The 144,179-nt window shown below is 47.1% G+C and overlaps 3 protein-coding genes across 3 annotated transcripts in view; all 3 read right to left on the bottom strand.

The window, feature by feature from the left end:
- The window catches only part of LOC144179442 (trans-1,2-dihydrobenzene-1,2-diol dehydrogenase-like), a 21,372-nt gene extending 5,519 nt beyond the window's left edge, over nucleotides 1–15,853 (bottom strand). Inside the window, exons 1-6 of the mRNA XM_077707797.1 lie at nucleotides 15,495–15,853; nucleotides 11,704–11,815; nucleotides 7,362–7,525; nucleotides 6,074–6,326; nucleotides 4,812–4,936; nucleotides 2,858–3,008 (exon numbers count right to left, since the gene is read on the bottom strand). Of these exons, the coding sequence (XP_077563923.1) occupies nucleotides 2,858–3,008; nucleotides 4,812–4,936; nucleotides 6,074–6,326; nucleotides 7,362–7,525; nucleotides 11,704–11,815; nucleotides 15,495–15,587 (898 nt within the window). The 5' untranslated portion in view covers nucleotides 15,588–15,853. The remainder of the gene's footprint in view (nucleotides 1–2,857; nucleotides 3,009–4,811; nucleotides 4,937–6,073; nucleotides 6,327–7,361; nucleotides 7,526–11,703; nucleotides 11,816–15,494) is intronic.
- Nucleotides 15,854–25,769: 9,916 nt separating this feature from the next.
- Nucleotides 25,770–51,332, bottom strand: LOC144180619 (trans-1,2-dihydrobenzene-1,2-diol dehydrogenase-like). Its single transcript, XM_077708934.1, has 7 exons — nucleotides 50,940–51,332; nucleotides 45,120–45,231; nucleotides 43,195–43,358; nucleotides 42,079–42,331; nucleotides 40,917–41,041; nucleotides 36,892–37,042; nucleotides 25,770–26,004 (listed from the first exon to the last, which is right to left on the bottom strand). Exons 1-7 carry the CDS (start codon nucleotides 51,030–51,032, stop codon nucleotides 25,910–25,912), a joined length of 993 nt encoding a protein of 330 aa, XP_077565060.1. The 5' UTR covers nucleotides 51,033–51,332; the 3' UTR covers nucleotides 25,770–25,909.
- Nucleotides 51,333–59,049: 7,717 nt separating this feature from the next.
- On the bottom strand, nucleotides 59,050–89,877 carry LOC144179443 (plancitoxin-1-like). Its single transcript, XM_077707798.1, has 7 exons — nucleotides 89,244–89,877; nucleotides 84,198–84,390; nucleotides 82,920–82,992; nucleotides 79,924–80,091; nucleotides 67,500–67,700; nucleotides 66,094–66,338; nucleotides 59,050–63,640 (listed from the first exon to the last, which is right to left on the bottom strand). Exons 1-7 carry the CDS (start codon nucleotides 89,363–89,365, stop codon nucleotides 63,245–63,247), a joined length of 1,398 nt encoding a protein of 465 aa, XP_077563924.1. The 5' UTR covers nucleotides 89,366–89,877; the 3' UTR covers nucleotides 59,050–63,244.
- Between the last annotated feature and the right edge of the window lie 54,302 nt (nucleotides 89,878–144,179).

Consider the following 144,179-nt stretch of genomic DNA (forward strand, 5'->3'; position numbering starts at 1 on the left):
TAACATTAGCCGGCTTCCATTACAATATTTCTTGTGTACCTGTTTCATCACGGATCCCGTGAACTGCTACATGAACTCTACCAGTTGAAGTGATTTCTAACCTCACGAACCTTGCACAACCAGCGCAATCTTACACTGTGGCATCTCTTCCGTCGTGCTCCGCTTGTTCCTCACCAGGCCATACATACCCTCTCAGGCAATAAACCCTATCTCTTCTCTCCCGCTTTCCGTCTCTCTCTCGTTCACAAACGCTAACGCCGGTCGCCAATGCTCACTCCGGATTACTTGCTCAATGGGCCATGCTTCTAGTTTATTTTCCGCCTTTGGAAAATGGGGGTGGGGGGAGGGGGAAGTCCACCAGGCGAAAAAGCGGTCAGCCATCACTTGAAGGGTGCCTGGCAGCCCGTATACACAGCAGCTGCTTGGCAACGGCAAAGCATACACACGCTATCATGCACGTAAAATTAACAGACGAATACGCATGTACATACATATATGTACGAACAACAGTGTACAAATGCACAGACTTTTAAGTATATTCATAAATAATATTATTCAGGACGGACATCAGGTAACTACGGAAAAATTGCATAGATACAATAAACACAATTCTCAAATATACCAGAACCAGCTCTATACATTAACGAAGGCATGTCACAGTTCACGGTGTGAAAAATGCAAAACAAACAATAAAAACCAACAGAAGTGCACAAAGTAAGAATTATTTAATCCCCGCTGCATCATGACTTCAAGAAATAATTAAAAAACCTACTTTTCACAGTTTCTAGAGCTAAAAACATGAAGCACTTCCGTGAAACTATCCCCGACATGCCTAAAAACAGTACGTTTGTTTATGTATAAATGACATCTGAAGTTTGTATGCACAAGAACTAAATGAAACACACTGCTGAGAAACAGCTATGTGGCCACAAAATATTTACGCAGAAATGTCTTTGCACATATGCTGTAGTCCAATGCATCTGTTGGAAATTTGTTAGACGGAGGGCTATGAATGTTTAAGGGACTGTAGAAGATACCCTGTGCGCCGGAAGGGAACGAGCCACCTGTCACCGCCGCGTGTACGCGAGTCGCTTGTTTGAAGAGTGATACGTGATGTTGTTCTAATGAAGTTTCTGAATTTGTGATTACAAAAAACTTACGAATTAAGTAGGCGAAAATCATAGAAATTTTTTACGCTAACGATTTCATGTCGGGAAAATAGCGGTGCACTGCGGTCTCTGAAACGGACATTTCAAATGAACCAAAGTGCGCCCTTCTGAACGCGCGCTATTAAATCTAGGTTACCCATAGTAGATTTTCACCAAACTAGGTGGCAGTAGTTAATGTGGGTAGCAAATGGGGTGTTGTAGATTTTTAGCTTAATGTGTTCTTATAGGAAATGGTGACATCGCGATGTCGCACCAGCGGTGGATGACAGGGATCTAACTGATATTTCAACGTGAGACTCCCATGTGAAGTCTGCGAGAAAAGGTAACACCTAGTATGTTACGATTGTCAACCATTTCAAGAGGCGTGCCCCCTAATGTTAATGTACTTTCCACCTTTTAGCTTTGTCCTTACCTTTAAATAAAACTGCGTTAGTTTTACCCGCTTTAATATTAAGTCTGTTGGTGTTGGACCATTCGAAAATATTCGTAAGTGCTATTTGCGCTTTTAACGCAATTTTTTCGATATCACTGCCGGAAACAAAAAGATTGTTGTCGTCTGCATAGAACAGACATGTGGCGTCACAGGGAATTGTAACAATGTCATTGACATACAAATAGAAAAGTAAGGGACCAAGAACACTTCCTTCTAGTACACCACAAGAGACTGGTTTGAAAGAAGAATAAAAACCAAGGATTGCCACGCGTTGATGTCGATCAGAAAGTTGTAAAATGAAACTTTCATCTATGTCTTACGCCTCAAAATAATATCTGCATTGTGTTGCAGTGAAATTTATTGAAAAACGAGCAACTGGTTCTCTAACGAGAAAAAAATTCTTAAAACTGGTCCTCATCTCAGGTGTTATTCTTTCTCGTAAAAATATTCTTGCACTCATACAAACTCGTTAAATAGTACTGAGAGTTGGCTCACATTGCCAAACTATCACAGAATCATGCTAACTTGTGGAGTGAATGCAATATAAACTCGTTAAGTTGTACTGAAAGTTCGCGCACATCGCCAAACTACCACAGGATCATGCTGACTTGTGGAGTGAATGCAGAACAATGCTACATCTTACCAGTAGAGAGACAGAGGGAGAGAATTTTTGTTAGGAACTTGTGTGTACGCGTCAAACCCAAGAAATCAGTTTGCTTTCTCCGGGTGTGTAAAATTTTTGTTAGAGAACGTAAATAAGCCTCAGGGGAGGACGATTTCCGTATGAATGCATCAAAGCATGAGCTGTCCATCAACAAAATTCAAAATTGGTGCGTTTTACGCATCCACGCTTACACCTGGGCTACAGCGCCAGCTGTAGGGCTCTCGATTTTAATTTCGACCACGTGGGGATAACTGTCATGTGTCAAATGTCGATGCACGGGTGTATTCGTTTGTCGCCTCTATTGGAAAACGATCTTCCGCGGCCAAGATCGAACCCGCGTCCATGGCCTCTGCAGCACAACCTCTTAGCGACTTCGCCAGTGCGGCAGGAAAAATATATGCTCCCGATGCCCCAAAAGGCAAGTGAGCATAGAAGTCTTAAACTTTTCGCCCTTTCATACATGTCGGAATCAAACACCAATATACACGAAGTGGTAAGGGAAAGACACGGTAATGCCAATAAAATTCCCCACGTCTGGACACACGATTGTTCTTGATTAACCTACAAATCGTAACTCCGATGTGGCCTCACCTTCCCGCAGGCAGCGCCGGACCTCTTCCGCCTGGTACCGAAGTCCAGTAGTGTTTGGAAAGTTGAGCGGCACAGAGACTGTGGGAAACGGCGTGTCGATTTTTCCAGCTGGCGTCTCGATGCATGTAGAAGCAAAGTATGGCGGATGCAGCTTGAGGGCATAAAAGAGTGAGTATTGTTACCAATGATCTCAATAACGAGATGCAAACTGACGACATACTTCAGAATGGCAGCGATCAGGACCTATCCGCTGCTTGGTACTAGTGCGAAAAAGTATGCATTAATTTGAACCGTTCTTTATTTGCACGATTTCCGCTCTGCACATATGCTGATGGCGACAAATTTCCCGTGTGAAGGCGTAAGCCAACACTGTCTGAAATATATTTGCACAAAAGCTCGACAGACAACTAGGACGGTTTTTCAAGGGCAGTCTCCAATGAATTATTGAACCGATTTATTTACAATACTCAAACTATTGTCGTCTCGTCCTCCAAGCACTAGTTCAACGATAGTCTAAACATTTGTCAACGATTTATTCTGCGCGTTATATAAAGATGACCACACATGAAACACTTTCTACAAGACATGTGTTGGCCTCCATCGAATGCCTTCTGATAAAAACTAAATTGGCACTCTCACATTTTAACCAATTCATTTGCTGTGTTATAAGAAGAGGAGCCGGCACTCGCGTCAGAGAGAATTTTCCTAAAGAAGCCACCAACCACGAAAGCCATAACGGCCAACTTTCGCTGGTAAGCATGTGTAATGCTGTATTCATTACGAATTATGGCACGTACTAACATATTAGCACAGCATTTATGCATGTATGGTCTCTCACAAGTAACTCTAATATCTGAGGTGACCATAGCTTTAAATGTAGTCAAAATTTGAATGGTTTGTAATAAAACAGTGATTTCCCTGTCATCCTAAATAAATTAAACCATGTATTATCCCCACCAATTATCGCAGTGAGAAACGTATTCGCCTAGGCATTGAAAAAAGGTCGAAATAATTCACGAGGTATTGCAACTTGCATACTTTTATCCGGATGCTGAAGTATACTCCTGGTACCCACAAAGTGCCCTTTTTTCTTTTTTGTTCCTTCAACCAAAAAAGAACCAGACGCACTCTAAAAGTATCTGATAGTCCCTTCACATGCAACCTCCATAAATGTAGGGGTGCTCTGGCACCCTTAAAACCTAGATGAATAGGTTCTGTATTTGAACAGTAAAACTTTTTAAGACCTAAGATAAGCATGTTCCTGCCTAGACCACTCGCATGACGCTGTTCTTGACCAGGGCGTTCCGAGCAGATGTAGGCTGCCTAGTATGCGTACCCCACCAAAACAATCAGTGATAGTGTCCCCACTTCAGATTACAATCCCAATTGCAACGACCTGAACCTCTCACTCGAACAAGGTGATAAGAGAACACATAATTATAGCGTTTTAACTATCGCACTGACTGCTACACTGCTGATAAGTAGAGTGGAAATAATGGAAGAAACTAATGGAAGCTAGTACTGTGATAAAGAGCGGAAGCTAAGAGAAGCAACACGCATCTACGATGAATGACATCAACCTTGGTGAAATATACCTTGAATGACATATAACTCCGAACGCAAAACGTCAAAAGGAACGCTTCGATAACTTACGTTCGCATTTATACGGCCCTTACTTAATGCTATATGATTAAGTATGGCCCTCGAAGCTTGTGCCACGCTTCCACCGGGCATTTTTTCCACGTTCTAAAACCACGATTTTAAAGCAAAATTACAGGGCATCAGCTTTAAAAGTGCCCTACAACACAACGCAAACTGAAATGACAGCTCTTTTTGACTGTGGAAGGTCTGCCATTAACTGCAGCAGGCCTACATGTTCACTACGTTTATACATGTCTGCTACAGGTCTTCATACGACTATTGAAACTAACAGAGTGCAGTGAGAGGGCCTTACAGTGATGGTGCCTCTTGTGCCGACAATCTCTGCTCTTGACGGGAGCCTGACGAGACCCGACACCGCGAACGTTGCCAGCCGGCCTCTGCTGAACTCCATCACTGCTGCTACATGCTGATCGACTCCTGCGAGGAAACGAGCAGAAGAAAGCATCTCTCGGGATACTGAACACTAGTTACAGTTTTTCTGTTACACAGTGTGAATACTGTTTTCGTTGGGAACACTATAGCGCTTGTTGGGAAAATTACAACTCAAGAAGTTGGTTCCAAAACCTACATTGCAACAGGGACATGAAAGTGCTCGAGGCTTCTCATTCTGTTGTACGCGCCGCCTCCACGTAAGTCGATGAGGGAAAAGCAAGCGAATCTTGATTAGTAATGCATGATTTCTTGTATTTTTTTATCTCAAATAAGATGGCCATTCGGGTACGAATAATCAAAAAAGGCATATTTCTTACCGGCTCCTTCATGATGTAAGGGCATCAACCGGCTCTTTTTTGAACTCTTAGTCATTTAGTCAGCAAATCAAGTGTTTCCTGTTCCACTTGTTACAGTATTACATTGCGCGTACCATTCACAATCTGTGGTCATATCTTTCACCATTTTGATTGCTCAGGTCTGTTTAAAAGTTGCCGGGCAGCCAGTAATGTTAGCCCAACTAGTCAGGCATTTCTGGGCTCCGCTGCTGTTATCTGCGACAAAGCGGAATCTTTATATAATAAAAGCGCCAACAACGCATGTAGGTAGTCGTAATCGTGCGTGTGCGGGACAAAATTAATTGGTACTCTTGCCATCTCTTGTATCAACTACCACCTCTTCGTCTTCTCCTCAGCTACGCTGGGAATGGCAATTATAAGACTTGCCAACTTGCCCCGTTCAACAAGGGATCAACTCTAGACTAAGGCTGTGGATAGGCCTTACACTCAAACGTAACTGACGCTCCAGGCCTGCAACTTCGGGGCATTAGTCAAACTGATGTGTTGCTGCAAACTGACAGAATATTCAGGAAAGGGTATTCAAAGGTGTGCAAGTTGGCATCACGAACTTTTAAATTCATAGCGAAGGTGATCAGTAGCACGTAGGTGAGGAAAAAACACGTGATTTAGGTTAGAAAGGTTTTCATTGGTTTCTTCTCGTGAAAAAGTAAACAAAGTAGTGGAATAAATGCGTGTAACTGCGTTGAAGTGAGGGCGGTAAATAAAAATTCCTCTTGCCCCTACAAAAACATAATTAGTTTAATTTGAAATAGAATGCCAAGCCTACCCTCAGGCGCTAGCTCTCCGACGGCACTGATCTTGAGGGGTAGCTCGGCTCCGAACACCTGAAGTGCCAAGTTCGCGCAGTAGTTGGCGAGTGTGAGTACCACTGAGCCACCAAGGTCCTTCCGGAACACCCGCTCCAGGCCTTGCATGGGGTAACCGTGCGACGAATGCACGTAGCGAGGTTCACCTATGACATCATTATTCAGGGCATCCGCCATGTGCTTGTACGTTGGCAGGTGGCGGCTCCACAACCCCTGCACGGCACATCACACGACCACGCCAATAGAACAATCACAGAGTAAAAAACACATTTTACTAAAACCGAGGCCCATCAAAACATGTTTTCAGGATTATCTTAAGGTCTTGTTCTTTGTTTGGTATATTTTCATGTTGACCTGTCATCAAATTTTAAGTTGGGCTCTGAGGACCGAAGCTACGCATGGCTATGAGAAACGCTGTGATAGATAACTAAAAAAAATAGCCCCCACATAACCCTCTTTACCCTTTCAAAATATCAAGATCAGAAGACATGTATACTTTCGTGCCTCAATGAAAGCGCCCGTCAGTGGGACAAGGCGAACCCAACAACTCTCCCGCTGATGCGGTACTATTTGCATATATACACCACAGGACTGGTGTCTGTGTGTGGACGCACGCGCATGTGTTTGCGCGAATGTGCGTAAGTGTGCGTAGCCCACACTCGTTTTTCTTCAAAATTAAAAAGCACGCGGGTTTGATCCCCCGCCGCGGCGGCCGCTTTTCTGATGGGGGCGAAAAGTGAAAAATCCCGAGTGTTGAAGATACTGGCGCACTTTAAAGATCCCCAGGTGGTGAAAATCAGCCTGTAACCATCCACAATGGCAGCCCTCATTGGCTCTGTAGGGTCGGCGCGTTAAACCACATAATGAATGAAAATAAAAATAATGTGGCAGTCACCCCAATGCTTGTTTTTTTTTCGTTCGTCTTGTTCGTCTCCTCGCCTCGTTTCGTCTCGTATCGTTCTCATCTTGTTCGTCTTGTTTCTGGCGCTGTTTTTTTTCCAAGTATCCTCACACAATAACTATCCCGCCTTAATGCACATAATCAGCTCATTGTGTCCATCAGAAAAAATAACATGTACGCATTAGAAGAGACATCGTGGTCCTGTGTGTTACCCTTGTGTGGTGTTTGTGTTCTTAGCGGCGCCATTTTCAATGGCAATCTTCATCAAAAAATGTCGAACGCGCTTGTTACAGCGTTGTTTCAAGAGTGTCTTCGGTGTTCAGTACACATTCCACCTGCCCACTTGCCTCCATAAGGAACAGCTTCTTGTCCTTAGCTATCCTGCAAATGTCCTCGGTGTCCTGCCGGTTCATGGTGAGCGGCTTTTCGCACAGCACGTGCTTGCCATTTTCCAGAAGCAGCTTCATGGTCGGATAATGGTCGGGGTGGAGGGAACCCACGTACGCCACCTCTGTGTGCCATAAAAAATACAAAAAAGAAGCATGAGCCATTCCACTCTCTGAAGGTGCTTCACCTGCGAAGAAGTTAGCACACGACTCAACTATGCGTAATGGTAGTCTTCCTTGCGACCTATTGTAATACACTTTTTGTTAGGAAATTTTCGATAAAACAACAGTTAGAGATGTTTTCTGATCCATACTACTCCCGTAGATGCCAAGGCGCTGAAAGTCGATGGGGATTTCGAAGACTTCACAACTGCACTGTGAACTACCTAATTATGACAAGTGAGTTAAACGCGGATGCTCAGTGTCGCCTTATGGGCCAATAATCATATAGTTGGGTAGGAAAAATTCAATGAAACCAGAAATACAGCCCTTCTCTGCTTAGTATTCTCGATAATGTTGGCATTGCCGCAAGTCGTGTTTGCTCGGGCACAGACAACGTCCCGGGCCATGCCCACTAACGGGAAACCTGGGCAGGCGCGAAGCATGCAGTGTAGAAGTGTATTCAAAGATTGTCTCTCTCTTCCCACACGGCGCGCGCTTTGTTGGGCGCGGCAGAAGCGTCGGTGGGAGGAGCAATCACGCAGTTGCCGAGGCAGTGGCGCCCTCTCGAGGTAAACCGGATTTAAGCATTTTGCATGCCCCATCTACAACAGCTTGGTGTAGCGGCAGAGGTCAACGCGGGCGTTGACCTCTGAGGTCAATGTGCAATACCCACGCCTCGCCCTGAGTGCTCGTCCTCGGTAATCAAAGAGGCCGCGGCACAAGCTAAGTGTGCCTTTTTTGTTTCGATCGAGCACCCGTCCGGACCACGCCTAGCGTCGAAGGGCGATAGGTTCCAATTATAACTTGCTCTAAGACAATTTCTAACTCGTCTGAAATCACTTTCCGCTTATGATTGGCGATTGATGATGCGGACAGGGAGCATTCTGCCAATCCTTAAATTATGTTGGTTTATTTTGAACCAGTTGTATCTATGATACACTTTTCTTTTATAATACGTTACGTTCTAGCGCGAAAACGATTGTCCGGTGTTTGGATACTGTGACTACGTGAGATTACGACGACAGGAGGCGACGACAGCCCCAGATCCTCCGGGACTCGCCCCTAAAAAACGCATGAAACTGTAGCTACAAAAAAGTTCGCACTAACAGTAAACGGCCATAACAAATGATAAACAGCGTTAAAACATATATAAAACATATAAACAGCGTTTCTCTGGATGCGAGTCACGTGTTCTGGTTATGCGTGTTCCCTCGCTTCTCTGCATTCCACCCAACGAGAAGGTGTGGCGCGCAGCAACTCGGAGCACGTGCCCTCGTCGCCGTAAACCGCAACGGGCTTCTGGGCGCTTCAGTCGCTAGAATAAGCGCCGCGGCTTCAACCTCACCAGGGACCGAATTCTCCAAAAAAAAAGGGGGGGCGTCGTTTTGAAGCAACGCGGTGTTGGCATGCAAGTACAACTATTTCGGGGATGGGGCGTCGCTTTGAGGTGCGGGATACAGAGTAAATCACATTCGGCCCTGCAGAACAGCACCATGTAGGGCATGGCGCAAAGCAAAGCGCACTGTGCCCCGTCGCTTTACTCCTCCTCATTAAAACAATCACATGCAATTCTTTTGTGTCATCTATTATTCCTTGTTCCGTGTGCGCTATACACGTCTGTTACCTCTAGTTTAACTCTGTAATAAGAAGGTTTGGCCATTAAACTATTGTTTTTCGATTCTGAGTCCCCGCTCAGACTGAACACGCTCTGCTAGTTCCCTAAAAATATGACTGCGGCTTCGCTCCGCTAACCTTGGATATGCAAAGCAAAAGCTTGGCTTAGTCTGGTTTTGTCTTGGTTTCGCTTGGTTAACCATTGATATAGCTGTATTGCCGACCACGTCTCAAACCCGTTCGGTTCCGTGCAACGCTCAAAGGAGGCCAGGCGAACGCGGCGTTCGCCGGGGCAAACGCACCGTTCTTCACCGGACGCGAGACGAGTCATGTTGCCCGAAACGAACCAGCACCGCATGCATGCAGGCTGCTGGGGTGGTTGGCTGCCTCGGCCGCAGCGGCGGTGGCGACCGCTGTCGGCGCCCGCAGGCGCCAACAGCGTGCCCGGCGAATCACGCGATGCGCTTCGAGGGGTGTTTCGCGGGGGGCGTGTCTCCGGTTAAAAGATCATTTGCGCATCCGCCACGAAATTTCTGGACGACAGTAGTAAAGCTTTGCTTTAATAAAGCGTAAAGATCACGCTCTCCTGCACTTCCATGGCAAAGCTGAGAGAAGCAGTATGCGTAGTTAGCAATCCTCACGTTAGGATGACTGCCGCTGAAAAAGTTGTCTCGCAGCCTTCTTTCGAGGGTACGAAAAGCGCTCTGTCATGTGCTTTAGGTGGCCGGGTCCGCGCCCTGGCTGAACATGCCGGTGGCGAAACGTTGCAAGAGCCTGTGTAGCTGCACTAGATACAGAACATTTGCAACTAAAATAGGGCTGCCGCCTTCAGCCAGACAGCGCCATTTTTCTACCGCGCAAAATATTTTCAGTGATATCGGCAATCTGATTGGTAAAAGTGATCATGCGCGTAAAACGTTCCGGAGAATGGCGAAACTTTGGCGCAAGTGCTGGAGCAGATAAATTTTCTGACAAAACTGTGAGCTTCCTCCGGCACTTCAAAAGAAGGTCAGGCTCAGGTTTCCTTGAACGCGTAACCCCGTGTATGCGCGAGCTAATCTCTCACATTCAAAAGAAGTTCTGCGGCTCATTAGTTATTGAAATCCGCTTAACTTCATCGCTCGTACTTACCCACGTGTATAGTGACTTATCACAGGACCGGAATAATTGGAGATCTATGCTAGATGTCATTTCCCTGCAGTGGGCGTAGATAGGCTGATGATGGTGATGATTATGATGATGATAGTGACTCAGAACCAGCGTTACCAAATGGGGGAGAAGAATCCCGGGAGCTACATTCGGCCCTTTTTTCTAAAAGAAATGTGGCAACTCGGCCGCTGTTTAAAACAGGAATTCCGCATTACGAACTATATTTCCACTAAAGATTAAACACTGTTGATAACGGTCATAGTATTTGTTTAAGGTAGAGGAAAAGCGCACAACACGCATATCGCTCACACTGCAGGTAGAAAATTCCTGAAAACGCCAGGAAATATATGCAAAAGGTTTGTGTGCGAAAGAAAAATATCAACTGCTCATTTTTTCACGCTTTGAAGACATTGCTGCTTGAGAAATTTTTTTTTTCCGGTGAGTACTTGGATGAGGCGATAAATGGAGTCTATGGTGATAATCTCTCAGAGCAATTTTTTGTGTACTTTGATTCCTTAGGTGTTGGCTTCTTACTATTTTGAAAATAGCGTTCAAGACTTGTAGCAGCAATTCAATATCTATTTCGTGTAAAACGGCAGTCACTGCGACCGGTCCGAACCCACCAGCGACATTAGCTCGTGCTTAAAATCACATTTTACAGCAGCACATGCAGTGGCGACCTGCGTAATCGTTTCGCCTATTGCCTTATTCAAGAGCGACATTAAAAGGCGTATAGGAGTTTCCTAGTCAGCACAGCCAAGCGACGCAAGGCGCCATCTTGGGGGCATGTTTCAAGCTACATCCACGTGCTTGTGGCACTTAATTTAATTGCTCAGAACCGTTTGGTCTTGTATTTTTGACCCTGCATAGCAAAAATCCAATCCCGGGTTGTTTCGTTTTTGTTTTCCATTTTTGAACGGTTTGTCACACTTGAAGATTAGCATTTGTTATCGCGCATATAATCTACTTATGACATTTTTATGCCTTATAAATGAAATTTTGCGTATTTTTGTTACCTTTAGGTAAGTTTCGGCTACTGCTTTTTATACGTTTTTCTGATTCCGCCTCTTCTATGTCGGTTTCGGCTATTTCTGTTGAGTATTTTTAGACACCGTGGTTCTCATCTACGTAGGTTCATTTTTGCTGTTATGTATTTAGGTTTTTGGTGGTTTTGTGTTCTTTAGGTAGGTTTCTGCTGTGATATAACACCCATAGCAAACTCAGATGACGGCTGGCTGGACTGACTAGGAAACACATATGCGCATATTAAAAGTGGTCCTGTATCGCGACTGAATAAAGCTTTTGCAGTTTATATAATTGGAAGAAAATATTAGAGGAAGCACAAACTATCACAAACGAACAGCATGCGCTGACTCACCAACTTCAGGATCGCGGGCCAGCTCTTCGTACGTTGGGTACACCTTGGAGATGCCATGAAGTTTGGCAAATTTTTTCGCGTTTTCGAAGTTTCTTCCTGCCACAGCCACGACCTGAATCCGGGAAGAAACGGGGTTGAAATGTAATGTTCAGATGTGGGCTTAACAGAAACCGTAATATTGAGGACACGGCCCACATATGACTCACTGCTACTTTTAAATGATTTTTAATTACTCATCCATAAACTGTAGTAACAGTTGCAGCTGAGCCTATCTGAATAAAGAAATGGCAGATATCTGAACAAATAGTGATTGTACCGACCATTTCAGGCTTAGCGATGGGTGGTTGCTATTATGCTCGTCCAAATGCCACCAAACACTTCTGAAAGTATATCACTGTATTGTGAGCACTCAACGTTACATCACCACGTTCTGGGCATCGAGTGCTCTTTACAGTGACCGCAACGTATATGATGAGTGCTGCCCTGACTTCATCTTTTTCCCATCATAAACATTCTCATCAATATCTATCTCATCTTGCTCTTGTCTTCGTTATGATCTTATTGTCTCGAAGCCGTAGTTTTGTTGTTGTTCGAGTGCCACGTCGGCCGTCCAAGCCCCGTTTTTCTAAGAAACGCGTGTATCCTGTGTCTTCACGCCCCTCAGCCGAAAGACTGGGCTACTGCGGGTGGCAGAGCTTCGGTTTCAGGGTCCTGAAGGCGCCGTGGCGTTCGCCCCGTACACAGGCGCAGAATATTCGCAACGACCGTTCCTGTCTTTTCCGCTCTTTACTTGAGTATTTTGTCTCTACTACTTTATCTGCGGCTATAATTCTCTACCCGATTTGCTCGTCTTCGGTTTCAAACTTTGTGTCCGTCAGTGATTGGCTTCTTTCTCTGTTGCGGGGACATGGCTGATTGGAGTTAGGAAACGTCTCCGCGACTTGGCTGCAGAAATCGGACCAGAATATGCTTTTTTCTCCATGGTTTCGGTTGAAACAAATATAAGCCGCTTCACAGGGTTCACGGGGAAGCAGTCGGTGCCGCTCACTTTTGTCGCCCGTCATCGGGTCCTTACGCCGGTACACCTTCACCATCCGGTCACTATGGTACGTTAAGTACCATAGTGACCATAGTACCATAGCGCTTTTCCCACCATGAACATGTACCAACACGCCCAGCTCGCAGTTCTTCTGAACGTTAAGTAGCATTGAATATTTTCTCATCTCATGTTATGAGAGTATTGTTCGAAATTCGTAGTTGTTAAGTGTCAGTCACTGTTATTAACCACATAAACTCACTAAAAAAGAAGATGGCTTATGGGATCAGAGTGTTAATTAAGGCAAGAAATTATTTCCGCCTGCCTACGCTTCTAACGCTTTATTATGCTTTTATTTACAGCCATATAAACTATTGCATTTCACCCTGGGGTTTAACTTACGATATTCATTTAATCCCTTTGAAGCGCATTCAAAACCAAGCCATTCGAATCATGACCTTTAGCTCTTTCAACTCCCATGTCACTTCTTTATATCGGCACCTAGATCTCCTCCCGTTGGATAAACTTATTTTATATAATCTTGGAATGACCGCCCATAGATTTGTTACTGATAAGAGTGTGCTTTTTATAATCGGTAGAACTGATCTGACTAACAACAACATGACGCGATTTGCATCACAACATAATTTCTAACTCCCAAAAGTTAGAACAAACTATGGTAAACAGACAGTTGAATTTGCAACCATTAAATTATGGAATAACTTGCCTGTTAATGCTAAAAATCAATTAGGTCGCTCACCTTACAAACAATCAATTCTTAAATTTATTCTCGAAGACCCCCACTTCTCATTTGATTAGTTCGCACGACTTCGATCTTTTTTTTCTTTTTTTTATGCTCAATTTTTTTTTCTCTTTTCTATTTCTCACCATTTTTTTGCCTCTTTTGTCTTTGCACTTTTTTGTATAACTGAGACGTGTGCTTGCTTTGTGAACAAAGTTATTCTGTGTCAGTGTTGTGTAATGTTGCAATAATCCTCGCATAAATTCTTTTTTAAGTTCCTTCTGTTGCGATTGCTTGAACGTAATATTGTCATGCTGTTCATTTACAAGAGGTCCCACCGCAGTGCCGCACTTCGGGACCTCTTTCTGTAATATCAATCACCATGCACTGTACCTTTGTTATCGATTACAATAAACTGAAACTGAAACTGTTATACGTAAATATAACCTGTTAACCTTTAAACTTCCTAAAACTTCTCGACCGCTTCACTGCTGATCACCATGCTACCGTAGCGGTAGCGAAGGGACAATTCGTTGCAGTGTGCTGCTTTCTGGGGTTTTGGTAAGGCTGCGACACTACTGAATAAACGCCAGGCTACACCTGTCTCTCAAAACTCTCCCAAATGGATTGTTGGTGGGGAAGCTGCAAACAGTACATGGTGTTTTTTTTTTCCTTAACAGGTAACCTACCACACGGTACTGCCGCAAAATTACAATAAGCTGAGGCTGTATACTTCTAAATAGGTAAAATACGTCACATCTGTCAAGCTACCAAACGCGTAATTATTAATTACTGTTCCAAGTGAGTACCAGACAGGCACTGCTTGTAGCTTGCACACCTAGCGACATCAACTGGTTCGTTTTCAACACACCCGTTATTCATTTGGGCCCCCCAAGGGGTGGATTCTGGGGTTCTTACGCTTTCAGCCGGAGCTGGAGCCCCAGCCAGCCAACAAATATTTTTTTCCAGGTCTCATGGTTTTTTGTTCAAATACGTTTTTCAGATTATGTCGCGCCTTGTTTAGAAAAATAGAGGTTGTGTAATACCCGCAGCGTACTCCACGTATACTACCGCTCCGGATCCCACCACAGGAGCTGGACTTGTGCCAACATGCATATGGAAAGTCGCCTGGCCAGTAATACCTCAATAAATCTTCGGCGGATTCACACCGGTGTCCCTTCAAGGAGACTTCTTATTATCTGCATCAGCTGCCTCTGGTGTTTTTATTTAACCCGCGAAATTTGCTCTTCTGCAAATGCTATAACTATCAACTTAAACAGACCATATGTAACGCTGTACCTGGCATCAGAGTATGTGCACACATTCCTTGTGGCTGGCCTACCTAGTACTCGAGCACTAAAAAATAAATAGGCCCAGCTGTGCGCTTGTTTACTGTTGCGAGTATGGAAAGCTAGCTTTTGTGTGTTCCGGTATATGCTAACTTGAAAATATCGTTAAAATGAAAAATGCTGCTTTAGAATCGGAGGTAGCGGTGCATAGGTTAGCACGCCACATACCCGTAGAGATGTGCTAGAAATATAAGCAGAAATTGAAGAAGCGTGCAATTAGAATTTGGGATTCATTAATTATGCGGACGAACCAAATGAGGCTTGCTTCCGCTACTAGAACGGCAGCATAGGAAGGCCGGCCCATATTAGTCTTATTTTTGCGCGATTGGCGTCTATTAGAACAGCAAGAACACCCGGGATATGAGTAGCGTTTATAGGAAACAGAGACCAGAATTATTTATTCCTCGTGGAAGCTTTTTGAAAGGAGCACTACACCGTCCATGTGCGGTCCATTTCTGTAATTTCCAACGATACTTCATTTGCAATGCGGGATTTATTTTCCATATTCTTCAGTATAAGCCTGGCGTTCCTCAGAAGCACACTCGCGTCCACACGCTCAACACAAACAATGAGTCAGCTTAATTTGCGTTGGAAGTAGCCTGTTACAGCTTCATATCCTTCCATTAAGAAGCCGCCTAGTTGAAACAACGGCCCTCCTGCTCACCTCGTGTTCTTCCCTCGGCAGAGTGCTCAGGGCGGCGACAAAGTCGTTGCTTATGCGTCCGGCCGCCACGATTCCCCACCGCGTTTGAGCCATGCCTGTCGCAGTCCCTGACCCGCTGGTCTCCGGTGTTGCCTTCTGGTAGACTGGCTCTTCACAACCCACGCCGTTCCGATCTTTCTGCTACACCGGCAGACCACAGTACTTAAGGCGGGACGTTGCACACGTAAAAATTTGAGTACGTACGGAGCTTGGGATGCTTTTTTGAAAGCGGGCGGAGGGATTGCTTCCGTAAGGACGCCGTGAATGTGGACAGACGGAGAGAGAGCGAATGTAACCTCGCTTGGCGCGCCAGCGATTTGTTTTGTTGTGGCACATTCCAACAGCGTTCCTTTCCCACCGCCCTTCCGGGAGCGGCGGCGAACGCGTTGGCACGAATTGCTGCGAGGAGAACAGCTGCTCGTTATCTCTCCACGAGTGGCCTTCGTTCGGCCTCCAACGACGACGTGTACGCCGGTAGAAAACCTACGGCAGGAGCGTAGTTGACCGCTGCGGCTGTTTAGCCGTGGTGTGGCGGCAAAATGGCGTTTGTTGTGGTCGCAAACATCGGGCTAGGTTTTAGCACACAACGCTTTAATTCATCTCCTGAGCAGAGAAATAAATTCGCTAATGTTGGTAATAAGTCGGTGCACACGTATACTGGTTGACGTGAAAATTTAGAACAAGAGATTTCTTGTTAGCGAATTTGAGCTGACCGTCTTGACGGTCCGCTCCGCTCCGATAACAAGCGGGAGCGGCACTGCGCATGCGTAGCAGGCTTGGCCGTGAACGCATTGGCTCCGGTGGCGCCGAGCGGGCCGCCGATGCGGGAGTGCACCGCGGGAAACGGTCAGCTAAAACTCTATATTGTACGGAAACCGTAGAATATAAATGGACTTCTGCAGTAAACAGTGATATTGGTGTTATAAAATAAATGGGCAAGGAAGACAAAATGCAACGTTGTTCAGTCTCAAAAAACTAGCCTTTGGTAGCTCCCCAGGGTCTATTTCTGTCAACAAATATATTTTTAACAAAAAAAAAGAGCGAGAAACCCTCAAAATATTTCACATTTTGCGCCATATTTCCGCAGAATGGGCAGAACTGGCGCAGTAAAGGCCAAACCATAACACATAGTTACCCGCCCGTTAGCATTCAAGTGATCCGGTCGAATCGAACTAGAAGCCACCGACTTCTTGTCGGTGGCTTTTATCCGCGGCCTCTAATCGCACAAACAAGGTTCTGTGACGTCACAGAAACTTCGCCAGAAAGCGACGGTGGCATCGCCACTGCTTCATTTCTTTTCTTTATTTGATACACTATTTCTTCGAAAGTTTGAAATAAAATTGCTGTCATTGTTATTGAGACAAAGCAGTGTTTTTAATGAACCTCCCTTGTATATTGTCTTTTGTCTTCGTGGCCCTTTTATAAGGCACGTCCTTGCGTATACAACATTTTTATTGTATTTACAAGCAACGATTTAAAGAGGCACGCCCTCGAAGGGTAATTTAGTCAGACACCGTACGCAAAATGTGTGCATCGTATCTGCAACACTGCTAATTGGCGAACTACTGTCGAATATAACACGTTTTCAAGTGTTCTTAGCAACATATATCCTACTTGCCTCGCTTATGTAGTGTGCCATAAGCGTCCGTCCCTGCTTTTAACACGGGGTAGAGCAGCGGGTATCACTCGGGTTTTTCCTTGCGGAACAACTGTACAAGTTCCCTCTGAGAGTCGCGGCCTTGTTTCTTGAATTACGGGGAATGATGTGACAAATCCTGAAATCGTGAAGTCAACTTTACAGTTTCCTTTGACAGCGAAAAAATCCCATCTCGGCGTTTTTTGTGCACACATGTGGCGTCCGCTGAGATGGAAAACACAAAAGATAGGGTCAGGGTAGCACAGCCCGACGGCTTCCTTTTTCGGCGGGGGATTTGAACAGGTGCCGTGATTCCCGACATTGCTTTCGGAAACAGTGTTAAGCAGGCGGCATAGCACGCCACAGGGAATCGTAGCTGAAGCACATGACAATACAATCTGCTCTACTGCTGTATTTTCGCCGTGGATCAACTTTTACCCCTAATATGGCTTATGAATGCCAAATTGTTCTTAAATATAAATTTATATTGCCGTCTGCAACAAGTTGGGCACTTTCCATCGGCGTAGGCATTACTAGCGGCAATTTGATGGCAGAAAATGTGCCTCATATGGCTTTTTTTTTCTGCGAGAGAAAAGTGTGACAAAGTCGTCACAAATTGTGCCGTAACAGCGACAAATTCAGCTGTGGCAGAGGGATATGCAATTTATATTCTTATTTTCGCAAGGAAATTTGCCTGTATAACTTGTTTATGCACTCAGGCAACTGCCGCATAGCCGATAACAAAAAAGGCGGTGAAGGGAATGACTATTATGTCTGGCGATGCGCAGGGAAACAAACAGGAAGACGAGGCTCGGAGCCCGGCTGTGGACTCACAAACATTACCCAGTAAAAGACCGCGCTTTTGGGGGCACGTTTCACAAACAAAACCTACCTAAACCACATCAAGAGCTTGCTAAATTAAATACCAATACGCTAAAGCATCCTAGAACATAGAAACCAATCCTAACTAAAAAAACAATCTTGCACATAAGCTTACCGCAGCCAGCCTTTGTTGAGCTAGCTATGGGATAGTTGAAACCGACCTAAAGGGGAGAAAACTAGCCACATAAAAAATATTCTGATTCAAGACCAACCTCACCACGGATAACATTACGCTAATGTACAAAACTATTCAAGAGAAGTAGGTCGCGGGTTCGATTCCCGGCCGCGGCGGCCGCTTTTCTGATGGAGGCGAAAAGCAAAAACGCCCGTGTGTTCGAGATTTCGGCGCACGTTAAAGATCCCCAGGTGGTCAAAATTAATCCGGAGCCCTCCACTACGGCGCGCCTCATCGCCTGCGTTGCGTCGGCGCGTTAAACCCTACAATCAATCAATTATTCAAGAGAAGTAGCCGAAACCGAAATAAGAGGAACCAAACAAAAAAAAAGCAGACAACAAAGTGAAAGGGAAGAACTGGAGTTAGCCTAAACGGAATAAAACCACCCGAAATTTTGTTGATAACCCACAAACCTGCCATCGAAACCATACTCACAATAAAAAGGAACGCGTTTCAAGTAAAGCAAAAACTTAAAGAAAAAAAAACCGACACCTGCGGGATTTTCACCTGGTTTATACGAGCGGTAGATGGAAGCGGGGCCTCTATGTTACGAGACCTTGTTTTTATTTAGTGTCTCTCTATACGACAACGTCCAGCACATACAGGCTGAACCGGGTAGTTAATGTCGTTTATACAGAGTATAAGAGGTATGTGGATGTATGCTCAAACGAGCCCATAGATACTGCCACGCGTCATGGGCCCCTGCCGAATATGGTTTGTGAATGCGCTGCACGGCTAGGAATCGCAAGCTTTCTTCTGGCTAGAGGTGCCAGATTTTTTTTTTTAAATACGTCAGCCTACTTCTTGCTTCTCCGTAACAACATAAAGAACGTTATATCCACCAGGAATCCAGTTTTCGTAGCCTCGATATCGAAACAAGGGCTCAGAGAAACCACTGTGCTATCCGGGAACAATGAACTCCTACGACGGTTGTCATGCACTACTGATCATACGGCCCGTGCCGTGGCCACAGCAATGAAAGCTTGCAACAAAACCAGAGTGATGATGGCTATGAAGTAGTTGATGCAATGTTGTTCTTTGAAACCCCGTCTCATTCAATCCGCGTGAAGAGGCGGTAACTATAGCTTGCAAATGTTCATAGCAATTACAACCAGTTTGCTATTTTCGTCACGGGACCCTATATACCTCCATACTACTCCGACAGCAGATCTACCGTGGGAATTCGGGTGTTAGTTAGGGCATGTAATATAAAACAACCAACAAAATGTTCCAATAGCGCGTTATATATTTTATATACTTGTCCACGCACAAACTTGACCTCACAAAATCCTAACATCTGTGGGGAGCGCACTTGCGCCCTGCTCCCTCTCCCACTTCGAGCGCACGCCGGCGGCTATGGCCAAGCCGGCTGACGCTGCCGGCCGGGGGCAACCTTCTCCCAGCAATGCGCTGCGCTGCACATTGCCAACCGCCCCGGTAACAACCCGTTTCGGGTCTCGGTTCCCGTTTCCTCCGCGACGCCTCGGAGGGCGCGCTCGTAGCTCCTGGAAGAGGATGGGGAAAAACCGGGTCCTAGGCAAGAGCCGAGATCGGAGGTTGCGAGCGAGGACCTGCTCTCTTTCGACGGATCGACGTACTGGCGAAAGGACCTCCCTTGCCCCGACCCCGGAATCCACCCGCACCCGCGACCTTTACTGGGTAAGCCAACCCCTTTGTCTTCCCTTGCGAGAACGCTGCAGTAGGACAGGACTATCCTCCCTGCTGTGGCTGCTGGTCTGTTTGCACGCGCAACGACATTAGCTGCAATAAACCTGTTTATTGTTTGTTGCGAGTCCGTGGTGTCCTTTTTCGCCCGAACCCTGAGCCACGCGCGACTTTGCGCACGGCGGATTGGGAGAGCCGCTAAGTTATACGGCGGGACGATTGCGTAAACGATAGCAGGTGAAGTTGGCTTCACAGGCTAGCCTTGCGTAGGGCGACCCCACACATCCTATTGGCCTAATTTTTGCGTATGATGAACTAATAGGCTAGGAAACAAAATATTATCATGCACGAATGCTTTTGCTGCATATCAGACCGAAAAACAATAGCAACGCTCCTGCCAGGCTGTGCCCCTATTGCCAATTTGGTTGTTCGCAAATTATTCAAAAATTACCTTTAGTTAAAACTTGCTGGTCCAGTTGACACCCGAGCGACAGGACTGCGATGCCAGAAATGAACTCGGCAAGGTAACGGTGCCACAGGACCGGTAGCCCATGCTTGTTTTTCTGTACGGCGTGCACTAGTAACTCTGTTGATAGCCCATTAGTGACACCTCAGTGATTCGCTGTTGAGCCATCGGTCTGTCACCCCTGGTGCCTACAGATGCATGACCCTTGCATGGACCTTTAATGGGTCCCTTATCGGGAGGATCGCTTGGTGAGCTGGTTGGTAGAACATCCTAAGATGGGTTTAACCGTGCACGTAGAAGAGCACAAACAAAAAAAACGACAGGACAAAGCGCTGATATACATTGACGCGTACGATAGGAAGGTGAACAAAAGGAGACGCAGACAATTATCTTCTCGCCCCCTTCTAGCTCCCCTCCTAACCTCTCTTCTAGCCTGGTTTAGATAACCTAGTTTTTTCAAGAGTGCTACCAAAGACATGCTGTAAAAATTGTGGTTAAGACGGTGAATTTCAAGCGCCTCCATCACTTGGTTGCCCTCGATCACTTGTCCTCGAACACTTGGTTGGCCTCGTCCATTTAAGTTGAAATCTGGATTGATGGATTGTAGGGTTTAACGCGCCGACGCAACGCAGGCGATGAGGCGCGCCGTAGTGGAGGGCTCCGGATTAATTCTGACCACCTGGGGATCTTTAACGAGCGCCGAAATCTCGTACACACGGGCGTTTTGGCTTTTCGCCTCCATCAGAAAAGCGGCCGCCGCGGCCGCTTTTCCTTTTAAGACATATCGATAATGACATGGAGGCTCACTAAGAGGGTTCAACTTAAATTGAGAACGACTCAGCGGGCAATGGAGCGGAAAATGATAGGTGTAACATTGAGGGACAAGAAGAGAGCGGAGTGGGTCAGGGAGCGAACTGGTGTTAAAGACATAATAGTAGAAATTAAGAAGAAGAAACGGACTTGGGCAGGGCATGTAATGCGAAGGCAAGATAACCGCTGGTCATTAAGGGTAACAGAGTGGATCCCTAGAGAAGGCAAGCGTTGCAGGGGGCGGCAGAAAGTTAGATGGGCAGATGAGATCAAGAAGTTTGCGAGGATAAATTGGTCACAATTGGCACAGGACCGAGGTAATTGGAGAATAATGGGAGAGGCCTTTGCCCTGCAGTGGGCGTAGATATGATGATGATGATGATGATGATGATGATGATGATGACATGTCAGTACCCGAACAGTGTATTGCCACTGAGTTAATGGTGGGCCACCAGAATAACCGGTAACGGGCACCAGTTGGCAACCACAAGATGTTCCCGGAAATCCAAGAGTGGGTCACTGGCAATTTGTGGGGTCACGTCTTACAGGTGGGTGACCTATTCGTTCGGCACGCAATCGTCCAGTTCCGCAAAGGTGACCCCTTGGCATAGAGTGGCTGGTTGGTCAGTAGCAATCGTGGCTCACTGGTCATGGCTGAGTCATCCACTTGAGGGTCTCGTGACCCACCAGCGACCCCCCCCCCTCGTGATCATTAGTAGTTTGTGGGTCACGGGTAGCTTGATTAAAACGTTCCTTGCGTCGCGTGAACGACCCGGAACCCAGCGTTCAAGATTGCGCACTAGTAATTTGTAGTTTACAGGCTACTGGCGACAAAAAAAACAAGACACGGAAACCTGAGCTACTTGCGTTGTGTTCGCTGCAAAAACGGGAGCACAAAACAAACACTGCAGGAAAGAAACAAGCGACACGATCCCATTGTCGTGTCGTATCTGCACTAGTGTGTCCGTTTCTTCTTATAAGTGTTTGCTTTTTTGCGCAGTTTTTTTTTTTTTTTTTCAGTGACAGTGCGAGCTGCCACAAGACCCACCAAAATGTTCACTTTGTGTTGTCGTTTTCCCGTGAACGCGATTTTAGGCTTCGCTCCCGACTAAATGCGTGTCACTGATAGGTGACAGACTGCTACCAGTTTCGTTGTATGGAACCGTCTATGCCGCACTCCTTCTTTCTAGATGGACATCACAGAGAGCCTGAGAAGCGCTGTTTTTCGGCCTCTGAAAACTGCAGCAACATAACTTATTTCAAGCTTTCCAGTCTCAGGTTACCTTTGATGCTCATAATCGCGAGAAAGCATCTTGGGGACTTCATAAAATCAACCGCGTCACATTTTAAAAATCAATCTTTGGTGCAGTACAACTTGGAGTACGCAGATTAGATTCTGCGAACCTGTTTTGCATTGTGTGGGTATTTATGCGGCTATAGACCAGCGTGATTTTTTTAGTGAGGCGACAATTCTGGCAATGCAGGGATCTCGCTAATCTCACCTCTCGTGACTCAGCCATTTATTTATTTATTTATTTATTTATTTATTTATTTATTTATTTATTTATTTGAAACCGCTCCCCAACAGCGCGAGGCCTTCTCATGTAATGCACAGAGTACATGAAAAATATAGGACCTACAAACAAACAGCCAAGAAATGGCAGTAAATCAACCCAGGGTAGAAAGCAATGCATGCAAACGTGCAAGACTGGAGGTAAAAAACGAAGACTGCAGGTTTTTGTCATGTATCATGGCTGCTTGCCTCTGCTGTTGTGGACACCAGCCCACATAGGCGTAGGCGCTAATGAAGTGGTGCACGTACGTGCTCGCGAACTAATTCACCGGGTCGCCATTTTCCCTACGCCTACACGCGATGCCCCTGCAGGCAAGCCAGCCTCCCTCCTGCAATACAGGGATATTGCCCTGCACTACCGCCTGCTCCGCCGCCAATACCCACCCCCGCACCCACACCTCCCTCCGCAGGCGGCCCACATGCTGCGCATCCTACAAACACACACCTTCCTACACAGAACACAATTGATACACAGTCATCCACACCTCTTTACTGACCCTACCTGTCCAGCCTGCGGGGCACTCGACACTCACTACCATTCCCTCTGCGAATGCCCCGCAGACCCGTAGCCCACCCCCCCCCCCCGTTCCCTCCCCTCACCCCTGGGAGCAGATGTTGCGTGACACGGGGGAGTCAGGTCAAGTCCTGACCACATCCAGGGCCCTGGCGGTCGCGGCGGCCCTGTGGGCCTCCTCCACCCCCAACACCTGATCTCGATGGACGAAAAAACGCATTCCTTCCTTCCTTCCTTTAAGGAAGGGAGGAAGGAAGAAGAAAAGACGGAAAGGACGGGAGGTTAACCAGGTGTAGATCCCGGTTTGCTACCCTGCAGTGGGGGAGTGGAGTTCAGGGAATAAAATAGAAGGCGGGAGAAGAGGAAGAGATAGGAGTGGGAAGACACGCACTCTAGTCCAGCTTCGGGCACTATAGTTTTTCATGCAGGTTCATTTCCCTCAGGAAACCTAAAAGGGCTTTCGTTGCCTTCTGTGAAGTCGAAGGTAGAGACCAATGACTTAGGATAGTTTCTACTGTAAATGGTCCAATCAGCGCAGCACGGCGGCAAGCACGCTTCCCTCCGACGAGTATTCGGGGCAGCAACACAGCACATGCTATATAGTCTCTAACGCCCCACAGGTGTCGCAGTGGGCGCTGCTGACCATCCCGATGAGCAAGATGTAGGCTTTCGTGAAGGCCACTACCAACCACTCTACAAAGTAAAGTCGACTGGGGAAGATACAACCCACAGGGAAGACGGCGCTGAAGAAGGGGATCTTGAGTATACAGACGGGGGTTCGAAAAGTCCGGTGTGTTCCATTGCTGCATGGTAATCCTGCGTGCAAAGGAGCGAAGCGTCCTCGCGGCATCGGTCCTTGAAAGCGGAAGCAGGATGGTGCGCTCCCTCTCGTGGCCGGTACGGGCAGCGCCCTCCGCCAATACGTTACCGACGACTCCGCAGTGACCCGGAAGCCACAGGAATATTACATCATGGCAGGCTGTGATGGCTTGATGGAATTTTCCTCTTGTATCCATCACCAGTTGGTGGAGGGGGCCGTAGCTCACTGCTGCGCGTAAGCTCTGTAAGGCAGCCTTGGAATCAGAGAAGGTAGCCCAGTTTTGAGGAGCAGCTCCGATAACGTGATCACGAGCCTCACGAATGGCTGCAAGTTCTCCAGCTGGTGAGCTCGTGGTATGGGCAACACGGAATCGAGTTGTGGCGAAATCTTCTGGCACAGCCACCTCTCCTGTCGAACTAAATGAAAGGGTTCGAGGATAGGGCCTGCTCGGATGGTCTATCAGCTTGGGACAGTCTCTTAACCTTCCAACACCTTACGGCCCATTTCCGCCTCTCACGCCGCCAGCTCCCTCCCGCACACCCGGATTTATCCAACATGGAAGAACGGCTATGGCGACTGGTGCAAACCCATTCACTCCCCTGTCGATACCCCCTGCACCGTATTTATCCTTCCGTCTACCCTCCCCCAACTTACCGGCCTGCGGAGCAGTGGAAACACTGGACCATCTCCTTTGGAACTGTCCCCACAACCCCTATCCCCCCGTACCAGACCGCGGGCACTTGGCTGAGGCGCTGGACAGCTCCGACCTGTCTACCCAACGGGTGGTCACGGCGAGGGCTGCTACGGTGACCGGTACGCCGGTCACCACGCCCCCCTAAGGGGCCTTTAAAGGCTCAATAAAATGTTTGTCCTCCCCCTCGAACTGGATGACGTACATTACTGAGCCATCCATGTATACATGTTTCCGGTCGTTGTACCGTTCATGCAGTAACAGCATCGTAAGCTGCTCATGGGCCAGTGGTTAGAAGACGGTTTTTTTATTCAATTTCCGGAACACTGAGGCGAATCTCAGGCTGTGTTAGGCACCAGAAAGGGGGTGACAGTGTTACCGGAGGGGCGTACCTTGACGGGAATTCAGCCCTATGCGTTGTGACAACGGCTGAAAACGTAGATCACGGTCGGTTCTGGGGGAGCTGCGCAAGATGGTGAGATTGCAGCCTCGTGGGGAGCCTGATGTACCGCATATGATTTCAGTAGCCAGGTACGTTGCTACTGGGTGTCCCTGAGTGGTGCAAATGGCACCCACTGTTGATGCACGAGTCAAACCAAGACACGTACGCAGAGCCTGTGCTTGGATGCTCTGTATAACCCAGAGGTTAGTGACGCAAGTATTCGAAATTGCTGGCAAGCTGTAAAGCAAGGCTCCTAAAAAAAGGTCGGAGTACAGTTGCAGCATTCCTCTCATCTCTCTTTCCAGCAAGAAATCTGAATATGTGGGATAGGGTGCCTCAAGGAATTTTACACACAGCCTGTATCATTTGTAGCTACAAATGGTTGAGTCTTTGCGGAAATTACCACCGTAACATCTACTGCTCCGTCATTCTACCCTATCCATTCAGTCTGTTTTAGCAGATGACGAGGGGACTTGACGTCGGAAATGCTGCAGGTGTTGCGAAAAATTACTTTCTCTTGAAAACACTGAACGCACTCGTTGGTAATTCTTGTCGATTTAATTAGAGCAGCCAAAAAGGTTTTTTCACTCATAGCCAACACAGTACAGATATTGACACTGGAAGGTTTCGTGTGAGGGACTGTGGGACTTTTATTGATGATCTGCAATCATTGTCCCAAACTGCCAGGACGAGCCCGGGAGCTTAATACTGGACGCCAACTTGCTTCAGAATCTGGTCGAGAATCCCTGCCACCAGGGCGGAATCTTTATGAGTCATCCGTGGGCTTTCAAGCAGACCTGCGTAGAAACATTGATTTGTATAAAATACTTTGACGTATTAATAGAAGACTTACAAAAGTATGAGGAACATGTAAGTTGGGGGAAGACAACGGCTACATCTCCACCAATGTCTGCGGTAGAGTTACATCTTCGCTCCTGTGTAACACACTACCTATAGCGTTTAACTAAAATCTACCATTCTGCGTCACCTCGAACACGCCCCAAGATGTTCATCCTATGATCCGAAGTTCGCCCGATGGTGCCGTATACATGCACGTGTCCGCGCATAATCCGACAGTGGCCGTTTTTAGAGCCTGCGTCTTCTTTCCTTCCACACCCCTCCTTGAGCTGTGGGAAGACCTGATTACCAGCGACCATCTGGACGGCCAGCACATTCTGGCATCTAGGACATCGCTCTCCCGGTCATATGACACTTGGATTTTCAGAATAAAGAACCACTCCTACTTTATGGCTCATTAAAGTTTCGTAATACTGCTCTCCTTCCGAACTTTCTTATCGGCCGAATGAGCGGGACAAATGTTTACAATTGTGATGATGTTGCCAAAACGCGAAGAGTTGGGAACACTCAAGCAGCAAGATCCCTGGGCAATCTCCAACGGGGTTTGTGCCGGAGAGCCCGAAAGGGAGAGAGAAGTCGAGTGTGTGCAGCCTGCCCTTTCCGGCCTCATCCACCCACGCAGAGCTGGCTGGACTCCACTTGGCCGCGGACCTTCTTCTACAGAAGGGGACCCAGGTCCGAGGGGCCATCATCCTGACTGACTCCCGGTCTGCCCTCCTCCGTCTGCGAGCTGCCGACCAGCCAGGCAGCTCCAGCGTCTACGGAGAGCGATCGCTCACGGCCAAGCTTCATGCGGTGGAGGCTCAGGGGTGTCCACTGCGACTTCACTGGCTGCCATCGCACGTGGACGTCATGGGCAGCGAGGTAGCAGACGCCCTGGCCAAAGGTGCTGCTCACCAGGCAGGGGTACCGGCCTCCCGGGATGTGGTGCCATTCGACACTGCAAGGGCTACCTTGGCCTGGTGGCGGAGTCCCTTCATCCAGATGCCCGGGTGATCAGTGGTCGAACCCCACGGACCCGGCCCGCAAGCATCAGCAGAGACGCCCGGTCGCTCCTGATTCGCCTGCGGCTTAATTGCTGCAACGTGGGATCCCGCCTGCACCACCAAGGCCGCCGGGCATCCCCCACCTGCGCCGACTGCCCAGAGCACGAGACGCTTTAGCACTCACTGTGCTCTTGCCACCAGCATGACACCAGGAAGGAGGAACTATGGGCCGCCCTCCAGCGACTCGGTGCACCAAGCCACAAGCTGGAAGACTTGCTTTTCCCAACGGGTCCGGACGCCTTCCGACGGGAGGTCTTCCAGCACCTCCTCAACTTCCTGGTTGTTACAGGACTTGTGCATCGTTTGTAGCCGTCGAGCCTTGGACGAGACGAACGCTACATAGACTGTACCCCACTCACCTCCTTCCCTATCTTTCTGTCTTCCTATCCTTTGAACTCCCTTTCTCTTCCCTGGACTGGGTTGTATAAGGGTGAACTCCCCATTGAGTTCAGCAATACCCCAGTTCTTTTCTCTTCCCCGCCTTCTTAATAAATCACCACCGCCCCACCCTCTGCTGCAACGGGTGCGGGTGTAAGCAGTCCAATCATTGAAGACGCCGGTGCTGGGCGGGACGACCAGTTCGGGACACGGCAGGACAGGCTTGGCATCCCGCTCGGTGTCAGGTGTGGGCGTGACCCTCCGTTCTAGCTTACGGGCGCCCTGTGGTCCTCGGAGCTCCCGGGCAGCCCCCGGGGAGCGGGCCCACATTACCCTCGCAAGCGAGGTCGACAACGAGGGACAGCGCTACGAAATGCGAGGTGACGCAGCCGCGCCGACAGTCCCCGGCCGCATCACAAGCCCCGTGTAGGATGTTTCATTTTCCCGTGCCTATTTAGTTCTGCTTTTGCGGGGATCGACCCGTACATTGCTATCGTCCCTTTTGTGGTAGATCTCAATGTCCATATCCGTCCTTTGTTCTTACAAAATAACCGCCTGTGTTCGCTCATGTCGGACTCCCTGTCTCCAATACTCCAAGAAACCTAACGTGGCCCACCCTTTCACACTAATATATTGATGCGAGGTAAAGCTGTATTCGCCATGGTGTATAAAATACGATACTCATTCAGAGGCTAGTTATTACGAACCACGGTGGAAGAGAGCACCGCGCAAGCCAGGGAACGAACGCGTTTCAACGTCAGCGTCCTCTTCATCTCCCTTCTTGATGATGATTCCGGCTAGCACAGTACATGTATACCGTCCTCTTTGCGGGGAATTTAATTATTGCCCCGTAACACAACCACCCGGGGAGCGCCGTCTCGGTGCTTGTCACGGTAAAGCTGTAGGTTGCGAGGGGTACGGCTTAAGACGCGCGACGTGGACGACGTCCGTTTGTGGACAGCGGGGTGAGTCGGACGGGACCAGCGGGGCGATTTCATAATTGACCTCAGTCAGTTAGAGTACGACACGGTAGGGGCCCTAGTACCTGGCTAGAAGATTTTCTGAACGCCCTACGCGGCGTGCTGGCACGTCTCCCGGTAAACGTTTCAGTCGCAGAAATAATAATTGCGCTTATTTAGTGCTCCATAATTTCAGTTGCGGTTATCCTGTTTGACGTTCAACCATCAGTAGACAGATATTAAAGTGACGTACACTGGAGTGTTTTGTTTAAGAATGACCTGGACAGTTGAAGGATTCCTGCAAAATATATCAGATACCTATACAGTCAAACCTTATAATCAGATATTTTTAAAAGTTCACTTGCTTCGAACTGTAGAGGAGTTTCGAAATTCACTCTTCTGATAGCAAACAATTAAGGCCAATTTGCGTAACTCAATATATGGAGTCACACGTCGATCTTGTTATCACTGCAGTAATTATTCCGAAACAGCTTTAAATGTACTACAGTCAAATCTCGATATAACGGATCACGCGGGACCGCCCAAAATCTTATTTTGAAGTATCGTTGTAATGAAAAAATTTCCCCGCATTTCCCCGAGGGGAAGAATGTGAAAGTGCGAATGCAGGAGTTGAATTTGCGCGGTTCGGTAATGTTCGCGATAGAGAGATCACACACACACACACAACTACAAAGACAGAAAGATGCATTTATTCACAGACACCTATTTGTGTTGTCGTTGTACTTGATTGCTAGAGCGGATCTCAGCTTTGAAATTTCGTGTCAGTACTCCTTTAAGCGGGTGCATTAGCCCTTCTCACGCCCGATTCCTGGCCAATCCCCCACGTGGGTATGTGCCATGCACAGACACCTATTTGTGTTGTCGTTGTACTTGATTGCTAGAGCGGATCTCAGCTTTGAAATTTCGTGTCAGTACTCCTTTAAGCGGGTGCATTAGCCCTTCTCACGCCCGATTCCTGGCCAATCCCCCACATGGGTATGAGCCATGTCAGCGGCCAGGCAGCGCGCGCCCATCTCCCCCCGTTGCCAAGGAAGACGAGGAGATTCCTGGCCAATCCCCCACGTGGGTATGTGCCATGTCAGCGGCCAGGCAGCGCGCGCCCATCTCCCCCCGTTGCCAAGGAAGACGAGGAGCGCGCGCAACCGCAGCTGTTGCTATGTGGACGGACGGCGGTCAACGGAATTCAGGGTCGCTTATAAAGTGCATTCGCACTTAAAACTGGCGGTTATAAGCCGGTGCTCAAACTAGGAATAAAAATGACGTACGCTAGCAGTAGACGCGTAGGGAGACAGGCAAAACTTTCAAATAAAAATGCTCCGATCACTATGAAGAAATACGTTATTTTCTTCTGGTGGGAGCAGCACGCACGACCGATTAGAAATGTCTCTACATATTCCTCCTTGCACAATACCTCATCGGGTACGCTATTGCACCGAGCAATGAATGTGCGGAATTTGTTTAGGTGCACTAAAACATTATTGTGATGATGATAATGATGATGATAGTGATGATCGTGGTGGTGGGGGTGGTGGTGGTAGTGGTGGTGGTGGTGAATACCCTCGGTGAATGGCACATACCCAACGGCCAAACATGAGGGGTATGAAGAAAGGTGTTATTTATTTACAGGATCCCGTAAATAGTAAATTTCGAGAGGAATGTCCGATGCGATCTCATCTTCTTCTGTGTTCGGTGAACTAGAGCCGCCTTCCTTCGCGCCGCCATCGTCACGAAAGCTAATGACGGCTCTCGCTACTTCTTCCCTTTGTCGCTAGCTGCATTGATCTTTAGATCTCGCATGAACCTCGTAGCAAAATCACCCATAACAAAGAAATACCTGCCAACGCACGTAATTAGCGTCAAGATTGACAGACCGGCCACCGAAACCCAGAACAATGAGAGAAAAAAGAGGCAAACCCTTCTATAGAGGCGTACTAGGTTACTGCACACTAAAACACAGCTTTATGATGGTGCGAACTGTTGGCACTCGACTTGGTGACGATTATAGCTACTGCACACTGGGAATACACAGTGAAACGGCGGTTTCTGTTTCACGCGATAGCTGCGGCGCGGTTACTTTTAGCTGAATTTTATTAGCTGTGTTCCTTATTATAATGGTGAAAATAAATTACGTGTGTAATTCTGAAGTACGCGCTACATGGAAATTCGCAGTTCTGAAACATTTTTACATAGAATATACAAGCATTCTGCGGGGATTCCTAAAATACTCGTAGATTTGAAAATTTTGGTAATGTGGCGTTCGTAGTAACGAGATCTGACTGTATTTAGAAAACGTATTCCATAATCGGTATTTATTTCAACAATTGCTGAAATGCCAGCCCCTTCGTGCGTGCAGCACGTTTAGCTCGATTTCCATTGTTCCGCAACAGTGTTAAAATAAATTTACTGGTTAATTCATATTTATAACAGACATCTAAATCCACCTGCATGAGAAAAATTGGAACAAAAAGAACTGATGCTTACTGTATACCCTAAGGCTAAATTTGTGCACAGTGTAAACTGCAGTCTTCTCGATCACGGCGCACATCTTCTGCGTCTCAGGAAGTGATCGCATGATCAGCGAACGCACGGCGGCCCGCGCTACTCTGCCGTTATCTCGCAGTGCGTCGCCGCTGGGATCATGTTGTTGAAAATCGTGTTTGAACATGCCGCGTAAAAGTCACGTGGTTCGGACGAGCCACGAACGCATGCGAAGCGTCTAGCGAAAGTGGGAGTGGGAGGGTGCTCCACGGCGGCGACGCACGGCGAAAGTGTGAGTTGGAGGCAGTGAGAGAGATTACGCTGTAACAGCGCGCGCCGCCTTCCCCCTCGCACTTGTGCCCGACGCTACATCTCCGTTTTCGTTCTGCGCTCGGGGCCTCGTTCGCTTGCTCGGTTACGCGCATATCGACGCCGCTGCCGTAAAAGCATGGTACCGCGCACCAAAGCGCTCCGCACTAAAATTTCCGGCTAGCAGTCAGTGGGCATCCTCGATTTTCCAGTCCTGGAAGGTCCGCGGGCAGTCCGAGGACTGCCTTCGGACCGGAAGTCCCTTACGAATGCATGTGAAAATCAAACGCCGGATTGCTTGCTGGTCAGTCCGCGGACGATCCGGGACTGAAAATCGAGGAGGCCCAGTGTTGAATTTAAGAACGCTCTACAGTGCGTGGGATCACTTGGTTCTTTCTTAACCCATATTGTGTTCTCCCCGTACCTAGGACTAACGATATCTCTCTTATTTTTTTACGGACAACTCACCTTCCAGAAGTGGGGAGTAGCGTATCAGACATAGCCTATTTCCCAAAATTGCAAAAGTGAGCCAGCGGTTCCGAAGTTTATGTTTGCTTTAGGTTCTGTTTACTTAAAAGATTTTTTGGGGTGTTTAGACTGCATGTCTGTTTTTGAGAATCAAATGCATTGCTGAAATATTCGTAAGGGTATCAAGCAGCAGGTTCATAAGGAACTACGTTTCTTAATAGTGGGGGCGTACTTATACAAGAAAAACATTCCCAATGCGCCAGGCGCTGACGTTCACCGGAATGGGGGTGCCCATGGCCCCCAAGCCCCGCCCAAAATTTCCAAGCTCTGGGCAAGACAAGGGCCACTAACTCTGCCTATAAACGAAAAAAAGAATGTTGATAAATATTTTTACGGCGGTGGCTACGCACAAAGCTTATGCTGCTTCGATGTCTGCTTTCATTACAATAATCAGCGTCTTCGCAAAGTGTGTAAAGAAGAAAAAATGAATAAAGAAATTTATAGAATATTCCACGCACCTCTGAAAAACCATAGAAGAGAAACCTGCACTGCCCTCACGCGACACGATATCCATCTGTTAAGATCTTGAAGCTGGGGGCAGGGCATGCGCAGTCTGGCGCAGGCAAATGGCACGAACCTGTTTCCACTACTGGTCGCTAGGTATGTGTCCTGTTCCCCCGACTAACAAAAAAGAAAATATGCCTTAGCACGTTCAAGTGCCTCCCAATTATGTTCAGTGGAACAAGCAAATGCCAGAAAGGGTTTTTTTCTTCTAACAATCCGACTGCACTGTAAAATGTTATCGGCATTCGCTGCATGTGCTTCCGACTGTGTGAGTATGACACTCTGAAAGCACTTCCAGCTTCCAGATTGCTCTGGTTTACTCAGAACTTGCGAACTCCGAACAAACAGTTTTTTCTTTAACTCCTTTGAGGAAATCGAACATCCAGCAATCGATCCCTTCCTTAGCGCTCAATAGCACGAGAAGATTGCGTTCACCGTGATACTTTTGTTTTGAAAGAATTAGCATGTTACGATGCATGCATGCATACATACATACATACATACATACATACATACATACATACATACGTACGTACGTACGTGCATACATACATACATACATGCATACGTACGTACATACATACATACATACATACATACGTACGTACGTACGTACGTGCATACATACATACATACATACATACATACATACATACATACATACATACATACATACATACATACATGCATGCATGCATACATACATACATACATACATACATACATACATACATACATACATACATACATACGTACATACATACATACGTACGTACATACATACATACGTACATACATACATACATACATACATACATACATACATACATACATACATGCATGCATGCGTACATGCATGCATGCGTACATACATACATACATACATACACACGTACTGCTCCCCGCTGCGGTGGCTCAGTGGCTGAGGCGTTGCGCTGCTGAGAACGAGGTCGCGGGTTCGATTGCCGGCCGCGGCGGCCGCTTTTCTGATGTAGGCGAAGAGCAAAAACGCCCGTGTGTACGAGGTTTCAGCGCACGTTAAAGATCGCCAGGTGGTCAAAATTAAGCCGGAGCCCTCTACTACGGCGCGCCTCATCGTCTACGTTGCGTCGGCGCGTTAAACCCTAGAATAAATCAATCAACATACATACCGCCGGTAACAAAATATAGCGGACCAAGGGAGCGATGCGCGATAACTATCGGCGCGACGCCTTCCGGCCGAGCGCCTGCTGTCGAGATAGCTGAAGGCGCATGCGTGTTCCAGTCATATCAATTTATGTAAGTTTTCTCGATATCAGCCGCAGCGCTTTGTTTCTCTTGAATGTGGCACCCGGCGGCGCGGTGCTCCGAGCGAGCGGCACGATTTTTGGCAGCCGCCGAAAGCGTGTGGCATGCGCTTACGCGCGCAACGGCGCCGCTCATCTTTGCGATATGATGTCAGGCGCTCCTTTTATTGCCATCTTATTGGCTGTACAGAAAACTGGCGTTTAAGCAAGTCAGTGATCAAGATTCAACGCTCCCAAGTACTGGGACGTCGTAACTACGACTCTTCTGCACGACGTCCTGAATAGCCCATTCTTGGACGGGTGTTCCTTTTTCATCAAGGCCGATGCCCTGTCCATACAGCGCGAGCAATGAGCGCTCTCCTGGAGGATCACGCGTAACTTCAGCTGTGGTGGCCTCCGTGCGGGGAAGGCCTGAACCACATCAAAAATGTCTAAAGAATACTGAAAATGCACCTCGCCCAAAGAAATGACTGTGGCAGCACGGCTGGCGAGCTGTGAATGCAATTGCAGAGGAAGGGAACGCCTTCGCTCCCGTCCAGAAATTGTAGTCTCTTTACGAATCGCTTCCCCCAAGCATTCGCGAGGTGATAGACAATGACGACAAGTTAGCACACCTAATAGGCTTGTAGAACACCACTCGCTGTATCGCCTATTTATGAAGCGAATAAACCATCCAGTTGCTTTCAGTGCTTCATATCAACTGCATTTTCGTCACATAGCAACCAACAGTGGTTCGTTATCACAAACTTGTTTGAACGACAGTTTTATGTAGTCAGTGAGATGGCCATAAAAGGAGCTCCCGACAACATATCGCAAAGATGAACGGTGCCGTTGCGCACGTAAGCGCATGCCACGCGCTATCGGCCACGGCCAGAAATCGTGCCGCTCGCTCGGAACACCCTGCACGGCGCCGCCGGCAAGAAACGAAGCGCTGCGGCCAACATCTAGAAAACTGACATGAATTGCGGAAAAATTGGAAGCCGATGCTCCACTTAATCTCTCGTCTCTCAAACAAATTTGGCGGTGCTCACCAATCGGTGTGCCTCACGCTCTGTCGGGCGGCAGCGGTCGGTCGTCTGACTTATGGCGCTCCGGCCAACAGCCTGTCCTCGACTCATAAGAAACATTTAGCGGTCCTTTATCGGGCCATGCTCCGCACCATCACTGGACTTCCTAGGCATACCCGCATCGATGCTCTTGAACGGGCTGCTCCAACGCCTCCCATGGAAGAGCTCCTCGCGGAAACTGTCGGAAAACATGACCTTAGGCGGACATTAACGCCACAGGGGACTGCACTCTCCGCCTGGGACCTGCGCATTCTTCCGACGCTTCCCTCGGCCTCACCACCGCCACCCCCTTGGTCACTCCCGCCTGTCACAGTGGCTCATCAGCGAACTGGTATCCCCCGTACCCGACCAGTTGCCCATGAGAAAGCCCTTCAGCGCGTCCTTGCGACAAAATTGCCAGATGAAGTGGACATTTACACGGACACCAGCCTTTCGCCTTCCCATATGGGTCTGGCCTGGCGCTGCCCAGCTCGGCCGGACTTGGATGGCTCTGTCATTCGGCCAGGATACCACTCGTCTCCCTTGGAAGCAGAACTTCAGAGCATTCTCTGCGCATTGGATCACCTGACCTACAGTATTGCAACGCCTCCCCCTCCACGTTTTCGGATCCTCACGGACTCCCATCAGGCACTTCAAGAACTCCGCAAGCCCTTCAGTGATCATCCAACTGTTCACGAAATCCAACACGTGATCGCCATTTTGGCTCGCAATGGGACCACTGCCCGATTGGCATGGGTGCCGGGTCACACGGACTCGGATGGGGGCAACCAGGCTGCACACGATGCAGCAAGGGAGTGTCTCACTAGTACCCCTCCCCTGGACGACGACGCGTCGCGCCCCTCTCCTGACCCCCGCCTTCAACTTGAACGCGCACGCCATGCTCGGAAGGTACGCCTTGCGTCCGTTAATCCCGCTGGCTACCTGGTTCTGGCTCCTCCGATGCCTCGCTCTGCGGAAGTCTTCATCAACAAAACTATTGCTAACGCAGCCCTCACACCCCACATCATGAGAAAATGGATTCACCCGGCAAGATCTCCACCTCCTTACTGCCCCTACTGTCAAACGTTAGTGTTCGCCACCCTCAACCACTTATCTGGCACTGCGCCGAATTTTCTTTGTACCGACCAATATCGTCAACGCTTTGCCACGTGATTCCTCTCAAGACGAGCCCCCCTTCGAAAACGCTAATTTTCTCTCAGCCCTTGGGGTGTTCGGCCTAGAGAGTGGTCTCTCGATATTAGTGTAAACCGGGGCCTACCCCGGCCGTAAAAGTTGACTTGACTGCACTCACATGATCCCAATAACCCTAGCCTGCCTATGCTGACGGCAGTGATCTCTTCTAAGGCGTTCAAGGACTCACCATTTGTGCTACTCGGTTACTCCTCCCTGCCTCTTCCCCCTCTTCCCTTATTATGGCCGCATGGCCTTCCCTTTGAAATAAAGGATTACAACAACAACAACATGCATTGATTGGACTGGAACACGCATGCGCCCTCGGCTATCTCGACAGCAGGCGCTGAGCCCGAAGGTGTCGCGCCGATAGTTACCGGGTTTATTTTGTTACCGGGATAGTTACCAGGTTTATTTTGTGACGGACAGTACGTACGAACGCACGTACGTACGTACAGACACGTGTCTGTACGTACACAGACACGCGTACACAGACACGTGTCTGTACGTACACAAACACAGCCTACATTACGCGTGAAATTGTTTTCGTTACAGAAGTACGAGAGCTATAAAGCTTACTGGTAATGTAACGTACACTTAGTGTGGCCAGAAAAATTATCCCAATGAACTGCGCCCAAGGGTTTTCAAGTGAATGGCAATCAGTTATCCCGCGCAGTATTCGCTTCAATTATTTTCTAATGAAGGTGTCACAACAAAATGAAGTCAGGAACAGCAGAAGAAAACTGGACAAGGAAAGCAAAGCCTTCCGCCTGCTCCATTTTTTCCGCTATTACCCGCCGCGGTGGCTCAGTGGCTAAGGCGTTGCGCTGTTGAGCACGAGGTCGCGGGTTCGATTCCCGGCCGCGGCGGCCGCTTTTCTGAGGGAGGCGAAAAGCAAAAACGCGCGTGGGTACGAGATTTCGGCGCACGTTAAAAAACCCCAGGTGGTCTAAATTAATCCGGAGCCCTCCACTACGGCGCGCCTCATCGCCTGCGTTGCGTCAGCGCGTTAAACCCTACAATCAATCAAATCATCATTCTTACGCTATTACCAGGTTTCTGCACGGCAGCCACACTCACCTTCGCGCAAGCACCGTCGTACTTCTTCCGCCTCGTAGCGCATGCCAGTTGAGTTAACGAAGTTCAGGCGGCTGGGCCCACGCGGCAAAGGTGAGTCGACCTTCCCGCTCGGCATCTCGATGCACGTAGTCGCGTGGAAAGGTGGATGCAACTTGAGAGAAAGGAATTTAAGCAAAGAATTCCTGGGCGGTTTAAAAGCACATGGTTCCGACTGAAAGGTAAAATGACGCTGTACCTATACAAGGCATGTACAGAGGTCTTCCACAAGCAGACAGCAGTTGCCTTCATGGTATAATGTATTTTTAACAGCTGGTTGTGCTTTCAGTTGTTTTAATACTATACTTCCTAGTTCCTTGCGACGCCACTAAATTTGGAATTTTTGGCCCTGATATAAGATTTTACAGACCTTTTTGTGTTGGTTAAGAATTCAGATGGTAAGTAGATACTCGGTTCTAGAGATTTGTAGAAGACCTCTGTTATGACCAGGATTTCGAAATTTCTCGTAGTGACACACACAGTGGAACATTCCGGTGCAGGCAGATGTTGAACATTTGAGTTATGCTGAAATGTAAGAAATTTAAATGCGAGCTATGTTGACCCTAAAGTATATTTGGAGGCAGGCAGGCACATCGACTAACTTGCCTTCAAAGTCGCGACAAGCAAGGGTCAAGGTTTGTCGCTTGAATCGCACTTGCGGTCATGGGCGTCTCAAAGGTCACATTTCTGCCAACACCCGTCTTTCTTTGTTAACATGAAGAATGAACCTATAGTGCCTACAAATAATATGCACAGTAAGTCTACTGCAATAGGCCGAACAAAGTTGGGTGGGTATCTTTTCCCCATTTCCTGCCTGTGCATGACCGCATCTCCCGAATGCCGAGGTGAAATAATTCGTATTTCTCATGCGTAGCGTAAACTTCGAGCGAATCTCCTACCAGACGCAAAAGGGAACCGAAACTGCAATGAAAAATGCATAGCGACAGAGCAGGTGCAGATACTTTACGATTTTCGAAATGAAGGCACATTCTGATAATCGTCCACCTTTGGTTCGAAAAATATTGGCACAAAAATCGTATCCTCAGTTATGACACTTTAGACTCTACGATCTAGCACGAGGCTGATGTGGGCTATTTAGTTAGTTTGAGGTAGATACGGGTAGAGGCGCGAAATCGTAGACCCAGAGACAGGACGCTTACCTTTCTTGTCTTGCGCATTTGGCCCCTTAAGTAGAATATCATAACCAACGAAGCAAATAACCTATACGTCACATTATGCAGCCCTTTACCATTTGCTTGCTATAATTCAGTGCCGGACGTTCCTCGAACATTATGTCACATGCTGCATACGAACAGGTGATTCATATTTGTGGGCATAACGGCTACTTAAGCAGTACTCTAATTAGGCCTCACGGCCACCGCTACATTTCGTTGTTGAAAAATTATCGTTTTCTAGTCAGTTCAGAAAACGGGCTATGCGGGTTCCCAACAGTCCACATACTTATTCAGCCCCGTATCAGAGGCCGTCAACTACCAGCACACCTGAAAAGAGTTTGGTTTAAACGTAATATAAGTACAAGAAACTCCACTACGCACGTATTTAAATACTATCTTCATATTTTAATGACACCATTTTAGGGACATGTAAGTTCAATGAGCGGTGAAATGTAAACTTTGGCGTAACCAAAAATGGTTAATTAATTAGATTTCGGCCTTTCGTAAATAAAGAAGTACATCAATGAACGATTCCTTTTCTTGCGTTCATAAATATAGCGATGCACATCACGCACGAACCAGTATGTATATTATACCAGAACTAGTATTTCTTACACATAACATTGCCCTCTTTTTATGTCTCAGCATCATTTTTTTTTAATTCAAGAAGAGTAGGAAAGAAGTCGAATTCTAACGGCTTTTTTTACAAAGCTGCTACAATGGTTATATAACTTAGGGGGAAAACGTTTCATCTTTGTTTTCTGTGCTTCGGGAAAATTTCGAAAAGTTCAATGTTTCACTGGAAAATTTATTAGCTGTAGGGACTTATATATCATAGCGGCTTGAAATTTAATTGTGCCATATTGTATACGCGGTGATTCCTCGTCAGTGACAACAGAGTAATGCTTGCATTCACAACAACAGCGTAAGGAACACCATGAGATCCTTGAATCAAAGTATACGCCTCGAGCTTCGCGATCGCTGCGCCGCCTGCCGCCACTTCTCCGCGGCGTTGACGGGATTTGCGCTGCGGGGCTGATAGGGGCTCGTGCAGTGTTTTGGTTCTGTTTCGCTTCTTTTCGCTTTTCCGCGCCATAAAAAAACTTGTTATGGTGACGTCTATAGGCAAGAGTACGTTTAAGTCACTTAAAAAGCAGCTGCGTCTTCGTAGAGTACGCGATCGCCTGCAAGAGCTACCGGGGGACGCGGTTCTGCGCGCTTCGTCGCCGCTTTTCCGGGCGTCGGCGACGGCAGCAACATATCACCCATGTCACCTCCAAAACATCAGGCACAAATGAATTCTACTGTCGCCTCGTTTAGACCTGATACTGGAACAATGAGAGTTTGGCTTCATTTTGCAGCGTGGACAACGAATGCGGCTTCGTTTCGAATATATACGTCGCAGAAAAATATGTTTCATGGATGTGATTACCCAAACCCGGACAATAACTTATGCCTTCTATAAGAATATAAACCATGCTTAAGTATATTCCAAGCCTGTGCGTCGTTAAATATGTGCCTACACACGCCATATAGCAAGAACCATGGCAAGTTAATGAAACCACGGAAAAATAAATGCTGTGCAAGTGCGGAATTAAGAAACATAATAGCTCTAACGGAAACAACAAAAAAAAACAGTGCAGCTCCTGACATGCTGAAGACGTTCGTCGTAACTTAAGCCAGGTAGGGTTCACTAGACCAACTACACGCGAAATGTACTGCTATTTCGCGAGACACTGGTGGGGGGGGGGACGCTGTGTACAAATGCGGAGCGGAATCGAGCAATGCACATTTTAGTAATCACACACACAAATCTCGCGTTCACTTTCCTTTTGTTTTTCTACGTCAACGAAGAGCTGATCGTACGGCGGACGCATTTTTGGAAGTATACAGGGTAGGCTGTTCAACAAGCGATGAAAGGTGTCGTTGGAAGAGTGTGGTATGTGATAAGGCACTCTGACATCAGTTTCTGCTTTATTCTGGAGGTACCCTGTGTCATATGACGATATTTCGAAGGAGCATTTAGTCTAGGACGCGGATTATATTCTAAGCCCGTCTCCGCGCTGCTCGCAGAAGATATATGTAGCAGATGTATGTTTGTGGGCGCTCACCTCACGACAAAAAGACTCTGTCGTGTGCTCATCCCCGAGTATAATTATGCATTGTCCATCGTACTTTGGTTGAGTATTCCTGAAATTAACACAGACTGGCTTGTAAATGGGGGTGATCAATATCTGAGGTATAATATTGGGAAACGTAACTGGCGTGCTGTCAGGTATGAGTGCTCCGCTGATTATGTAAGCGCACAAAAGCGATTTAAATCGTAGTGTATAGCCGTAGCATGAACATCTGAGGAACCGGTGGTTATGGAGACACGGCTAGTAAATTCAGGTCAGTGTAACTACAATCGGCTCCATCATACGCCGGTTCCGCGACGCTGGCCTGTGACACACACCTGGCGCTTATACAGACCGAATATACCACACTAAGATCGCGTCAGAAACATTTACGCTCTCGTAAACACACCCCATATGCGAACAGAGTGACTGCTCCACATAAACATGGATATCAAACGCCCGCAAACTGTAAATATCAGTCGTAAACGTGCCGCAAAAGCAGCGGCGGCACTGGGGAGCGGGGCGCGGACTCCCGCGGCTGCTTTCGAAACGGGCCGCTAGGGGGATTTCAGTGGCGCCCCTACAGGCCGCGCTCGAGGCGTATACACCTGCCGAAGGATTCTAATCTGGGGTTCAGCAACTGAAACAGAACGGGAAACGGAATCTCATGCGAGTTAACCGAAACAGTTCTACTCACAGTAATAGTGCCTTTTGTGCCAACGATTTCTGCTTTGCAGGGCATCTTCACGAGGCCGGACACGGCAAATGTCGCCAAGCGGCCGCCATTGAACTCCATCACTACCGCCACGTGTTGGTCGACTCCTGAGACGTAGAAGGGGATACTTTGCGTAGTCGTGAAGTAATTGGTGCTAGTGAGGAGGCTTTATTGCGAGTTATACCAAAGTTTTGGCAAGTCGCGTTTAATAAGAACCGTATGTCCACGCTTTTGATTTAAACATCAATAGAAACATGCAGTACAAGTAAAAATTAGGCAATCACGTCAAACTATCGCGATCACTCGGCTAGTTCCAAATGTTGATCATACAGTTTGCAAAAACCAAGACAGTTACTACGTCCCCTACCGTTCGTCATAATGTAGCGAATGCGAAATATTTGTCTAATTGCCAAATGTGCCCACTCATTATCATCACCATCATCATTATGTGGTTCTCCTTTGCACCCTTGTTCTCCCTTGCACCCTTTTCTTCTTCCGCATGAAGACACCTTGTAATCACGCTCTCCTTTTCCCATCTTGGGCCCGTTCTTTATGCAATGACGGTTGTTGAATTCAATTTTTCTGCGCTGCTGACGTCATCGCGTGAAAGCGCGGGGCCTTGTCGTTATCGTTTTTTATGTTTTTCTCGAGCCAACACTTCGTGTTTCTGGATTCTCTCTTAGGTCGCCGAGTTAAACGTTTTTTTTTCTCTTCGTTCATTATTTCAAGAACAATATAACATGCATACTCGACTAGCATTATACTGGTAACCCTGGTTATGTATTTATGTGTTTCTTCAAATAGGCCTCACGTTTTCTTGGTGCTCAACATTCTTGACAAGTGTAACCAATGCTAACAGTTTTATTTATGTAGAACGCGCATGTCTACGTTTAATTTGCATTCAAGCAATATTTTACGCGTTTGTTATTCTTTGAGCATTTGGCAAATTGGTGTGCCATCTGTAGGAGATTTTGTGGGCCATGTCTTAGGCTGTGACGCCGCATTTTTACCTACCAATTTGACTAGTGCTTCGCATAAATAAGACAAAGAAAACGCCACATGCACATGAAGGCTGCTTCCATCGAATCATAGTCTGTAGACATTGCACGAGTTCTCAGCAAGTATGCAATGCACGCGTACATACCTTCCGTACCGAGCTCTCCGTGAGCGCTAACTTTTAGCGGGGTCTCGGCGCCGAAGACTTGTAAGGCAAGGCTAGTGCAGTAACAGCCAATGTCGAGAAGAACCGAGCCACCCAGCTCTTTACGGTAGACACGTTCAAAGCCCCGAATAGGGCCACCCATTGTTGAGTGAACGTAGCCCGGTTCGCCAATAAAACCGCTCTTGATAGCTTCCTCCATTTGCAGATGTGCCGGTAAGTAGCGGCTCCACAACGCCTGCGCCACAATCAGCATGCTATCATATTCGTTTTAATGGTGGCATAGACACTTTTTAAAATCGAATCTTTCTTGGGGAGGAATTTCATTAAAATACATAGTATTAGCGGGGGAAAATATTTTTATAGCAGTCACCTACCCGCTTGCCGAAATTATTCCGAACACTTTTTCAGCCAAAACGTTCACAGACTTGTGATTCATTTATCGTTCAAAAACCCTGAACGTATATCGCATCTTTTGTTTGGGCGAATTTACGCTTCCTGCACGCTTCATCATTTTATGACCGTTTGTGTTCTGAAAAAAAAAAGTCTTTCGGGGGATGACCCTCGAACGCATACAAGCGAGTTTCAGCCCTATTATTCACATTAATGTGTGGAATAACTTTTCCAGGTTTTTCATTTTGTTGCTATCACTGCACGTTGTTTTTGTTACTCTTTGCGTGGATTGTAGTTCCTTAATATGTGTATATTTGTATCATTATCTGGCGTAATAAGTCAATGGTACAGACACCGTTCAAATTATGTGACCAGCGCCACATCCACTAATAAGTGTAAAATTGAGAGTTTCAAATGAAACGAGCGCCCTTTTTAGCGTTGCTTTCTTAGCGTCTCCTAGCACCATTTAGCGCCCTACCAGTTACCTTCCTCCTCTATGTATGGTACAAAACTCTGCGTTTCAAACCCGACTACGAGCGTGAAACATGTAGTTGCGGGTAGAGCGCGCGTATAATTCGACGAGACACTTGGGCTTCGGCTGGTGGGTACACTTATAATCTGGAGATGCCAGCACGCCTTAATGCGTCTGAGGTTTTCGTTTCAAAACGACAAGCTTAATTAAGCTCCCACATGTATGCTGCCTCTTACCTCCATGAGAAACAGTTTCTTCTCTCTGGCAATCTTGCAAATCTCCTCCGTGTCCCGGCAGTTCATGGTGAGTGGCTTCTCGCACAAGACGTGCTTGCCGCTCTCAAGCAGTAGCTTCATCGTCGGGTAATGATCCGGGTGAAGAGAGCCCACATAGGCAACCTCTGTGCGTAGTAGATGCGAAATATTGCGCTGACAACCGACATTACTACTAAGGTATTTAAAGCCCCAACAAAACCTCAAGCGCTTGGAATTTCAATACTGCGTGGACTTACCGCTTTTTTTGTTTTACTACATTTCAAAGCACTCAGGGAAATATTGTGAAGCTTAGAACACAGCTTTGAGAATGCAATGCTGCCAAACCCTCGAGTCCAATGGTGCTTAGTATTTAGGAATATATAGGCATAGAATCATAGCTATCGATCTGCGTAAGCGTTACAAGCACTGAAGCAGCTTTCAACGTATGTAGACACTTTGATCAATGTACCTGAACACGGCAATTTAATGAATCGTCCATAGTTTTTGGTTGTCATCAACAGAAAAGCGCTGTTTCTGTGTGAGGAAAAATAAATAAAATAGCCGCTTCTACGACGAAACAGCCATTAAGCTGCTTGACTAGGCTTAATGTATTTTCCTAAGTGCCAGCACCCTGAACGCAACCACGCGCACACGTTGTGTGACTTTTTAGCGTTCAGGCAAATGTGAGTGAAACCACGTTGCGCTTACGAGTTCGGCCAGAATAGTGGGGTTGGCAACTTGTGACTTAGCCACTGGTTCCGCGAACTGGATTATGGGTAAAATACAAGTACGCCGTTCATTGCTCAACGTATTGCGCTACACTGGAACGTCAAAGCACACAATAACTCTCGTTGACAAGAGTCAGGCGGGTTTTTTTCTTTGTATATCCCCGTATATTTGACCATGATCACTGCAGCAAAAGATTGGCACAATTTTTCGTTTGTCTAAAACAACATAGCGAGTAGGTGTTTTCAAAGCAGGCTACCTCCAAGAACGCTATTTTTGTCAAGGAAAGATCCTTTCATTCGTTGTGGTGAATTCTTCCGTGAGGATAGTTGTTCTTAAAAGGATTGTTGTTGAAAGTTGTTGTTGAAAGTTCTTGTTGAAAGGATATAACCCCTGTCGGAAGGATTATACCGAAACTATATCTTACATATTTCGTTGCCGCGTGAACGTGGACTTGCATGCGTTTCCAACAGCTCTCCTACAACCACTTTATTGAACATTTACTGATTTAACGAGTGCGTATTGTAAGAAACATATCAGTCATCACAACGACCCTATTGGCTGTAACTGTACAAAGAGCCAAAACAAAAAACTGGCTACTACTTAGCTTGGCTAACCCTCGATATGCAAAAGCGAAACCTTGGTTTACCCTGGTTAAGCCTTGGTTTCACTTGATGAACCCTTGTTTTACCTGTAGTAATTATACTACTCGTCCAATGCCTGCCTCTGTCAAATCTGTCAAAGGTTGTGGTGCCGCGTCCGCCATTTTTTGAGCAGAACGGCTCGCCGGGCGACACCCACGGGGTGGGCACCGCCGACGGATCAAAGCCTGTAGCTGCCGCAACACGGTCGGACAAGAAGGCTGGACCTCACTCTCATTCATGAACAAGCTAGCACGCACGCGGCTAGTCACGTGGTCAGGCGCGCACCAGCTGCGGGGACGCCTGCGCCACGCCAGCAGCGGCGACAGCAGCGGCGGACGCGGCCCTCTGCGGAGCTCGGCCCGGACAGTCACGTGATGCGCAGCTGCCGTCAAATCAAGGTCAAACCACCGTGACGGCGAAACCGCTCGAGGAAATTAGTAAAGCTTTGCTTTAAAATATTTGACACGAGTTTTTAACTAGTAAGTTTGGTAGCCAAGTCGTCCCAGCAGAAACCCCAACGCAACCCTCCGTGCTCACCAACATCCGGGTCTCGCGCGAGCTCCTCGTACGTTGCGTACACTTTGCTGATGCCGTGGCGTTCACCAAACTTTTTTGCGTTTTCAAAGTTTCTTCCTGCAACAGCAACGACCTGATCAAAGACAAAAATACCCTTCGTTTAGTGCGAACACAACATAGCACTGTAGGGGACGGTCGCAAGCATCTCAAGTAAAAAAAAAACCATCCGTGGTATTTCCGCGGAGCACTATCGGTTTGGCCTTCTTACTTACCCCGAACATTACTAACTTCCAAGACATCGCGGGCGCTTAGAATCTGAACGACAAACTGTTTCTTGCCGTTAGATATTGTGAGAAAGCTGAATACCGGCTTTATAATGCCTAAACATTTTGAATATCTTCTCAATGGTCGTTGTGCCACCTGACGACCGCTCCTATTTAATAGGACCAGTGCTAGCGAAGCATGCACAATGGACCCAAACGCGGTACCGGTGACCAGCTCGGTCATCAGCACGAGATTATACAAAGCCCGATATTGGTGCCTCCTACTGGGCATTGAAACCAGCTCCAATTTTTGTAAGCTTTTAACTTCAAAATATGTCTTTTCACGAGTGCTTAGTATACCACTCGGTGGTTGCTCCGTTTAGGAGTATTCCGCAATCTATGGTGCGAACTCGTGAAACGTTTTCACGCTGTCCTCTTGCTGTTATACACAGCGGCCCGAAATGTTCTACCTAACGCAATAATAAATTACAGCCATTTAAATTGTGCGAAACAGGCAGGAAGTTCCCATTTCTAACGCCAGAAGCTTATTCTGTTCCTGACTTCATATTTTAGCCCTGCGGTTGTTCATTGATTACTGAAGTTTTCTGAAGTTGAACTGTTTGATATAGTTGCACGCAAAAGTTTGGTCTTTGAAGTGGGAACCAGTGTTAAGACGCTACACAAGGGGAGGATACAGACACGGACGGCACTGGACTTACAACTGATTTATTGGAACCGGACTCCTCTGGCTAAATTGGCTAAATACAAATTTACTTCGCTTTCACATGCGCAGAAAAGCCCCACCCTACGCAACAAGGAGGCAAGCAAGGCACAAAACTCAATCTTACACGTGTTGTAGTCGGCTAGTAAAAGCTATTTCTTTTTCGGTGACTACCACAGAGGGTTCACTGGCACATTTTTCACCCTGTTTATATATCAAGAAGGCGGCCATAATCTCCCGCTCCTACTTCGTCGCCCCACGCCCCACTATGGACACGCCTTTCAGGTCCGGGCTGCAACGGCATTGGTGCACGTGTTCCGCCATGTTGCTGCCCCTTGCAGTGTTGAGGCACGTACGGTGTTCGCGAATTCATTCATTATTACATCGGCCCGTGTGGCCGATGTACACCTTTTTGCAGGACAAAGGGATTGAATATATGACACAGTCTGCGCAATCAGCGAATCTTGTTCGATGCTGCGTTTGGCAGGTATTTTTTTTGGCTGTTTGTTATGTACACGAGCCCACAGGCCCGAGAGCTCACGCGGGGTAAAAAATACCATTTTTACACCATGTTCGCAGGCTACCCTTTTACTGTTGTGAGAAATTGCGTGAAAATAGGGCATTACTTGCACCTTGGAGCGTTCATTTCCCGGTGATTCAGGATTTGCGGGGGGCTGTTTAAATTTCCTGGACAAGGTTTCGCCCACCACATGCAAAACTGTCTCAAGGAGCCCTGTGCTAAGAAGGCGTTCGACTTGCTTGCGAAAGCTAACTTCTATCGTGTGGCAACAGCTCTTTTTCAACGCGTTGGAAAAGGATATGTTGGCAATGCTGCGTTTTACAAATTTTGAATGAGCGGACGCAAATGGTAAAAGGCCTTTCTTCGAGCGGGATTCATAGATGTTCGTCATTGCAAAAGGTTAGTCTCAAATCCAGAAACCCAATGGTGTTGTCCGGGGGTATCTCTCGCGTGAAATGTAGCTGCTTCGAGCAGTCTTTAAAAGCGGTCATGGTGTTATCAGCCACATGTAAAGGCATCTCATTAGTACTCGTTTTTAAAATAATCAAGAAATCGTCAACATATCTAGAAATTGTAATCACAGGAGTATCATCAAGGGCTTCTTGGAGCATGCGGTCAAACTTGGCTTTTTAAAAAGACATGACATAAAACAGGAGCAAGTCAGGAACCTATACAGATGCCTTTCCTTTGTACGAACAAGGAATCAGCGAATTTCACTACCGTAGATGAGAGATACACGTTTAAAAGCTTAAGAAATGTCTCCGTTGATAAGCCGCAGCTATTTTGAAAGCAACCGCGCCACAAGAATCTATAAGTTCTCGCACTGCCACGAGAAGTTCGTTGTGGGGAATTGAGTAAAACAGGTCTTCGATATCGACCGAGAATGCTGCGTTGCCTCCAGCCAGTCCATCATTTAAAACTTCAACCACTCTCAGAGAGCTCTTCATTGAAAAAGGGTTCACGGGTTCCAGTAGTCCAAGCGAGCGTTACAGAAAGTTCCTAATCAGCTTCTGCCAGCCCCCTTCTTCTGCCTCAATTGCCCTGAACGGGGAATCCGGTTTGTGAGTCTTGCCACCAAAGAACACTTACAGGACGTTTTCCTGGCTTTTCCTAACTTCTTTCTCGAAGTTGGATAGGTTGGGTTTGTTTAAAAGCTAGAGGGCTTTGTGCTTTTGCCTTCTGCAATTTTACACTTACAGGCCTGAAATGTTTGCGCATCACCTCAGAGGCTTTTTCAGAAAATGAGGTAGACGGAAGTACGACGAACACACCTTCTTTGACCGCTTGTAGTAGGCTGAGCCGATGGACTCGAAAGTGCGTCACCACTCGCCCTAAATCCAGTTTGTGTCCACGCCTTTTGTCCCAAGTGTTGCTCAGAGAGTGCACACCTTCTGATACACACCCTGCTTTTTCTTGGCAACGTACCTTGTCGTCCACGCAGTGTACAATCTCCAGAAGCTGAGGCTTCTTCGCTTAAGGCTCAATGCTGAACTTTGGGCCTAGCTTCAATATGCCTTCGATGCCACTTGGGACTGTTGTGCCTTCAAGGCATGTTACTCCGGTGCCTGAGGGTCCGTTCTTGTGTTTCCTTGAAAGTCTTCGACGAACCTGGTTCCCCCTTCAAAGACTATGAACCAACTGGCCCAGCCTTTACCTTACCTTACCTTAGTACCTTATATCTTACTACAATGTTCGATCTTTAGATTTCATTAGGTTCTTCCTCAAATATTCTCGCGCCCCGAATTTGGAAAAGCTCTAAAAATTGTGGCGGTTGTGTTCTAGTGTTCTTGCTTTAATGTATATATTTTTTTCTCAGCAAAACCATCTTTCCTGCAAGTATTTCCTGTTTATGTCCTCGCGCTTAGCTCAACATGGTTTATTATTCTTTGGAAGTATTAGCAGATACTTGAGGTGTACTACATTTGTACATAAAATTCCAGCTGAGAACAGCAGCTCCCGTTATGAGGTGGCTAAGAATCATTGATATGTTGTCTTGTACTGGGTAGCATCCATGGGCATCGCCAGGATGTTGTCTTGAGGGGGGCAAACCTATTGTATTGAGGGGAAAGACGGAGAGAGCGAGGGTTGGGGCAATTGTTTTGGGATGGCTTGGGGGAGGGGGCGGGGAAAGTGCCACCTTCGCATCCCCCTGCCGAAGCCCATGGTAGCGTCCCTTGCAAATATACTGGCGAAAATGTCAATGCGCGTTCCACGGGCCTGAAAACATGGCCCGACACAAATTCCAAATTTGTTCTTCTGAATTCACCTGGCACGATCACTGAGCAAATGAGTTCCCTCTTTAGGAAGCGCAATCCTAATCGATTTACTCAAGCAGTTACGTGCTATGACACTGGCAACACTGAGTGATCACTACTTGGTCGTGCTGCTTGCGAATGTACGCCTCGTGAATCGACGGGCGTACGTAAAGGAGGCTTCGAGGGGGCTGTCGTCTCTCCAAACTTTTAGTTTCGGTGAAAGGACGATTGGGCGAGGACACCGACTTTATGGTCTTGGACACCGACCACAAATAAATGTTTTTATGTCGCAAGCGACGCCACAACCTACATTGGCTTCGCAGTCTGCTATTGCAAAATATGTTTATCACGTGTTACGCAGCTTCGCTAACGAATAACAGAAATGAACAAAGCAGCAGGAAGGAGATTAGGTTCAGCAAAGGGTTCACCGAAAGCTGTATGATGTGGCAATATTTGAAGGAACAATAAAGCAGGCGCTACCCAACCATAAAAGTAAAGGTCGTTCAAAAATTTATACTGCTCCTTTCTTAACAATGAACAAGCGTACTATGAACAAAAAAAACTCGTACGGGTTCCGAAGCTTCTTTCACTTTTTTTTTAACTTGGACAATGACTTTGTTACTGTTCCCTAAAGATAAATAGAGCACGCTCAGTACCTGCCCATTCTTCAGTCTCTGATTCTTGAGTTTGTTGTTTCGTCACGCTTTTTTTGCTTCCTCTCTTTTTGTGCTCTCTTTCATCTCTTCCCTGTGGGTCTAGTTCTCCTGAAGGAAATCGTGTACGTCACTGCCATTATCCTTCAGCTCCCATCACCTCAGGGTGCAGAATGGATGACACAACCATGTAGTTCGTAGGGAGGGAGTTGTAAGTCATTGTGCGACAATGGTCAAATCTCTGATCAAGTGACTTCCAGCTTCGTTTAACCTCCAATTAATCACAAAGAAATTAGCACAGTTTTATTTAGCGGGTCATTCCGAGAGATATCAAAAAATTTGTCACAGCTTCCACTAATGTGGCAAGGCTGGAGAAACTCCACAGCTGGGGAAGACCTGACTTCTCACCCCACTGACAGCGGGTACCAGGAGAGATGGAGCAGAAAGAGCAAGTCTATGCACGTTCCTCGTACTGCGAGCGGCAGCCCACGAATGTCACCCGTTATATTAACGTCCGCTAGGACGTCGTGCCCGCCGATCGAGTCAAGCCCGCTTCGTCGCCTCCCTCCGATACGTCCAGGGTTCCCGTCTCAACGATTCCTAAGCTGAACCGACCAAGACGTCACGTGGGCAACACAATGGTCTCCGTCTCTACGGGGGTGAGGTTAGGGGACGGAGCCCTGTAGCGACCAACGTGCCAGGGGGCCGCCGTGCCGAAGATGACGACAAAGGTAAGAACTCGTGACATGGCGCAAGCCGGGAAGACGCCGTGACGCTCTACCAGAAGCGGACGCTCACGTGCGTCCGCTATGTTTTTGTGTGATAAAGCAACTGCCCGATGGTCGTGCTGGGCGCCTCGGTCGGGGGAGTTTTTTTTTATCTTGTTACTTTTTGCTAACTCCAACAGAACAAGTTCAAGCTTAAACAGCTCTGTTACTAAAACTCCTCATGCCGCAAGCGGCTTTGCCCGCACTTCGCAATTAACAAAGTTAATTCCAGGCATTGCAATCATTAAAATAAAGTAATCCATGCTTAAAGCTTCATTTTCCAGCCCTTGTCCTTCCTGGTATAGCCAAACGAATATAACTGGAAAAGTTGAACCGGTCGCATTATGTCTTCTTTGCTCTGATCTTGAAATTAGTTCAAAAGGACAGGGCTCTCCCTGTCAGTGCGTCCTCTCTTACAGTAACGTCTGATCTTAGAGGAGTCGGTAGTGCAAATGAAGCATCGGCAGTGCAATGAAGCACGCAGAGTACGCATACGAGAAATACGTGTCGAATTTCGAGAAAAGTTCACTTGAAAGTGAGCGTTTCTTTTCATCTCCTCGCGTGCTGCGGCTTGCATGATGCTGTAGATAGTGACTACCATCACATCTATGGTGTGTTTTTTTTTTTTCGTTGTGCATCAATTGTGGCAGGTGTTCGCTCACCTGGTGGTCCTCTCGAGGCAGAGTGCTCAAGGCGACGACGAAGTCATTGCTGATGCGGCCCGCAGCCACAATTCCCCACTGCGTTGGAGCCATTCCACTCGCACCGGACAGACGAACTCCCCCTCAGGAATACAGTCCCACGAGGTTGGGACATTAATTATCACGTCGCTTGCGTTCGTCAAACGGTCCCTTAGCCCTAACCAGTGTACAGCCGTTCGAACACCGCTTGGCGCTTCTCTGCTTTCTCCCAGTTTCGCCTTGTCGAGAGAACAACAAGACGAAGTACGTTCTCTCCTCTATAGCAGCGTCTGAGTGTACATGAGATTCGCAGCTGGTTGTCGCTTCCGCCTCGTATCCTTCGCGAGCGAGGAACACGGTACAATGCAGCACTTCGAGCTCTATGTATGAGAAACTGTGGAAAGGGAACCGAGCGCTATCGCCGCGTCGACGAGGTTGACCTTGTGGACGACGCGGCAGAAGCTAGTCACGTTTCTGTTTTTTTTTTTTTGTGTGTGTGCATATCCAGCTTGTGTGCCGACCAGAGAAAAGCGCGTCGTTGCAGTTCTGTTTTATTTCGCCTTGGTTTTTTCAGTATTTCTATTTGTTCTTTTTCTCGCCTGTTATTTGGCGCAAATGAGTGTAATGGTATTCAATTGCCTATTAAACATCTATCCTCGCCTTTTGCTTCCCGGCTTTGAGGAGATTTTTGTCTCCAACCGCCCAATTCCGTACAATTTCATTGCGGCAATGAACATTTTTTGCATTCATTATTGGCGAAGGGGCTCTCTGAATGTGACGGGTACTTTTCGATTCAAGTGGAAGCTATGCATTCTAGTTTTCTCTGAGTGGTTGCGCATGTGCTTTAACGCGCTTGTTTAAAATGTATGGGGAAATTTTTAGGATAACTACAGACGGTTTAGCTGTCCAAGACGCAGAATATATTGCTAGGGAAGCTTATGTTCCGGTTTGTAATGCCTTTCTCTATTACCCCACTGCTGTCATGTACGACCCTGCGGGTATGTAACCCTTTGGTAAGCTTCAGAGGTAGCACAAAAGATTCAAAGTAGAGGCAGAGACCACTTGTGGTCAACATAGGTATTGGCTATTCCCAAAGATATATATGCCTACTTGCTACTAAAAAAATTGCCGCTTGTCTGCTCCTTTCGTTGCAAATATCCCCGAAACACGATAATCGACTGGCGCCCCTGCCAAGTAAAGGCCTCCCTTCCCTTTCCCGCTCACCTCTCATGCTGTTCCTTTCCCGTCTCGTTCCTCCCAAGATAACACGCCAGAGGCTTGCTCAAGTCCATTTAAATTTACCGCGTTCTACTGCTCCAAGTCGGGTGCCTCGATGCTATAGCGTTGCCGTACGGCGGAGCCGCGCGTGAATTTAGGCACCCTACTACAACATCTGTAGGACGACGATGCCCTATTGCACGAGCGTTCCAAGCGGGACGTGTACCCCATCTAGTGGAACCTTTCGTTGCTCTTGCCCTTTGACTTCTTAAATGACGCCAGGAGGTAGCGCCGCCAACAGCAGGCGACGTTTTTCTGCCGTTGATGTATTATTTCATTTTCTATCACAAAAAAACAAGCATTTATGTTTTTTGTAATAAAGGAACACTGTAAATACCTCTTGTGTATAGATTTTATGCCTTATATTAGCGTAATATCTTGATCTTGTTCAACAATCTTAACAAGTATGAACACTGACACCGGACACAGACGTTTTGATTTGGCTCTGAGTATATAAGACTATTGCGCATATGTGATTTCACTTTGGCCAGGTGGCTGAATCGAGTCATAGACAGGCAGACAGACAGACCAAAATTTCTGCGTTTGAGTAGCCCAAGGAGGAGGAGGAGGAAACAACTTTTATTGTCAGACAGAGCGCGTTAAGCGCCCGATGGGGTGGCTCCCTCTTCACGGGTTCCATATGCTTCCAGGGCCGCCTGGCCCCTGTGGATCAGTCGGAGCTGGTCTTCCAGGGCGGGGCTGGATAGCAAGATCTCCCATCGCTCGTCAACGGTGAGGATAGTAGGGGAATTACTTATGGGTATAGGTGGGGGGCTGTCTTTGGAGAAATTGCACTCTCCTATGACGTGCTGGAGAGTGCCTAGTACATTGCAGTGAGGGCATCTGTTCTTGTAGATTTCAGGGTACATTTTATTCTGGAGGCAGGGGTTAGGAAAGGAGCCTGCCTGTATTTGCCTGTATATCGCTTGTTCTGCTCTAGTCAAGGAGTGGTGGGGGTGTGGGAATGTCTTCCTACCGTCCCTGTAATATTTGACTATATCTGTGTAGCTGGTGATGGGTTGCCATCCCCTTCCCTCCTCCGCGGTGGCCCGGGAGTTGAGCGCTCGGGCCTGTTGATGAGCATATTCGTTGCCCTCAACAGAGGAGTGGGCCGGGACCCAAACTAATTCGATCTTTTGTTTAGGAGGCCTAGCTTTTTCGATGAGTTTTAGAGCCGCAAGGGACACCCAGCCAGATCTGTAGTTCTTGTACGCAGCTTGTGAGTCCGTAACGATCTTGGTGACGTTAGGTTGCAGGAGTGCGAGGGCTATCGCCACTTCTGCTTCCTCTGAAGGTGGAGTGTTGATCGATGCGCAGGTGACCAGCTTGTCCAACCCGGTGACCGCGACCGTTGCCCTTGTGGAGTGTTTGGGCAGGGAGGCGTCTGTGTAGAGGACAGTGTCGTCCTTCAGGGTCCTGGATAGGGCTCTGGCCCGGGCCTCGCGCCGTCCGGCGTGCCTTGTGGGGTTCATGTTGCGCGGTAATGGTTTGCTTTCCATCTTCTCAGTCCACTCTTCGGGTAATTGGCCGGGACAGGTATAGTGGGATTCCTGCCATCCGATCTTGCGGAGGACGCTTCTGCCCGCCTTGGTATGGCTAAGGCGGACCCTTTGATTGGACAGGTGGGCTTCTATAAGCTCGGCTACTGTGTTGTGGACTACCATTTGTAGTAATTTTGTTGTGGACGAGTTTGTGGGAATACCCAAGGCCTGCTTTGTGGCTTTCCTGATTATTGTGTCAAGTTGCATTACATCATTTTTCGGGAGTTTCATATACGGCGCTGCGTAGATAATTCTTGAGGTAACAAAGGCCTGAACGAGGCGCAATGTGTCTGATTCTTTCAGACCCCTCCGCCTGTTGGCCACTCGCCTGATCATGCTCAAGATCTGGTCTGACGCGAGCTTGATTTTTCTGATCATAGCCGTTGCCTTGCCGTCTGCCTCGATCAAGAGGCCTAGGATCCTGAGTTGAGGTTCCGGAAGGATGCGGATCCCTTCTAGAGTGATTCCAATGGTTTCTGATCGTTTCCCTGATGTACGTGGTCTAACAATGGTCAGCTCCGACTTTTGAGGCGAACAGCAAAGGCCACAGGCCTTCACATAGCTGTTGACCGTCTCAGCTGCTTTTTGGAGCGTGTCTTCGATCCATCCATCCGATCCTGCTCTCGCAGTCCAGAGGGTGATGTCGTCGGCATACAATGCATGTCCCAGGCCATCAATGGACTCTAGAAGCTTGGGCAACGGCAGGAGAGCAATGTTGAACAGGAGTGGGGAGAGAACTGAACCTTGCGGTGTTCCTCTATCCCCCAGGAAGATCGGTTGGGATGTCTTCTCTCCTATTCTGATCATGGCCGTTCGGTTGCTAAGAAAGTCTCGGATATAGTTGTACGCTCTCACTCTGCAACCCGTGTTGCGTAGGTTGCGGAGGACACTATCATGCGTGACGTTGTCAAAGGCACCTTTGAGATCGAGCGCTAGTATAGCTCGGGGCGCCTGTTTCGTTGCCCGCTTGATTACTAGCTCGTTAAGTTGTATGAGAACATCTTGGGTGCCTAGGTGTTGCCTGAAGCCATACATTGTCTCCGGCATCTGGTCGGTGGCATCCAGATGTCGCTGCAACCTCTTGAGTACCATACGTTCCATGACCTTCCCCACGCAGGACGTGAGGGATATCGGTCGCATGTTGTCAATGTGAGGTGTCTTCCCAGGCTTGGGTATGAAGCGGACTCTGTAAAGAGGAAGGATGATTATTGGAAAAAATAAAAGTGGCGCAAAGCAGACTTGGCGACTGTGTGGTGTGTGTTTCTACTTCGTCTTCGTCTGCTTATCTCCCCTTTTATTCTTGCCAATAAGCATGAACCAACTAGCTCAACAAGTTTCGTTAAGGAAGGATGACCTGCTAAGCTGAACACTGTCCACGGAATGCACGAAACAAAACACATATGTTTGTAATTTGCGATTGACCATACGTCAGGGCCAATTAGTCCAATGAAACTTGGAAGGACTGCAGTTTTATTCTATACTCAGGTGCGAGTTAAGAACGACAATAGGTAATGTTGTGTAACACTCCGCCGAAGCTACGGACACGGATGTCAATGCCCGCGCGCACCTTTTGAAACGAGATGGCGCTTAATGCGTAACGTTGCCTTCTTTTTCCAACCTAGTCTTTTTGCAGTCCCTGCAGTAATTTAAGATAACATTAAGTGTGAAAAATCACAAAAACTCCTCGTGTCACGTTAAAAATAGCCGCAGTAAGGCACTTTTTGCGCCGCGCGGAGTAACAGCCGCCTGCGGTGATAAGGCGCAGGGGCAATTTCCGGTGCCGTTCTTTAGTTGCCCCGGAGTATAGCGAACAATCATGGAGCTGTCCTCCTCCCTACAGCGTCGTAGGGGTCTTACTGGCTGTATAACACACCAACCCAATCAGCTCTACCAATGAGGACACTGGACAGGTCACATGAAGCAGTTGACGTACACGTTTAAAGCTCCTACCAGCAGAACAGACATGTCATCAGTGAGGGCATGAAACAAATAGCTACGCGTGCGCGACCCTCCGCTCCTAACTCGTACACGCATAAACCTGGAACCGGTTATTTGCGCATGCTTAGAAGCGATTGAGTGATATGATTGATTGTGGGGGCTGAACTCGCCGTCGCTACACAGGCGATGAGGTGCGCCGTAGCGGAGGTTTCCGGTTTAATTTTGACCCCCCGGGGATCCTAGCGTGCGCCGAAATTTCGAATACATGGCCGTTTTCGCTTTTCATATCCAGCAGAAAAGCGGCCGCGGCGGTTCTTAGAAGTGAAAGACACCGTCAAAAATGTCGCTCTGAAAGCCCTTAAATCTTAATAAGAAACATTGGCGTTTCAAGCGGGCAAGGTGCTGTTCATCCGGAAGGGATTCGCAGCTACTCGGTGACCTTGAGCATGCGGCGACAACGGTGGGGGCGGCGGCTTTCTGTTGTTTTCGGGCCCATTCGTGTTTCTGTTCCGGCAGACGCTCCTTTGGTTCCCGCGGTTCTTCCTCCAAGCGAATGACATCCGTTCATCCCATAGGGAGTCAAGACCTGAAAGGACTCGAACTTCATTACAGCCGAAGAACATGTGGCTCTCCGTTTCCCTCCCGCATCGTGGGCATCTCACTATTTGTGTGACACACCAACCCAAACCCAAACCGCTCAACCATGGTGAACAGCCTGAACGGTAGCATTGAGCAGCGAGATTTCCAGGATTTCGTCTCCCGCCAGCACAACGGGCACGTCATTGGTAGCGGCATGAAGCCTAGCTGTTGGTGTTCGCCCCTCTCCTTCCAGCCCCAATCAGTGCACGCATAAACCGGCGCCCGTTGATGGACGCGTGCTCAGGCATAAAATACAGGGGCTAAAATGTCGCGCGGAAAACCTTTACGCTGAAGAATTATGGGCTCACGTCGGCGTCGAAAGCGGGCAAGTTGCTCCGATAACGCCTGGTAAGGGCGCGGCCGCCGTTATCAGCCGATCGCGCAGCTTGTGGAAGAGGCTTCGGTGGGGCCGAGGGGAATAATAGTCAAAGAAGCGTCGCAGCGGCGCCGAGTAAAACAGCTTCACCAGAATAAAAACTGGAGGGTTGGACATATACTGCTTCGCCTTAAAGCAGTAGCAAGTTTTGGACATGCGCCGGCGTATAGGCGTAACGTTGCGCTACCCTTTCACTGCGCTGCCCTGATCACGTTGCACCTGGAATCTGATACCGTGCGCAAAAGCCCCCTGTACTGTCACGCCCTCCGCAGGCTCCACACCCTGCACTTGTCAATAAAAAGAACAAAAACGCAGGGAAGCTTTAATGATGACTTTAATGATGAAGCTGTAGTGGGTGAGCCTTGTCAGACAAATGGTTAAGTTTCATTATCACAGTTTCAGTACCAGTACCAAGGCTTCAGTATCAAAGTTAGGTTTGCAGATGTGACCAGAAAGTTTGCTGGGATAAATTGGTGGCAGTAGCACAACACCGGTACAATTAGAGATCTATAGGAGAGGCCTTTGCCCTGCAGTTGTCGTAGATAGGCTGGTGATGATGATGATCATCATCATTGTTCATTCGCATAGATGCAGTGCTAGTAATCGTCGTCCTATGCATCCAAGAGGTCGTCGTCTTCTCCGTGGCCAGCGGTGGATGCAAAGTCATTCTCAGCATTGTAGACTTCCACCAGCTCTTTGTCATTCACTCGGTGTAGCGGTGGCGGCATCTACAATTCGTCTCGAGGAGGATTGGCGCTCTTAGCCGTATCTACGATTATCCATAATGGCTTCTACAGAATCGACTGCCGCGGTGACCTCTCCCAAGCAGAGTGTATTGTCATTGTTAGCATTAGTGCTGAAGATTTTTTTCACGTGCAACGTAGTGCTTGACCACAGCGCTGGAGCTTTTTTTTTTTTTTTTTTTTTGCTGGAGCCACTGCGCGGGCCGAGGACCCGGCGGTCACCGCGCGGCACGCACTCACTGGCGCTCACCATTTTATCGCTCCTCGGGGGTTTTGCCTTTTTATTGCTAATGCCACTGTACGTATACCGAGGACGCTCAGTGGTGGCCGCGCGCATGCGCCCACGAGCGCTCGGAATTTTGTTGGCATTTTCTACTGAAACGGCAAACTTACGGCTCGTAAAACAGCTCGGCTGTTAAAAGTCAAGTTAACCCCCCCCCTGCTTTCTTTGGCGTTCTTGACTGCAGGCTACTCTCCTTCCCGCACTCCTTTGAGCAGCCCCTCATTCCTAACATAGCCGGGGCCTTGGTTCTGGCTGCCTTGATGTCAACAGTATCAAAAGAGGTCTTCCCGTCAGTCGACTTCTCTTGATAGACTGTGAGGGCTCGAGTCACGGCACGGGTGTTAAAAAGAAGGTCACCTTCACCCCGAGTTGTCAGAGCAACGCCAGCCACCCCCGTCAAGCGTAAGATACAGTGGCACTAAACATAAGTACCCTATAAAGTAGCGGACGACACAGTCGCCCAGATAGCCGTATTGCTAATGCATCCGACGTTTAATGGGAAGGCGTTGGTTGGGTTTTAACGCCTGATTTCATCCACTTTCTGTCCTCGCATGAAATGAAAGAACAGCTTCGGGGATAGTATTAACCATTAAAAATTCACAAAAGAGGCTATCTATTGCCAGGTGCATTCCGCGGCATTCTAGACTTCTTGGTTACATTATACTGTCACGTGTTTTATAAGAAAGCACACCCTTGTGTAGCGGATACGCAACGGTGATCGACGGCGAGGAAGAAGAATCATCGTCTTCGGAACACGCGCGCTGGTGTCCAGCTCTCGCTGCTAGAACACTTTTAAGCAAGATTCTTCGCTGTCGCTCTTGATTTCTGAGCCTTATTAAACTACAAGGCCACCCCCACCAACCGGAGCGCGTATTTGCTGTACGCTACAATGTTTGTTTGTTTGTATGTGTGTGTGTGTGTGCGTGTGCGTGTGTGTGTGCGTGTGCGTGTGTGTGTGTGTGCGTGTGTGTGTGTGTGTGCGCGCGTGTCCGTGTGTGTGTGTGCGTGTGTGTGTGTGCGTGCGTGTGCGTGTGCGTGCGTGTGCGTGTGTGCATGTGTGTGCGTGTGTGCGTGTGTGTGCGTGTGCGTGTGTGTGCGTGTGTGCGTGTGCGTGCTTGCGCGCGCGTGCGCCCGTGCGCGTTTACCTCTAAGCATCAGTTATCGACCCGTTCTTTTTGTTTTTGGAATTTTTTTCAAACGCAAAACATTCATTATCTGCAATCGGGATGTGAAAGATACGCTGTCACGTGATGTGTCGACCGGCTAAGAGATATGAAACATGGAGAACCGTTGCCTGGTTGCACAAACCACACATTTATTGCCCACATGAAAGACCCTCACACTGCAAAACGAACACAGAACTAAGCCAAAATGTACCTTTGAAACAAGCATCACGAACAAACTCTCAAGTACAGCGTCCTATGAGACGGACCTCTAATTCTTCAAGTCCTGCGCCTACGTCTTTCTACTGGACGTGCCTGTCCCGGCCGCGGGCGCTGACTTGGCGTAGATGCTGCGTAGCCGCGGCGCGGTAGTAGCCGTAGTGGTCAGGTCTGGAAGTGCCGTCGTCGCTGCGAGCGGTCATTGTGGGGAAGTGACGCTGCGCATCCCGACGTGTGTCCTCTGCGGCTAGTGTTGTGGCAGCGGATAGAGCAGGAGCCGGTCATTAGGACAGCCGTTGTGGCAACAGGATGCGGAAGGATCCGGGAGCGTCGCCTTGTGGGGACAGTCAGCGGGGACAGACAGGCGCCTGACCGTCACCGCTGGGGCCGCCAATAACCAGGTTGGCGGTGTGACTCGGAGGCTGGGACAGATGCGATGTCGGCCCGCTCCAGCCAAGGCTTGCGTGGTTTTGTCGAGGCCTGGCCATGTTCCCTAGCTCTCCTCCCAGACCGCCCACCCATCCAGCTTGCATCTGGTCTCTTGCTTTCCGCTCAGCTCGCTTGTCTCGAGATTAAATCCTCTTTCACCGCGGTCGCGCCATTCATGCATTGCTTGTTCGCGTCACCCGCATTTGTCAATCTCCTATTCGCCGCTGCCCCAACTTCAGTAACCGTGGCATTCAGCTATTGGTCCGCTTCTAGGCGGCCAATTTAAATTGTCTTCTCTTCTTCGTCTTCAGCCGTTCATCTGCACGCGTCATCCCAATCCCTTTTGTGAATTTCCCTTTGAACCACAACACACGCACCTCGACGAAATCATTTTCTGCGCGAGGAGTTTGTACCATCACTTTGCTACTGAAAATTGATTGAAGTACCCTTTGTTCCAATACTTTTGAAAAAGCTGTGTGGATGAACGATAGGCCAGGTAATTCACGATGGTCTCTGTCCTGATGGTACAAGTGTCGATATCCGCGTGCCGATGTGACCGGGTTACAAAACTGGATCGACGAACCTAAAACTGCCGGATGATGGTTCTGCAACGCTAAAGCAACGGATACCTCTAATCTGGTGACAACTGAGGATAAGTATTTGTGGTCTTGTAATGCATCAATGAGAGGTCACTGCGTGTTGCGCATTTTTAGGAGAGATTTCCTATACAAACACTTCTTCTGCTTTGCTGTCTGCCAAATAAGTACGCACCACTTTGTCAGTTATCAGGAGCTCCTATCTAGTTTACCATCTGGAAGTGCGTTGTTACCTGTGCGTTATCACCTGTGCGTTGCTGCCCCCCCCCCCCCGCCGCTAATTTCCCCCAGCGCTATTCAGCGTTACTGTATAGTGGCGACTAAGTTTAACGAACATATAAATGCCTAAAAAAGAGAGCATTTACTTCAGTCTTCTATTTTGTTCTATATTTTGTTTTGATTTTCGCAAACTCACTTCTATAAAACTACAAACAACGCCGTATGCTCACCTCACCTCACCGAGGACAACAGCAGATGTAATCACATAAAGCCGTTTTGTTCTTATCTCTGTTCAGTACCCATCAACATTAAATGAGGCACGCACAAGGCGCAAAGCTCGTAAAAATGGTTCATAAAAGTATATTTGTGCACACGAAGTACACATGAGGGTCTCATATCTTCTGATCCATAAAAGTATTTAACGAAGTTAATCGCCCCAATGCTTATCACCACTAACTCCATTAACGTACCGTACACAATACTGCTACGTGAGTTAACGATTACCTTCCCAATAAAATTATACAAAAGGAGGAGAAGAGATATCTGTTCATGTTATTTATATACAACTGAATAAATTTGTAGAGCAAGCCCGAGGAGCTACCCAAAATTTCCATTTATTCTCAACATAAAAAAAAGAATTTTGGTTTTGATACTACGGCACAAATACTTTACTCAATCAAAATTCATCAACAATTGTGACAAGGTTTTGACGAAGGCGTGCCGTTGTCACATATTCTATGCTTTTCGCCCCCAACAAGGAAGACGATGCTACTGCAGTCAAAGCCCGTGTCACTCCCATGCAAATATTATTGCTCGATTCCAAAAAAACCTTCCCTAGAGAGCAAATCGTTGTCACAGCGCAAACAAGCACCTAAAATGGCTGCTATGACCGCTAACGCCTGTATGTGCTGTGTCTCTGTTTTTAACCTTTGCTTGTTTTTCGCCATGTTGATTATATTTCAAACATTTTTAGCCTTTTAGACCACGACAAGTAATCCTCAATTGGCTAACTGGTGTGTCACCCTTGAAAACGGATAAAAATGAAACTGATTGTTGTGAGAGTATTGGGTTCCGAAAACAATCTATATTCTCAAAAGGTTGCGAAATTGAACGTGCAGAGGAGTTTCCGTGGTCGTACGCTTCCTTGCCCTCCTGCAGCTAGGTTTCTGATCTTGTGAGAGAGTCAATTGTGAAATAAAACTGATTGTAGTGAGAGTATAGACCCTATGCAAAAACTGGCGCCCTCTCGCGGGGGAACCGCGTGCGCTTCCGCAACGTGGGGGATTCCCGGATCTCCGGATACCGCAGTATACGTGATAGCCCAGGATTAGCGACACGCACGTCGGCATTTATCGCTGTCCAAGATGCCTAAATACTGCCGTGTAACTTGCTGTACACAAAGATGATACGAGGACGACCACGGAAAAAGCGTACACATCTTTTTTTTATTTGTCAACGGAAGCGTGATTCGAGCCCTACGTGAAGTCGCTTGCGGGTGTCGACTTCCCTTAGCGCAGTAATATTATAGCTAGATCGCATGAATAGTCACGCAATGAATAATATGTGCACGACTAAAAAGGTGCCAAAGTTAGCTATTTTCTAGCCCTGTATTTGCCGCCGAGCACTCCTGCCTGCTGGTAGCTAAGGCGCACTGCATCGGTCAGCTCGTACTTTATCGAGTCGTATGAGTTCTGAGTCTGCCGTTCGTGCTTTTCGCGCCCGTGTTTTCTTTTTATTGGGGAAGTTCGCTGGCTTTTATGGAAGTACTATGCATTTTTTCCTTTGCGAAACGTTACAGGAAATAAGGGATCCACGAAAGTTGCAAGCTTCACGTAGCGCCATGAGTAGCGCAAGTGACATGCGTAGTAAACCGTGTATCGGTCATTTACCGCTCGTCGCCTGCTGTTCGATCGTAGCCTATTTTCCCAAGGTCAGATTTTTCGAGCGGAATTTTCTAAGCGGTAGTGTGCACCCAATTCTGTTGTCCAGGGCGCGAGCAGGGGACGCTCAGCTGTCGCCGCGGGGCACGCGCTCACGAGCGCTGGGAATTTTCTCGCTCTCTAAGGTTTTCGCAGTTTCTTTTTTTTTTTTTTTTGCTAAAGCCTTTGCGTGTGCTGGGGACGCTCGGTGGTCACCGCAAGGCACGCGCTCACCAGCGCTCGGCAATGTATTAGTAATTTAATTATTCATTGGCAATTTATTGGTAATATATTGGCAATGTTTAACGCGTTACACGCCACACAGGTTACGTGCTACACATTACGGCCAGCTACAACAGCTCCAATGTTAAGAAATGCCAGGTATGCAATTTATTTATTAAGTGTTTGTTTTGTTTTGTTTTGCAGGTTTCCTCTGCGCCCCAGAGGACCCTTAGCGTATAGCTATATCGCGGAGTGCCCCCCCCCCCCTTTCCCCCATTTCAACCTCAGGGCAGTCCGCATCGGTTCGAAGCATTTAAGGAATGACCTTCTGAGAAACCCGCAGGATGCGAACCAACACGGATGTACTTTCAATAATCGCGTTCTCAAAGCCAAAAAAAAAAGGAGAAGAAACGCGACAGCCTCCAAAAGCTTCCCTGCCGGTGCCTCCATGACTGTTTTTTCGTTGCATAATGCGTATTTACGAAGTCGCTCGCAAATGTGGGCAACAGAGAAAGGTCCACAGGTCACTCGACGCTCATTTTGCTGCGCTTAAATCTGAATACAAAAGGACCGCCAAGCCCAGAAAGCCCCTCGCACGCTCCGTACCAAGCAATCCCACGACCGCCATCCCCCAAAAAAGGCGTCGCGTGCTGGTTTCGCTTTTCTTCCGGTAGATGGCGGCACTTTTGCATAAGGTTTCCGAAAACAATCTATGTAACAATCTATGTTCTCAAAAGGTTGCGAAACTGAACGAGCAGAGGAGCTTCCGTGGTCGTACGCTTCCTTGCCCTCCTGACGCTAGGTTTTTGATCTTGAGGGTGAGTCAATTGTGAAAGCGTGGAACGCGCTACGTCCAGAAGGAACTGCCGCAAGCTTGGCTTGGTAGCTCCACCAGGTCCCGTGGTAGTCGTCGGCCGGGATGCGCGCCTCCGACTCTGCGTGCTCCGCGGCCTCTTGCTCGAAAGTGGAGACGCGGGAGCCACAAGTGCAGATGACGCTGGCGGCCGCGGTCCCCCTAAGGAACAGCCCGTGTTGACGATGGCACTCTTTCTGAACAGCTTGCTCAGAAGCGTGTCTTCCACGCAGACTGCTTCGCCGCCCCGCCTCAGTTGCGATTCCTGCGTCAATAAAAAATTGCACATATTCTTTATTGCTTAATTGATTCATATAACAGGTCATGGTACCCACTTAAGACAATGCTGCGACTACGGAGGAAACCTATACAGCTTTCACGAGAAAAATTCCGAATTTGAATTTGCTGAGTCCGTGACTATCGCCAACCAGGGGTCAGGTAACTATTGACTAAAATAACGAGGTGACTAGCCCTTTCTTAGCGCGATCACATCCTTCAGTAAATCCCAACGAAGGACAGCTCTCCTATGAAGCATAACAAGCAAAGAGCCACAACCTTACTTGACCACACGTTTCTGATACGTCTTCTCATTTGACCACATGTTTCTGATATGTCTTCTCATTCGGCGCTACCTACGGGACTCGCTGTTGTGCTCCGCTAAAAGCTGGTTCAAACAGCGACGTCGCCGCACCCAGCCAAGTGAGGATGTATATCACCATAGCAAAGCTGCGATTTCAAGCCAATGCTCTATGCGTCCTACATTTTTTCAAGACCTGCATGATCCCTTGTGACCACTGTGTCAGTTAAACCATGAACTCCGACAGCTGTTGCCCGTAGGTGATGGCGTATCGCTTGTGGCGCAACAGATGTTATAGGTGTCACACCGTAAATGGTCCCGTATACAATGACGCGTCCATTCAGATGTACTTTCCTTCAGTGTACTTCCAAGGCACAGTAAGGTGTCCTGCCGTTTTAAAAGTCCGTGTCCGTCACAGATAGACGGTCCGGTCAGACGTTGCACAATGCCACGACTAAACCAAATAGTTTTGCTTACCAGTGTTCTACGAAACGACGTGTCTAGAGCATACACGATCGTGCTGAAACCATCGAAGCAGTAACAAATCAGGCTCATAATGACCATTGGGTCAAATTTACATCACCGCCACACGCTGAATAAGCCTACGGAAATTCGTGAAAAAATTATTTCAGTAACAATACGAAGCGGTGCGCCTCGCTCTATGCCCCCTTTCTTGTCTACCTGTGTTTCCCATTCCGCCCCCTCCCAGCAGGCGTTCTGGTGTCACCCTTAGGCGAGAGAAACTACGCCTGCTGGTGGTCTTTCCTTTCCATTGTGGTAACAATAAATCCATCCATTCATTCATTCATTCATTCATTCATTCATTCATTCATTCATTCATTCATTCATTCATTCATTCATTCAGCTGTTACCTGTGGGTGGTCGAAGCCAAGTGTTGAAATGAGATAATAGCACGTGTATTGAAATAGCATGCAGAAAGGGTAAATTATTTCTAGCGCGTTTGACCTTGATTGCCGAGATAAGATGCGCCCAGCATGCTAGCGTACCATTGACAGATTTGGAAGCGTAAATGTGATGGCGCCTCGCTTGTGCCGTAATAAATGTTGTTGACGTCAGACCATAACTGGTCGTCCCATATTCACTCAGGTGTACACCCAGAGGGACGTTCTGGAGTTTACTCTGTCCTTTACGTGATTGCACTGCCAAGGCAGGGTAAAGTGTCACGCCGGTTAAAGAGTCCGTGTCCGTCACAGCTAGACGGTCCGCTCAGATGTTCCGCAAAGCCACGAGTAAAGAATACAGTTTTGCTTACCAGTGTTTTACAAAACGACGTATCTAGAACATACACGATCTTGCTGACATGATCGAAGCGGTGACAAATCAGATAACCGACTGAAATTCGGTCAACGTTACACCGCCACACGCTGAATAAGCCTTCGAACATTCGTGACTGCGCGAAAAAAAAGTAATTTAAGCAACAATACCAAGCGGTGCGCCTCACTCTAGGCAAACTTACCATTTTTCTGCAAAATTTTAATTGCTCCTTTTAGCAAACTTTTACATTTCATCTCTGCCGTGGGAAAGCGGGGCCGGTTTGGCGGCAGTACCTTGAAATTGTGCCCAGGAAAGCTATTCAAACGGTAACATTTACACTGGAAGCATTAGCAGTGCAGAGAAATGGTAAGAGAAATTTATAACCTGCTGACATCATGACTTCGAAGTTTGAGGTCATCGATCAGTTGGGAGGACATGTAAGTGGTAATTGTTCTTGTGTTGCCACAGTGCCTATCGGGTATGAACATGCCATACCTAACGTCATAGGGAGTTCAGAGCAATGATAAAAACATCTCAGGAAGCGGATTCAATAGCCGGCCGTGGCACCCGTTTGTTTTTTATGGAGGCGAAAAGCGAGAACGCCCGTGAGTTCGAGATTTCGGCGCACGGTAAATACCCCCAGGTGGTCAAGATTAATCTGGAGGCCTTCACTGCGGCGAGCCTCATCGCCTGTGTGGTGTCGGGGCGTTAAACCTCATAATAAACCAATCAAGTCAAAGACTAAAACATGTCATATTTGACTTTCACATCTAGTATGTGTACTTTTGAGCAGCTCTTGTGAACAAGTGGCACAACAAAACTTTGCACGCTCCCTCTCCTCAGCAGTGGTAATCCAGGATGCATACCATGCGGTTTGTGGAGGCAATGCAGAAGACTGGTTTGTCCACGGCCACAGCCCACTTGCTGTGGTCTTCCTCCGTCTTGAACGTAATGGACCGGCGTTCAGGCAGTGCCAGTTTCACCAGATCCGTGTGCACCACAGTGTAGGTGGTGTCGCAGTCAGGGGGAAGCTTGTCGCCCGCCCCGTTCCTCCAGGACTGGACGACCAGGTCATCTCGTACCAGGCCAGTAAGCACCCCTGAGTAGATGTCTACACAGAATAGGAACAGCTCCCTCAGTTAGCGAGCATTGGCACCCTGCATAACACATACATTTAAAAAGTGGTGCCTTATCCGCTGGAAAGCCGACAGAAAGATGACGTAATTAGGCGTAGAAAAAAGACGTTCCTGTTGGAAAATAGCTCAGGGTGTCAATCGCTTCGAACAACAAATATTTGCATAGTTCTTGTTGAGCCGAAACATTGTGGGCGCCACTGATATACTGCCCTTTTTGTCAAAAAAATTGAACTTGACAACATTGGTGAGATAATTTTGAAATGAGTGCGAGGAACTTAAAAATACCATCAGTATTACGTTCTGGCATACTGTGACTGTTTGATTGCTAGCTTCTGAAGTTTTGTAAATTATTAAAGAGAACACCACAAGTGAGATGACATGCGCATAATGTAAAGAGAGAGGCAAGACCTTTTTTTGTCTATTTACTCCAATCTAATTATATCTATGCTCCGAGATGGCGGCGTAAAATCCAGCTTCGTGGAAGTGGACAAATTTAAATGAACTAACCCTGGGAAGACATTTTCATGGCAGCTAAGGCTTACTTTTGGTCGTTGTCTTTTTCTCTGTATCCTTGCAGAAAAACACACCATGATAACACTTCCAGGTCATTTCAGGAATATAAACGTCGTTACAAAGGCACTGGAACTATCGGCGCTGTTACACTGGGAACCACATTGTTTTGCTCATTTTCTCGGAATAAAAATAAACATCTGTTGAATCTCAGAACAAAAACACAGTGCCCCTACTCTGTTTTTAACACCCGATGGCACATGCAATGCGGAAAAGTCGGTCTACATAACGCTAAGGGCGTCGAAAAAACGTTCCGTGTAAATACAAAGGCTGTATAGGTTATTTCTTCAAACATTTGTATTCTTTCTATTTCACCAGCCAAAGTAGCCAGACCGAAGCCTGTGTAAATGTCACTTGCCGGAAAAAGTTACCGAAGTCACCAGGGTAAACCCATCTCTGTATAGGCGTTTTTAGGTGGTCTCAGCAGTGAGCCCGGTTTGCGGGAAGTTGCTAACTTTCTCATCATACGAGTTGGCTCAACAATAACGCGTCGCCATTAACAGTTGGCTGGAGAACATGCTCCAAGCAAAAACTGGCAGCACTCATAGGAAACTCAGTCACGCTACCTTTGTCATATGTCGCCCTCTTCGCAACGCTGAGGAAGCGACGGCCACAAGCGCTGGTCAGGTTCCCCACGAGCAGGTCCTGCCCTCGGCCCCGGATGTAGCTCTCTTTGAACAGCAGGCCCATCTGCTTGTGTCGGTCCAGAAGTTGATTCGGACTTGCTTTGGCGTACACATTGGCGTACTCCATACGCAGATGCTTTCCTGCAGATAAAGACTTGTGATACGGCCGCACTAACAAAGTGGCTCACGTTTAACAATCGTAAACATAGTCATCATGAGTGAAAGGTGAAGCGCACGCACAGACGGCCAAGCCGGCGCGCCACCCAGGTCGAAACTGAGCGACCAAGCAGCGGCGAAGCAGCCGTTGAACCCGTTAAGGTCAAGCAGCCGTTAAAGTCAAGTGGGACCACAACGGCGAAGCTCCGAACGAACGCAGCTGCGACGCCACTCTGTTCAGGGTCATGTTGTGTCGTCACAACGACCACACTATCGCTACCGTGGCTCAAGCTCATTGCAACACAGCGGATTACCTTGTGAGACATGACTTAGTAGTGCTTTCGTTCTAAAAACCTGACGCAATACGAAAACGAAAATACTCTGGCTAAGTTGAAACTAACCATACAATTGAGGGCCGGTACTGGCGATAAGCTATAAGAATAGTACTTAGAGGATTAGCTCTTGACAGTAATAAGATTGTAGTCACTAGCTAACAGCGAGAATTATTGAGGTTGTAGATGATGATAGTGCTGAGGACTTTGTGAATATTTACCGATATGTTATGTAAACGTTTCAAACCTCGCGAAGGGTATATACGCAAATTTTAGAAAAAAGGGTGTTGTAGAACAACCGTACGCCTTTATAAATGCTCCGCACTGGACTAATTGTTTTACGCGGTGACGAATGTCGTCCCGAAACACATCAAACAGCATTGCTCATTTACTCAGCGCATTCTATCTGATTAGGACATTGTCGTGGGTGAAACGTTTCAAAAGATTGTAGAACCATAAAATCATCACTGAAGCGCAATCTAGGCATATACAGAACACAAAATCAGTACAAAGAAAGAGCACCCACGGCCTGCTGACCGCAAAGTGAAAATTAGAACACTTCGAGCTGCCCCAACGGTTAATAAAATAGAAGACTAGAGAAAAAAGCCCCTAGTTGAATTCACACCAAATAGGACATCTCAAACAAAGTTTGGGAGCAACACTCATGCAACGAAATTCCTGTCAAAATGAAGGGCAACTTGTGCGGGAGATGGGCAGGGAATATCATGCGCGGTGTAAAACCAATGCATTATCTTTGGGAAATTTTGGCGATACGATTAAAAAAGCTGCCAAAACCGGGATGCAAAGGTGGGCAATGTAATCGGCATGGAATTATTGGGCCGTGGCAGCGCATTCGATAGGTTGTAAGAGAAGCGTACAGTAGAGGTAGTCCCAGAAAGATATAGAATTGGTTTGGTCATGTGAGGACTAAAGCCTAAAGGAGTAAAGGACAGAGCAGACAGGCAGGAGATAAACGATTTGAAAACGCGACAACAGCCCTTCCCAACAAAATGTTGCAGGACTTCAAAATAGTGTCGGCCGCAAAAAGAAAAACAGCAAAACCTCCTCATAAGCATCGACGCAGTGTGCGAAAACTGTGTCACGATATTAGGCTCGAAGAGTCTAATCCTACAGTGAACCACCTAGTGATGACGGCGTTCGCGTCTTGACGACTTCATTGTTGACGTCGCGTCCGATTGGGAGTCATGACGAGCCAACCTTTCGCGTCCTTACCTGGTTCGCTGATCGAAATTATAGTTTTTTTTTTTTCACACCACGTCAAGATGCTTATAATGAAGAATGAGAAGCCGATGATACCTTGTAAACAGAATTAGCAGGCTAAATTACACAAGAACTCAAGGATAAAATAAAAAAAAGGCTTAACAGTTCATATTCACGAATAGCAAAGCGCCACCAAGCTACATCAGATTTAAACTGATCTTTGTAATACTAAGCATGATCACGAACACGAGTTGCCTTATACCTTCGATAAAATTCTATGCCTCTGCGACTTTTAAGAGTGAGGAGCACAGTGGCGGAGTTTTATTTTTCCTTATTGTTACGTTTAATTTTAACCCACTGCTGCATTTATTTATTTTATTTACTTTGTTTGCTGTTTATCCCACCAATCACATTCTAAGTATTTATGAATCCATTTTCTTCGTACGATATTGGCCTCGAGGATATACCGTGGCGCCACCTCCGAATGACGCACTTGTTGGACGCCGTGTCGTGTTGTCGTCTGGTACAACACATTTCCTGTGCGTATGCCACCGCGTGTTATTTGTGTGTGTGTGTGTGTGTGTGTGTGTGTGTGTGTGTGTGTGTGTGTGTGTGTGTGTGTGTGTGTGTGTGTGTGCGTGTGCGTGTGCGTGTGCGTGTGCGTGTGCGTGCGTGTGTGTGTGTGCGTGCGCGTGCGCGTGCGCGTGCGCGTGTGTGCATGTGTGCGTGTGTGCGTGCGTGCGTGCGTGCGTGGGGGGGGGGCACCGTCTCCCCCCTCTGTTGTGGATTTCATGCAAATTACCCAAAAAAATGGTCTGCAGACAGAATAATCCGGGCGAGCAATCAGCGACTCGCTCGTTCCTGGCCGCACCGCCGCGTTTAGGTTGCATCGCGAGCCACAGCTCCTACGCGGCCAGCTAACGCGAAGGACGATGCAACTGATGCCGAGAAAGTACGCTGTAAAGTCATTATGACGTGACATGTACGATACTGTGTGTGAAAGGAAACACCTTGTAAGAGACAGAAACGCGTCGCTCACTCGTGATCTCACCCTGCGTACCGCTCGCATTGCCAGGTAAATGAATGGCGACGTGAGAACGGTGATCGGACTGCTTCGCCGCACATGCTTAAAAGTGCTGCTATGATGTGCAGTTTGGCTTAAGCAGTGCCTATTTCCTCTACAATGTTTTTCATGGTTATGCCCGGATTCGATTAACGATCACTGTCGTAACTTGTTCTTTGCACGGCTGATATGTTTATTTTTCGCGACAACTTGTCCGCAATGTATAAGTGGTATGAACGCGAGTTTTCAACGCCTTCCAGTGGGTTTTTACATGGCTATATTTAGTTTTCATTAGGGCCTCGGTGTGGAAATTTATAATTGCAACGCGGGCTTTTGTCTGTTTCTAGCATTTCAAAATTAATGATTGCTCACAGAACGAGACGCTGTGTACGAGGCGAAACACGCCGCTAATGCTTTGGGGTAGTAGGGAGTTTTATAATAGAACCGAGCGTTGGGGGCCCCCAAGAAGTTAGGGAACCCAAACGCAACCCGCGCGCGCGCGACGAGCGGGTCTTCTCTAACAGCTCGCCGCCGGCTTCACATGCACGTAATCGAATGTTGGGAACTTAGGCTTAGCGTGGCGGCAGACATTTCATCGCCGCTGTCCTTACAGTAGTGAATGACAGTCCCTATTATAACTTTTCACCTCACTGCCGCCTCCTTTCTTGTATGCGTGTAACTCTGTATCCGCGGTGATTTCCGTTTAAGCGATCGATGATCAAGATACCTGCCACGGCCTCGGCCGATGCTTGCGGGCAGGTATCGCCCTCCTTCGACCACTCGCCACACCACACGAACGGGCCGGCAGAGCCGGGATTGACCTCCGCGGCCGGTCGGCGTAGATTGCGGCAGATATTTGAGCATCGCTTTTAAAGCCACAGCTGGTGACACTACCTAGCACAATTTTTCACGCCACTAACATCCACTTTTACCAATGTTGAATTACTTTTCCGCGACTAGTGTGATTTTAAAAAGGGGCGGCAAGTTGTTGCTGCCGCGATCTGTGTCGATTCGAGCTGCCGTCGGCCGTGCGAGCAGGCACGGCGGGTGTGTGTGCGGAGCGTTTCTGCGAGCAGTAAACGCTTCATGAGTTCCTGCTTTATACATTTGTTGCAAACAAGAAAAATCTAGGAAGTTAGCTCGGCGATCGTCGTAGTCTACATTGTTGAACGGGTAAACGAGCCGCAGCTCACGCTTCGGTCGCATGCGTCATACGCAACCACGCTCAAATTGTTTGCTCAGAATGTACCACCGTTGATACGGTTATAAAGTCCCCATCAGTGTTGCGGAATGGGCGTCCCCATTACATTCCAATTCCATTCCGGGGAATGGCAATTTGCCTAAATTCCATTCCTTTCAATTCCTCGGAATGACAAAACTTCCCCCATTCCCACTCCGGGCATTGCCGGGCAATTCAATTCCATTCCTCTAATTCCTCAACGTAGGAAAGGCATGTTGATAGTTTTATCGGTTTTTATAAAGTGAAGGATGATATCTTCAACAGGCTTGAAACCCCTTTCTCTCGTTGCACGTACTCGCGCTCGTGTTTTCTTTTTAGGTGCCGAATTAGACAAAACTCCGACTGCAGCATGTACCGTTTTGAAACAGAGCTTGCAGCGTGCAACTTGTTTGTTTTCTTCGCGGGTAGTATCAAAAAACTGTTTCCAATGTGCCATGTTGGTGGACTACTTGCGTGCGTGAGCCGCTGGGCGAAGGAGCCAATGTGCGACTGTGCGGTATGAAAGCGGTTTTTATTTGCCATAAAAAGATAGGAAGAATAGGGGGGGGGGGGGTGTAGCGCAGAAAGTCAAGGGGGGAGCATCGCCCAGTGTTCTCCTACGAGTGTGCTCCTAAATGAACCTTTGGACTTTTATAGTCGTCCACATGCGCCAGCGCGGAGGCATTGCCAACAAGACCCCCCCTTCCTTGTGACGCCTCATTTTCTCTGAAAAGACTTCGGAAGGTGGTGGGCCTCAAGAAGAAATGTACTGGTACCGTGTCATCCGGCCAGCGCCGCCAATCTCGGCAACCGGCCCTAAAAGAGACTAGCGCTGGTTCTAAACTTGTACCGGGCCAGTGTATGTGTGCGCGCGTGTGTGCATTGAACTTCTAAGTATCGGCGACGCGGCACCGGTCTTTGACCCTGACGAAAGCCGTCCTGCACGCCACACGGGCACGGCGTCACCGGGTCTCGGAAGCCTGCGCGGAGAAGCGAGAAGCGCCAATGGCTCACCTTGCAGAGGGCACCTTGGTACCGTCTTGGACACCACTCAACTCCCATTCTCCACCCCTACCCCCCCTCGATAAGAACCCTTTTTGGCGGACATGAGGGGAGAGCGGTCACTGACGGGCAGTGACGGCCTCAGAGGAATAAAAGAAAGGGGGCCAATCGAAGGGGGAAACGACCCGTTCGTCGAAAGGCCTTTCGTCATAGGCCGTTTCGTAATAGGCCGAATGACGAAAATTGCGCTAAAGGGACATGCAGACGAAGGAAGACAAACAATGCGCAGTTGTGAGTTGCACATTCTTTGTCTTCCTTCCTCTCTATGCCTATTTAGTGCAATTTTCGTAATTCGTAATGCACCAACTAGCCCAACAGCACATTTTACATTTCGTAAAAGGCCGTCCGTTTGGTGACATAGGATCATTCGTCATAGGCCAGTTTGTCTCGTAAGAAAGTTCGTTACAGGTGCACAAAATGAATGTCCACGTGTTCTTTTTTTTTTTTTGTAACGCATTTGGCTCTCCGTGAAGTAGGCAGGACGGTTTGACTATAAAGAAACAAGCCAAGCAGTTTTTTTTTTTTTGGGGGGGGGGGGGGTGGTGTACATCTGAAAAACCAGCAAAAATGCAAGCCAGAGTGGGCAAGTAGGGGGACGTGTTTGGAGAAGAATATACATACGAGTTTAACAACCCTAGACAGGAAAGTGAGACAGGGACGTAGCCCAACAAAGTTCTTTGAAAATGGGCCACAAAGGAACCGCGTCCCCGTTTTCACTGTTTCGGCCGACATGGGCACCCCCCCCCCCCCCTTTCCCCCAAGGGAACAGCCAACTCGTGATAGAACAACTTTTCGAAGAGGCATCTGGTTCTAGGTGATCCCGTACTGGGGAAGGTGGTAGCACCGACTTTCTTGTTTTTGGAAATTTTGTCTGGAAGTTTCGTCCATCTGGAAACTTCGCCCGCGAATCGCCGCGTCTGAGCTGGGAGGCGCAGCCGTGGCCGCAGTTTCTATTACATGGGCTCTCCTACATAGGCGTGCGCACAGGGGGGGCAGGGGGGGCGGCCGCCCCCCCTAATCATCTGAAGGGGGGCGCCAAATTGGCCCATATTTTGCCAATGTAACACATTAAAGTAAAAATTTCTGCTCAGAAATATTTTGTATGTGTTGTAATTTCATCCCATTGAAATAAAAATTTTATAACCATCCCTCTTTGCACTGTGTTCAGACCGCTAGGCCTTCAGTGGGAAGAGATCGGGGGTTGCTGCAGGGGGGGGGGGGGGGGGGGCGCAGCGGTAAGACGTTGCCCCCTCTAATCGAGAACTCTGCGCACGCCTATGCTCTCCTGTTTCGGCTGAATTCCCGAACCAATATTTTAGGCCTTCGTCGACGCTGCTTCGGGCAAAGGCGTCCGAGTGTCTATATAGACAGAAGGGATAGTGTTGCAAAAGGTCGCGGGGGAGGAGGGGGGAGCGCGAGGTGAGATGTCGCGTAGGCTGATATGCGAAAGCTTGCAGCGAACACTAGCATATCGCGCCAGCGTCTCGCTGTCGGCGAGGTGTGATGCGAGTTGCCAAAGGTTCCAGAAGCAAAAAAGAAAATTGAAGTGTGGGGAGACAGCTCGCGGCCGGGGCGAAGATGCCGCCAAGGCAAACAATTACAAGGCGCAGTTGGTGGGAGAGGGGGGATACCGCCGCGATGGTTCCCCACGACGGACACCAACGGCTTAGAGCCGCGGTTATTACGCTGAGAATCGCGACGAACTCCGTAGCAGCGCTGTCTGAGGACAGAATGGACCTTTTTCTAGTAGCGATCTGCGCATGCGCGCGCTGCCGGTCCGCCATTCTTGGCAGGCGCCTCGGGCAAAATAAACAAAAGGGCGCCCCTCAGTTCTCTGCTTAGGGAGCGGCTATACGGTCTAGCGCTGCTGGTTTTCTTTTTTTTGTTCTCTCTCTCTTTCGACACCTCGTGGTGGGTTCGTACGTGCCCACAATAATGGCTACGAAAAGGCGCAAGGACGTTTGAGGCTGACCACTCTGCCAGCACATGGCTGACAGTGAGGGGGTAACCAAAATGAAAAAAGAAAAACAGAAAGGGGCTCTTCGAACACTGCAGATTAGTCACGAGAACATGCGCCTGCTACCGTGACATTCATGTGAAAGGTACGGGTGACGGGTCAGTGCAGGGGGGGGGGGGGGGGGGGGGACTGCAGGACCAGGATACTTTTTTGCACGACTTCTCCGAAAGGCAAACTTTTTCGGGGGCGTGCCTTACTGCCATTTTTAGTTCGCCGTGGCGGCCGCTAGAGGGACCGGTACTGAAAAAAGGTCCATTGTAGTGGGCTCGCAGCTTATAAATATACCATGCTTGTAATCAGCCAACCCATTTTAACAGTACTGCGTTATTGTTAAATTCAAGGCTCTGGCTTACCAATGTTTGAACTTGGGCTAGTGGGTTCTCTTGCTGATTTTTGCATATTTTGGAACAACAACGCATGGAACGAAAAGCGCTTTACTTTTGGAAAAATACATGTAATTCCATTCCCATTCCATTCCTACAAGCATTACCGCCATTCCATTCCCATTCCATTCCGTGGTCGCGAAAATGTGGAATGATTCCGGAGTCATTTCGATTCCGGAGTGGTAATTCCGCAGCACTGGTCCCCATCAGGTCAAACTGCGCTTGACGCACGGAGAATTAACTTAAAATGACGGAAATTAACACAAAAATACTTTTAGAATGCACTTCCTAAGCGACGTGCCACGCACTGCAAGCCAACCACGCAGCAAGATAGGAACGGTAATCCTACAAGTGACGTAAAAACGTTCGCAGCGCCGGCCACTCCAGTGGTGGACCTCGCGGCCAATACCGCCGTCGGATGGCCCAGCTCCATGCACTATGCGATTTGGTACGCCCCTTTAGTAATGTTTCTGAACTCCGAGCTTTTATGCTTGGATGGTATATCTCCTAACACTCTTGAAATTTTACCGTCAAAATGTCGGAACATTTTTTAACCAACTGAAAAAGTTATTAATATTACCGACGCACTTATTTTTTTAAATAACCATGAAGCCCCCACTTAGACTGGGACAATCGAAATACTGTCTTAAATTACAGCAAAAAAAAAGTCGAGTTCCTAAGCAATATTTTTCTCGAGATATCTGCACCGGAAAACGTAGTTTTGCTTAAGGCCAGTTGCTACCAATTTTACGCGGCGTTCTAGCGTTAAGTTTACATTTTTTTCTCAATTCTTATAGTCGTACTTAGAAACAGTTGCTAAGCAAAAGGTTTGGTGCGAATGACAATTTAATCGATTGCCCAGTTACTAACAGAAGCTCAACGCGTATCTATTATTTCCTGATTTTCCTGAAGGAAGCCATGAACAAAAAGCACAAGTTTGGTTAGTTAAAAACGCTTTGTCTCCATAACAATTATGCTCATTTTATCGCGAATTCGAGAAAAGTATTGGACAAACTAAGGAAAGCAGATGGAGCAGTGACGATTCCCTAGCCCTGTTTAGTGTCTTCTCTATAACGTCACAGAGCATGGGTTTCCCGGTTTTCGGCTGCCGATAAAAGCCACCGCCTAAAAACATCACTGAGCGATTGTTGTGGAGTCTCCAGTTCCATTTTATCGTATCACTTGGATGCTCCCCTGCAGTTAACACACCGATAATGTTTTAGTACCGACCCCTATTGCATCACTCCTTCACATCTTTCGTCAGTGCAGAGGAAAATCTAAAGTTATTTCCGAACTCATTGCTTGTTTTTTAAGGCGTCTTTCGTGGCTGCATAAAAGATGAAGCAGATACCAAGGGTAAGTGATTTCACAGTGAACAAAGTTGTAATTTGTTTTCATGGTATTTTTAACATACGCAACATCGTGATCTCACTCGTGCCACAATAGATTAACGCGCAACACCTTACTTAATTGTTCCTCTGCGTCAAAGGTCTCAAACACGCGGCCACCTCGGCGTTTGCTGTCGGCACATGCACTCAGACATTAGCGAAAACAAACCAAAAAAAATTGTGGCCTGGCCGGGAATGAGTGTGCGCACGACGCGGCTCGAGGTTTCGTTGACCGAGCCGATGTCGAAACTCCTGACAGACGCTCACTCGATACGACGGTCAGGGAGGGACAGGCTAGTGTACTACAGAGATATAGTTGACCACTATAGACTAGAAAGGACACTATACCCAGCCCCAGACAAGACACTGAGCAAATGGCAACCAGTAGCGTGGCGATGGCTGCAGACAGATTGTTTCCCCAATCCAGTGGCTTACAGCCGATGTTACCCAGGGCTCTACTCAGATAAATTCAAGGCGTGTGGTGAGAGGGCTGACCTACATCACATGGTATGGTCTTGCCCTCTCCGGAGAAATGACCCGCAAAGCAGTAAGGCAGGACAGCCTGCACTCAACTTAAGTTCGAAGGAGCAGTGGGAGACCGCGCTACTCAGCTCCGACCCGGGTGTCCAGACCCGCCTCGTACAGATGGCCACGACCGCCGCCAGGGACCAAGGAATCCTGACCGACAGTTAAGCGACAAATCTGGGCAAATAAAAAGTTGTTCACTCACTCACTTGTACTCCTCAGACATGCATTATACTCGGCGCGTACCACATTCTCGGTTTTCCAGTTTGAACATCAGGGGCCCTATTCTCGACTGCACAAATTCCCAGGGAACTGGGGAATTAGCCGGCGGAAGTCATTTGTGATTGGCCTTCAATTTTGGTGGCGTGCTTCCGGTTGACAAAGCGGTTGCGTGTGGTTTCGTCGTTTTGACGTTTCATGACGTTTACTGTCAACAGTTCTAAAGTTTGCCTTATTTCTCTTTGCTGAAAGCGCATAATCTTTGGCCGGCAATTAAAAACTAGGCTAAATGCACCAGACATGACAACGTAGGCCTGTCTTTGCTATTCAACAACAATACTGCTTGTAATACACGACCTCATTGTGATTGGCTGAGAAGGCGTGACGTAATTTAAACAGTTGGCGGAAACGATCACGTCCCACATTGGCAACTTCAGTCTGCGTAAAAGTGACGTAATGTTGCTAACAGCTTGAAAATGACGGCTGCTTTTGCTGCAAAATAGGGCGAAAAATTTCGCCGACCTTCGCCGCAGCGAAATGCCCGGAAACTTCCAGCAGGCGCAGTTTCGCATGATGCGCGGTTTGAAGCATGTTTTCTACCAAAAGAAATCATAGTTTCGACTATTTCAAAATCAGGCATCACAGAGCATACAAATTACATGCAGTATTTTGCTTTTATGTTTGGCAATAAAATAAAAATTATTCGTTTTGCGTAACCGCAACATAAGAGGGCAGTACAAACCTCTAATGCATGGCAATTGTCCACACACCTCCTAATAAGCATGAGAAAAATAAACATGAGAAAAATAACAAAGAAAAGTGGCTCATGTTTATTACAGTGCTGATTGAACTCGAGCGTGACGAATTAGTGAATCGGAGACATCGGTGCGCTCCGTGGTTATCAGGCGTAGCGCTTCACGGCTCTTATATGTCATACAAGCGATTGTCGCGGCGATCTTTTTCTGTGATCACGCCATCAACTTGTAACATAGCAGCAGACGATAGCGTGGCGGTGGAGGCGGCCGGGAATGTGATAACGCAACAAAGCTTGCATTCAAGCAGAAAGCCCAACTATGTTACAAAGCGATTGAAAGAAATAAATCGATACGCTAAAAAATATTTTGATGATTTTTAGCTCAACATCCGCCTTTCGGTCGCTTTTGGATCAACGTACTCGATTGCCTTGTGGTTTTGACGCCTATTTTGACCTGCAGGAATGTGTTTCTCTTGCCAGCCTCAGCTACCGTCTTAATTTTTATAGTACGAGCCAAGTGTTTTTATATATTTTATGCGCAATATTTGATAACTTGGTTGCGATCTTTATGTACGAAGCGTCAAATTACTCTGCATGTCGTCATAGCTATGTGTGCATCACGTCACTGATTGCTTACGTCGTGCTTATGCAAAAAAACATGAAGAATTGCCTCGGAATTTGTGCAGTCGACAATAAGGCCCCAGGATGCCCAGCAACCGGAACGCCAAAAGTGCGAAAGAAGCACGCCAACACTGTGTGCCCTGTGACGTGGGGTGATCTACGAGATATCCCTTTCATGCAGGGAGGCATATATCAGCCAGACCGGCGGATGTGCAAAGTACCTGTCAAGGGCGGTCAAGGGCGCTTAATTCGTCCCAAGGCACTAAGACGCGCACGCATTTACACGCTCATTGTGGGCAATGTAATTGCGATCCCCTCTGGGTCAGATAAGAATTCTGTGCAGGAACGGAAACGCTGCAGCCCGGGAGATTGCATTATATATATATTATTATAAAGAGATAAAAAAAGCGCAGTGTTTCCACGACACGTCTGTGGCCTTGCTAGGCAACTAATACGACTTTTTAGAAAGTTCTCTGTGATGATGCTCGTTCAACAGTTTCCACTGCCTCTTAAATCAAAGTTTTCTTTGGCTTTTCAGCCAGCTTTCGAGGGCCTGCTGCTTCTTCTTGGCATCGTGCAACGCTGGGTTTCATCTTACTCCCGACAGCGCGTACTAGCAACCGCTTATTCCGCCCTCGAGGCCCGGTAAGCGTCGCTACCCGCGCTGGTTTGGGCGTGAAGTTATGCAAGATGACGCTCGCTTCCTTGGACAGCACAGGAGCAGCGACTTGAGAAGTAGTTGGGGAGGTATCAAGTTCACGTGATACATGATATCACGTACCACGTTATACGTCCCCAGATTGACACTTTGAACTTTTATTCTTACGTCTCGTAATTCTCGACGCGCTCACAACGACTCCCCGTTTTGAATGATGAGCAACTACGACAAGCACGCCAACCGTAAATAAATATCACATGCCAGCTCTTTTCAACCAAGGTACGCCATTACGAAAGCATCGCGTTACGTATACCGCACCTTTGGGTAGGGCCCGCTGTTATTTTGAAATGCACCGTTGTCTTTATAGGGCATCAATTTCAGACGAAGATTCAAATAGATTTATTGTAGAGTCAGCGTCTTCAGAATTTGACGCTTCGAAACTCCGTACTTGCATGAATAAACATGTTTCGCTTTCCATCGATGGTGCTATCAGCCGAATTTTGTGATAACTTGCAAGTTTTCACTCCTTTTACTTGAGTAACCTGCGTAACGTTTTACTTTCTCTCATATCTTCTCTTATGGAGTGCCGGCTCCTGGAGTATTTCACTTTGTCATGCAGAGTTCTCTTTCCGAGATAGCTTTGTTACCACTGGACGAAATAGTAAAGCTCCGTGGAAATACAGCCTAAAGTATGAACGCTTTGCCCAACTTTTTCGAACAAAGCAAATTGTACGACGTTCCCTCACCGATGGAGTCCAGTTCTGAGGAACGGAATGTGATGCACATGAACAGCTGGGCGTTTTCCTTGCCGTTGTCTGGGAAGTTGTACCGGCCGCCGGAGCCTATGTTTCCCACGAACCGGGGCACGCTATGCAGTAACCAGACACCGGTTGCACTGTCGAAGATCACGACACCTGAAAAAAAAAAAAAAAAACATTGGAGGACGCTTAGGCTTGGCCTTTAAGCGTGGAACGCGATAGTCATCCTTACTCGACGGTGAGAAAGAGTGTGCTGTCCGCCCAGAACTTATACAGTTATCCCTCGTTATAACGAAGTCAGCGGGACATCGTAAAATTTCGTTATAAGCAGTATTTCGATATAAGCGACGACTCGAGAAAATCTAAGGTAGTTAAACTTTAACTGCGCCACTACTAGGAGGAATCAAAACACAGTGTATTCAGTGAAGCAAAACTTAATTCCGGTGCAAAAAAGGCAGTGAGCTTTGGTTGTTTCACGTTCTTGCTGGGCGCCAGCAACCCCTACTCAAATTGACCAAGCAGCGACTTGCGTCCGTATCCCTGGCCGGCTGCAGAGCGAATGAGAAGAGAAGGCAGCGGCCACTTTTATAGGGGGAGAAGGAGGGGGGGGGGGGGTCACGAAACGATACGAGAGTTTCGCGCCGGAGAGCGGCGCCAGGCTCGAGTCCGAGGTTGGATTTGTTGAGGTTAAACAACAACGATTAATTGCTCTTTGTGGGTACACAGCGCAATCATAAAAACTGACCAATTTTGCACAAGGGTTTCACATGATCACTGGGCAATTTCTTTCCCGAGGTGTGCAGCCGTGAATATTGCAAAACAAGAGTTTTTTGGCGCCCCGTTGTCGACAACTCCGGTAATTCTACGCTTCGAGTGTTAGTGTTTGCGCACCGTCGCGTCCACGTCATTGACCGATATCTAGAAGCAAAATTCAGTGACCGTGCCACGCATTTGGACTGTTTGTCTAAAGTGGAATGGCACGAATTGAGCATGACCGGCTCGAGAAAATCGCCGGGGAAAGGCCGACCAGCTTTCGTTGACCCGCCATGTTGACCGCCTGACACGCCGCTTGGTCGCCGCTGCTAGGCGCGACTCCGCTCGCCACTTCGCTCTAAGCGGGTCGAGCTCTTCGTGCGCTTCGAGTAATGCGGCCTAAAATGCATGCGTTTGGGTTGGGAACAGAAGAAATTTCGAATAAAGCGGTATTTCCAGTAAATCGGTTTAGTTATAACGAGGGATTACTGTATATGGCAGTGCATTCATCAAAGGCCAGCGCACGATATACGGTGCATTACACACTAGCGATGGCGTCATCTTATCCCCGGACTCCACAGCGGTGCCCGTGAGTGGTGAAAACTTTCCCGCCCTGCTCGCACGCCGTCTGTTGTGTTGGAGCAGCGCCTTGCGAGCCCTCAGGTCTAAGATGCAGAGCAAGGTGACTCTACGGGATCGTTCGTTCGCGATCAAGGCCGCCGACGCCACCTTCTCTGTGCCACTCGGTTTTAAATGCTAAGCTTTAAAAACAGTGGGCCTTTCACTGAGCACAGCTAATGTTAATAAGAGTACTGAGGTTATGTGTTTCCATGAAGTTTAACTACTGTTTTTTTCGTTTTGTTTTCGACTTCGGCGCATTATTTTTAGCTGACCTTCGTTGAGGCAAGTCATGTGCAATTACTGCTTACTCTGCCGCCATTGAATGTTTGCAATCTTTCCCACATAAATATTTATGACACGCTGAAAATTTCAGGCGCAAAGATGGGCTCATGTATAACGTTTCACTGCCCTACTGCAGATGGTAATGGTCAAGTCTTCAATTGCTTTTCGGGTGTTAAAAAGTTCGGTAATATAGCTTTTCAGAATTCATGGGTTGAGTGCTATCATTTTACATAAAGCACGTAACTCATTGCGGCTTACGCCAGTACAACATGGTATTTCTTTTGTGCAAACAAAGCACTCACAAAATCCATGGCGTATTTTTTGTGCACAGCACGGTACCTTCAAGCGTCCTAAGTTTCTTCCCTCCGTCAACACATTCTAGGTTCGACGTAGAGCTGTGATCCTTAAAGTAAGAGATGCGGCCGCGTGTGCTAGGATGTACAGCATGTTTAACCTATGAGATTCTTTATCTGCACATGTACGTACCAATGCCCCAACTAGTTTTACCTCGACATTTTATCACATCAGGAATGTAACCACGACAAGAAATATAGCTTATTATTAACAAAAAAAATCACGCCATATCCACGGAATGAATGATGATAAGTGGGGCGAAGCTCGAGAGGGGGAGATCATCGGTAACCGTAACTCCCCCGTGAAAGTTCGCCAATTACATCATTAAGAAATACGTAAGACTGTGTGCGTACATTGTACAAATAAACTTTTATTTTGTTCTTTTATTTTGTTCTTGTTCGTTTGTTGTTTCGTTTCTTCGTTTGTTCTTTTCATTTCGTCGTTGTCATGACTGGATTGCGAGGTCCCTTCATTACGACGGCTTTATGATCTGTGAAATGAAGCGAGAGAGGTTCAGGTTCTTGTACTGGCTGCAATGGGAAGTTTGCAAACACTAAGTCTATACACGTTCCTCGGATCGTGGTAGGGTTCATATGAATACATCTGAGTGCGTATTTGAAGAAAGAATTTTGATTTAGGGCGAACTTGTGCCCGAACAAGACGAGAGGAAACGAGCAAAGGTCCTTGCGTCTCGTTCGATCTCCGAGAACGACTGCCTGCGTTCGTGGCGTGATCTCTTGCGTGATCTCTCCCTCGCTGTGCACGTGCGCTCGCGCCTCCGTTGGCGAACACAGACAAGCTCGCGCTCCCGGTGCCGAGTTTGCGCTGCCGGTTGCAGCTGGTTCTTGCGCGTGCAACGCGGCCCACTTTGCGACATCTCCGAAAGCATGCGGCGGTCACGTACCACGAGACACAAGGGATGGACAGACCCATGGCTTTAGGAGCTTCGCCCCTAAAAGCACACACTGACTCACCCTTGCAATGTCCATTTCTCGTTCCATTGTAGCCAGGAGGGGGTTGGTCATTGTAAGCGACGTACAGGATATCCTGGAAGAACGTTAGAAATAAACACCGTATTCTACACCCCTCATAAGGTTTTGATGTTACTCGCATACGCACCGTCATCGCTCGATTGCAGTAGGTCCCAGTCTAAGTAGATACTTAGACCTTCAGGGACAATGTGCTCGCGCCATTTCTCAATCTTAGTGCTATGAAACACTGATAGCGATTTACCCGTGCTCTCGTACGATGTAGTGCAGTGTTGCACATGGCGTAAGGTTTCAGTGTTGAACTGAAGATTCCGGGGGAGATCGCTGGAGCCATCGTTATTAATTTAACTAGGGAACAAGCGGTCACTACACTGCCTGCGAAAAGGCGTGCACGCGTGAATACCTACAGACATTATGTGCTCAGACGTGTGCATACATGCGTGTGTGTACGGGCGTGTGTAGCCGCCCAGTTTTATGCGTGGGCTTAGCAAAGGCACCTTCGTGGTTCCAATTTGCTCGAAATATGGCACAGTTAAAAAAAAAGAACATACACGTGCACGCCAGCAAACCCGAACACAGCAGTACACAGCAGATACTCGTTCGCTTTTTTTTTGTCGGATGATCGCCAAGTGAAAAATTTTGATCATAGAAAAACGTCCTCGAAGCTCGAACTCGTTCAGCTCGAGATGTTTAGGTGGGACTCAGCCCACACTTGGGACACACGTAACGTTACCGGACACCTAAGCACTGTTTATGAACTATACGGCATGCGAAAGCGTTAGTGTGTAATATCTTTTTTTCCGAACGTACCTTCATCATCATCGTCCTTCTCCCCTAATTAAGAAGTATATTGCTGACCTCCATAAATAACAGGTATATTACTGACCAATACCCTGAAACTGTTCGGCTCTGACGTGTAGGGTCCGGTAAGTGAACAGGTCATAGTGTTACTTTATTATTTATGCATCTGACGAGTACCTGATACATTTTAGAATATTAGTGCATGATCGATTCGTGTCCTGCTTGCTCCAGCGAGATGGCTGGCGTTCGAACCGCAGATAATCAGTGAAATTATCTCCGTAAAAGTAAAGTGCCACCACTTGAAGCTCGCCTAAGGCTGAGGATCTTTTGAAATGGAGCCTGGAGCGTTAACCAAGCGCAGGCTACCTTCGATCGCATACATGCGGTGTTCAGGGCTTTGGTTACCTGTTATTTATGTTCGGCGAAACGCTCTTTAGGTACCAAACGTCTGCAAATACTCACCTGTGCCGCCTCGAACAGTGGCTTCAAGGTGCGAGCAACGGGGTTGTTTTGGTCCAACATGTTTTGGTTGGACAGCGTCCAAGTCTGAGCTGATTTCGGAGTGTTTGCGTCGACGTAGACGAACTCCCCGCCCTTAGGTGTGACGAAGTTCTCTTTCGACGGCTGCATCTTCGGTAGCTTGTAAACGATGAACCTGCAGAGGGAAACAAGCGCCAATAAGTATTTCGGTAGAGTAAAAAGGCTGTTTCGCATGTGGCACGTGGCACATTTCATGTCAGACTCCTTACACTTGCATGGCATGCTAACTGCCTCTTCGGTGCACGCATACATATCTGCTGAGCAAATTTCTACGGAAAGTACGAACTTAGCCTGCATTACTTAGTGAAATACCTATCTTTTATTGAACAAGGTTAGTTTGCTTACTCTTTCTGAAGAAGATATACATCATATCACCCATATGCAGTAACGTTGGTGTTATTAATGTCATGCGCAAAAGAAATATATACTGTGTTCATTTAAAACATTTCTAGCCGCTACGGCGGCTAAATATATAGCTAATGCGTTTCTAAGCTAAACTTTCAGTATCCAGCTCCCGACGTCGGCGGCCGTTTTGCTAATGAAGGTGGAAAACAGAAATTCCTGTGTGGATTGACTTTGGCGTCCCTCACCAAATATCCAGAACGTTTAATGTCCCGAAGCAGTCAAAACTACTCCGCTTTCACAGCGCAGGCATACCTTGGGAACTTCAAAGACACGAACTGTGTTTACAATAAACGGGCCATGAACGCAAAATACAAGTTTCGTTCTAAAAAATACTGCTTTGTTAAGATAACAATAACATATTTTATCGCAAACTTAAACCCTATAATCGAGACATTAACAAGCAGCGACTACTTTGCGAGCATATGAACTGCAGAACACATGGAGTGGCCAACCACTTTCCGGTAAATTTCTCCATGGCGTCACGGGATCGAGCATATGCGATTGGTGACCGGCGACCTAAGCCAGCGCCAAAAAACATGGTCGGGCAATTGTACGGTGGGACCTCAAGTTTCGTTTAATCGCATCACCTGAATGCTGACGTACGTCTTACACACCGATACCTACAATTTAGTGCTGGCCTATACTCCGCCACTGCTGCCATATGACGTCACTGTGGAGCGAAACTTGGAAGCTTTGCAATATTTATCCTTTTTTTTTTTTTGCTAAAAAGCTTCTCTCGTGGCTGTAATGAAGGCAAGTGGGTTATCAAAGGCTGAATCTTTCACAATTAAACAAAGTTGTGTTTCCCCTTCATTGCCTTTTTAAATGAGGATAAATGAATGAATGAATGAATGAATGAATGAATGAATGAATGAATGAATGAATGAATGAATGAATGAATGAATGAATGAATGAATGAATGAATTATTGATTTTTTTGTATGTCTCCCTGGCACTGGAGACTACGGAGCGAGTGGAGGGCGGCGGGACCTCTCCCGGTGAGACCGCCATTGCCGCTCCGCGCACGCCAAGGAGCCTCTGTACACCCTCCCCTGATCGCTCATTGCTGTCACCCATTTGGAGAGGGTGCAGATGGGAGGAAAAGGGACGGACCGGCCCTTCCGCATTTGGTGTTACAATGTTGCCTGAAGCCGCAGGGGGAACAGTTGGGGGTGGGGAACCCCGAAGGGCGGATGTGGTGGTAATTCCCTTTGCCTTAGACGCAGGAACCATTCTTCTGCGTGGAAGAGGGAGTGAGGGGGGGGGGGAGAAATTCTTTCAGAGGTGCAGCCTGTCAACAAGTTATCACCACCAGAACTGGGGGATAATGATACCCTTGTCCAGCTTCAAATGTGTGGTCCCAAAACGGCAAGTGTACCCTGTCAATTTTTAACCTTCTTTTCTTGCGGAGGCGAAAAAAGGACACTGTGGTGAAGGTATTTCAGCGCACGCTAAAGATGCCCAGGCGGAGTAATTGTTGCGTAGTCCTCCACTACTGCGTGCCCCTAACTTCAGCGCCTTAAACACCCCTAATTGCAAATTTTCAACTTGCTTAATCTCGCTCTCAGAGCCCAGAAACTTAGGAGGTACCGATGATGATGATGATGATGATGAATAAACTTTATTGGAGACCAGGTGCTGATGTTAGGGCACCCGCCCGGTGGGAGGCTTCCTTAGTCCGGGATGCCTTGGGCTATGCTGGTCATCCGTGCCCTCTCCACCAATCATCGCTGGTGTGGAAGGTCGGAGCTGGTCAGCAGCTCCACCCACTGCTCATAGGTAGGGTTGGGGTCAGGGGTGAGGGAAGGGGATTGCTGGCACTCCCTTACAATGTGGTACAGGGTGCCTGGGTGGGGGCAGGATTTGCATGTGGCAGGGTATTGGGTGGGATACATGGCATGTAGCAGGGTATTATGTGGGTAGGAGTTTGTCTGTAGTCGCCGGAAGGTAGTAGCTTCAAAAAAAATTCAAGCAGTTCCAGTCAATGCTAAAGGCTGTCAAGTGCAGGGTAGTGATTTGCCAGAGGGGCTGTGGCGCTCTCTCTTGAGTAGTTTCAGTATCAGTCTGTTGTTCCTACCGAGAGTAGTAAAGAGAGGGCTCCGCAGTGCTGAAAAGGCCTACAAAGAGACACTGGATTGTGTTTTTACTTTTTTTCGTAATAATTGTGTTAATTGATTTTTTTCCTGATATTAAATTATTCTGTACTCATCTGCGGCCTAGCGGCGGCGGCGTCCGTGGGAACGGAGCTGCGTAAAGGTAACTCCCAACAATTTTCGTATTGCCAATGTGTGCTTCTGTGGCGCAATGCGATTGACACCAGCCTCGTAACGCAAGTGACCCAGGTTCGCTTCCGACCAAAGGAAGCGGTCAGTTTTTTTTAAGCCTCTGCATGGGGGCATGACGTTGCGTGACGACGATGGCTAGATGCCGTGACCCAGAACGAGCTACGACGACAAGCTAGGCCCCTGAAGTGCTCCCATATTGAAACGGGATTCAAATAGCGTGCTAAACGTCGTAAAACGTTTACAGCGTTAGGTACATGCGTCTTCAATGTTGGTTGCTATGACGCCAACATGAGGTGCAAATTAAGGAATTTCCCAAAAGTGTCGAAGGTTGAGTCGGTTGGTACCGAAATTTGAGAGTACGAGGCAGCGCAATGAATCGTGAACGGTACGAAGCGAAGACGAGACATACACAAGCGCTTATGTTTGTCTCGTCTTCGCTTGGTCCCATTTATTCCTCCTACTCTCTAAGGAAGTTCTCAGAGGAAAAACAGCTTGTTTATGTTACGGAAACGATTAAAAAGCAAAGAAGGGTATAAATCTATCTTGAATGCTGGTCGCCGACCACATCCTAAAGGTTATTTATTAGCTACGCGTACATTTGGCCAAGCGTCTTTTTTTTTTCACCTGAACGCCGGGTGCACATAGCCTAAAGATGGCCCAATGCGAAATTTCAAGCGGCATGCACCTTTGGTAGAGCCAACTCGTGCGTCATCGTAGGCTAGTCTGCGCGCATGGCTGCGAGTTTGCGTGCCGGCGCGCGGGTGATTTTGCCACGGCAATTCCTCTGGTATCCGAAGACAACGAAGCAAAACGAATTTACGAAGGCGACGGAAAAACTATGACTTTGTGAAGGCAATTATCACTGGCGCTGGTTGCATAGTGTAAAGTGTTCAATGCATCTTTAATTGCCGCCTTAAAACAAGGAAGGCGAGCTGTTGGAGCAGTTGCGAGATCAGCGCAACTCCTGTTCTTGTCCAGTAAAGCGGTATTTCAACAAGACGAGTTCAAAGCAACGTTTTTCATTATGCGGAGCAAATTGCATTGTTCTTTTAGATCAAGCAAACAAAACGCACGCATCTTCGTTGGAATAAATTATAATCTAAAACAATTATCTATAACCAATTTATAGTCGAATTGAAATGCTCAACGTAAGAACATTCATTGCTTTAGGTGCTGTTTCACGTAATCTTTTTCTCTATTTGGTGTTTTGTGACCCGATGAAACGTGGCTGATGAAGCCCAGGTGAATAAACATCTCCTAAAATTTGTTTTGGGTGTGCACAGTGCAAACATTACACACTAACATTTGGTGCACGTACCCGCCGTCTTGGGAGAGGTAAGCGAAGCACATAATTTGACCTATGGCTTATACACGTAGAGATTTTACAAATGTAAAGCGCTTACTTCGAATACATGATTCAAAACTGCACGTTCAATTTAAAAATTTCTGTACTCTTATAAACGCACCTTAGTGGAATTGGAACCAGCATTATTACAACCACGCGTAACGCGAGCCAGACGCTCTAGGAACTGAGCTACACCGGTGAATACGCTGATGCTTGCGGCTTTTGAATGGTTTTTTTTCTTTTCTTTGGGTAAGACTATAGAGTAACGCGAAGAGGGTTGTGGGAGTAACACGAGAACTGCGAAGATTCGGCAAATACTTAACTCCACCGCTTGTGCGTTTAATTATTCACTTCGCCAAATGCAATGCTAGTCTGGAATAAAAACAATTGCGGCACGTATTTGTCGCAGTTTCAAACTACACTCTCCTTACCATATATTTTTTATTTGAACTGAGAAGGTGTATGCTTATATACACAAATATTTAGGTGTATATGTATGCATACATACAATCACATACGCATGCATACAAACATGACGCTATTGCATTTAATCTCTCTTGCATACACGTGCTAATCGGATTAGCTGGACCCTCAACTCTTTATAGCATTCTAATGGGCGCTTTTACGCCTCACATAAAAGACGAACTATGTTTCACCATCTAAAACATTCCGTATCCGCGGCGCCCCTAATAAGCGCTGAACCAAAGACAGAACTAGTAAGTAACTAAGAATACCGCGAGACAGTCATAAGCAGGCGCACGCCTACGGGTACACTTCTTAACACACTGCATGTTAATGTCATCAGTCGCAAGAAATAAACACTGCGAGTATTGTGGCCGTGAGATTATGCAAGCAATAAAGCACTAAACATTCGGCGCCCGAAGCAGTTTCCACTGAGCCGATTTCAATTCCATCATGAAAGAAAATTACTCACCAGTCGACGTCCCTTCCTGACTGGTCCTTGCATTTTGTTGTTCCCGGCGTTGTACTTCCCGACGGTGGGGCGCTCAAAGCGACAAATAAGAGCGTCGAAAGCAGCAGTCGACACCGCAACATCGCGAGCAGATGCGCGAACTCACCTCAACCTTCAGCTTAAGTACACCTTGAAATGAGTTGAACGACAACAAGAAACGGTCTCGTATCACACGACGGAGTGTCTTGTAGGCGTCCCTCGGGTGAAATGACAGCGAAGCTACTTCGAGGAAACGTACTCCACTGGTCTCTCTCTGCTCAATGGATCACGCTTGAAGTTCAGGAGAGTCAAGGTCGATATCTGCGCGCCCGGCCTGTGCGTGACAAGCGGCCTCCACGTTGCGCAAACAATCAGCGGAGTCCCACGAGCGTCTCGGATGTGGCAACGGCACGAGTGAAGGGGTTTCAGCCCACAGCATTGGATGCACCAGCGCTCGTTCTGTAATCAACCACGCAACAGCACCGCACTCGCCGGAAGGAAGTGGCCCGATCCTGTCTCCGCGACGCGAGGCCCTTTCCCAGGAACTTCACGTAAAGGAGGAAGCGACCCATGCTCGCTATCAACACGCAACAGAGCTGGGCAGCCCGTAGAGCCGGGAGGTTGTGCCACAGCGCGGTGAGGAGCAGCCGGATAGTATTTTTCGCGCCGCACTGCCACAGCGAAAAGCAGAACGGAAAGGGAGAGACCATGGGGGAGGGGGCGCTCTCTCCTCCTCGGGTGACTCACACCCCGCAATTATTTATCGGTGGCACTACGCCTCCGTGCGGAGGAGAGTGTGCCCTGCCTCTCCTCCTGTTGGAATGACTAGTTTTTAGCACTAGGCCGGTAGCCTGTTTGCTGGGCGCCACGTGCTCCTCACTACGCATTGTTTGAACTTTTTTAACTGCAAACACACCCGGTGTGGACAGTCTCTGAACACTGCCCCAATGGCTCGTCCGCCAAGCCGCTCTACCCGAGTCGCAACTAAAGCGCTCTAATCTAGTACATAGTACTCGCGGTGATATTTCGACGCGAGAGAACTGGCAAGTATGCACGTAACCCCGGTCGCGTAGAACAACGTACACCCTTATCGACCGGCAGCATGAAGAAAACAAAACATAGCCACCGAGGACCGAGAGCTCCCGCGCACCTTGGCCGTCGCGGGGTCCTCGTCACCACAATTTTATTTAGGTTCGCTCACGCCGGAGGTCTCGCAAGTCGCCCCGGTCAAGCTGTACGCCGCGCGCTTTTCAAACTGCTCCAAGGCTGCCAAGGTGCAACAAGTGTGACACCAATGAGTCCCTTCTAAATTCGTACGCCGTGAAGCAAAACACACTTGTGCCCATGTTTTTACTAGATTTCGGGGTTTTCTCGAGTATTGCTCGCGCTTTCCTAAGCAGGATTTTGTCGTGCTGAGTGGAAACATTGCCAGAATCCCAACCGCGTGCGTCATATTTTTAACAAAACAGCGCGAAGCACGGGACAAAGGGAAGATGAAGACAAAACAAGCGCTGAAGATGAAGACAAAACAAGACAAAACAGCGCTTGTTTTGTCTTCATCTTCCCTTTGTCCCGTGCTTCGCGCTGTTTTGTTAAAGTTATGTACCAACTTGCCCAACTACAAACCCTGCGTCATATTTGTTGGTTGGCTCGGCTATGCTTACCCAAATTAGCTCAAGTACTCCCCAGCAGTCCACTGCTCACGACTTGAATGTTCTTTTGTGCTGCCGGACTGAAACCCTGCACTTCGTTTCAAAGGCAATTACTACGACGAAGACAAAATGAGAAACGTTTGACGATACATATACAAACGGTCCAAAGTTACAGTAGAAACATACCTGATGGATGTAAATGGTAGGCAAAGAAGTGGTCGCCTATCTGCTTGCTTCAATGCACATGTCGAAAGACGGTAGTTTTCTCCAGCACCTGCAACGTGATGTCTTCTCCGCTCTCCGTTCTCACCCCCCGCGCTCTTCCCTTCCCTTCCCTTCTTGCTGCTCTCGTAATAAAACGAATAGAGCTTTGTTTAATGCAATTCAATTTTCCCGCCTTCACCCTCTTCGCTCGCCATTGGTTGTAACAGCGTGTAACTTCATCTTTTTGTTGTTGTTGGCTCTTCTTGCTCTTCCTGGAATAGCACCAGTGGAAAACATTGTTCAGTTTGTGCTTCTTTTTATCTCGCATGTCCTGAAGCCATTCTGTGCCATTTTAATGCGTTGCTTCAAGGCTTAGCGTGCCTTGCCGAGTACTCCCCCCAAACCCATTTAGGACCGTATAACGCCCTGAATTTTCCCACGAATTCATATTTGGCGAGAGTAATCCACGGAATCATTGTAGTAGCGTAAATGGAGACAATTGGTCGGGCAGAATTTTGAAAAACAAAAAAATAAGCAAAATAGAAAACAAAATTGAACACAACTGAGCTCACCAAGTCAAAAATATGCATCTCATGCATCTTGCTCCAAAACCGAATAATAAAAAAAAGTACGCAATTAAACGTTCAAAAAACGAATAAAAAAGTCTAAAATGGCGAACCGTGAAACCATTCATTTCCACAAAAACGCAGAATAGGTAGAAATAACACCTGTAATCGTTATCAGCGTTATTGGAGATAATAGGTCGGAAAAAGCTTTGAAAAGCCAACAAGAAACAAAAAATAAAAACATTCTGACAAAATCAAACATCTGTGTGAGTACATCTCCCCCAAAACCAAAGAATAAACAGGAAAATTTACTAAGAAAAAGTTAGAAATATGAATAAAAATAGCAAAAATGGCGAACCGTGTAACACCCTACAATTTCACAAAAACGTATATTTGGCGAAAGTAACAACAGTAATCATTATAACAGCCTAAATGGATGTAATTGGTGGGACAGAATTTCGAAAAACCAAAACAGAAAAATATAAAACAAAGTTTTCACAAAAGTCATCTGGCCTCAAAAATATGCATCTTGCACATTTCTTCCAAAACCGAAGAATAAACAAAAAGTACACGAAAAACGCTTAAAATACGAATTAAATAATAGCCGAAATGGCGAACCATGTAACGCCCTGCATTTGCACAGAAATTCAGACTTGGCTGAAGAAAGACCTGTAATCATTATGATTCCGTAAATGGAGATAATTCACCCGAAAATATTCAAACAAAAAATACAAAATATACAAAAAAAAAACAAAATTTTAACAAACGTTAGCGAAGATAAAAATGTGCATATTATACATCTCCCCAAAAAACCGAAGAACTAGGAGAATCCACAAAAAAAAGTTAGAAGGACGAAAAACAAAGCGTAATCAGAACAAGTTTAAAGTAAAAATCGGACGAAGTCTGAAGTAGACATTCTGAAATCTGAAGTCTGCAATACACCTTGAATCTTCGAAAGAAAAAAAAACATACCGAAGTAAAGCCACTTTATCGCTATAATGGTATAAATTTACATCATTGGCGAGAACAAACAAAATAAAACATGAAAGGAAAAATATTCCAATATCTTTCGCTATCATAGCCATATTTAGCTCAAAGAACTCACATCTGGGCAAAAGGCATTATAATGGCATGCATTGGCAGGAGATTATTAAAATTTCTGTCGAATTTTCTTCCTTGTTATTGCAAAAACCAACCGATCGTGTATTCTTCTAAAACAATGCGGGAACTACAGAATAAAAACTTACATTTTGCTTCAAATATGCCTGAGGTTTTTCTTGTGCTGAGTAATGAGGAAACGTATGACTCACGCAATTATTTTAGTATTTGTAGTTTCTTTGGAAGGTTTCTGCCTGTGTGTACTTCTTTTTGACGAATTTTTTTATCTTTTGGCCGGAAGGTGGAATGGAGGGGCAGACACACCAAAATATTGGCATTCAATTAGCCAAAGAAAAACCGTCGTCTTAAAAATCGCACAGAAGACATGCCATTTGTTCTCCGAACGGCGACGCCAGTGCAGTGGCGTCGCCGTTCAACCTTGAGCTGAGTGACACTCCGTCACAAACGGACCGACCACGGCTCAGCCAGCATTGCTGAATGGATGCAGAATTTGCCCGCAAAGAAAGCCGGGATCATAACGTTCTCGTCTCCATCGTTTAGAGGCAACAAAGCCTTTTTCTCCGCATCTGCCTCATGTTCCCCTCTTTCCTGAAGACACAAACGCCGATCCCACTACCTTGGCTGCCTTAAATGAAGTTGCGCTCACCTAATGGCCGCCGCCGAGAATATATGCATTGAGGTGACAGCCGCATTCCCGAGGCCAGCACATTTTCCACCCCGCCCGCTGTACGCGGGCGTTTTTTGAGCCACCGCGGAACGACACGACTGCTGTACCACGCTGACCCAGGTCTAAACCAAAAATCTGTCTATGGGTGAACTCTCGCACTGCACTTTTTTTTGTGAGAAGGGGACAACGTACGCTGTAGTTCTGGCCTTATCGCCGCGGTTTGTCTGTTCTTACAGCCTCATTTAATCACTGCTGCGTAGTAGGATTCCCAACACAGTCGTTTAATTGGCTGGTTTGCGATATTTTGTTTTCGGAATTCCCCTCACCCGCGCTTGTATTCTCTTCAGTTCTCTAGAACTGGTATGTGCTTTGCATGTGTACATTTGCTATACATCGCCTGCTGACATATAAATATCTCTGCTTTGCTTTATTTAATTCAAGGTTCTGACTCATTCTCGCCGTTGCTTACTGCGAAAGCAGCGCATCAGATGGCCACCACTCGTCACTGGAATGAATGAATGAACACACGTTTATTAAAAAAAAAAACAAGGGAGAGAAGTCCCCTTGACATGACCGGAGGCCTCGGTCGAGAGTCGGAAAAGGGATGGGAAGTAAGGAGTAGGGAGAACAGGGAAACAAAGGCACCTAGAAGCAGTCCTCAATGCCGGCTTCTCTGGTGAAAATCAACAGCGTGTCCAGCAGGTGCTTCCTGTGAGGTGTGGCTCCAAGTGGATTAACTCAAAGTTCGTAGTCTGCCGGTCGTAGCGGGCCAAGTGTATTTAGGCAGCGTTCCCTAGGAGCACTGAGTGCTGAAAATCCCCACAGGAGGTGTCGCGCACTGCACAGGGCACCGGTACCACATTTCTGGCAGTTCGGAGAGCTGTACGGGTTTCCACGCCCGAAGAAATAGTGAGCCTTACTAGGCGTAAGGGCCATGCCCGTTCTTACACGCCTTATCCGGTGGCACGCATTTCTTGTGGTTCCTTTGCACGCGGACCCCTTTAACGGTGAGACACCCTCGACACTGGTGGCGACTAGAGTTAACGATCCACATTTCCATCGCCCTACAATTCGTTACAGTTACACGTACCTAAAGTGAAAGTTGAACATCAAATGGCTAGGGATTAACACTTCTAACCCTGGCTATCACTGGCGAAAGGAAAGACTATGCACACATTGTTTTGCGGAAGTTGACTTTGCTTCAGATTTCGCGGCCTGCGGTATAGCTGTGTCTACTGCGTGATTGGATGCATCCTTTCGCTTACGATGAATGGCACGCGCAGGCATCCCAGCCATCGCGCCATAGATGGCGAGGCTATGGTCCCAAGCGCCGTGGAAGCAGCCATTGAACCCTCCCCCCGAGCCCTATTCTCGACTGCACAAATTCACAGTGAATTCTTCATGTTTTTTAACAGCGGAGCTGCTGTTAATGGCCGAAAGTTCGGGGTTTTTGCGCGACGAAAACTCCCCGAGAAAAAGACGAGCGCTCGTGCGCACGTAACATCGAGCGCACATTCGTCAAGCCGAGCACACCCACTTTGGAAGATTGGCCAACATTGGTCACAAAAACACTCCCACGTTTTCTGTATCCTGGCAAAAACTTGATCAGAACAAGGGGAATGCGTCATAGCGTACGCCATCCATTCGTTCGTCCTCGTGTCGTCGTGAGCATGCGCTCTGTACCGTAGAAGAGCCGCGATTTGAACGTCGAAGCTGCTGTGGGTGATCATTCGCTCCACATGGCCCAGCCGCGGACAGTTCGCCCGGCCGAGGAAGAGGCCGCGCTTCGAGAGGCTTGGCTCGCAAAGCATCCGCTATATACAGACAGTAAGTCGCGCTTGCAGAGTGGCGTACGAGCACGCCTACCGAAACGACGAGTTAACTCTGGCCTTGCTCAACATAAGGTCATTGAAATGGCATGCCGCCGACGTCAATCACGTCACCACAACAATACTAAAACTCAACTGCATCCATCAGTGATCGCCTACAACAGCTGCGCCATGCAAGTCTTGTTCATGAGTGCAAGCTCCCCTGAATTTTGCGTAAGCACAACGTAAACAATCAGTGACGTGATGCACGTATAGCTATGGCGACATGCGATGTAATTTGATGGTTTACTCGTAAAGATCACAACCGCGGTATCAAATATTGCGCATAAGATATATAACACTTGGCATGTATTATAAAAATTAAGACGGTAGCTGAGGCTGGTAATGGAAACACATTTCCGCAGGTCAGTTTTGGCGTCAACACCACAAGGTGATCGCGTAATGTTGATCCAAAAGCGAGTGGAAGGTGGCTGTTGAGCTAAAGAACATCGCACAATCTTTTTTGCCGTTTCTATAAAATTAGAGGAGAGACCAAGGGCCGAGACGCCCAGGTGATGCGGTGGTGTTCTATTTACAAAATGGCGGATGGAGGAAGACGAAGAAGCTCGAACGAGAGCTGCTCACGAGAGATTACGGGCACCGATCATAATATTCGTATCGGTGCCGCGATGATGATTAGAAAGTTTCTACATCTTCCCCGGCCCCAAAGAAGCGGTGGCGAGTCCGCGTCCTGTCGTTACATCAAGTTCGGTCCAGTTCGATCCGGCGAAGCAGTCAGACGAGGAAACTGCCGCCGGTGCCGTCTATTAAACCCACGCATAGAATGTCGGCGCAGTCCACGTAGCCAGATTAAAATTCGCTTGTTGTCCTCGGCGCTTTTGAATTCTGGTGCGGATTCAGGAATTTTCGGTGGGGCTTGATAACAGTGCCTTGACGGCTTCCGCTTCTCTCTCGAACGCTGTACTCTTGTAATCCAGCTGGCGCAGCGAGATGTATCCTGGTTGTTCGAACGGTGCCTGCCAAGGGCTTCCTTCGTTCGAGCGCGTTGTCGGGTGCGTGCCGTAGCAATCTTTTTAGATGCGACTGCATCTCATTCACTCGCCTTGTCCCTGCATCCGGCGTCGGCGTTGTTGTCGGCGTCCGCCCCTTCCCCATTCTCCTCGCCGCGTGACCTGCGCTCTCCGCCGCTCATCCCCTCTCCTCTCCGATAGCGAACACTCTCTCGCGAGGGGCATTGGATTGGATTCGAATGGAATGGTTTGGCTTGGCTTGGCTTGGCTTGGATTGAAATGGAATGGAATGGAATGGATTGGATTTGGATTGGATTAAAGTGGATTGTGTTGCGTCATAGCCGCGGCAGATGCACTGGCACCGGCGCGTCCCCTCACCGTTATTCGCGCTATAAAACGCGGTGCCTGCGCCGCTCCCCTCCATCGTTCCAGACCCGTTCCTCCGCTGTCCAACGCTGCAACGTGAACCCCCTATGCGTCGCATCTACACGAGGTTCCCGCGAGGGGAGGTGGGACTTTTAGATGCAACGCATCTCATGCTCGCCCCTCTGTCCTTCCTGCGTCTGTCCGGCGTTGTCTGCACAGCTGCGCCTCTCCTCTCTCCGATAGCGAACACTCTCTCCCAAATAGCTTCGGGTTGGCGCAGCGCGCTCTCACTCCGTTGATAGGCGCCGGTGGACGGCGCTGCGCGCGCTGCGCATGTGCAGTGCTCTCTCTCTCTCCGCGCTCTCCTCTCCTTCTGGCGCTGTGAATATAAAGCGGCATGCCGCGCTCCAACGGTCTCAGTCGACGGTCGTCCGCATTACGCTTGCAGTCTCTCGCAGTACTCGACGATTGCTTCATGCAATCGCCGAGCCCCTAACTGTGCACTTTACGGACCACAAGGCACTCATTCTCGTCTGCAATAAAGACCGTACCTGAGCATACGTGTACTGCATGTGCATTACATGGTGAAAATGGAAAATTACGCCCACCTCCCCTTCGAGTGAAAATCCGTGCTATAAGCTTAATCAATACGTTGGAAAACGCCAACGGAACCCCCCATGAGATGCGTTGCATCACACCAGGGTTCCCGCGGGGGGAGGTGGGCGTAATTTTTTTGCATCTCTTACAAAACAATAAAGATCCTTTTTTTAGTTGCGGTGTCGCTTGGTTGTTCGTTACAAACGCTTGTATGCCGTCTTGCAGTTTAAACTTCTCATCAAAAGCATCGATGTCTTTGTGCTCAGGATATACGGTATACGTATCGCTACGGCTGTCATCGCTACGGCCTCCGACAAGCACCTTACTTTTTTTCTCTGTCATCTGGGGCAATTCTTCACGCGAACACGATAGTAAGGAATGTTTCGATAGGATGTGAGGCGTCGCCCAAAAGGGGGTCTTATTTTCGCATTCGGTTTGAGATAATAAATATGACGGAGGCGAGGTTTCTGGAAAGATCGCCTGTTCCTCACGGGTATCCAAATTGCGTGGGTCGTCGAACAGTTCAGTCAGGGTAAAAAAAACTCATTGAAGTTTCTCGAGGAAGGCAATTTCTTGATGATCTGGCACTGTTCGATGGGGTCACATTTTGGTCTTTTAATCATAACATGCTTAATTTCGTCTTCATAGTCAATATTTGTAGTAACTTCTTCGTCTAGGTGGTCAATGTCGATAAACGGTTCTATTTCTTCATTCAATAATCTCAATCTAACTTGAGATTTCCTTACCTTATGCAGCAACCTCGTCAACACATCGCTAACGCCACTGCTCGTCATACACAGGCCTAATGTTGCTCTTGCTTCTTTGCACAGTGCTCGAGCTATTATCCGCTCCTTTTCTCGTGTTATCTTCATTTTCTCAACGTGCATCCTAGACTGAGCGAGGCCCAAATCGTGTTGCAGATGAAACGCTTCTTTCATTGCGCGATACGCTGCGGCATTCCCCTCACCGTTTATGGAATCGCCGCCCATCGAGAGAATCGTCCGAGGTAAAAATCCGACGTCGTCTAGTCTGCCCATCGCCTCGGTCACTTTCGCGTACCACCACCGGTTCAGTCCATCACACCGGTAAGTCGTCGGTATCAATGGGTCCCCCTCCTCCAAAAGGCCGAAGTTCGGATGACTCCGAATCGCAGCAGGGCCTTCTTCCCGGGTTTATCGGGACTATATAAAATAAGAGGAGAGAACAAGGGCCGAGACGTCCCGGTGATGCGATGGTGGTGTTCTATTTTACAACATGGCGATGAGGGACAGACTAAGCAGCTCAAGCGAGAGCTGCTTTCGCGTGGTGACCGGCCCCGATAAGACCATCATCATAGGTGCAGCGAGGACAGTCCATAAAGTTTCAACAGTGTCTATTTATTTCTTTCAATCGCTTTTAGTAAAATAGTTGGGCTCTCTGCTGCATATAAAGCTTTGTTGCGTAATAACCTTAATAACCCCCAGTTAATAAGTAACCTGGTAATAAATATAAAATGCAACAACAACGTTCATTTATGCTCGTATGTAGTACAGCCCCCAAACGTTAGGATCGCGGCACTCACGGGACAGAAAAACAGCGGAGTTTCATACCCCTGGTTGAGCTCTCTGTTTCAATGCAAGCTTTATCGCGTTATCACCTTCCCGGCCGCCACCACCACCACGCTATCATTTGCTGCTATGTTACAAGGTTAGGGCGTGATCACAGAAATAAGACGGCCGCGACCATCGTTTGTATGACACATGAAGGCAGCGAAGCGCTACGCCTGATAACCGCGGAGCCTATTGATGTCGCCGATTCACTTATTCGTCAAGCTCGACTTCAATCAGCGCAGTAATGATCAAAACAGCCACTTTTCTTTTTTTTTATTTTTCTGTTGAGTTCGATCATGTGACCCACCAGCTTACTAGGACAAGTGTGGACAAATGCAATGCCTTGGGTTTTCTTTATCATGGAGAGGCTTGTACTGCCCTCTTATAGTGCTGTTACGCTAAACCAATATTTTTTTTTTAATTTTATTGTCAAACATAAAAGCAAGCTACGTCACGTTATTTGTATGCTCCGTGATTTCTGACTTGGAAATAGTCAAAACTATTATTCCTTTCGGTAGAAAACATGTTTTAAACCGCGCGTCATGCGAAACGGCGCCTGCTGCAAATTCACGGGGTTTTCACGACGCCGAGGGTCAGTGAAATTTTTTCCCTATTTCACGGCGACAGCAACCACCATTTTCAAGCGGTTACGTAACATTACATCACCTTTACGAAAGTTGAAGTAGCCAGTGTGTGACGTAATCGTTTCCGCCACCTGTTTAAATTACGTCCCGCCTTCTCAGCCAATCACAGAGAGTGCGTGACATACAAGCCATATTATTGTTGAATTGCAAAGACAGGCGCTGCATTTAGTCTGGTTTTTCATTGCCGGCCAATAATTATGCGCTTCGGTAAAGATAAATAAAAGAAAGTTTAGAACTGGTGCCCTTAAACGTCATGTTACGTCAAAATGGCGTAAACAAACACAACCTCTTTGTCAACCGGAAACATGTAACGAAAATTGAAAGCCAATCAGAAAAGAGTTCAGGCAAATTCACAGTTGACTGTGCATCCGTGCAGTCGAGAATAGGGCCCCCAGTCACGTGATTTGCCTGCGCCGAAGCGCATGCACAGAAGGCCCACCTGGCGCTGAGCAATACATGACGCAGCCGTTTCCCCTTCAACTACCCACGTGTTTCCACCGCTGCGATGCTCCGAGTGAAGCGATAAGAAAGAAAAGCGCGCTTGTTGCCCGGCGGCGGCCGAAGGTCAATGGGACGCGTTGAATGACCTTGAAAGATGTAGCGTAGTAGAACTTTCGCTCTAACAAAGCACGCAATGCCGTGCTCAGTTCAGCAAAAAAGTACTCATAATGCCTTTCGCTAAGTTTGGTTAATTTACGTACACGTAAACGTTCGAACTATACTAGCACGGTCGCAAAAAGTTTTCGTCGACAAGGCCATTTTGCCACACTCTGTTGATCAGTTTGAGTGATCATGCTATACAAATTTATTTCGCGGTCCACTGGCATCGTGATTGCAAACAGATACGTTAGCATTAGCTTCTTCATAGATGTTCCGCCAACATTCGCCACCGCTTACCACCAGTCTCTAGCGCGTCGGCTAGACGCAAGAACACTGTCAGGTCGGCTTCGGTGGCTTGAACACGCTCAAGTCCAGCTCGGGACAGTTAGGAAAGTCCTCGTAGATGAGCTCTTGTGCGTCGAAAATGGCGACGCCGAAGCGCGCTCTCGCAGCCACGGACTGATTCAGGAGCTGAAAAAAATGTAGAGTATAGAATACTCACATACACAACGCAAAGTGGGCCGACAGACTACTGATATTGCGCTGATATCGTGCACTGCGGTGACGATTTGGAAGGGCCACGAAGAGAAAATACAACTTTGTATAATCTCAAAGAACCAGCACTTGGGAACTCCCCCAACCCGTTGCAGCGGCGACCGACGCGTTTTAACCGAAAAAAAAAAAACAGGAAGAAATGTTGAAAAAATTCGAAATTTCGCGCTACAGGAAAGTTTGTTGCTGGGCTAGTTGGTGCATATTAAGTTTAGAAAAAAACCAGGTGAACATTGAAAACAAAGGACTAAGTGTTAACAATGAAGGGACAGGGACACTGACAGGGCTGAACATTGAAAACAAAGGACTAAGTGTTAACAACGAAGTGACAGGGACACTGCTGGTCCCTGTCAGGGTCCCTGTCACTTCTTTCTTAACACTTAGTCCTTTGTTTTCAATGTTCAGCTGGTTTCTTCTAAACTTTGCGCTACAGAGACGTGTTATGGGCAGAAGTGGCGGAATATAGGTGAACACAAAAAACGTAATTTTCAGTGCGTCAACTTCACGTTAGCATTTAAATACTACGATAAAACCGGACTACATGCCCCACTACAATCGCTAAGTCCGGATTCTCGCCGATGGCTGTAGTCGGTGGCCGCGAAACGCACAAACAATTTATGTGACATGCTTGAGAAATTGCCCCCAAAAGTCTGGGGATCGCCTCTACTTTGAAGTTTGCGATAAGAATGGCAGCGGTGGTATTGGAGCAAAGCAGCCCTTTAATGAACGAAACTTGTATTTTGTCGTCATGGCCCTTTTAACACTTCGCCTAATTTGGTCCATTATTTTGCACTAGATTTCTAATAACATGAGCATGCATTTACTGCATGGAGTGTGTTTTATTAAGGGTGAAGCCCCTCAGGGGCTGGGGCTGTTGGCGACTCCTGCCGCAGTCGTAATCGTCGTCTCGTGTAGCCACGGTCCTAAAACACCGGAAAAATAGTTTACGCCTCGTGCTAGAGCGTGACGCGTACTAATACAACACCGGGGCACTCGTTTACGCATCGCGCTGGAGCGCTTCGCAACGCGTACTAAAAGAACACCGGGAAACTCGTTTACGCCTGACACTAGAGAGCTTCGTGCTTCAAAGACAAGAGACTTTTACAGCAAAACTGTATACTTCTACCTCCCCTATGGTTTCATCTCCCTTTGCAAAATGCCGGGGCGCCAAGAATACGTTTATACACAGCATACTTCGCCCCTGCCCAGGTTTCACATTAGTGTAGATTGGCCAAGATATTTTCTTTTACACAAAGTCATTTTGCAGACGCTTCCTTTGAATTCAAGAATCTTTTGCATTGTCTATTCAACTGTCTGTTTTGCCACTGCACCGACCTTACCACTACAGCATAGGTATCTTCCTTTTTAACCTTTTTTACAATCACTTTGCCAATAAAAACGTTTCTATAAAATATTTTACTCTTCAGCCAATTGTATGTTCCTAGGATAATATTTTATTTGTCTGAATAGTATTGTATCTATATGCAGTGTTTGTGAAACTCGTTTTTCAGAAACCAAAGCGTTTGATCACGTGCGACCCAAAACAATAATGACCAACCTCTCAAATATAAGAGTAATTCAATGTCATTTAATGCAATCCTAATGTAATCCCTCCAGTGTAATCTTAAGCACAGCACGCTTAAGGTTACATCAAGGACTTCCTCTAGGACCGCACTGCCCAACTTTTGGTAGGTGGAATGGAGTCCGCTGGGTTCTCCAGGGACGCCTCCGGGCTCTGTTCTCTCTCCTTTCCTATTTATAGTCGCTACAATCAACCTGGGTCAACGCCTCGCCGATATAGCCGGTCAGCATCACAGCCAATAGCGGACATTTTAGTACTCTAGATGACAGGCGACAGCAGTGGTCAAGTAGAGGAAACGCTGCAACGAGCAGTCGACGTAGTGGGCGAGTAAGTGACTCCCGTAGGCCTCCCGTGTTTTGCCCACAGATGTCCGAATTTCTTATTCACCAGCACGAGGTCGCATACGTGCATCTGCAACACCCAACCTTCAGGTTTATTTCAATAGCAAACCCATTCACCGATTACAATGCATCTGAGTTATGGGTCTCCACATGCAAGCGGATGACCCGAACATTGAGACCATTCTGGCGCCCACTGTAAGCGCACATCAAATTGCTGGCCTCATTGCTAGAATCCTTACAGACCACATGAAATAAATAAAGCAGCCTCATTGGACTTCTGCAAACATTTATCGCAGCCGTGTAGGCGATTTGACGCACTTCAGCGCGCTCAAAAACGTTAAAGAAAGCTAAACTCCTTGTCGGTCCACACTGTCCAGTCAGAGGTTGAAGAGGTTGCCATCGCACTGGCACTTACTTGCCGCGATACCAGCGAAACTTCGAGTGAGCAATTCGAAAACTGCAATCATAAATTTCGCCAAGGGTAGGATCTGACCCTAAGAGCTGAGATACTTCAAAATTTGACGAGTACAGCAACCGAAGGGGCCCAAATTATATCGGCGCTATCCCATTCAGCCCCACCAAGGAAACGAACATGCCCACGCGGAAGCTCGATGTCCCAGCTCCCCAGTCTGCTCTAGTACACCTTGGCTATCGCTTGGCACGAGTGGTGGGGAAAGCCTCGTGACCTATCGGGATAAAACTACCCCCTATCGGCCGTACCGACCCAGACACCCGGCGGCACATCACACATTAAATAAATGGCATTCCTTAGCGTGGCGACTACTGCAGTTTCCCTAACCTAGTGACATATTGTCATGTAGCCAAGACCAATGCAGGTTTCTTCGATAAACAAAATTCATTGGAGCGAACTTGGGCTGTGCTATGTGCAAGAAGAAAATACAGGCGACGAAGAAGCTGTCAACAAAGCGACACCCACAGTAGAGCGTGGGAAAATGAAAGCATTAATCTCTCCGCGTTATGCTTTGTGGAACCTTCGAATCAGATCGAGAACACTAGCGATCAAAGAATAAAGCTCTAGTCTAGTGACCACAGGGGGACACGCTCTCCCCATCAAATCAGATAGCCTACGCGGCACAGAGAAGAAAGGGAAGGATATACGCGCTTCACTTCGAACAGATTACACAACCAGGCGTGGCCAGATGCTTGCAAGAAAATGCATAAGCCAGCAAAACGGAAAGCATGGTTCGTGCTACTATAGTCACCTACATCTTGATTTCTATGTGGACAGGTGTAAATGACGCTTGCAAGGGCTGCCCTCCCTGTCCTATAAAAAACAGCAATATTCCTCCCGCCATTGCAGTCCCATATCCACTGCAATTGGAGACACTGGCATAACTTCGACACGGAGACACTACTAATGCCGCCCAAATGGCAGAAGATGCCGTCGGGGCTCAAGGGCTCCTGACCACGGAGAAAGAATTATTTGAGGAGGGGAATCCGCTGGGCTGGGACAGCGCGGGCGGGCGACGCGTTAATGTCACTGTCTGGCGAGGAGGAAATGCAGCTTGCGCAGCAGCAAAACAGATGACGCGTCGAGCGCGTTGCCATAGCTTACTAGTTCTTCAACGGACGCGACGCACAAAAATCGTAATATCATCGAATATACTGTAAAAGTAGCACATTTCTTTCTGTAAAATACATAAATAGAAGTGTTGGACATTTTAGCAGCAGTTATTAATGAATACTGCCCTAGGTACAAGCCGTACCACGCTTGAAACGATGCACCAGAAGGAATACCGGAGGAGACGACGTCTGCCGACGCCGCTTCTAGCCACGAGTGGTTCACTCTCGCCTCTCTCGCCACTCATGGGCTTCTCAGATTTGCGCGCGCTTTTCATGTTGCACAGGCAGGGCGGGGAAGTTACACAGTCTAAATATAAGCCAATGGCATAGATGATAAGAACCATCATTCACTGGAACTTGTCATACCTAGCTTCTCAACCACGTTATTTTATTGTAAGCTTCGCGTTCTAAAAAGAAATCAAAGCACCTTCGTCTAACGCCGACGACTTTGGAACCGCCACAAACTGACTCCAATGAAAGTCCAGTCGCGAGAGGGATTCATCGCCGTCGTCTGCCCATGACAGCAGCCGGCTATGCATTGACTGACCTTGCACCGGCGAACCTTTTCGAAAAGCGCGCCGCGCGCGTTCTCTCGCGACAGAGGGCGCGTCGGTGCCATGCCCGGTGCCGTGACTTTATCGCGCCGCCGGAGCAAGCCCTGTTGGGCCTCCTCAATAATTCTTGCTCCGTGTTCCTGACCAGCATTTAAAGGGGCCATGCAGCCAAAATACAAGTTTATTTTATGGTAGTGTCTACCATCCCGGCAACAGTGAGAATTTCCGTCAGGAATTTCTCGCGGCAGTCGCCTCTCATTGGCTAAGCACGCTACACGGAGATTCTATAAGATAAATAATCCCTAAAAAGCTGTATCTCCAGCTGTCCCCGTAGAGCGGTTGTATAGTACTTTGTTATAACGAAGAAGGCTCAGGTTCGAGTTCGTCACTGCGATGTCTTTTTCTTCTTTTTTTTTGCTTTTAGAGTTTTTCGGTCCCCGTGATTTTCTTAATAATTTTCTTACTCTGGCTTTTACTATATCAAGAGATGCACGCCCGGTACTTCTAGAGTGGGTTGAATTACGTTTAATAGGTTGTCTTCTGTGTCGTTGGGTTGGGCTAGATTAGGTTTGTTCAGTTGTGCTGGATTTGGGCAGGTTATGACGCGTTCGATTACGTTATGCTTGGTTCAGTGCGGTTATGTTATATTGGGTTACGTTGGGACGTAATATTATTCAGCAAATTTTAGCTTTTATGGAAATTGCCGTGAGAATTTCCCGGAGGTAATTCTCACGGCTGCTGTGGAATTAGGCGTAGCCTTATTTTATTCCAAAGCTTTCCTGTTTTATAGCGCACCCAGTGCGTGTCCGGCAGCAAACAATGCCGTATTCACTGAGAAATTAATCAATGTAGGTTGAAAGTTTGATTTTTCGCCAAATCGTGTGCTTTCGTGACGTCTGCCATGAAGTCATGAGGGCGGGTACTCGTACGAACATACAGTGTGTCATTAGGATCTGCAGCCTTGTTTAACTAAAGTCCTCCCAGATGGCGCTATCATAGTCAGCCGGGGACCGTTGTCCGCCGTTGCACTGTTTTTGACCGTATTTGCACCTGGTTGTTTTTGCTTCGGTAGAAAGTAATCATTTCGTGAAACATCGGGTATCCTGAATGAACAGGGTCACGTACGACAACGTCACTTACGCCAATCGGCCAGTGTCGTGTAAGACAACTCCAAAGCGACGGACTGCTGCGCAGCTAGGAAAGCATAGCGTGCCCAGTACCAACAGCAGTGCGCATCGGTACTTCTTTGTGTGCGTGTATTTTCGTAACTTTAATTGTTTACCCCACCATTATTACTGCCGTAAAATTAATATGCATTACATTTACGCACGAACAGCTCGTTCGGCAAGCTTATAAGCCCTGCCTAATTCGCGTTTCCTTCTGTGGTCTCAGTCAATCGCACAGCTGGCGCGTATGCCATCATAGGTTCTGTTGCGAAAAATGAGCTATGGGTCACATCGCCATTACCGTTTTAGTTGCGGAGTACCTTATTACCGCACAATGTTCATCCGCGTCCATGCGCATAGCATTTACAATCGCAGAAAAATCACACAGGCCCCGGCAAAATTCGAGCCTGTGTCTCGTAGACCAGACAGAGTTAGTGTCAGTCGTCTTACCTATTGGGCTACGACCGTGAGTTAGTACCCGAAAGTCAAACGGCTTACTCCCTCGCCTGTAACGGTGCGGAGTACCTTAGGACCTCCTAATGTTCGTCCACGTCCATACGTACGCACACCACCATCAAGCGAAAAATCAAGCGAAATTCGATTTGAGCCATGAGTTGCAGTTTCATTCAGGGAATAATCAGGGTGCAACTCACGGCTCAAATCTAATGATGGTCGGTGCGCAAATCGGATCTCACTCGGGGCGCAACTTGGGTGTCATTTCGAGTCCCCGTACTTTGCACGCTCGCCATCAACCACGGAATGGAGATGCTGCCGTTGTTAGTAATTATAAAGCTTATTAGAGCGAAGAGTGCGTTAAAAACGGCGTCAGTAAGGTTCTAATGAGGCAATCTTCAGATTGAACCGAACGTGTGTTTTGTCTGCGCTGTTGCCAAAAAAAAATACAAAATATTATGTAAATGCGGTCGTACTGCCCCACCGCATTGCAACCAATACAACTTCGCTGGTGAACTACATTCATAGAGTGGTACGGCAACTAAATCTTCTTTTTGAAGAGGCAAATTTGCTTGCTTTCCGACTGTACCTGCATAAAGAAAATGTAATGAACACTACACTACATTACTCACGAGCGTGGTCGATGCGTTGTTTACTAGGAATTCCACCACAAGAAGCTTGTCCTCCTGATACGGGGAGTGCATAACACAGTGGCCCTCCGGGTTTGGTTGGACGAAGGTGCTGCAAATCTGCGAGACAGGAATAGTAAAAGAGCATCGACAATATGATACACTGAAGAAAAAGCTGCTAAAATATTATTCAGCGCATCAGGAAAGCAGAGTGAAAGCCTAATGTGCAGGGAAAAACCATTTATCGTTTGTGCGCACTGGAGAAAGAGACGCCGGGCATAATGTTTTCGAAACAATTCCAATTTAATACTGCGCGAACGCTGCTGTACCAACAGCTTCGTCTTAAACTGTAAACAAGAAAGAAACTGATGTATTGCTGTGCAGTCGGCTCCCACGCAGTAAGCCAAATAAGCAAACGCAAGTACGCGCAAAATAAACGTTGCTTTTGGAAAGTTGTGTCCTTAGGGTATTGAGAAGCTGGTGAACCTGATACAAAAACCCTTTCTGTATGACGACAGCTTCAAAGTTGCGTTGGACGTACAGACTTAATAAAATGGCACGCATTGATTTCTTTGTAAGAGTCGTCGATTTATAGGTTCTCGACCATAGGACGACAGTCTGAAAAGTGCCTTCGGCCTAAAGGTCTCATAAGAATACGCCGGAAAATTGAGCTCCGGATAGCACCTCGGGCGTTCCGTAGACAACCGGAGACTGGCAATCAAGGAGGCCCACTATGCGATGCTACAATGAAGTTGTTAGGTCTTCATTCGACATCGAGCAAACGAATCAAGTCAACGATTGCGCCAGCTCCTGCCAGTCTAGGCATAAGCTCTTCTCTTACAGTTAGTTGACTAGGGTGGTCCCCGAAACTTCGTGATCCAAGTAACGCTGCCAGCTTCTCGGTGAATCCATCCATCCATCCATCCATCCATCCATCCATCCATCCATCCATCCATCCATCCATCCATCCATCCATCCATCCATCCGTCCGTCCGTCCGTCCGTCCGTCCGTCCGTCCGTCCGTCCGTTCGTCCGTCCGTCCGTCCGTCCGTCCGTCCGTCCGTCCGTCCGTCCGTCCGTCCATCCATCCATCCATCCGTCCGTCCGTCCGTCCGTCCGTCCGTCCGTCCGTCCAAGCCACAAACTCTCGCACATTCCGTCAAATATTGTGCAGCCGTTCGATTCATTTATGTTCCCTTTCTATTCCACCAGAGAGGCGCCCAGAGCAATATCGAATCGGGCGTATATGACTCATCGGTAAAGACCGGATTTCAAGGTTTTAAAAAGAACATTTTAGGCGGAACAAACAGGCAGGAAAATCAACGTTTCAGGACACCAGCGTCGTAAATAAAGGCCGCATAAATTTTCAAACAACTGCAAATAATTTCATACGAAGACGTGCGCGACCAGCGTTGTGTTTATAATGTCACAAAGGCGCCAGCAGTTAAACGTAGCCGTTTATAGTCGTCGTCGTCAACATCATCAATCATCATCAGCAGCAGCAGCAGCAGCAGAAGCAGCAGCCTGGCTGTGTCCACTGCAGGACGAAGGCCTCTCCGAAAGATATCCAGCCACGCCAATCGAGTGCTACCTTAGTCTACCCTTTTTCAACAAATTTTCGTACCTCATCCCTCCATCGAGCCCTTTGCCTACCCCTGTTGCGTTTACAATCTACTTGCGGAAACCTCGTTAAACGAATAATCTACGTGTTGTCTCTCATGCGCATGAGGGGACCCGCCCACGCCCAAATTTATATTCGCCTAATTTCTGCTGGAATGTCTTCCACACGTTCGTTTCCGAATTCACGCAGCAGTTATCTCTATCCCGACATCTAACATTCTTCATAGCCGGTTTGGCCGATCTAAGTTTCCATTCAAGTCGCTTAGTCAGACCACTAGTTTCTGCCGTTCAATTGTCCCATAAAACCACTAATGACCATTCACTGGCCTAATTCGACAAGTGCATCGCTCAAATTATGTCCAATGGCCCCTGTCGCTTGCTCTAGCGTCGCACATAGAAAGAAGGCAAGAAACAGAATACTTGCGAGCTGCAAATACTAATTAAAAAGGCGCTAAGTTGTGTCGGCCTGACGCAATTTAATTGCGACAAAACAAAAACAGACACACATAGTAAACTAGGACACGCGACGATTTATCAAGAAATTATTAGGTGCAACTCAACTAATTTTCTCGTACAGGTACATTGATAATATTTGAATTGTTCCTTCAAGGCGCTGCAACACGCCGTAATACATTTCCGCACAGTTGAAGAGCATTTTTCAAAAGGCGTTTAGCAGCCAAACGGTTTTTTGATGTAAAGGTGTGTCTTGGAGCCCGTCGGCAGTATCAATTTTATGACATAAGGAAAGAAAGCTGCGCAGTAAATTTTGCCGTTGCTTTTCAAAATAGGAAATGTCTGATAACGAGGGTGTGTTCGATGCTCAACCGTTGGGTTGAAAGTAGAGTTGGATATGAGTATGCTTCTATAAACACGGCTACGGCTGCACATGTTTAAAGAAATCTGTGTGGAGGGCACGCGGAACACAGTCTAAGAATCGGTGTGTGAAAATTGTGGAAACAATAACAAATTAACGCCATCTTAAGGTATTTGATTCGAAGTGCTCCTCTTGTCATTGCGTCCTATTCCACTGCTCCTGGCGGTTGTTTTCCGGGAGTTCGTTAAACTAGAGGGCTGGGTTGAACCCAATGCAGTTTGTAACGTTCAAACAGCGATATTAAGCTGAACTCGATAGCGAAAGCTAAGGCTAAATAGCATTTATATAGGCCCCGATATATGAAATAGGCATTTATAGGCACTATAGAAACACCAGGAAAACCATTCTTAACCTCTTCCTCATACATCAAAGTAGGGTGATAGAAGCCCAAGAAAAAAAAATGTCGTTGTTGCCTCTTCCATAGGAACCGGTAAAACACGAAAGTTAAATGTGCATTCGCAGGAGCAATTGCATGTTTATTGTGCATCGATATGAACTTGCACATCGCTATTTATACGCATCAACGTTATACACTGCATTGCACGCATTGGAGCATTGCGTAAATCCGACTGAAACCACAGGCGCTTGCAAACGGTCCGTGTGAACGAAACCAAACGGGTTGTCAGCAAATCGTTTGGTGAACACACGGTCCGCTGCAGCGAAAGGAGCAAGCAAACCGTGTCACGAGCGCGATAAGCGCGATATCCGCAAGTCGGCTTCTCCGCAGCTTGCACTGCGCGTCTCCCGTACACGTAGGCGCTGGCATCGAGCCACCAACTGTCGGCGCTCATTAGCGTCATAATGCACTACTTCATTTCGCCTCTCCTAGATGGCACCACCATCTGAAAGCAAGGATATAAGGTGCGTCCGTCGTCCTGTTCACGTGCATGTCTGTTCGTAGGGTAGTCGTTAGCGGGTTTCGTACCTCCCGTTGCGGCGAAAGAGTTCGTGGCTCGAATACCGGCGCAGCCGCGTCAATCGAAGTTTTTCTGGCGATGTCATTTCCGTGACGGATATGACGTCAATTAGATCTTGGTGGATTCCGGCAAAAAACACTTTCGTGTGAAAATGGGCTTTTGCCTGAAATCCGGTCTCTACTCATCAGTCGTCACTCGGCCGCCGGCGCAAACGAAAGACGCCGCACATCCATGCGCGAAGTAAATAACAAAATAAACGGCCACTGCTTCGTGGCCACGAGGCCATTCAAGGCTGTCCCGGAAGGCGCAAAGTATCACGAGCCTGGAATCGCTCCGGTTGTTAGAGAAGCGGGAAAGTACGAAGGTAGGCAGACCGACTGCGGCGGGCGCTTTGTTGGTTCTTTTAACGCGATAGCGTTTTTAGGCTCATTTCTCGATTTCCCCTGGCTACCAGCCGTACGCTATCCGCCGTGCTCATCAAGGGTCCATGCAAATACGTCATCGCGGCCACCCGGCAGCTACCACTGAGACAGCGAGGTGGGAGGGCTCGCCTATCTGGAATATTAACAGTGGCAACTCAAGCGTGAAAAGAAGGACAGCGATACTACGCCGGAGACGAAAGAAGGGACCGCATTTTCAGCAGGTGGCGCGCCTGCACAGTGAAGTTCATTCAAAGCCTTGTCGTCGGTACCATGCGCGGCGCACGCGGTCGTCCACCGGGCCCGCAAATGACGCCAGCACACCAAAGCACCTCTCCACCAGAAGATAAAGTTTTACATTTACGGTAATTCACGTGCGGCACCACACCCGGGCTGTACAGGGTGCAGTAGTGGAGGGTTCCGAAATAATTTCGACAGCCTGGGAATGTTTAATGAGCGAAAACGAATACCGGCAGCAGCATTAGGTCACTAAACTAGAACAGGATGCGAAGTATTAAGGCCAGTCTGTGAGAAATAAAAGGCATACATTATGAGCAGAAACGACTTTAAATAAAAGTTAGTAAATGTCATCTAATTACATAAATTTTCAAACTACTTTTCGATATCCCCGCGGTTCCGTTTCCGCCGCAAGCTGTGTTTGGCAAACGACGGATGGCGCCACGCGGCCAAGTTAAAAGCCACCCTAAAATAGGTACAGGCAGCGTCCCAAAGAACACTCACGTAAGGCCTTCTGCTTAGGCCTAATTTTGGCCAGCAGCGTTGTCCAAATATACAATGCTCGGCATAGCTCTAGAGGGAGGCGGCAGAGGAGGTCTTAGAATTGCCAGAAAGGAAAAACATTTGAACCTTTGCCCACAATATGCTATGCCTAACCAAGAGAACGGCAGGCATGAGAGAAGAAACCATAAAGGGCATCGAGCCACCGATCATGAGCCGGATATCCTAGAGCATACCTAACCACAAACTTACCCGCACCGTAGAACATCAAAGGAACACCTTCATCAGGACCGCATATAAGGCAGCGCTATACTTCGCAGCTTTTACCGTGACACGGAATAACAAACGCTGGACCACCAGGATAACACAATGGACACCAAGGGAAGGGTTTAGGGCAAGGGGAAGGCTTTTAACACTTCGGAGAGACGTAATAAGAACCTTCGGAGGCAAAGCATAGACTTGGTCAGAGCAGCACGGCCGCAGGTGAAGGTCAATGAAAGAGGCGTTTGTCCTGCAGTGGACCAAAATTGGCTGTTGCCTGTGATGATGATCAATAGGTTGGCAAACTGTCAACAAAACGATTTTGAAGAAATAAGAGAAAGCGCTGTCCCAGTACCGATGGTGTGTCTCCGGAAACAAAATCAGGACGGGCCATCGTATAAAAGAAAGGCACCCCCTCCTCCCCCCTGAGAAGAATCGACTGCATGCCATCACAGACGTGTCACCGGTCCAGCTACCCAGCATAAAAACTTTCTACCACTATCAAAAAAATCGATCCCAACCCACGAAGGACCGGCGAAATGGCAAGATCAAGTTCATTTTAAAAGATGCTACAGCGCGAAATTAAACACGGACACAGAAAGGCGACGGGACGAGCGCTGACTTCCAACTATTTGCAACTACTTCCAACTTCCAAAAATAAAACTACTGGAGAAATTATCGAAGCGCACGAAATTTTAAGGCATGGTAGTAAATGTGTAAGCCGGGCGTCTATTGCGTCACCTAAAAAAGCAGTTTTCCTTTCGAACACGTGCTGCACTTTGGGCATGACGCGATTTGTTGGTTGTATAGATTGTGCCAAGTGCATTGAACGCGTGCTGATGTGGTGGTGTAATACTAGAGATTATAATTTATTTGTAGTTATGTTAACATGAAGAATGTGTATAAAAGGTGCAAGGTTCATCGTATTGAATTTAGTTGGAAGTCAGCGCTCGTCCCGTCGTCTTTCTGTGTCCGTGTTTTATTTCGCGCTGTAGCATCTTATACAATGAACTACCAACTCGCCCAACAGTACACTTTGTCAAGTTCATTTGAGGAAAGTTCCAATCTCAAGAGAACACAGTATACACCGACTCCGGGATGTGCGAAACTACGAGGCAGTAAATGTCGTAGTTGACTACTCTGGCAACCTTCGTGACTACATGACCCCTCTATATACATGAACGAAGACGCAGAAGTTGGAGCGAAACACTTGGCAATTCGACTAGCGGAAGTATCGAATAGAAAAAAGCTGAAACACTACTACAGGCTGCTGGATGCAGGTACAATACTCAAACGCTTCCGGAAGGTACTCCCATCCACAATGAAGAAAGTTAACGCCACCTGGACACTCGGACACAAGGGTCTGGAAGAGAACGAGGTACCGACGAAGACGCGCGTGAACGCAAATGCTGTACACCTTTCAGACACGACTGCCGCACTCACCTCCCCGAAAACGTAAAAAAACGTCTGTTAATCCTACGCCTAGGAACACGATCTTCGCCCACGTTACAAGGGGCCGAAAATAAATGTGGACGAAGGTGTTCTGTAGGAACATCATACATTAACTTAAAGCTCTGCTAAATTCAGGGAATATCCACGCTATTCCACGAAACCTAGCCATGTACAAGGCTATGATCATGGGAGAAAAACTCCAACATTAGATATTCCACTTCCATCGAAACATTGGACGCAGCTTTGACCAGCTCGTTACCTCAAGATCCGCGCGAGCTAATTCGGAGGGCAGGGGAAGGATCTGCGGCATCTGAGGCCCTGTATTTCGAATTCCACCTAATGTTTTTCAATATCTCTTAACCCTCTTTTACTAAAACCAAACTATTTCTACCTCAAAAAAGATTTTCACCCTCTCTATATCTTCTGAAAAAGAAAGAATGTTCAGCCCGGCATAGACCTTAGATTCTAAACACTTACAAACTCCGACGCCGCCACCTCCTCGCTCTGGCTTACAACAGCCCGCAGCCGCAACCTTCCACACTCACATCTCAAGCCCCACAAGCACAGAGATCCTCTGTAGCCTCTGCCTCGCCTGCGCCACGGTGATTAAAAACCCTAGCTGCTAGTCTTTCTCTCTCTTCGCTGAACTTAAGTGCTCGTGAATCATAGATAGTAAATGCAGCAATTCCGTTTCAAAACGCTGCCTGGGAGTCGAAGTAATTCTATCGCGTCGTACATTATAAGACCCGAAGTTGATGTCATCTCCAACTTTTCTTTCTGCGCGTTAACGGGGGTTGCAGATACAACGCAGTATCGTTGGAATGTCGCGATGTTATGGTGGCTTTTTTCCATTCCTGCATCGTCATTGGCAACCCGCGTCTTTGAAAAGCAAAGCGTGCACCCGGGTTCTTGAATCTCCACATTCGTCACCGGACGGCCAGGCCTATCTGTACCAACGCTTCACAGAACAACTTCACCTCGGAAAGGGGTGCATCACCCGCCGCAGTGGCTCAGTGGCTATGGCGTTGCGCTGCTGAGCGCGAGGCCGCGGTTTCGATTCCCGGCCGCAGCGGCCGCTTTTCTGATGGAGGCGAAAAGCAAAAACGCCGTGCGTACAAGATTTCGGCGCACGTTAAGGATCCCCAGTTGGTCAAAATTAATCCGGAGCCCTCCACTACGGCGCGCCTCATCGCCTGCGTTGCGTCGGCGCCTTAAATCCTACAATCAATCAATCAATCACAGGGGTGCATCATTGTCCCGGTAGGCGAATATCGTGAGAATTCCTGTCTAACACACGCATCGAACTATTTCTGTCTTTTAGACATAACTCACCTCTTTTGTAACACATATTTTGTTCACTCTGCACATTTGTATAAATTCGGTAACGTTTACCCCTCTCGCATTTGTACTAGTTTTTGTTGCACATCTCGTCAATGTTTTATATCCTCGTGCCTGCACTGTACCTGGCCAGCTAAAATATACATCACTCTGTTCGTTCTCAAATTCAAGACTCTGTCTCGTTCTTTCTGCTCCCGTCGGCGAAAGCCGCACATCAGATGACCACTCCCTCGTCATCGGTGATCGGGAAAGTCAATGGAGTTGTTTCCTCCCAAAGTTTACTTCCCCATCCTCTCGGCAGAGCACCCCTAGAAAATTGTGGCAATACATCCATCCATCCATCCATCCATCCATCCATCCATCCATCCATCCATCCATCCATCCATCCATCCATCCATCCATCCATCCATCCATCATCCGTCCGTCCGTCCGTCCATCCGTCCGTCCGTCTTTCTGTCTGTCTGTTGGTTGGTCTGTCTGACGTACTTTTTCACACTCACTTATGCTTTTATGAAGGCCCGTCTCTACCATTCTCTATATAAACAGAAATGGGACGTTTATCTGCGTACAAGACCAGAAGATCGCATGGTGATTGTCCTACGCTTAAAGTACGTGCTTTGCAACTTGGTCTGCTGTTCAGTTTTCTTTTCCCATTAATGTTATTCAATTATATGTATTATATATCGCATTATTCAATTGTACGACATATATATATTATACGTACCAAATAAAACAAAAAAGTACCAATAAATATAATCACTTTATCAATCGCGATATCCTTCTGGCGAAGCGCAGACTTAGGAATTTCATAAAAATAAGCAATAACAAATCTATGACGGCTTTGACAACTTCCATCAACGACATAAAATTAAAAATAAGAACCGCAGAAAAGAACTACTTCAGCAACACCCTTCATAATTGTATCAAAAATTCGCCGCAAAATGTATGGCTTTATCACCCCTTCGCTCAATGGGCACATCCAATCAGTTTTTACGACCGATAACGGCAATAAAGCACCAATCGACATTTCTAACAAAGAACCATAGGAACTGCCCCTGATAACCGAACAAGGTATCTTTCATCCGCTCCTCCAACTTGACGTAAAAAAAGGCTCAAGACCAGACAACATTCCAAATTTCTCTCTCAACAGATATGCGGCGTGGATGGCAAAATGTCTGTGCGCCATTTTTTAGTTAATCCGTAGCAAAGTGTACCACGCCGGATGAATGGAAAAAAGCGAAAGCTAAACCGACACACAAATCAGGCCCAAAAGATGACGTAAATAACTTCAAGCCTATATCTCTTCCGTGCACTGAGAGCACACTACTTGAACACATTATGTTAAAGCACATCAATATATACCTCGAGCACGAACGCATCATCTCACCTTCTCAACATGGTTTCCGTAGGCGGGGCTTTCTACAGTCACGCAACTAGTAGAACTGACCCATGATTTATGTTTAAGTGTGGACAATCAAAAACAGGTAGGCGTTATCCTGTTAGATTTTATTAAAGCTTCTGATAAGTTTCGCATGAAAAATCTGCTATAAAAATTAGAATGTACTTTAGGCAATGGCTCCGCTACGCAATGTATCAAAGGCTACCTTACCGGTTGCGCACAATTTGTTAATTTCAATGTTCGAGTATCCACAACAGTTCCCGTCACATCCAGTGCTTCCCGGTGTTGCGTTCTTGCTCCGAGCTTATTCCTAATTTTTATCAATGACTTGCCCTTTCAGATTCCCATCGACGCCAGATTTTCGCAGAGGATTGTATAGTAGATTATGAAATCAACTGTCCAGACCATCACTGTGCCCCAAACAAAACCCTAGATATAGTATCACACTGGTGTTCTGACTGACAAATGTTACTGAATGTAAAAAAATCTGCATAATAACAGTAACAAGAAAAAAGGAATGGTCAGATTTTTTATATACCAAATTAGAACCTACTTCTATAGAGCAACCCATGATAAGTACCTTGGCCTTACCTATACCAAAGATCTCAGATAGGATGCGCACGTTTCTAACGTTGAAACGACTATTTTTTCTGAAAAGATGCCTCCGGCTAGCGCCTTCTGAAATTAAACTTTTGGCCTACAACACTCATGTTGGATATATTCTTGAATATTCGAACATTGTTTGGTTCCCGTACACAGCGAAAAACGTATTGCGAAGCTAGAAACCATTCAAAGAAAAGCCGTGCGATTCATTTTGAGCAAGTTTAGAGAAGCGGGCTCACCAACCGAAGTGCTTGAAAAAGCGCACATGCTAACGCTACAACAACGAGCAATAGTAGCACGCCTACGATTCATGTAGCAGCTGCAACATCGGCGCCGCCAAATACATTAGTCAAACAATCAAGACCCACGCGTAAACGGCACCCCGAAATACTGCAAGAATACTTATTTCGCACGGAATGTTTTAAACCCGCATTCTTACAATCAACAATAAGGGAAGCAACCGTGATTACTAGCACCAATTCTCTAAGTATATTTTCACTCCTTGTTGCAGAACATCTGCGTTAGGAACCCTAACATGGCCCTATTGAAGTCATCGTCGCCAAAATCGATTGTTTTGAACTGTTTTATTATTTTGACTCTTTCACACTAATCATTTGGGTGTAGTGCAATTGTTGTGCTAGAACTTTATCGTTAGAATTTTGGTAGAAATTGTTAAAATTTGGTGGTTAAAAATTGTCAGAACTTGGTAAGCAACAATCCAACGTGTATTCTAAACGATGTATAACTTACGGATGTTTTTATTGTATGTTTTTCCTATGCCCTTGTTTCGAAAATCCGGACAAAGAATTGGCAGTATTTTTCAATAAATTGTTACGTGGTGGCAGGACAAAGGACGTGAACCATGAGATGGGCGAACAATGTATTCTCAATATTTACAAGACGTCAGCCATGAGACCGAAGCGGCGCTGGCTGCGCCTGCCCTACTTCTTCTTCCTTGTTCTCACCCTCGTCGTTGTCTTGTAACATTACCCCGCCGTCCAGGAAGACCACCCCGGTAGAGGCTTTAGTAGATGAGCGAGTGTAGTGAGTACGAACGATGAAATTATAATACAGTGAATACGTCCTTGCCACCACGGTGAGGATGAAGAGCTTGGTGAACACTGGCCCCAGAACACCTATGCCCGCCGACGTCATGGAGCAATGTCCAAAGCCCTTGAGAAGACGCGCCGGCGAACGGGGCAGGGGGATGGCATCGTCGTCTTGTCTGGTCGCGGCTTCTCACGTCTCGGCTGATTTAGGCTCATCATAGGCTGGGGCACGGGCTGGGGAACAGATGTCCTGATGGCTCACCGGGGCTGGGGCATGCCGACGCGTTCCAAGAGCCTGGAGAAGACCGCTTCAGGAGTCAAGACGGCGAGATGCTGTGGGCCAGGATGAAGGTGATTACCCCGCACACTCCACCAAATATGTTACGTGGTGGCAGGACAAAGGACGTGAACCATGAGATGGGCGAACAATGTATTCTCAATATTTACAAGACGTCAGCTATGAGACCGAACCGGCGCTGGCTGCGCGCCTGCCCTACTTCTTCTTCCTTGTTCTCATCCTCGTCTTTGTCTTGTAACAAAATAAATAAATAAATAAATAAATAAATAAAAAGCAGGTGTGGCTTCATTCAGTCCACTGTCTTAATTGTACGCTCTCGCGTACGCTTTCACAGAACGTGCTAAATCTAAATGGTTTAGAAGGTAAAGGTTGCAGCCCCAACTTACCTCCTGACTGCGGAAAGCTGGCCTTATTTTCTCGCAGTCGTCCCCAGGTTCCTTGGTGGCGTTCAGGGGCGTCTGGAACCCTACCAGCGTAGCAGTTGTCGAGATGGCCACGGGAGTGTCGAATCCTTTTGCCAGTTCCCAAATTTCCTCCTGTAGGCAATGCATGCCAATAAAGGTTATGGCGGGACAGCGACTGGGACATAGGGGGTTAAAAGCGCTTCTATAGGCCCCGTGATAGGCATAATCATGCAGATAACTCGCAGGATGTCGACAGCAACGTTCAAAGGTGTCAATTTAAAAGGAATGCTCTGTCAAGTGTAACCAAACACGTGTTCCTGCTTCTCGTAGACCTCGTTCCGGCCTAAGCTGTTGACAGCGCGGATTGTGTGATTTGTAGCGTGGCCTAGGATATTCAGGCAGCAATGACCTGCACCCGTAGAGTGCTGGAGCGCGCCGGGAGCAAGAGGGGTGGCGAGGGGGCTGAGGCTTCTGTCGAAATTTTGGAGCTGACGAGGTGGAGGGGAAATGATCAAGTTAACTCGTCCTATCATCAATATAGAGAGACCTGCTAATTATTCTGTACACTGCAACGCCCACACTACTCCAGCTTCGTCGTCTGCACTCACCCCTACGACCTACCCTTTTCAATTCAAGAATTAGACAAATTCATAAATAAGAAAACTTTTCTCCCAAAGAAAATTTGACACCCACCTGTATGCTGGCGTACTACAAAGGAAAGCTGTACTGTTTTCTCAGAAACCTCGCAGTTGAATAAAAATTTGTCCAGGTCCAGGATTAGAACCCGGGACGACCGATTATCCAGGGCAGTCACTCTACCAACCTTGCTGACTAGGAGGACAGCCACTTGTAGCGCGAGAACGAATTCAGCAAGTCGAAGTGAAGGGCAGGTGTTAATCGGTTCCACCATTCCCTATATAAATAGAAATGGTACGTCTGGCTGCGTAAAAGACCAGAAGTTGCCGCGTACAGGACCAGAAGTAGATAAGCGGTGGTCCCTGATTTTTATCCTGGACCACTAAGAATTTCCCTTCAAATGCGAAGTTTCTGAAAAAGCTGCACGGCTTTCCTTTGTAGCCATACGGCTGCAGTGAGGTGGGTGTAAAACTTTCCTCCGCAGGAACTTGCTCACCCTTTGGGTTTTTACCTAAATTTGTTCGAAAGAAAGGTCTTGGGCCTCCATATTCTGATACAGGACGGCTTATATTGGCCCTGAAAAAGTTCCCTCCAAGCCACGATGTCTTCAGAGGTGAAGCCGACTTTGAAGAAATAGGTGTAAGCCAGGTCTTTGTAAGCTGGCTTTTCCACACTGTGCGGTGCGCAGTGTGAACTATGGCCACTTACGGAGGCAGTATGGTTACAGTCGCAGTTTATAGTCTTCTCCACTACCGCTGCCTCTTCCTCGAGTCGTGTTCGCCACGCAGGAAGCCTGTCTCCCCCCGACATTGCGCAATGCCGCGTGCTCTTCGCGGCCACTTGTGACGCCCACTAGAGCCTACGCCGTGATTGCGCACCCTCGCTGTAATAAAGAGCATCTGGCTCTACCCGTGTGACCTTAGTTCAGGGACTTCGGGATCGCGCCACTGCGCTTCTAAATAAACGTAGCAAATCCCTTCGGAGCGTCAGCTTTGCTGGACCTGCCTTTTACCGAGTGAAATGGCTCTGACATTTGTGTTTGTTTCCCGCTGGTTTTGTTTCTGTTTTTCACGCTCTTCTTTCCCTTTTTCGAAGTCTTCCCCCTCTCTTCACCCCCTAAATGACAAACACTGATACACATCTTACACGGGTGAAGCAGCTGCGCTAACCCTAATTGTGTATGCAAATACCCTATTCAATTCTGGACAAACCCCCATTTGCCCACCCAACCCCCCATTTGCCCACCCAACATTGAATCAACGAGATTTTTGCCGCGTATAAGAAAAAAATCTCAATTCAGTACGCAAACTAGTCTCAACCTCTTTATGTGGTGTCTGTGCCAGCATATTCCCATTTGAGATGAAATCAAATCTTTTCCTTGGCTCGTCACCTATGCAGCAACCCAAAAACATTGCTTTTATCACAAATTTACACAGATATTTTTGTGTTTCTTTAATGCTACCACAGTCCTCAGTTCATTAGTGCCAGGTTCACGTACGATGGCAGCATTTTTTGTTATTTCTCAGCTCATTTTTGTCCTGCGCCGAAGTAGATACCACGTAAAGCCTCTGCACCGTTTGTTGACGGTGGTCTCACCTTGGTGATGGTGGCTTCATTCATGCCTATCTTGCAAGGAAGCACGAACGGGAGTAGCGGCTTCGCGTGTGCTTCAAATATTACCAGGATGGCTCTGGAATGTAGGAATATATAAGAGACTAGATTAGCCGCGATGACACGAGAAGCGCCACAGCAACGCGCCACACCACCACCGAAATCAATTATCAATTAGTTGCAGTGTTTATCTTAGCGGCCTTACTTTCATGTCTGACACAAAACGATGCAAAATATGCAGATAAGAAGTTGTGTTTGGTGAGGGTGGATGCTTGTCTAGCTCAAAGGCAAATGTATGAGTCGTTTTTTTTTTCTTTTCCCTCTACCACCCTGGCAGGCCTTGTTGTCCAACCCGACTCCGGATGTGCAGCTCTGGGTACCTACCAGTCAGTTGATGACCACGGCATCTTGTACTGGGAAAGCGGACCAGAACTACAATAACCGCGGCCACACAGACAACAGACAGCCGTTAAATCTAGTGGACCCTTGTTACGTGTGTAATCTTGTATTTTTCAAGGTCAACGTGGCGAGTATTCGAGGAACAGCCAGCTTTTAAAGAAATGCCTTTTCCGTTTAAGAATCCACAGCGGCCGGTTGATTCATTTCCAAGGCAGTGGCAAATGCGGCACAACATATGAATTCCAAAGAAGTTCCCTGCGGTGTCTGTATGGTCTAGTTGGCAATTATTTTTAAATGGCGTAAGAAAGCGTTAAGACAAGGTTTGGTCCTGTTTTCCTTCTTTTTGTCCTTGTCTTAGTGCTAGCTGTTACTCATGTTAAAAATTCCAAACACTTAGTTTGCTCCCGTGAATACGATTTTTCCTAATTGGTAGCATATGCGGCACACATTCTAACAGGTTATCCCCTGATGACAACTTTCTCAAGTGACAAAATTTGCAGCTCGATTTCTTCTTTTCCTGGCATGATCCGACAGGACCGCATTTTAGGATACACCAGCAGGATTACAAATTGACGTTTCTTCTGCAAAAATCATTCATGCGGAATAAAGCCATCCAACTACAAAGGATAAGAAAATGTGTCGGTAAAGCTTTTTCAGGACTTATGATTACCTCTATAACCAAATCAAACGCTGGAATTTCCTGTTTCGAAGGGTTTAGCAAAGACCTCCGCCCAGTAGAAATTAATGAAACCCTTGCTTTGTGCTTCGCATTTCTTAAGTGGTCCTTCTACAAGGTACCAAAAACCAGAACCAATAATGCGTTCGGGCACTGTATTTGCAGCAGCTTCTGGTTATAATTACATAAGCACCGTACACATTTATGCACATTTATCCTTCTACTTTCGTATTCTTGACATCATGTCTCTTCAGTGTTCGTAATGGGGATCACTGGCAGTGCTTTACCATGGAGATTTGTGTTATGGTGCATGTAAGGTCAACTTATGAGATCAGCGGCCAGGCGCCCCGGCTGCACGTGAGAACCCGCCACTCTGTCTGGAGGCTCGTCACTGTGGACTCTACGCCGCAGCCGTCGCCAATTCGTCACGGCGCACACGGGAGACGGATTGTCTGGCCCACCGAATATCACAGGGATAATCCCCCATTAAGAACGCAGACGGCGGCGCCGGGCTCCAAGAACCGTCGACGTGACGCGCGGAGGAGGTGGAATTACCGGCGTCGAAGCGCGCGCCGCGCGAGACACTATTGTTAACGCGCCCGGTCGGCACAGGGCACTGTCGCCGCCTTTCGCTCTCACCCCGCGGGGTCGCGCGCACTTGCTCGTCCGCGAGCGTGCCGTTGACCCAAAGATGGCGGCGCCTCATTGAATATTCCGTAGCGCGCTGAGTGACAGCTGTCTACGTGAATTTGGGCACTCCCTTACGCGTGTACGAACGCTACAGGGGCGTTCCCGAGAGAGTGTAATCTCGAGGTGTTATAAGGCCGAACTTGGCCGTTAGAAATCGTTCTTGTCTGAGCGCTGAGCTGGGCAGTTCCCGGCGGGACAAGGAGTCTCGACCGTTAAAGCTAGGTTGGGATTTGTGAGCCCCCTAGGCTAGAGGTTAAGATCGCGTCGGAAGTTTAGGGTACAGCGCCGTACCGGGCAACTAGATGGATCTTGCGGCGAGACAGAATATCGGCCGTCGTTTCTCGAGCGGTTTGTGTATTCTCCGAGAATAGGAGAGTTAGACGAAGTTGAGGAGCTCGAGTGATTTGAGCGCACTCGGAGCTAGCGTCTAGCTGAAGTTTGAAGTTTTTTTTTCTTACTCATCTACCCAGTTTTCCTACTGTAAATAGCTGTATATAAACTCTTCGTTTCACTTAATCAACCACAACGCCTCGAGTTCGTCAATTCGACAGCTGCCTCCAAGAACTTCAACACCATCGCCCTGCTAGCCCCCTGCCAAATCAACCGGAGCCCGGGCGATTGGGTTCCTGATCGACGCCGGACTTCGAGGAAACGAACCACAACCATTTTTACTGTGCCCAAGCGGAGTTCCACGTAGTTATAGCGAACACAAGTCTATACTTCGTTAGGCATAAAGGACTTGCGCTCATTTTGATGCCTACTATGCGCAGCTTTTTTACGTTTATACAACTTATACTACAGATTTTTAAACATCTCTCGTAGTTCAAGCAGGATATGTCAGGCTAATTACAGAGGAAGCGTGAATAGACAGCAGTGTTGTTAGATTACATGAGAAGTTTTGCAGTAACATGACGGCCAGCTCAAAGCACGTGTGTACAGATTAGACGAGCTAAGCTTAGGTATCTCGCGAGTGTTACTATGGGGGTTAAAAGCGAAAACACCCTGTGTCGAGATTTCGGCGCCCGTTGACGATCCTCAGGTGGTCAAAACCTATCAGGAGGCCTCCACTACGGTGCGGGTCCTAGCCAAGGTGCAGATTCGACGCGCTAAACCCCACAGTCAATCTACTACTGTGGGCACTCGTTTCGGCCCTTTTACTACCTAGCAGTCACAGGCGTGGCTTCAAGTGCTATCGTGGCCGAAGCTCCAACGGCTTTTCTCCGACTCAAGCATGGAGCTCGAACCACCTCTGCACATGTTCCTGCCACGGCCTCAACAATGTCGAAGTAGCCGTTACGGTATTGCCCCCACACGTATACACATTGAGGAAGCAGCGTTAAGTGTCGAAGCTCTCCCGGTGTAGGAATGACTTCAGGTATGCAATGTGTAGTATTTCTTAGCACATATACAGGATTTTCGTGATTCGTCAAACACCGGCGAAGATTGTAAGCTGGCGTGTAGTAGTGGGGAGACGCTTTTAGCGTGCTAAAGAACGCGCATGTGTCGTCATCATTACACTGGTCTTAGAGAAAGCTGTACTACTTGGATGGGCCATGTAGGGAGAAGAAAAGTTTTGATAGGTGCGCCTAAGTTTTAACGCGCTCTGTTGCGCCATTTGTTCACCGGGAAGTTTCATGTGGCGGATGAGTTGTAAAAGCCCCTAATGCTTCAAAAAGCTACCGCTTGGCATTGATGTTCGTAAAGCGGTATCAACGCGAGAACCATTTTATTATTGGCATGTCGGAGGGCGGTATCAGAAAGACAGCGTGGTCAGCAATTCCAAATAAAAGTATTCGACATAGGCAAAGAAGTTTTGTCGTTACACAGTTATGCTGTTTTAAATAGGAGACTGACCGTGGCAGCAATTCTTGAAGCTTGGCTGCATTCTCTCTCGTGGCAAATCCGTCGGTAGGAAACACCCGGAAACCTAGGATTCTTGGCATACTCCCCCCGCCGCTCTCTTCAAGCAGGTCGAACACGTTCTGCGCAGATGGGGTGTTATTTCGAGACACTGCGGGAAGACTTTGTAGCTTGGCAAGAAAAAAATAGAGGATCCCACGCAGAGGACGGAATCGAGGTACCAAAAGCTCCCATTGCCGAAAGCTCCGAGGTACCGAAGTTCTCATTGCGCATACCTCGGTTGAAATGATTTGACGTGTGTCATTTTTGTAGTGTCATTGTGCTTGGCATAGTTCTTGATTATCCGAAACGATGAGCCGTGCCGAGTGCATGAAATACGGAATGCAACAATAAACGTCCAGTTTTAATCTCCCTAACAAAGACGCCGCCAGCTCCAAGAACGCCGAACCGGATAGACGCAGGAACTCGGCCTTCCGCCCACGCCTCCCTGGAGTGTCACTTCACCGGCCGAACACTCGTGTGTTCCAAGGATGCGAGCGTTATTTCGTGTAACGTCGCCTCAAGTCATTTACCTCGCCCCCGGGTGCGATAAGCGACGGCAAGCTAGCTTTGCAGGGTGTAGACGGCATTTGTGCAAAGTTTTTACAAACCTCTGTTTATTCATCTATGATCCTACGTAAGCCTGACGGAGTCCTTGGAATGTCATTGCCTTCCGGGCCACTAGAAAGTTGGAAAGGTGGTTCCTCTTCCCAAATCAGGTAACGCTCATGACCCCACCAACTACAGGCCCATATCATTGAACAGTCTACCAAGTAACCTCACAGCACGCGGCATTTATTTTCCCCACATCGTTACTTTTCTAGACATAATTGCTGTTTCAGCCGCTAATGAATTTACTCCCGTCGTCTGCGCGGGAAAATTCCCAGGATAGGCATGAAGAGCACCCTTCCCAAGTACCCAGAAGTGCAATATCGATTTATACCGATATTTTGATATTACCAAACCATAAAAGTTTCCCTGTGTACTCATCCAAATGTGAATAATTAAACGCCGCGCGACATTTGAGATTCTTTGGAGTCACCCCATGAAGAAAAAACATGCCTAGCTAAAACATTGACTTTTCCCCAGAATGACCTAGGCGTCATCCCACGGGGTTGCTTCTAGTTGTTTTTCAAGCTGACAACTGCATTCGTCTTCTCCGGAATCATGCTAAATACAGTGTTTCATTGATTGAATCGTATTTTAAATTTATTTGCAGATAAACAAACGTCGGGGTGAAACGATTAATACCAGCACAGATAGCTGTTTCTTGCAAATCTGCGTAGCGATCGAAAAAGAACTAGCCAAATAATTGGGAAACATGTGCACCAATTTAAGGAATATTTATTAATCTGCAAAGTGCTCACTGGTAAAGGTACCTCAGAAAAGTTGAAGCTTGAACCGGTTGGTACAAAACTCTGAGAATGAGGGCAGGGAAATGAACGAGGCGAAGCTGAGACGAGACAAACGCAAGTGCTTTTGTTTGTATCGTCTCCGCTTCGTTTCGTTTATTGCGCTGCCCTCATTCTCAAAGTTATGGTAGCGGTGGTAGTGAGGTCGAATAAGAAATGGGTCTGTTTTATGCTGCACCTGCGATACTGAAAAAAAAACGGAATACAAGAAACCTCGACTCTGTTTGAGAGAACGTTTATCGAACATTTTTTTCAAAGAGAGATTCTCCTTTCGGTTTGAAGAGTTGAAGGTAGCACGGTATACACATACAAGTGCATGGGCATGAGGCTGTTCTTTTTTAATTCAGCGTGATGTATTCCTCTTGTGTAGCAATCTCATCGGATACATTTCTACGATTTTCTGCCACTTAAAAGCGTTGTTCTCCTACAAGTGTGGTACGGTGCAATATGTTATTCCGTTCTTCCTTGTTGTACCACGCACACCTGCTTTAATTCATTCCATTTATGAGAACCACCACATTACGAGGCTTTATCGCTTCCTTGTACACACGTGTCGAGCACTACTTTCTTAGTGATGCAGGAGGTAGTTAGTGTAAGAGTTCAACACATGGCTCACTCACCAACACCTTAGCAATGACTCCCGTGAGCGACGCGTTGAAGCGTACGGTTGCGCTGAGCACTGCGTAGCCGTCGGCTGAAGAGCGCTGACGCAAGCGGCTCATAAACCTCAGCATGGACACGGCAATGTCGTGCTTTTTGCCCAGATAGTTCTCAAAATGCACGCCCAGGAACTTTCTCTGGTTGTCGCTGGGAAACTTCCGGAGTAATTCCTCGAGGTATTCGGCATCTGCATTGTACAGTTTGATTACTTCGTTTGTAAGTGGTCGTTTCCTAGCGGAAGTACCATGTATGTATTCTAACTACAACATTCGAACGGGGTGAGTGAGCCGGATTTTTTTTCAACTTAATTTAATCACAGTTCAAACATGCTGGTTAACTAGGCTGACGGAGCATTTAGACGTTACGCCCTGGTTTTTTGCGACATAACCACACAGCAAGTGCATCAACCAAACAGTATAAACGAGGCAAATAACATGCCTGCTCCGGGCTTCAGGATCGGCACAACAGCAATAGTCTGAAGTCCACAACCGGTAAGAGTACCGTAATTTAAAATTTAAGCCTTTATTGTTCACTCACGCCGATATCTCCGGAATCGACGGTTCCGCATGCAGCTATTCTTTTTGGGCCCTATTTGCCTGTATTCCGTGTTTTCTGTGTCGGAAGCTTCCCGGGCCGTTAATCTAACCGTAGTTAGATAGGCAATGTACTCACCATCTGAGCTGATAACGAAGACAAAATTATCGCATGGTTTCAGGGCAGATCCATTCACAGTGACGCTGTACTTCCGCCAGGTGTCAGTGTAAATACACGTCAGTCCAGCTGAAATGTACAAGCGGGAGAACGTATCCGTATCAGAAGACCGTTGCTAACATTAATCAGAACGTCATTGTCATAAAGAAGCCATTTTTCGCAAGATGATTGACAGAAGCAAAGATCCAAAGCGCCGTTTCTTTGAAGCGACAACGAAGTGAATTGCTCTTTTTTGTTTTTGGCTGCGCTGTGTTGTTATGTCAGCACTATTGTACTTTTAATGCATTTAGTGGAAGTTTAGCGTCATAGCTTACTCCTAACGGTTTTCAAATAAAGTACATAAAGTACCTGGATGGTTCTTTCGCACTGTTTTCGCACTGTGGCCACTTTTACTCGTTCTTAGTTCATTTTTTCACGAATAATATCCCCTTTTTGTTGTTTCCCGCACATTTTGTCAACCGTAAACGGACTCCCAATCTGTCAAATTCTACCTTGCGGAAACAAGGTGTGTAGCCACTCTGACAGCAGCAAACTGGTCTTACATGTGGTGCTAGGAAATCAGTAGTACTCGACACATTTTTCTCACTAAAAAAAGAACGAATGACACTTGCCCAGATAACCCACACAGTAGCCATATTTTGTGCCTTAGCCATATTTTGTGCCTTACCTGATTAGAAACTTCAAGAAAGTTTTGAGCTTTTGTCAGCGTCCGGCTTAAAGGTGTGAAACTAATCATAATGCACGCGTGACTATGACCTACTTGTCGTTCCCCAGAAGTATAGTAACTACTTCATTTGGTGAAGCCTCCACTATGCTACCGGCTCCTCCTGTCGGCTGTACCCCCCAACTGCCTTCCGCTCCACTTAGGGACGCTACTTGTAACTGTTTGTAGTAATACAAGTCATACGCTCGGCTTTCGCCTGTTCTGTCAAGACTTAAGCACCAGCAATACGCGCGGCGTGCGTCTTTTTTTTTTCAAATATTCATAGCGAAAGACCACCTGTTGTATACTTTTCGCAATTTTTAGCACGATTAAAGGTGCAAAGCTTAGCAAAATAATTCGCTAGAACACATACAACCCCTATCCGCTGCAGCTCCAACTGTCGGTGAAGCTAACGAGAGGCTTAGCTGATCCAACACCTTTTATTATATCTGCATTGTGGCAGAACACGTAGTTACGCCAATGCGAATACCTTGTTCGTGGCATGACAAGGTCATCCGCAGTAACAAATCCAGAATATGGCTAGTTTATTCGTTTTTTGCAGAAACAGAAATGGTCAAGACTGAAAGTTCAGATGGAAAACGGAGTAGTTCTTTCTCGCAATGTTTAGTGCTGATACGTCAACTTAACTGCCCGACGACATATTTAGAAAATGTCATATATTTCTAGCTGACTAATAAATTTTATTCATGTGAAAGCGTGGCTAGAAAATATATGCAGCTACAGAAGCAAATGTCGCTGCCGCACAAGGAGAGGCGAAGTACAGCGATTGAAAAGAATCGCCAGTTCAACGTCCTCCTCGCTCTGCCACTTTCAACTGCTTTTCAAGATACATCTGGTATGATGTTTCTTTTTTTTTTCAGGCAGCGTATTAAATTGAATGCATTGGAGGACAGCTACGCCACATTCATTTTACTTCGAGGGGTTGAATACGTGATGATGATGGCTCTTCATGATGCAGTAAACTTAAATAGGCCATGCAGACAAAACACAAGTTAGGTTCTTTCGAAAGATCGCCTCGTTAGAATTATACTGACCCCACTTTTAACGTAAACTTCGTTCAAATAACCAACAAAATTAGGAAAAAAGGGTATACCCACGCGACCACTAGCTCATTTTCCGCAACAGAACGTATGATGTCATAAGCCCTGCTGTGCTACTGGCTGAGGCGGGAAAAACCAAACGCAAATTTGGCAGAGCTTATAAGCTTGCCGAACGAGCTCTTTGCCTCTACATATAGGGAAAATTCTTTTTAAAGCAGTATCAATTGTGGGGTGAACAATTATAGTTTCGAACAAACACGTAAACACCGAAGCAGTTAGTGCGGTTAGTCATAGACTAGTGCGACACTTCGCCGGCTGACACCGCTAACACCGCCGTCGGACGTGCTGGACTTACCTGAAACAACACCGACCAACTAACGCAAGCAGCAGGGTTGCTTGCGGGACCATGTTTGTTGAGCCATAGCTTTACTTTTAGGAAACGATTATTATGACCGTAATAAAAATACGCCAGGTGTAGAAGTGCGACCACAAGCAAAGTGCGAACACTGGCATTTCAGCAGTATTGCAGCGCCATCTATTAGAGTTGGTGATAAACAAGATAACCAAACCACGGCCTCCGCGATCGGCTGCCGGCGGCGCGCCGTTGCTCCGGCCGTCCCATTCGGCGCGTCCCCCAGCAAAAAAATGTAATGCGGCTCACTCCGCAACGTGCCGCGAGGTGGCGGTGTTAGCCGATGGTTCGGCCGCTCGCACCGGCTCCTCTGAATGGCTTGGCGGAGATTGCGCGGCGGGGTGTCTTCGCTGTCGTGATTCCTCTTGCCTCCCGTGCGGGCGTTTTGTTTAGATGAAATGAGACTTGACAATGATTTTATGAAGTCGGCTTCTCTCAGCAGCTTAGAGAAACCTATTTAAATGAAGCGAAGGTGTGCCAGCGATCAACGAAAGGTTGACCATGTTTCAAGCGTGGAGCGAGCATACGGAGTGGTACGCAGTACTTTCTCGGAGGTCATTTATAGAGTTATTATAAATAGTTATTTGGGTGATGAGAACAAGTTTCCAGTTGGCGTGCCATGTTGTTGCAACGGTCACCTACCAGGCCCCATCGCGCAAGAAACTAACACCCAGGGCACTGCAACGTGATTTTAAATTATAAGCATATATACGAAATTTTTTACCGCACTGAAATATTTTCTGCTTGCGTCAGGCACACGCTTTGAGATCCTACATTTGTGAATAAAAAGACTGCGTATATATTAAAAAAAGTTTACTGCCGTTCTGTGTGAAAGCTGACCAGCGCCCAGACCAGCAGGGTGCAATCGAAGAAGTGCATGAAACAAACATTGTTTGTAATTTGTGATCGAACGTATACGGTATACTTCTTAGTTAATTTGTTTAATGAAACTGGACAACCATATGAAGCTGTTCGTTTCCCTTACGCAAATGTATTAATTGCAGACGGGAATTCCAACTTCAGCTGTGAACTACTTAGTGGTGAAAAGCAGATAAAACCTGGCGTAATGTTCGAGTCGTTTCCGCTAATAATTGTCATATTTGTTTCGCGATAGTTTTGATAAAACAAAAGTTACAGCCGTTTTTTGTATCTATACACTCTCCACAGGGCCATGAGCAGACGGGATTTTTGTAACATTTATAACGTCACTGTAAACTAATTATGACAATTAAATGAAGCACAACGTAATGATGCAACCACCCTGGCGACCAATTTCTTTATGATTTTTTTAGGACCGAGATGAGATCGACATATACAGAGCAAACGTGAGAAAGTTGGCTTTGCCGCAAGATACATGCTGTCAACGCGACTTTTTCTACGCACCCTGTCGACGTTCGCAGCTACTGATCGGTACCTAACCTGTAACACTTCCCCTTAAAAACGTTCACAGAGACACTTTGCTTACTTGCAGGAATGCGAATGCATTTTATTTTAAGCTGTGCGATCCTCAATGTAGGTCCGTCGTGGTTGTGTCACCTTCTATTTCGGCAATTTCTTAGTCATCACAGGGATACGTCCGGCGTATAATCTACGTGTCGTAACGGTTGACGAGGCGTCGATTAGGATTCGTTCTAGCGGCAGCGAGAACTTGCGTCTTTGTACGCCTTGCCTAAGTTTTTCTTCGTTTGCATCTTCTTGCGAGCCCCCCCCCCCAACCCTCCCTCTCGTAGTCGCCCACGTTTAACAGCTCCCGCTGAGAACTGCGGACCTGAGTACCGGTCTATAAGGCCACAGCGCACTCACTGGCCATTTTGCAGGCGTATAGCGTGTTTGAGAGCTGGCACTCCGTCGTCTCCGAATTTCATTTCCTGATCCAAATACACCGTGTTTTCTTCCATTTTATTTTCTTTGCGAGGCGTGCAATTTTTGGAACCATATCTCGCTCGCACTGACCCCCAACTCCATATTTTTGCGTAATTGAGTATTTAATGCTTCCGCAGTGATGATGTAAAAAAAGCCATGCGGCCCCTGGACTCGCTTGTGTGCTGTGGTAGGTAACTGTTTAGGGTGAACAGAAATTTCTAACATTCAAACCAAACATATAAGAGCTAAGTTACTTCACAGATGGGACCTGCAATCAGTAACGAAAAGTTCATGTATTTTAGGTATTCATACCACTCACAGTGCTTATTGCGCTTCCCAGTAGGCACCGAGATACCTTTAATAACGAAATAAAAACGGAGAACATCGAAGTTAAACTTATTTTTTGTTTGCTGCCGCTGAAAACGAAAACGTAATAGCATAACGCAGATGTGCCACGGAGATTACGATGTCGCTCAAGAATCCCTCAAAATAATTCACTTTTCATAATAATGCGTTTTTCAGTCTCAACCGGTAGTACAACCTATAAAGATTGATTCGAATGCCAGAAAAAACAGCGGTCACCCGTTGTCTCAAGTTAATAGCCTTGGCTGTACAGAATTGAATTAAGACCGTACGCCAGCATAAGATATAGCAATACCTCTTTATGATTTGAACATCATTTAAACGCGGGAAGTTTCGCTACCGCGGTATTATCGGAAAGGCATAGTCGGCTCCGTGGAGCGTAGTGCGGGACAGCGCATGTGAAATAACCCCGTCTTGTCGCCACCGTAGCTGACATAAAGGCATCACCAGGTGCTTTAATATTACTTTCCATTCCTAAAAGCAGCTATGGCCGTTTATTTTTGCCATACGGAGCGCAAAAGCTGTCAAAAGCCATTTCGCGGACCGGCGCAGCAGGGACGGCTGTTGCTTTCAACCATCGGCTCCGCGCGCCGCGGTGCGGCGGAAAGTGCCGAAACGGCCCCTTCGAAATTACGCTCTCTCCGGCCGAATGGGACGGCCGGAGCAACGGCGCGCCGCCGGCAGCCGATCGCGGAGGCCGTGACCAAACACTGGCACTTATGCCGCATAGGAGTGCCATCTATGAAAGTTGGCAATAAACAAAAAAAATCAAACGGGCTCCAGTCAGGGGGGAGCAGCCAGGGTCAGCGGGCTATATTTACTTTTAAGGCTCTGCATGCTCTTAATACGTCTTTGTCGACGTCACAAAAACACACGATTTGGCAGGAGCTTCGATATTTTGAGCTAAAGTTTTTAATTTCTCAGTGAATAAAGCATCGTTTGCTGCAGAACAAGCGCTCAGGGCTCTATAAAACACTAAATATTTCGAATAAAACAAACTTGTATTCTGTATGCATGGCCCCTTAAAGCAGCGGGCATTTTTAAAACAAAGCTTTACTACTTTCGTACAGCGGTTTCGCGGAGTATGCGCAAGTTAACCTCCTGACCGGAGACACACCCCCGGCGACACCATGGCCCCTTAAAGCAGCGGGCATTTTTAAAACAAAGCTTTACTACTTTCGTACAGCGGTTTCGCGGAGAATGCGCAAGTTAACCTCCTGACCGGAGACACACCCCCGGCGACACACCCCTCGAAGCGCATCGCGTCATTCGCCAGTCCCGCTGTCGGCGCTGCACACGCGGCCCCGTTTTAAGTCGTTCTGCTCACGTAGTGGCGGCAGCCGCAACGGGAGCGGCCGCTGAGCTGATCGGCAGCCGAACACACCAGCAGCCTCCCACGCATGCACCGCTGGGTCGTCTAGGGCTATGTGACTCATCTTGCACCGTGTTCGCCGAGAATGAAAGCCAGGCCGGACTTCCTTCTGTGAGCGTTGCACGGGACCGAGCATTAATGAGCCGTGGTCGGCAATACAGCTACATCAAAGGTTAACCATGCGAAACGAAGACTGAACAAGACTAAGCCAAGCTTTTGCTTTGCAGATCCACGGTTAGCTGAGCTAAGCGACAACTATTTTTTCTATTTCGTTTCAGTGAGCCTATACACGCAGAAGCGTTTTTAATAGCTGTAGAAGACGTCCAGTTGATATGCGCTAGTGTAATTTTCGTAGCTTTTAACAATAAAAACGAATCGACGTGCCTTCTCCCAGGCAAAGAAGGCCAGCTGCTTCCTCGGAAGCCCATCTGCGCTTTCCTTTTTACGACGCCGAACGAACCACTCTGCCGACGATCTTCTATGGAATGCATAAATTACTTCTATAACACCGATAAACAATGCTATAGCGCAGTAATCTTTACACCGTTACCACTGTCCAAAGGCAAATTCTTCAGATTCGTAACTTCGCAAGTGCTCCGCGATTCGTCCACAAAAAGACTAACAACAAAGATAGCCATTTGCTATCGTTAAACTGGGTCCCCTGACCCTCTTCACCTAAGTGCTTCTCATCAGAGGTAGCCACGAAGCAAATTAAAAATGATAAAAACGTGACTAAATTTCTACTAGGTTCTTCCATTTAAACATGCAATTCACGACTAATCTTCGCAAAGTTTTTTGCTCGCGGTGGAAAACTAACAAACGCAGCATCGCTGAACGTCAAAGCCAAATATTACGTAAACGCGCGTTTGAGCGGTGCGAATGCGTGAGCGCAAAGCCTGCCTCCCTGAGTGGGGATGTTATACTAGCGTGGCGAGTATCCTAAACCTGCATTACCCACATTGTGATAGGACAGCGCAGTTTGATGAGAACGCAAGGAAAACAACCAGACTGCACGAGAGCTGGTCCTGTCAGCGCTGGTCCTCTCTGGTTCTTTTCCTTGCGTTCTCGTCAAACCGCGCTGTTTTTTTTTTTTTACAAAGTCGCAACACCAACTCGCTCAACTTTCCATCCAACTGCAGTTCGTTAGCCCACAGCCTATATTGACAAGCGATCATTCGAATGTTCTTGTGAGTGAGCTGTTGATGCGCCATTCCAGAGAAATTCTAGAGCGCAGTTAGACGCAAAAAAAGACGCGGGAAATGTTTCTGTTAACATTTTAATTCTGCTCGTAAGTGGCCATTCCGACGCCAATCATTAAACTAGGCTACCCGAGCCTTATAGAGCTCTTGGTGCAAAAAACTAAGGTACTACAAGTCGCTGTTTTTGTAAAGCTAGAAGTCAAAGTTTCACTTAGGAAACCCTTGGCTGTACCCTGCTCACCAACCATCCATTTACGGCCATACAGTAATGGCTGAACCAACTCTTTGAATGTCATGTACGTCTCACGCATCCCCTGCGTGTCAAAATCCTGTTTGCTATTATTAGAATAACCTTCCTGCGGCAGGCTTAACTCCAAGCCACTTTCACGCAATTATGTCCCATTCCGTAGCTTTGTATTGAACTCTTGACAATGCTAAATTTTTATGGTGCTGAGGAAAAGGCCCCTCTAATAGTCGCTGACTAGGACCCTAGCACCAGACAGCATTCAGACAAGCGATCAAGAAAGAAGCGAATATGCATGCCTTAATGCATACCTAAATAAATATATATATAGATATACATACGCACCTTTTAGCGTGATAAAAACTATTAAAATAAAGCTTCCATCTGCTAGTATCTCTTACCACTCGAGGCGGTAGCGTAAATTAAGGACGCTTACAGACCATGCAATATCAGACAATTGTATGAGGAAGAACTGCGTGTTCAATGCACTTACCGTAATCGTACTTCTGTACGCTTGTGCGATTGAGGCTCTGGCTGGTTACAGTTGCCGTGGAAAACCCTGTGAATACATTAGCAGAGCGACCTAAACAATCGCTCCGGTGGCAGACTGCAGCGTTGTGGCAATTTCTGCTGTCCGATGTTTTATATTCATGACCCGAGAGAGCACATGATTGTTTTTCATGTCTAAACTGCGTTTTATTAGAATATTTCACGTGCGCTTTAAGCTACCATGGCAGACTTTAAAAAATTACTTGAAGTAATTGTCACGGACCACTTTTTGTTTGGGTATATATTTTCTTTACAGGCAAAGTGGCGGATTTCTTAAGACTTGCGCAGCTCCTTGATTGTACACGGTATAAAATAGAAAATAAGCGCTTTGCCTACAAGTTATACGAAAGCCTAATTCATAATCGGCTCACAGCGTACCTCCAAGGCTACCCACCTAACGTAACTTCCAGACACACTTAATCTCTCAAGACACCCTGTCACAGCTTAAAGACAGTCCTCGCGCCAGTAAGGTATGCCTCATGAGTACTTGGTATGGCTCATGAACAGGCTAAAAAGTTGCCTCTGGCTGCAAAAAAGCAACAATATTACTGCAAAAGATTAATGGAATTTGTGTTGTTATGAAATTGAAGCTGCAGAAAGATTTATTTGTCAGGGATTAGTTAGAAGCTTCATGCGAGATGAACAAGAAAATGGTGTTACCCTTTTTTTGTTGAGTTTAGCTTTGAGACAAAAAAGAAGCCATGTGGCTTGCCAAGCCAAGTAGACGAGGACCCTGGCAGGTTGCAATGGCGGCGCCCATGACGGCCCGCGACTGCAGCGCCAGATTTCCCTCTAGTATATATTAGTATGGAACTCTACACTAAATGCTACTGCAACCATCGTCTTGGTTGCCAGCTCCTAGACGCGTACAGCCCCTTTCAACGCATACCACTGGAACTCCACACATACATCTCTGTCGCACCAACCCCAAGAATATGCACCTCGCTCATAATCAAGGTCACCGACAAGCCTGCATCCGAGCGCTTCACAAGTTGTTGTAAATGGGAACCTGCAACACTTATTTTTTCAACTTGTTTCGAAGTTTTATATGCTTGAAGAACGCAGTGAACGAACACATCTAGTGCTTATTTAGGGTGTCGCGAAGTACCTTAGCCAAAAAAAATTGTCTCCAATCCACGCTGGGGAGGTGGTTGGACTGCGAAGCTGTAAACTAAACCCACAACGACTACCCCTTTAGCGTCACTTGAATTCACACACGTGGCATCCGCTCACTGCTACCACCCATCACGCTCTTCAACTACCCGTCCCACTACTCTCGTGATGAATTGAGCGGAGGTTTTCCAAGGCAATTCAAATTTCCCGCCTTCCAGTGCTCGTGCGCTCCTGCCTGAAACAGCGCAAACGGGAGCCTTTTTTTGCCCTATGCCCATCAGGCAACTTAGAAACTTCCTCAAAAAAATTTTCTAGCTGCCCCATTCGTATCGTTTTTCGACCGCTGGAATTACGTCGTTACAGCGATGTGGCGGCTATTGGTCGGCTTTTCTTCAGTTGCAGATATGAACGCATTCGATGGCCTCTTTAAAAATAAAGCCACATAAGCGAAGCAGAAACGGAAGGCGTATCTACTGCGACAAGCAAATCACCCAGTGCCACTCCATGCTGGTGATAACTGTAGCCATCACAATGCTTTCATACGCGAAGGAAAGGGTGAAATCGTTTATCGGAGCGTTGCAGAGCCTCTTAAGGTAATCCCCAGAAAATCCGATACGTTGACGAAGCCAGTATCACTTTATACCAGCCTTTACGTTTACCACGTTAGCTCACCTATAAAAATTAACTGACGTGCGCAACCGTAATCCCCAAAAGCTTCACAATCGGAGAAGAAAACACCGTCAAGGTCGGAATAAGACCACGCCCTGCTTCAGACATATAAACATGTACTTTAACACTCCCGAACCCTGCGCTCTACCACCGTACCACAACAAGATGATCAAAGGAGGAGCCACTTTCTACTGCCGGCTTCAGACAAACACATACGGACACGGCACACTCCTCCACGCCATCCACTCCACTAACTACTCCGTCACGTGCAAGATTTGTCCCCAGCTCTGCACCCTCTACCACATGATAAGAGCGTAGAGATGCACGTTTTCGTGACATTCTCGGGGGCGTGCAAAAAACTGAATTTTTTGGTGTTTTTTTTTTTCAGAAAATTATGAAAAATTGAAAGAAAAGGTTTCCACACAGATCTACAAAAAGTCGGCATACTTCTTAAATGTTACATGTCTCATCAAAAGCGAAAACTGAACGTAGTTGCTTGCGACTACACAAATGAAACAAAATTACGGCTGCTCTAAAAAGAAAGTAAGTCAATAAAATATAAATAAAAATTATTTTGGTTTGGATGGAATTTGAACCCATGTCACCAAGAGCTGCAGCCAATGGTGCTAACTACAGCACTAGCCCTGTACCGTGCGAGGATGGAACAAGAATTATCCAGATGCGTGCCGCGTGACAGGCGAACGTGACGGCACCGCAAACAGAAGATTTAGATAATCGCTGGCTTGTGACTTCAAATCAGTCATAAGGCTTAAGTGCCCTATAAATTTTCCGTTAAGACTGAAAAGAATATAATTGTTACAATATAATTTTACATAATTGTTGCATATAATTGTCACAAACGACCGAGCAGAAATTTCGCTCTGAAAATCTGCGCACGATTCTGGGTCAAGGCATTAATTTCGAAAAGCGTTTCCCTCACTGACGATTATTCGCACCACAATACATTTCCCCGGAGGAGCTGTGGATTTTTTCATTGTTATCCAGTTCGAAAAAAAAAGCAAGAAAACTTTTTCTTCCAACGGCTTTTTTGCTTCTTTCAACGAGTAACATCTCTGCCTGAGAGTGCTCTCTCACCTCCATTTCTTTCTGCCTCGCGTCCCAAAACCATGAGCAGTGGGAAGGCATGTTAGCCAGCCCGCACGCGCGTTCACATTCCATATCCCGTAGGGGCCTATGACGCGGGGCGCCATCTATGAGTATGTTTGAACGTATATCCAATTGCTTCTTACACTCTAAACGTACGTTGCCGTCTGGTGTAGCGGCATGTAGAGAGCTCTGTGTCTGGGTAGCGATCCTCTGAACAACGGTGAAATCCAGCAGGCGCCTGCTTTTAGTTGTTTTCGTATTGTTTGTTTCACTTTTAACACTTCTTTTTATCCCGCGTGATATCTAATGCCCGTTTGTGCATTATAAACAAATTTTGGGTGGTTTTATTTCCCTAGGTCAGTTCCAGCTCTTATTTTGAGCTTATCAGTGGTTTGGTCCTATCGGTGTTTTTGTCAGCTGCTTTTCGTGAATATTTCTGAACAGTGCCGTGATTTTATTTGTTGTTAAAAGGGTTTAAGCTAACAAAATTTCTAATTTGGGTGGTTTTGTTCTCTTTAGGTCGGTTTCAACTGTCCCGCAGCTAGGTGAGCGAAGGCTACCTGCTAGGTGTACGGGCATGATTGTCTTTTTAATAGAGGTTGGCTTGCTTTGCCTCTTTTTATTTCGCTTAAAATGTTTCTTGTCTGCTTTAGGTAGGTTTCTTCTGTCAAACATGACACAAGCGGGCGCGGGTCCTTAGTATACGGATAGTGAATACCGAGCCCGCACCCCAACTATTGGCTTCGGCTGGTCGAAAGGGACACGAAGACAGCGAGAGCTTAGGGCCTTCTACACTAAGAATACGTCCTATCGCTATTGGTCCAGTAATTGAGTATTTTTTCGTCGAAATAAAGTTTATCCTTCTTTCGCAATTTTTATATCTGATGAATGCTATTCCTGCCACTCATGCTGCTGTTTATGGCACTCAGCGGGCATGTTCTGATTTATTACGAGTGCCTGTGTCGACAATACGGAACAAGAAACGTGACCACCACAGTCCCAGCGATATGTTAGCATGACCTGGGGGGATAGAAGTTCTACCGTTAATCGGTGCAAAACACTTCTCTGCCCGCTCACAGCACTGCTGACTACGGGGCACATTTCCATTGTCAAAGCTGTTAGTAAAATTCTGCGACGCGCCGCCATTTCAATACTCGCTTTCCAAGAAGCTACTTTTTTCATCGCCGCAGGCGCCAATGCTCTACTTACGCACAACCATAAAGAGCATCGCCACGTTGGCCACCACAGTCATGACGCACATGACGGTCAAGATGGCGATTCTAACTCCACTGCCGTGGTAAGCCCTGCGCAATGGTTGATAAGGTGTTTTATGAGTGAATTAAAGCTGTAATAAGTGAGGCAACCCTAGTTTTATACGTCACCGCATTATGTCGCTTATCTCATTTTATTAGAATATTTGACTAATTATTGCCAGCATACAGCTTAGTATATCTGTAATGGGCCGAAAAAGAAAATGACGTCACTTCATCACGTCACACTGGTTTGTACCTTGTATTTACTCTGAGCAACTCTTCGAAGTCGTGATTCTGGCCCATTTTATGGTTAATAGCGTCATTTATATTCGCGCACATCTTTTACGCAACCAACATGCTGGCAATGCACCGTAATTAGGCGTGGCGCCTTGATGTGTCGTCACAATCAATGTCATCGATAAATCGGTGGCGCGGATAGTGCAAAAGAAGCGGCACTGTAATACACATTTTTCTCTTGATCGTGCGTGTGGGTGGGCCGGACAAACACTCACTACATGACGTGGGCATTGCAGTATAGTCTACTGTGGTACTTACAGCATGTTTACAAATACCATCAACATCCCTTTGAAGCGGCTTTAAAGGTCGACTAACTTTTTGTTTTAGCTGAAAGATCATTCCTTCCGCACAGTTTTTCAGGATTGAGTTCGACGGCAAATTATGTTTTGTTTCTTTGGAAATGAACGATTAATACTGGAATTTCCTTCTCTTAATCTCGTTTCATTTTATTTTTCCACGGTGCAAAACAGCGTGCGGCATGTGGTGAAGAGGTGCCACCTGGGAAGTTCTCCAACCGCGGATGGTGCCGCCACCCGGGAGAAGAAAGGGGTGGACAACTGTGTCTTCCTTTTCCACCTTTCCGTCTGATAGCCGGACAAGCCGCGCAGCCGATTACACAAGGTGTGTGCAATTCTACATTTTAACCACTAGTAGTTTTAGGGTGCATCTAAAAGTAGTTTAGAAAGCATTCAACGTTTATACGGTTCATTATTATTCGCTGTATTGCCTACAGGATACACATAAATACTGAGGTTTTAGCCGTAGCAGTTATTTTTTAAACCCGTATTATCTCCAGGTTTAGATATTTGAGACTGGAAGAGATTACAGTTAAAATTTTAACGTATAGAATAATAAATCCTTAATATCGAAGAGCAAAAACATTTTGCATTTTGTGGGCATCGCAATTTTTTTTAATTTCCACTCTGCCACCATGTCCCGCGACTACATTTAAATAGTGCCAACGTTTATCCACAAAGGGCACGCCAATGTTTCTACATAACTGTGAAGAACTGCATAGCATCGAAAAAAACTTTTTCCAGAAATGCTCCGGCAAAAATGCCTTTGATAGTACTAATATACAGAATGAATTTTTTTCTTCAATATTCAAATTTGCATATGGTCAAGCACGCCTCATTAGAAGTGTGATACGGAATATCCCCATTAGAACCCATTTCAGAGCACGGTAACCTGCTGCGTAAGGATTGACGTGTTGGTGGACGTTGCAGAAACCACGCACAGTCCGGTCTGCGCTTTTCTGGCAGTACGTGTTAGTATGTACTTATGATTATTAGTGTCACCATGAATACTCATCTTAGCACACTTACCGGTCATGCTGATGTAACAAAGTGCTGACACACGAATAGATGCCTCCAGTGCGGGTAGCATTACTGAGTGGTTTTATGTGTGGTACTTGTTCTGTTTACACGTTGATTTGTCAAGTCGCGGATGCTCACACGCATAAAAAAGAAAAAAGAACAGAAAGAAAACACAGGGCGCGTGGATCCTTTTCTCACTTTGTTGTAAAGCCATCCTAGAAGCCCGGCCATTGTGCAACCAAGCGCACGACTTTTCGTACCTACTAATAAGTATGCACCTGCAAAACGACAAGACCGAAATCAAAGCTCATAGGACTTTCCCCGAAAGCTCTACTTACGCTGGATTTGCTGAAACAAATTAATTTTTGAACTTTCATGAAATAAATTCAGGTATTCAAAAACAATTTACATGCGCCGAAGACGACGATGAAGACTAGCAATGGTGCCTACCAATATTCCGGTCGACGAAAGTAAAATCGGTCACTATTCAACACTGTGCCTTATGTCATCTTCCCGGCCCTCGCACAATGTTGAAGTTGACATTTGTAATGAACGTGAACCCACCCAACCGATAAGAATTTCGTTGGGATGTTTGCATTGCACTGGTGTGCCAATTTTAAAAGTGATTAAAAAGCCGCCGGTAATTCCCCTCAAGAAACATTAATAGCAGCTTGCCTCCACCAAAACGTATAAAAAATATTCTACTTAGTCAGCTTGACAGCATTGAGGTTGCTTGCCGTGATCTTTTTTCTAAACTACCAAAGGTCCCTATCACGTTCCAATTCTGCCCACTGTGATGTGTATGACGTACATTTAAAAACAAGTAATGTCAAGCCGATCGGTTAGCGAGGCTCAAGTGGATGCTATATGGGAGCGAATGTTGTACACTGAATAGGACGGCATATCTGCCTCCACAATCATGTACAGTGCTCAACACACCTGTCTACAGCTCTCTGTACCTCTAGCCATCTGCTGGCTAGCGAAACCGGGCTACTGTGCCCGCTGATGAGTTTTACTTGCGGAAAACGCTCAAAGAGGACATTTCCCCTCTGGCGAATTTGAAAATAATGGCGAAGCGAAATCAGTCAAATCAAATCAAATTAAAGTTTGCTCACTTTTAGATGGAAACGCGGAGGCTGAAATGCGCAAAGTGAGAGACATTTGTGGTAGGTTAATTTTGTCGCACCGCATCTTTCAGTGCTAATGCAAAAACAAGCATATTCAAGCAAACTTTCGAGTATACAGGTATTACTGGACGAAAGACCGAATCAAGCGAAAGAGCACCCGGATTAAGGAAGCTCGGTAACAAACCCAGTGGAGGCTACGTTTTCAACACCCAATACCACTTACTTTTTTTTTCAATGTCCTACATCGAAAGCAGTATTTATCAAGAGATCAACCGCACATGTTTTTTAAGTGAGTATTTTCTTTGGACCATTATGTTTCTTAAAGTAGTCTGGTCTGGCTGGTGTCGAAAAACAGGCTGTTCAGTCAAGGTTCACTCTATTACCTCCAAGTTGAAACTCTAGTTGTTCTGAACTGGACCTTGAAACCAGTTCCTGAGGCAATAAATTTCCGTATTTCAAGTTGATTACTAGCTGGATAGCACATGAAACATATCTAAAGATTGTCCAAGCCACGCCTCCGACGTAAGAATAACATGCTTGCCACCAATGGAAGTGACGAACAAAAACTATCTTGCCATCAAAAAATTCTACCAGCCCTACTACGAAGCTGGGGAGAATATTCTACAATAGGCCAATCGAGCACTGTAGATTATGATCATTTATTGAGAGCCACCTTGTAAACTTGAAGCAACACCACTTTTGTGCGTTTCTCCGTACAAACATTATTTGGCCAAAGGAGATTGAAGATATGCACTCCCTTGCTATAACTGTTTGTTTTGCTGTCTTGAACCCGCATACGTTTGGACGCCTTTCCTATGTAACGCCGGTTCCGCAACGTTTCCAAAAACATTATATTTCCACAATACAACATCAGAAGGAGTGTCTGCCTGAAATATTGTCCTGCACTCAAAGCACATCCCCAACCAGTCCGGGTGTAGCGTACCAATGAAGCGACTAGTGATATCCGTCAATGTCCCCGCTTATTGAAAAACAGTAGTAGTACACGCTGACAAATACGGTACTTACGCGTCAGGATCCCTGAAATAGCAGCCACGCAACTGTTAGTTATCGGGACACAAACGAACAGCAATTTAAGTATCGAACTCATTGTTTCATTTATCGATTGCTCCTTCATTTAATCCAGACAGTGAAAAAAAATTCAGGCCATTCAAACGTTAATACCAGGATTACAGCAGAAGTGTAACTTTCTTTTATGAAAAAGGAGGAGGTGTGTATGTGAAATATATAAAAAAGCGTTAATAAAAAAGAGTGCGGGTTTTGTACCTGGAAAATGCTTTGCAGCGATGCGTTTGAGTTTAGGAGCAAAGCAGACTGATATTATCGGTTTATGTAAGCTGGCTTTCTCTAATAGTGTGTGGCACAGTGAAGCCTACTCATAAAGAAGAACGGGTGTACTCTCCAAGAACGCCTGGAAGTACCGTAAAAACCCGCGTATAATACGAACCCGCGTATAATACGAGGTGTAACTCGGGGACATCAAAATCAGAAAAAAAGTTTTCATCCGCATATAATGCGAGGTAAAGAGCACATAAAACATTTATTTGCACTGCAGTTACCGTTCAGTCTTTGTCAGTTTTCGCTGGCACCGTCTCCCGACGTCCGTTTAGTCATGCATCGTCAGGGTCGCTGCCGCTGTCTGCTGAAGTCGCCTTGTCGGAAATGTCTTCCCACAGAAAGTGGTCATCAGTGCTATCAAGGGCGTTCGAGATGCCGCATTTCTTAAAAGAGCGACTGACGAGCTCCTCTGGAATGCTGGCCCACGCATCCGCGATCCAGCCACAAAGCACCGCTGGAAAAACCCGCGTCAGCCGTTCGGTAGCTGTCACTTACGGGTATCCTGACCTCATCCACTCTTCAGGACCCGATGTAGTCTTTGAGAGGCTTGTTGATGCAAATGTCTAGCGGTTGCAGCTGCTGGGATGTCATTCCTCCTGGCATGACAATGGGTTCGGTGTGGGGCTCGTGCAACAACTTCTTCATGGAATCGGCCAGGTGGCAGCGAAAGGCGTCCAACACGAGCACTGTCGGGAATCCCCAACAGTGCTCCAGGCCGCCGACACCACACAAACTCTATCCAGTCAAGCACCAGTTGCTTTCTCCACCCACGAATGCTGCCTTCGGTAACGCCGAATTGCCGTCTTGCAGCGCAATTTCTGATGGTCTCGGCACATAAAATAACTTTTCTTTTAATTGCAGCCGAATACTGGTTTAGTGTACCCGACATCTTGATAGACTTGCGGTGAACGTGCCGAGATCCTTCGCGTAGTCAAAACAATCAAAATGGCGCCGGCTGAGAGAAGCAGCAGCCAGCTAACGCCACAGCAAGATGGCGCTCCCTCCGCTGAAACCGAAAGTGCAAATTTTCGGGGGAAAACTTTGGGATCCACATATAATACGAGGCACAAATTTAACAGAGTAAAATTTGGAAAAAAACCTCGTATTATACGCGGGTTTTTACGGTAAACTACCGACGACGATC

Source organism: Haemaphysalis longicornis, unplaced genomic scaffold, assembly GCF_048455015.1.
Source record: "Haemaphysalis longicornis isolate Haplotype H1 unplaced genomic scaffold, Haemaphysalis longicornis Haplotype H1 scaffold_4, whole genome shotgun sequence".
NCBI classification, from domain to species: Eukaryota; Metazoa; Arthropoda; class Arachnida; order Ixodida; family Ixodidae; genus Haemaphysalis; species Haemaphysalis longicornis.

Bases quoted from the DNA above. Each gene is read 5' to 3' on its own strand.
- LOC144180619 (XM_077708934.1), bottom strand. From the start codon at position 51,032: ATGGCTCCAACGCAGTGGGGAATTGTGGCTGCGGGCCGCATCAGCAAT. The intron at 42,332-43,194 runs GTAAGAGGCAGC...ATTGTGGCGCAG, and splicing joins AGAAACTGTTTCTCATGGAG to GCGTTGTGGAGCCGCTACTT. The intron at 37,043-40,916 runs GTGAGTAGAACT...CTTTCTCTCAAG, and splicing joins GCACAAAAGGCACTATTACT to TTGCATCCACCTTTCCACGC.
- LOC144179443 (XM_077707798.1), bottom strand. From the start codon at position 89,365: ATGTTGCGGTGTCGACTGCTGCTTTCGACGCTCTTATTTGTCGCTTTG. The intron at 67,701-79,923 runs GTGAGGGAACGT...CTTTATCTGCAG, and splicing joins CTCAGAACTGGACTCCATCG to GAAAGCATCTGCGTATGGAG. The intron at 66,339-67,499 runs GTAGCGTGACTG...TATTCTGTGTAG, and splicing joins GAGGGCGACATATGACAAAG to ACATCTACTCAGGGGTGCTT.